The sequence below is a fragment of the Vipera berus genome (genome assembly GCF_964194415.1).
Source record: "Vipera berus genome assembly, chromosome: 1".
NCBI classification, from domain to species: domain Eukaryota; kingdom Metazoa; phylum Chordata; class Lepidosauria; order Squamata; family Viperidae; genus Vipera; species Vipera berus.
The window spans coordinates 319,570,556-319,714,734 of record NC_138202.1 but is presented as its reverse complement, the minus strand read 5'-3'; the positions used below and the strand labels follow the sequence as shown (position 1 = coordinate 319,714,734).

General features: G+C 40.9%; 2 protein-coding genes across 3 annotated transcripts in view; both read left to right on the top strand.

Moving 5' to 3' along the window:
- The window catches only part of SRF (serum response factor), a 66,995-nt gene extending 3,345 nt beyond the window's left edge, over positions 1–63,650 (top strand). The window contains exons 2-8 of one of the 2 annotated variants that reach the window (XM_081314134.1): positions 22,629–22,895; positions 42,869–43,130; positions 43,735–43,920; positions 54,328–54,447; positions 57,144–57,335; positions 59,119–59,195; positions 59,715–63,650. In XM_081314134.1, the coding sequence (XP_081170260.1) occupies positions 22,629–22,895; positions 42,869–43,130; positions 43,735–43,920; positions 54,328–54,447; positions 57,144–57,335; positions 59,119–59,195; positions 59,715–59,810 (1,200 nt within the window). In that variant the 3' untranslated portion in view covers positions 59,811–63,650. The remainder of the gene's footprint in view (positions 1–22,628; positions 22,896–42,868; positions 43,131–43,734; positions 43,921–54,327; positions 54,448–57,143; positions 57,336–59,118; positions 59,196–59,714) is intronic. The other variant, XM_081314135.1, reaches the window with a different exon arrangement.
- A 17,247-nt stretch (positions 63,651–80,897) lies between these two features.
- LOC308669846 (cullin-9-like) lies at positions 80,898–143,488 on the top strand. Its single transcript, XM_081330756.1, has 41 exons — positions 80,898–81,233; positions 84,663–85,259; positions 86,608–86,762; positions 88,198–88,731; positions 90,938–91,076; positions 92,130–92,320; positions 93,199–93,571; positions 93,792–93,984; positions 96,315–96,522; positions 98,440–98,633; positions 98,986–99,194; positions 100,131–100,368; positions 101,169–101,274; positions 102,763–102,990; positions 103,399–103,489; positions 103,625–103,796; positions 104,436–104,541; positions 113,792–113,887; positions 114,521–114,696; positions 115,366–115,499; positions 115,597–115,782; positions 116,441–116,556; positions 117,386–117,568; positions 117,765–117,922; positions 118,630–118,864; positions 118,996–119,167; positions 123,079–123,224; positions 124,233–124,341; positions 125,112–125,308; positions 125,390–125,649; positions 125,754–126,117; positions 126,419–126,559; positions 129,413–129,577; positions 129,664–129,827; positions 130,974–131,067; positions 131,401–131,475; positions 131,897–132,007; positions 134,004–134,121; positions 140,088–140,221; positions 140,403–140,494; positions 141,983–143,488. Exons 2-41 carry the CDS (start codon positions 84,677–84,679, stop codon positions 142,188–142,190), a joined length of 7,554 nt encoding a protein of 2,517 aa, XP_081186882.1. The 5' UTR covers positions 80,898–81,233; positions 84,663–84,676; the 3' UTR covers positions 142,191–143,488.
- The last annotated feature ends 691 nt before the right edge of the window (positions 143,489–144,179 follow it).

Genomic DNA, 144,179 nt, shown 5'->3' with positions numbered 1-144,179 from the left:
GGTCACTTCACATGACCCTGGGACACTGTGACCATCATAAATATGAATTAGTTGCCAAGCATCTGAATGTAAATCACAAGATCCTGGAGATGCTGCAACATTCCAGCTGGAGCCTGGCGCTGATCCTGGCGCTTCCGCTGAGCCCTGACAGCCCCGAAGAAGCGCTGATCCTGGCAGTTCCGCTGAGCCCTGACAGCCCCGAAGAAGCGCTGATCCTGGTGTTTCCGCTGAGCCCTGACAGCCCTGCAGCTCCAGCCATCTCTCGTTCAGGCTTGTGTGGTGCTGCCACTGGTTCAGCTCATTCTCCTCCCCCGCTACCACTTTTCTAGGATGGTCGTGTACCACCTGCCAGTGCCAATGTACCACAGATGGTACCCGTATCACTGGTTGAAAAGCCCTGTATTAAAACAACATTGTATGAGCCCAGCAACTGTTCTGTAGTTTGAAAACCATCATTTGTGACTTACTACAGTATATGCAGCTAGCCATTTGGGGTTGTTCAGCAAATGATGACCAAATCATGTAGTGTGGCAGTTTTCATCTAGTGTGCTGTGGCACATTGGTGTGCTGCAAAAGATACGCAGGTGTGCTACATCAGTCGGAAGCCTGCTTCCTGTGACTTCAGTGTCAGATTGCCTCCATGTTTCTTCACAGGTCCCATCATGGAACTTCTGGTTTAGTGACACAGAGTTTCCACCTATCAGTTGTGTACTGTAAGATGAAAAAAATTGGAAACCTCTAGCAAGTACAGTAATGTAATATACCAACTCAGCTACAATATGTTGTTTCTTATGTTGGGTCAAAAATCATTTGCAGGTATTTTATCTTGAGTTAATATTGGTCTGCTCAGTAGACATCACCCATGTTGTGGTGTTGCCAGTCTAAAAAAAATGGAGAAGGTGCACATATGCAGCAACACCTGTTGGGTCATGATCTTGCATATACCTATTGCCTGCAGACTGATTCAAGAAAGAATACAAATTTGTAAAGTCTTGATGCTTTTTTGCAAGGATGAAGAAAAGACAAATATATCCTTTCTAGGACTACCTTGAATGACCGACAGTTGGGAGATCTCACGTTGTTGATTAATTTAGCCTTCCAACGTACTTGGGCAGTTTTATTTTAAAAACCAAAACAGTTTCCAAAGCAACTAAAAATGATTAGACATAGCTAAGACCCTGTCTGCAAGCTTATGATTTAAATGAAAAAAGGAGAAAAGGAAAAGAAAATGTAGGTATTATTTCTCAAAATTTTTGTTTATAGTGAAGACTCAAAACTATTCATAGTCAGGATTTTTTAAAATAACATTCTTAGTATTTAGCAAACAGCATGCTGTCTGGGTTCATGTATTTAAAAAAAACAATGAATAATAATCATAAACAATCGCTCAGTAGTCTTCCTACTAGTATATATATTCAGTGTTACATATCACATTCCTTTAACTCGTTTTTCTAGCCATTGATAGAAATTATCCTATGTTCTAAAATACACTGAATCTTCTTTCTCTTTTATCTTTAAAGTCAGTCTATCCATTTCTGCACAGTCATAACCCCAACTATAACCCCAACCCCATCCTATTCTTAATCCTATAAAAATTAATTAATTTTATATATCTGGAGGAGTGTAAAATTTTCTTCTCTAAAAAAAGTGTAGAGGGAGCCATACTCTAAAACAGCTGGGCTTTAGTTTGGTGTGGGGGGGTTGTACTTAAGACTTTGGGATAAGGTGAAGGCAGTGGTGGGATTCAAATATGTGAACAACTGGTTCTCTGTGTGGATGCCGCTTCTGGAAGTCCGTTCTGGGCCTGGGCCACAAAAAAATAGCTACCAGTTCTGCCAAACTGGTGCAAACTGGCTGAATCCCACCACTGGGTGATGCAAGGTGGGGCAGAATGATGTGTGTTACCAGGACAGTGGAATCTTGTAGTGGGGTGATCTTTGTTTTGAAAGTATTCCTAATTTAAGTTTGGTGTTTTCTACCTTGAAATGTTGAAAAATCAAGGCTGTTAGCTTTCAAGAAACTGTAAAAAAAAGAGGTTGCAATGTCTCTTTGGCTTTAAACATACTCCATTCACACAAACCTACTGCTGCTGTTAACTTTAAGTGGCTTAAATGTAAAACACAGGCTCCTTATCAACTGAGGCTCCTGGATTCCATGAAAAGCATGAACCCTGGTCCATAGACTCCTAATTAAACTTGCCATAGAAAGCATATGGAAAGCATGAATATAACTTTAATGTGATTTCCAGAAAAAAGCAGTGCTGCCAGTGGATGCTTGAGCATCTACATTCGGCTTTGTTTTTCATATTAAGTCATGTACAGCCAACAAATGGAATGATGGTTCAGTTGATGGCACTCCTGGGTGACCTTGTCTTAGCTCCGAGGCTAAACAAGGCCAGGCAAATTAGTTATCAGTTTAGAGACTACCTGGGAATATCAAGGCTGTCACTTAAGACTGGGAAGCTGGGGCCATCTTGGAAGGAGGCCATGGAAAGCCGCTTCTGTATTCTGGCTAAGAAAAGTACCTGATGTCACCAGGAACTGAACCTGACTCAAAAAAAACCCTTTCTTTTTATACAGTCATAAATTATATGGCAAATTATAGAAATCACATTGGATTGCAGCAGAAGAGGAAGGGCATAATTTGTATACAGCTGCTTAACAGTACTGGGTGATCGGTCTGACAAGTTCATGTTGGCAATTAAACATTCCTGTAGTGAGCTTCTTCATCCTTGAAGAAGTAAAGCCATGGAGAACATGCAGATTTTTCAGTATCATTCAAGAGTCCATTTTTGCAGAATTCCACGAGGGATGATTTGTTAAAAAACTGGTTTTATGTTTGTGTTATAAGCGTGCCCTAGGTTTTTATTTATTAGATTTGTGTGCCACCCATCTCAGCTAGAGGCAACTACCGTAAGTTGCTATGCATAAGCACATCTCTTGTTCCTGCTTAGGAAACAGTAACAAGTACATAAAGTTGATAATATCTCTGCCTAAAATATGCAGGTATTAGATTCTGGATCATTATAGCTGTATATTTCCCCCGTCACAAATATACAATGACATAGTCACTATTCCTTTTCAGGTTACAAAACATGCAAGGCAGAGAACAAAATCAGAAATAGTGAACAAAGCAAAACATTTTTTTTTAAAGGGAATCTAAATTTATTTTTTATTTATGCCATTTGTTATATCTTTTTGCCTTTGCAAACCATACCTGGTTCTACTACACTATCACCATGTATTACTTGTACATTGCCTTTTGTTCTTTAAACATCTCTCTTTTTAAAAAAGATGTCATCAACCCAGTTGAGCCGTGATTTTTTACATTTCCCTTTTTCTCCTGGCCCCATTCACTCTTCCCTCATATTTTTCTCTCTTTCTATATGATCAAACCACCTCAACATCTCTTATCTGCTTGGTATTTTTTGTATTTAGTCCATACTAACTCGGCACCCATCCATTCTTGAAACAGTCTTATTTTATAATACACAATCTTTAAGTAATCCATTCCTATTGCTCTCAACTTTATATTTCTTCTATATTCATTGCCTGGTTCATTGCCCCCCCCCAAAGTAGGTAGAAGTATCTCTTATACTTAGCATTTTTACTTCCTTTGACAAATATGTTCTTTGGCCTATAACAGACCACATAATATTATCTTTCTACAATCATTTGCATGTCTTAGATTTTGTCTTACATTTATATGACCTAGTTGTTGGAATATAAGCAACAACTTGCTAGCCTGCAGATAAGAAGTCTTAGCTGACCTGTTTGGGATCAAACTGAGCTTTGGCTTCACTTGTGACATACTGACCAAAATAGGTCCCAAATTACCGATACTTCCTTAAAGCTAGTACAGACTGTAGCACATGGCACAAATAAAGCCACAGCTGATAACCTAGCATGCTCTTTTTCTTTCTTAAATGCAGTGTGTATGTTTCTTTCAAATAAATATAGTTGAAGAATAAGGTCAAGCCAGTATTTCAATGTCACGTTTCTAAAAGTGCTCAAATAGTTGCATTTCAGAAACTTATCATTCCCCTTCTAGTAGATATGGGAGTTTTGTTTTAATGAAAAAAATGTGAACTTATACAGAATCTCATTGTTTGTCCTTTACTTCCTGTATAAAGAAAGGAAAGGAAAAAAACTGTTACTATGTAAACACATAGAGAGTACAAAATTTATGTAACTGATATATATATATATATATACACCTGTCTAAGTGGCACTTAAACCACAAACAGTTCCAAAATTTTGTTTGAAATTCATCTTGTTTATTTTTGACTGCTCTGAGACAATTTCTGTTGTCACTGAGTTTCAGTGAATTATAAATTTGGTAATATTTTATGGGTATTCCCTCAAAATTGTTGGGGAAGCTTCTCATTCACAAAATGACTCTTAGAAATGATGTTGCTAATTACAAAATATTAATTTACCTGGATGCCCCTTTGTCAGATTTCTCTAGCATCCAATAGGAGGGAGAAGAACAGTTATGTACTGATTAATAGATTTATTAGGGAAAAATTTTTGTAAGAAGAACACAAGGTCAACTGCTGTGTTAGGGTGCTGCTTTTATTCGCAGGGGTGTCAAACTCAATTTCATTGAGGGCCGCATCAGCATTGCGGTTGCCCTCAGGGAGCCAGGTGGGTGTGGCCAGGGTGGGCGTGGCCTACTGGGTGGGCGTGGCTAGATTGTGTATGGCCTACTGGGTGGGCATGGCCAGCTCTACATCGTTCGCATCAAGGGTGCCTATGGGGGCCTGGGCAGGAGTGGGACAGATCTGAGGGTCTCTGGCAGAAGGAGGGTCTCTGGGCCAGGGCCAAGGCAGAGGGGGCCGTTCCCTCACTGTTTCCAGGATGGCTTGGAGGGCCACATGAAACCACTTCGCGGGCCGGATCCGGCCCCCGGGCCTTGTGTTTGACATGTCTGATTTAGGGTATTCCCCTCTGCAAATTATGTTCACAAAACTATGTAGTACTAAAATCATGGATTGGGTCCAAATGTTCTGTTTTCCGAAAGAACCTAAAAATCAGTGGATATTATTTTTATTCTAATGCTTTTTAATATTTAGATCATCTTAATGTTAACCTAATTTTAAAAAATAATAAAAAATTGGAAAGGATGATCACAAACAGGTACCATAATACAGGTGACAGATTTTTTTTAAAAAAACATGGTAAACATGAAGAATAAAGCAGTCATACATGAAATATAAGGTTGGATTGTGACATGACCTGGGTAAGGATGTTTAACGCTGTAAATGATGTATCATCATCACATATGAACTACTTCAACCAGAGGAAGATCCAGATTGAAAACCTAAACCAGCCTTCTGCCTGGTGTCATTCTAATGTGCTGGAATCCATTTCCCACCATTCACAGCCAGCCATGATTGGCTGGAAATGAGAGGAGCTACCAATGAACATTGGCTGTGCCTGGATCACAGTAATGGTAATAGTAGCTGAACTCAGTGGGAGAACAGGACATTGAAGATGGGTGATCTAAGTGAATAGGTATGAGCAGATATATTAAAAGCTGTTCCATATTCAAGTAATTGCTGATAATTAGTTTCTTATGGGTATCAGGTAGCAATTCTCAAACATTTTGGTTTCAAGACCCCTTCTTAAAAATTATTGAGGACCTCAAAGAACTTTGGTTTATGTGGGTTATGTTGATTGATACTTATTGTATTAGAAAATAAAACATTTTTAAACAATTTATTTGACTTTGTGAGCCTCCTAAAATACTGCCTTTACTTACAGATAGTCCTCATTTAGCAACTGCCTTTTTTAGTAACATGTAGTTACAACAGTGATTAAAAATAACTTCTTTTGTAGACAATTAATCTTTGCATTTACAACCTTTGCAGGTTTATAAAGCAAAGGAAAGCTGAAGATATAAGCATTGTGGCAGTTTCATTTAGCAACTGTATATCAGCCAAATTGCAAGTCCTAATTATGGTCAGTAAATGAGGGCTACCTGCAGTGGTGGGATTCAGCCAGTTCGCACCACTTCAGCAGGACCGGTAGCTAATTTTTTGTTGCCCAGAATGGACTTCCGGAAGCAGCATTCCCACAGAGAACCGGTTGTTCACATATTTGAAACCCACCACTGGGTATCTGTATTTATATCTTAACAACCACTGCAGCATTTGCTAGTGATGTGGGCAATGCATGTTGTCGTTTGTCCCCCTGGATATATTGTTGGCCCCCACATTAGGAACTCCTTGAATGAAGGTATATCAATGAGGAATGAATTTGAAGCTTGTCTTGTTTATTAATTTTGTTATATCTAAATTGGGCCAGTGAATCCTGTTTTACAGATTGACTACTTTATTGCATATCAATTATTCTTGATTGTTTCCAAAAGGTATTTTAAGTTTGCTAAAAGGATATGCCTTTGATTTTGATTACACTTTGATATTTTAAAATAAACAATTTAGTATTTATTCAACCTAAGAGTGCACAGATCTGTGGATGTAATGGGTGGGTAAGACTTATCTCGGGTGTTAGTTGGCCACAGTTTCTTGGGCTACAGATATGGAGGGAATTTTGGGTCCAGACCAATTACTGCATTTCTTGTCCATCTAACACACAAGGATGCATTTGTAGAGAACTTCAGGTAATTCATTCTGATGTAGTACATTGCAGACTCCAGGCCATTCACATGAAATTCTCAGGATGGTTAGTATATTTTAGGAAGCATTGCAAAATGGGAGCTGGACTATTGTTTCCGTCTAGTATTTGTCATTCACCCTTTGCTTTTAAAAAAACCAATTAAATTGCAAGATTTAGACTGGTGCTGTTGGGAAAATGCATTCTGTGATTGCAGACCTCCATATATTGTCTCCATTTGAGAAACGGCTTAACAGTCGGTCTTGCTTTCCCATTGCTGATGGTATGAAATGAAGATCATGGCAGCTGTTTCTCTTTGGGACAGAATTGAATAGCTTCTTTTTTCCCCCTTCAGCTGTCCTGCTTTCTGGGTATATTGCTAGAGCTCCAAGTTCTTATAGTGTGTTACAGACAGTTTAGCTCAGGGGTCTTCAAACTTGGCCCTTTTATGACTTGTGGACTTCAACTCCCAGAATTCCTTAGCCAGGCACACTGGCTGAGGAATTCTGGGAGTTGAAGTCTACAAGTCAGAAAAGGACCGAGTTTGAAGACCCCTGGTTTAGCTAAATAACAATGAAGAAAAGTGAAGTTTTTAGATGGGAAGCTCTCTGTACAAAACTCTGTTGAGTGTCTGGGGAGTAGTGTAAGATGCTATCAAGCAGCTGTAGGGAGGTAGCAGCTTCTTGCCGTTAGTGGAGTTGGCTTTCTAGATGTTACTGACCATTATCCAATAACGGGATCAATGAGTGCTAAGAGGTTGCAGTTAAATCCAGGGAAAGGGGGTTGCCCAGCTTTAGGGGCTCAGTGTATTTAAGATGGGGACTCATTTGACCTGAAAGAGCAAATTTATGGGATGCTTTTTGATCTCACCTTTCTCTAGCTCTCCAGGTGGCAGCAGCTATGAAAAGGATGCAGTGTATAAAGAATGAGGTGGCTGGATGGAGTCACTGAAGCAGTAGGCATGAGCTTAAATGGACTCCAGAAGATGGTAGAGGACAGGAAGGCCTGGAGGAACATTGTCCATAGGGTCGCAATGGGTCGGACACGACTTCGCAGCTAACAACAACAATAAAGCATCTAGAATAGCAGTGGTGATCATTTTTGAGCCATTTGTATCTTGCATGCCTTACTCAAAGGCACTGGTTATGTCATAGTTCAGTTACTGCAGTGTGCTCCAGGTGGAGCTGTCCCTGAAGAGGACCCAGAATGCAGCATCTTGGTTTCTAATCAATACAGAATACTGGGATTACAAGGTTGTATGGAATGTTTTGCACTAGATGCCAGTTGCTTTCCAGAGCAATTCAAACTATGGGTTTTCATCTTTAAAGCTATAATGAACTGAAGGCTTGAGTATTTTAAAGGACCACTTTCAGATAAATCTGTCAGGATGCTAAAATCTGTAAAAAGGGTCTTTACAATCTTTATTACCGGTAATTTCTGTTTTATTAGTTATTAATTGCAGTGCTTGCTTTAGTGCCTTCTGGGCTGCTTCTAATCTATTGAAGGTGCTTTCCTAGTGCAGCTAGTGCTCAACTTAAACAACTGTTTGTTTTGAAGTTACAAAACAAACAAGTTAAAAACTGACTTATGGCTGTTTGTCACACACCCATTGCAGCAATCAGTGGTTATGTGATCAAAATTTGGATGCTTGGCAACTGGCATGTATTTATGAAGACTGGAGTGTGCCAGGATCATGTGATCACCTTTTGTGACCTTCAGAAAAGCAAAGCAAAGTCAATGGGGAAGCCAGATTCACTTAACCATCCTGGTACTAACTTAACTGCAGTGATGCACTTAACAAGTGTGGTGAGAAAGGTTGTAAAAGGGGGTACAGTCACTTAACAGCTGTCTTGCTTGGCAACAGACATTTTGAACTCAATTATGGTCATACGTCAAGGGCTACCTGTACTTGCAGTCCTATACAGATAATCCTCAATGAGCACAATAGGGACTGGAAATGTTGTTAAGTGTACTGTTGTTACTGAGGCATCATGTGAGCACCCCTGATTTTTACCGTCTTTTTTGCTGCAGCTAAACAAATTGCTCATGGTTGTTAAGTGAGACATCACATGGCTCTGACTTGTGACCTCCTGCTGGCTTCCCCATCAACTTTACTTGTCGGAAGCTGGCTAAGAAGATCAGAAAAAGAGATTGCATGACCATAGGAGGTTGCAGCCATCATAAATGTGTGAGACTTTTATCTGACTAGGGATCCGATGGTCGTAAGTGTGCGGACAGGTCAGAAATAAATTTTCAGTGCCAGTGTAACTTTGAATGAATGGCCATAAGTTGAGGACTACCTATGGGGGGAGGGCACGATTGCCATGTTTATTCAAGCCCTTAAAATGTAATTATTATTTTTTTGTTGCTTCTTGTTTTGTCTGTATTTTACTTCGTTTTGCTTTTTAACACCTAGGGTAGAAAGATAACTAAAAAGATAGATATAGGTTGCTTAGAAACTACAATTGGCTTCCTGTGTCAATGAAGATTGAATTTACTCAGCTTGCTATATATCAACTCAAACCCAGTTTAGATGCAATAATGAGCCTGATTAAAATTCTTTAAGTATAGAATGCCAGTATTGGCAGAAGTGGGAAGTTCTTGAGCGCCTGGCAAACTGCATTACACATTGATTGGATTGTCCTTGTCATCTACTTGCATATACCAGAATCCATTGTTGCTATATCTCTAGAAATGACACGTTAAGAGTTCCTTGAAATGGATAGAACCAGACATAACTGCAAAGGCCATGGTGTCCAGGATTGTTAGGTTCATTGCACAACAAAACCTGGTGAGGAATTCCCTGAGTATGCATGCTGTTGCATTGATTTGAATGTGTGAGTGTACACACATGCCCTTTGCTCTTTTAAATATAGCTATAATTAAATATTTAACTATTTCATGTGGATTTAGTTTTACCAGTTCCTTCTACTTCAGGCATTCCCTTCTGGACTTAGCTCACTTTGCTTCTTTTTCCTTTGTGACTTGTTGTGAGTTAGCTTGAGCTGGAAGAGTCTGCAGCAATGCTTGAAAGCTAGGCTTTAGCATCCTTCAGGTGGATAGCAGATGTGTATTTTTAAGAACTCGCCCTCATGAAATAATGCTGGCAAGTTCTCAAAGTATCTTGAACTAATGATTGATTTTCTGTAGCTCAGGGTCCTTAATGTATCCAATCTGATGCCTTGGCTACTAAAGTGTTTACAAAAGCATTGGCAATAAGTATTGACTTTTGGTGATTTGCGTAGTTGAGCATCTCTTGCTTAGTTCTGAGTACTTTTCATCTTTGTTATGGGTTGAATAAAGTTTTGCAAAAATTATGGCTAGATACTTTTTCATGAACTTAAGCCAGGGCGCATGCCTAAAAGCTGAACTTCTGACTGCTGTTTTGCTTTCCTTTTTCCATTTTATTCATTGACAGTAGAAGCTGCCTCCTTTCGTTCTTGATCTGAATGCTTTGGCTAGAGATAAAATGTTCTGCCTATGCAGGGATAAATTATAATATAACAATGGTCAGTTGCATTTGTCTCATTCTTTATGTAAAAACATAACACTTGCTTTTGCACTGGCATTCTCACCCAGTTTATTTTGGTCTGGCTATGGCAGACTGTTTTGCATTTCATTCAGTCTTAAGTGGTTTGATGAGAAATGTGGGCAGAGAAAACTTTGAAGACTAAGTGAACCTTTGATAATCAACTTTGTTTGATAACTGTACCAAAATTATTATTTTTTACTAGTTCGTTGGAAACCAGCAAAGGAAGAGTGGACAATCCCATTTCTGTTCCTCCAGTTGGCTGCCTTTTTCTGATCAGCTTGGAGGATGGGATTTCCTTTGTCTGTCAATCCACTGTGTTTCTGTGTTGGTTACAGAAATGCCCCATCATGATTCTGACAACCCAGTCACTCATCTGTGCATGTGATGTCTTCTGCTCACCTGCATGTTGCTTATGGTTCCTTGTGACAGTTTAAAATAGAAGTAGGACAAATCTGTTCTCTTGTGGTGTCTTTTTCAGGGGTGTGGAATGAAATGGATGCCTTAAGCCTTTGCAAGGCTTAAAGACTTGTTTTCCCCTTAAGTCCCCTTCCCTTACATACACCGAAATCCTACCCCATACATTTTGGGAGCATAACTGTGGACTTTCCCTGTGGTTCTTAAATCATCGGAAGTTGTTAACTTCTTGCATACTTTTTATATTTCTTGGGATAATGCTGTTTGCAGTCATGAGAGTTAAATCAAATTTGCTTAGTTTTAGGGACGGGATGGTGCTTAGAAGTTTATCAGCAGCACCTGGTTGGCGGTTCTTTGGTGTTTTCCCAGCAAGGCTGCATGTAAGTCTTTCAATACAGGCTGTGCAGTGACGGGTGAGTTTTTCTGAACAGGAAAAATATACCAATTAACCTCTAGATAAGTGTTCCCCAACTTTTCCAGTTTGGGGGCCCAGCACAGGGGAATAATGGGTTGGTTTGGTGTGAGGGACAGGTGCACGCACCCGCAGCTTTGTTTATGGGGCAGCAAGCTCATATGCCCGTGGCTCATGCAGGTGGAGCTGCGGGGGCCAGTGCCTGCTGGTGGTTCATGCAAGTGGGGCTGCAAGCTCCAGGACTCTCCTGTGGCTCACGTGAGTGGGGCTGCGCGCATGTGCATCAGCCCGCCACTTACATGGCCCGGTTGCAAATAGGCCACGGCCCTGTAGTGGGCCATGGTCCACAGGTTGGGGATCCCTGTACTAGATGTATTGCTTTCCTCCTCTCTGACCTTGTCTGCTTCCTTTTGTTGAATGATGGTCTGTATGAGCTGTCAGTTGTGGTCTGTTTCTGTGCTCCTCCTGTCAGTTGCTTTGGCCTTAGGACAAAAGATCTACAGTAAATGATTTGGATGAGAGTAGAGCTCTTAAGCAATTCAGAGAAGGTCAGTGTTGGATGAGGCTTGATGCTTATTATCTTTGTTGATGGTGGTGCTAAAGAGTGTAACTCTTTGTATTGAATGTGCACGACCTAAGTAGAAGAACAGGAGGAGTGCTTGGATTCACATATAGCCCTAAAAGATACTGCAGTTCATTTGTTTTTTGGCACAATACTAGATAACCTGTGCCTCTTTGGGTCCTTGTTTCAGAGATATTTCCTTACCTAAATAGAGAAAAAGAGTGATCAAGGGCAGGCAAAAAAGTAATAGGAGTAGGAGGAATTCCCAACTTCCTGCTGGCTTCCCCATTGAGTTTCCTTGTTGGAATCTGCAAGGAGCATTGGAAATTCCTCCCTCCCTCCCTCCCTTTTCCTTTTCTTTCCCATCAGTCAGGTAAGTGGTTGCTGCTGGGTTAGGAAGGGATTACGAGACTGGGAAATTGTCACAGAAAATTGAAAATGGAGATCATGTGACTGCAGCAGCCACCAGTAGCACTGAAGCCACCACAGCTTTCCCATATTTCATTCCCTTGGGAGTCATGGATGTCGGATTTTGGACACGTGTCTGTAAGTTAGCCCATTTGAGGTACCTTGGTTCAAAAATGGTTGCTCTGTGATGTACCATTTTGTCTATTGAGCAGTCACGATGAAAGTTTTACTACAGATGGTCCTTGACATACAGCCATAATGGAGCCTGCCCATTATGTTTGTATGTCATAATAGTCATAAAACAGTCATGTGATCGGCCCAGTTTTACAACTTTTTTGTCATGGTCATTAAGTAAGCATGTCAGTTTTAAGTGTGAATGACATGGTCATTAAGTGAACACTATTGTAAGAGTGAACTTATTGTTTTACCAAGAATCAGAAGTGCAGGCTTTTGGCAAAACTATCATGAAATGCTGTCATGTGACCATGGAATGCTGCACATGGCCATATAGGTGTCTCTGTTGCTAAGTACCTAAAAGAGATCATGTGATTTTTGGGGGAGTGGGCATTGGAACGTAGGTTCTGGTCATAAACACCCTTTTTCAGGTAGTTGTAACTTGGAACAGTCTCTGACTTATGACTGGTTGCAAATCAAGGTCTACCTGTAGTAATTTTGGCATAACATGGTTTGTGAATCCAGATATTGTAGGTTTAAACTTAGGTTTAGAGATCAGAACAGGGTTTGTCAACTTTTCCAGCCAATTATTTATAAAAATCAGAATCTTGTCAATTTCATGAAACTTTGGCAGTCACCCTCTTTGATATGCCATTTAAGAATATCAAAACCTTGTGAAATCTTACATAAAAACACTAAGACTTTGCAATAATTGGCAATCCTGTGAGATTTTATCATATATATTAAAGGTGTTCATACTTTGCAAATCATAGAATCATAGGACTGGAAGGGATCTCCCCTGCCTAAGACAGGAGTCTTATTCCATCCATTACAAATGGTTGTCCAGTCTTTGGAAAAAATGTTATTGTCTGGTATTTATTAAAGACACTTTTCCAGGCTTCAGTGTGAACCTAAAATTGCTGTTATTCTTACAATAGTTAATATAAGGAAGTATCAGGACATTAGAATGATCATAGGTGCTATATTATGCTATTAATCGTTGGTTGTTGTTTTATTTGATTAATTGACTTGGAAAGTAATGAAGTTTAAAAGATTGCTGCTAGCTGCAAGATAATCAAGACAAAGTAGATAGAGAGAACCAAATGGCTGGGGAAAAAGCTTAAACTTAAAATTTAGTTTGGTATTGGGAAGTTGGGCTAACTGGAATAATAACAGTCTTTCTGAGTACAAAATAACATGTCACACTTTTGTGTAGTTAGAACCAGCCTTGCACAGTTTTAAGCAGAATTGTATGCAAGATTAGAAGCAGTGATAAGCTTGAAATTTGTTTGAATTACAGTTCCCAGAATTCCCTGCTCACTTTGTACAGTTGCAATGCATTTGGAGGACTCCAGTTTGGAGAAGAAAGAACTGTCACAGTTTACCACCCCAGAATTTATTTTGATGCAAAGATTTGGTGAAAATCTGTGGTGGAATATAGTAAGGAAGGATGGAGGGGGAGCATTACAAAGGAATAACAGGCAACTCAGTCCATATACCGGTAATATGTGTGAGAGAAAGAGAGTGAGAACAGCCTCTCCCTAACAGTTCACAGAGTATATTGTAGATGCAGATAGAAGAGGCTTTAGTCTGGCAAGGTTTTGTCTATAGATGTGAAACAATAAGGAACTCTATTTGGAAAAATGTCTACATATTATTCTTGGTTTGGGGCCTGACAAAATCTGAATACAATCTGGTAGATAATCTGAAAGAGCAAGTACTTTCTCCCCTTCTCTCTTAAAATAAATATATTTATTGAAAGAGATTGTAGCTGAACATATGTATACATAATAAGTCTGAACCACCTTTACTAATGTGTGAAGGCATGGTCACAAATGGCAAAATTTAGCATGAAAATATACAAAGAACAAGTGTTGCTAGAATAGTTATTACTTTATCTTTCTATTCGGCAACTGCCTTAGATTCTGGGCCTACTATGGTTTTAGCAAAGCATTTGACAAAAAGTAGCCTGTCACATTCTGATCAGCAAGTTATGTTTTGTTTTATTTTACTTATTTATTTCCTGCCATTATTTTTTCAAATAACTCAAGGTGGTGAACATATCCAGCCCACCTTCCTCCTCCTATTGTCCCTACTACAACAGCCATATGATGTGAATTGGGCTGAGAGAGGATAACTGGCTCAATGTCATCCAACTGACTTGAATGGCTAAAGCAGAACTAAAACTCTTCAGTTCTGTTTTCTAGCCTGGTGTCAACCATTAGACCAAACTGACTCTTGTTGAATAGGCTGACTGGCATATCTAGTTTGTATATCCAAAGTTAATTTAAAAACTGTAACTCACATGGTCATTAATGATTTGCTTATCAAACCTGCAGATGGCACTTAAATGGGTGGGATATTAATATGGTTGCAGAGGAAACAATATTCAAAATTATTTGGGAAGTGGATTGAAAATAGCAATCTGAAATTTAACCATGGCATATAATCTTTTAAAACTGCTGGGACATTAGTATGAGTTATATAAAAACACTGATAGAATGGCAATGCAGCAAAAGAATGATTGCATTTTTGCATAGCAAAGCAGTGCTGGAAGTCACATCTCTTTCTCTCTCTTCCCTTTCCAAAAGAGATAAATTTGTTGTTGTGCATCTATTCTTCAGAACTTTAGAAATTATTCTAAAGCTATGAGTGTTCAAAAGATTCTATCAAGTGTTAGGAAAATGGTCTAAGCCCCAAATGCCCATTGTAAATATTCTAGAAATAGTTGGATTATTTTGGATCACCTCTTGAATATTTGGCATAACTTCTTCTAGGGTAAAACCACTTTAGAAGCATTCAGAACAACTGTTCTGAGGATAGAATGGCACATTTTGGGATATTTCTGATGGGACATTCACAAGTTATCTTCATAGATGCGTCAAAACCACTGTTTATATTTCAAAGTAGTTGTATAAGCAAAAAGCCAGTGAGATTAGTGCTTTTGTGTGCATATGCAATTATATTCTTGCTCAAACTCATTTAACATAGACACATATGTATAATGAATAATAGTAGCTTCCTCAATGTTGATAATGGCATCGACGTTTTGGCATCCTCTGAAACTGGCTGACTCTGGGTAGAGTAATGCTTGCTGCTTGAGCAAGGTACCCCTTTCTCTAAATTCTGCCAATTTTTCCCTTCTAGTTTGGGCTCCAGGTCCCCATTCTGGTGCTTCTGAGCAATTCTTCAATATACTATTATGGATTTTTAGAGTAAGAGGATGTAATTCCAGTTATGTTACTTTTGGATCGCAGCTGCTATCTTATGTTAACACTGTATTTATGTCTGTGTATTTGCATCCTTTTATGTCAGACAACTTGAATCAGCAAGTTGTTTTTTTATTTAAAGGGAATCAGCTAGATAAAGAGAAGGAGCAAAGATAAGGCATATCTTACTGAAGACTGGGAACTGAAGAATCATTTCCTGCCTTCTCATCCTTCTTTAAGTGAAATTTGTATGTTATTTTTTTCTCATTTTAAGTTCTGTAGATTTTAACCTAAGTTTCAAACATTGTACTTCTGAATCACATCCATATTTGGTGTACTGACCTTTAAATATTTAAAGGAAATAGGTACATTGATAGTTTGAAAAGCATCTGAGTATGTTATCTTAGCACAATCTCATGTTTTGGAGTACAAATCTGGAGTTTGAAAGACGGATCTGAATTACTAGTGTTCATGCTTTGTTATATCCTGTTTCTTGGAACACATGCTTAGGTGAGCCTGATAGGAGACCATGTACAGTTTGGAAAAACTCCATAATGCTTTGGAAGTGAATGGGTCAAGAAACCTCCTGAGGCTTATGAGATAAGAGCATTGTGCAACAGCTTATATTTATTTACCTCTACTATATATCTTGTTTGTTGCATCTGGTGCATTTCAAGAAAATAGGAGAGGCATTGTGGCTAAGTGGAAGAATCCATGGTTATCATAAGGAAGATCCTTCTTTGCAATCTCTGCATCACTAGATCCATTAGGGAAAGCCCCAACTGCTGTTGCCATCAGTGTTGCTAATATCAGTCATTGGTTTAACATTAGCCATGCATTGTGGTCTCTTTGTCCTTCTGACATTTGTCATTAGAATTGACGAAGTTGGAGTATGTTTAGCTTGGAGAAGATGCAAGGAAGGTATGGTAGGGTTGCTGACTTCAAATATTGGAAGGATTATCAAATAGATGATGAAGGAAATCTATTTTGTTTGGCTAAAGGAATGGTGGGATGATTAAAATAACTAAAAAAGTTTTCCACTAGACTTTAGGAAGAATTTCTTGATTCTTCTCAAATGGAGTAGTTTGAGATTGGAATAAACTATCCCCAAAGGTGACAAGTTCTTTTTTCTTACAGAATTTTAGATGGTCTTGATGGCTGCCTATAGCTGATCTTAACCAGATGATTTTCAGCATGTAGGGAGGAATTGGTTTATATAGCTTTTGAAAGTCTTTCCAATGGTCTGTTACCTTTATATCTTCCTTTATAGATTTGCCATTATTCTGGAAATAAGGTACTGTTCTTTATGGCCTTTTAGGCAATTCTGAAGGGGCAGCTCTTTATAATTAAAATCCAGTATGTCCCAAGGTTTCTAACTGCTCAGACATTTACTAATATGTACTAAATCCAACAAACTGCATATTTTGTCCAGATTGGAAAGGAGCTATGCCAGGGTTTGTTCAATGTGAGTTAGCTCAGTGCTCCCAGGATGGGAATCGTCCATCATAACTACTAATCCGAATAAGAGTTTAGCTTTGCAATTTTATGTTATGAAAAACTTATAGCCATCTCTTTGTTTCTTGAAGTTTCTGTGTTTTACGTTAGTAAATAGTCATGTGCTATTTAAAATGTTATGGTTTTGTTTGTAATTGCATTATTTTATTTATTTTCTTAACAGTAATTTGATTTATCTGATGATAGTTAAAATCCATTGCAGTTCTGAAGGACTATAGATAGCATACAACAACAAATATCAACTAGACAAAAAAAAAGAAAGGAAAAAGGACATAACAATAAATCTCCATCAGTAGCAAAGGATAAAATCCCAAATTGAAACTTACTGTACCTGTTAATCTAATCTAGCAGTCTCCAGCCTTGCCAGCATTGCGGACAAGCAGGGGGAGGGAGAGGGGATGGTTCTGCGCGAGCGAGCAGTGGGTGAGCATGAGGAGCAATGCTATTTGGGCAAGTGGGGGTTCACCCGCTGCACATGCAAGTAATTAGAATAGAATAGAGCTGAAAGAGATGTTGGAGGTCTTTTAGTCCAGCCCCCTGCTCAAGCAGGAGAACCTATACCATCTCAGGTGATTGTCTAGTCTCTTCTTAAAAGTCTCCAGTGTTGGAGCATTCACCACTTCTGGAGGCAGCTTGTTCCACTGGTTGATTTTCCTCACTGTCAGGAAGTTTCTCCTTAATTCCAGGTTGCTTCTCTCTTTGATCAGTTTCCAACCATTGTTTCTCATCCTTCCCTCTGGTGCTCTGGTGAACGTGACCCCCTCTTCCTTGTGGCAACCCCTCAAATACTGGAATACTGCTATCATGTCTCCGCTATTTCTTCTTTTCTTTAGACTAGCCAAACCCAAGTCCCGCAGCCGTTCTTTGTATGTTTTAGTCTCCAGGCCTTTGATCATCTCAGTTGCTTTTCTCTGATTTTTTCCCAAACTCTCAACATCTTTTTTGTGACACGGTGACCAAAATTGGTTGCAGTGTTCCAGGTGTGGTCTTACTAGGGTTTTATAAACCGGTAATAATACTGTCTCCGCTATTTCTTCTTTTCTTTAGACTAGCCAAACCCAAGTCCCGCAGCCGTTCTTTGTATGTTTTAGTCTCCAGGCCTTTGATCATCTCAGTTGCTTTTCTCTGATTTTTTCCCAAACTCTCAACATCTTTTTTGTGACACGGTGACCAAAATTGGTTGCAGTGTTCCAGGTGTGGTCTTACTAGGGTTTTATAAACCGGTAATAATACTGTACTTTGCATGATCTTGATGAAGTGAAGCTACATGCGCATTCTCGCCTGCTGCTTTGGCGGCCTGGTTTTAAATGGGCCACAGCCTGGTAGTGAGCCGTGGCCCTGGGGTTGGGGAACCCTGATCTAGTCCAACCCATGTTCACTATGGGATTCAATATAGCCGTGTTTCTTAAATTGTTTGCTCTCAGAACCCCTTCCCACTTTTAAAAATTATGGAGAACCCCAAAAGAGTTTTTGTTTGAGTTATATTTATCAATATTTTCCACATTAAAAATTAAAACAGAACATATGTAGAATATTTATCGAATCATAAAAATAATATTCAACTTTAGTTAGTAACATGTAAAATATTTTTATGAGAAGTATTCCATATGTTATATTTTTAACAAAATATAACAATGAGAAGAGTGATCTTGTTTTAAATTTATGCTAATATCTTCAATATCTGGCAAATAATTTTGATTTCGCAGAGCCCTGAGAGGGTCTTGAAGAACCTCCAAGGTTCCTCAGAGCACACTTTAAGAAACATTGCGCTATAGCATATTTAAAAGATGGACATAGTCTCTGAAGTACAGTGAACTCTCCATATCATGTGGCAGCTAGTTCCACGGCTGATGACTTGTAAAGTCCGAATGTTTTTCTGATGTCTAGCTTGAACTTTCTTGTAGTTTTAATCCTTTGGTTTTGGTCCTGCCCTCTGGAGCAATAGATGTAAATCCCCTCACTTTTCAGCCTTTCATATATTTGAAGTCTCTGGTCATATCTCCCCTTAATTGTCTTTTCTGTAGGCTAAACATATTCCTATCTTTAACTGTTCTTCACAGTTGGATTTCCAAATATTTCACCATCTTGGTAATCCTTCTTTCAGCTTGTTCGTATCTGTCGTGGTCCTTTTTGAACAGTGATGTCCAGCTGAAGATGTCATAGTCAAATAGGGCCTGATGATGACAAGCTAGAAAAGAAAAATTATTTCCTTTGATCTGGATTTCATGTTTCTCTTAAGTGATTCCAAAACAGCATTTGTCTTTTTAGCAGGCACATTACATTTCTAGTTCATGTTTTTTCAGCTGACAAGGACACCCAGATCTTTTTCACAGGTACTATTGCCAAGCTAGATCCTTCCCACCTCACCCCCCCCCCCCCTTCTGTGCTTGTGTCTTACATCAGCTGCCATGTCCAGGACACTTTTGCAAACATAGCCTGATGAATAAACATTCATGACCACCCACCTCATATTCCAAATCCCTTCATCTAGCCTAAGAGCAGTGCCTCCTGGCAATATTCTGCTTCCCTCAGGATGTGCCTAATCCTCTAATGACTCCTGGGAAATACAGGCCAGCTAGTTGACAATGAAGTGTCCATTAAACGTTAACAGTTGATAATTCTTCAGCTTGCCTTCTGCTCTTCTGTCTACCCAGGAAAAAGAAGTACAGTTCAGTAGCAGAGCACATAGATTGCATATAGAAGAACCATCCTCTGTTCCAAAAGGCTCTGTGCTGAAATTTCTAGATTGTGGTTGTTGGTTTGAATAGCAAAGCTGTCCTGGATGGACCGCTAATTTGACCTTCTGTATGTGATAGCATCTATGTTGTATGTCATCATCCATTGGAAATAGTCTGATGCCTACTTTCCCACCTTTTTTGGCCCACAAGGCCACAGCAAGATCATTAACTATCCAAGATGATAAAGCTATAGATGCATTTACCCTTGAAAGCTAAAACAGAATTATATTCCCAGTAGAGATTCAAAGAAGTAAAAGCACAAGGTAAAGCAAAAATAGCTTTTTTCTGTCCAGAAAGCAAAGACAGTTGTTTGTGTCATGGAATTAATTTTAGAACTGTATTCTCTTGGTACGGGCCTTAAATGCTGGAGCTCCTGGCCTCCAATTGACCATGCAAAATCTCCTCAGTTTTGATTACAAAGGCCCGTCTAGGTATCCCTGAATGAACCATCCCATCCAAGTTGCAGCCAAGCACTGCGTTCCACATAGAGACCGGCTAAGTGGTTGGACCTCTCCTTCAACTTGTGTATTTCTGAAAACAACATTGGCAGTAGTGGAATATGCTTTTTCTCACCACTGGAGCTTGGTTTTTGAGCATCAGATGTAATAGGTGCTTCATCATGTGTTCTTGCCTCATATGAAGCCAGTGCACAGATTACTGGCCTGGCAACCAATTAGCTTTGTATTTTGAAGAACTATTTGGAGAAGAACAAGATTTGAAGAAATTGGCAAAATGGGTTAGTAGAGCCTGAGGGATGAGGGCATAGCGAACATGGTAGATAAAGAATGAACACAACATTGCCAGGTGGCTGATACATTGCACAATATGTGGAAGGATTGGAAAGATGGAATTATTTACACATGCGTTACCAAAATGAAATGTTTTGGACTTGGAGGCAACCCATTTAACTTGCATGTTTTAGCTTAGAACCTTTTTCATCTTTATTCTATGTCCTCAGTCATTCTACCCCAAGTAACTTTTTTGTCAGGTTGCCTGTTTGCTACTTTTGTCTTCAATATGGCATACACTTTATTTTTAATATTTTCATTTTTACTTTCCCATTTCCAAGAAAGCATCTCTATCCTGACTGTTCATCCTGGAATTAAAAAGTGGAGCAAAGTTTGCTATAATCAAGCATATCTTTCCCAAGTTATGCAGTTGTATTAAATTCGTATTATTGTCTTAGCTTGTTAATAGAAAGCAGGGGAAGGATTTTTTTGGGAAAAGCAATAACTGGAAGGAACCAAGGTGGGAAATGAAATTATGGTCTACACAAACTTCAGAGGTAGATTTGTGGTTTGGTATGCTGGCCACCTGTTTTTATTTCTATGCGATTAGTAGATAATATTCTCTTCTCAGCCACCGAATCTGGTTTCAAGTCTCAGGGTCAGTATTCTTTAAAAGAACTCAAAATGATAAACTTTAGATTACATTAAACTTTACATAAAGTTTTATCTGTAGTGCATTCTATTGGGCAGTTTTCTGAAATATAACTCTCGTTATTTTACCTTTTTTACTGATAAGAAATCTTGTGGTTATTTAACTCAATACATTTGTTAATGCACAAGCTTTTGAGACTTGTAGTTGACTTCATTGGCTGTGTGATCTGGAGGCCTCAGGCTAGAAAGGCCACATTTCAGGCTTAGCATACCAGTTGTGCATTATGGTATCTGTAATGAACGAAGAAGGAACCAAGCTAAATTAACACACCATGTGAACTATGCCATTATATACTGGTAGTCCCCAACTTACAGGTGTTTTTTTAAGGATGATTGAATGGCATGACTGCCTTGGACAAAGTGTTTTACAACCTGCACTTGCACTTATAACTGCAGCATCACCTTCGAAGTCATATGATTGCAGTTAGAGTGCTTGGCAACTGGCTTGCATTTATGACTAGTTGCAGCAGCTTGTGGTCACTTGATCATAATTTGCTAAATGACTGTGATTTGCTTAATGACTATGCTAAAAATCATTATAAAATCAAGTTCCGTCACACGATGATTCAACTTATAACTATACTGACTTATGGCTGAAATTCTGATCCCAATTGTGTTTGTAAATCAAGGACTACCAATATATAAACCCAGAATTGTTGGAATGGCATTTTCTGATTGCAAATGGAAGGAACTATGCTTGTGAATGATACTACTGCAACTTTCTGCTCATAATTGTAGAATAGTGAGAAGTAGTATAGAAGCAGTTGTTACTCGTCCCAGCTTCTGCCAACCTAGCAGTTCGAAAGCACGTAAAAATGCAAGTAGAAAAATAGGGACCACTACGGTGGGAAGGTAACAGTGTTTTGTGCACCTTTGGCGTCTAGTCATGCCGGCCACATGACCACGGAGACGTCCTAGGACAAGCGCTGGCTCTTCGGCTTTGAAACGGAGATGAGCACCGGCCCCTAGAGTTGGAAACGATTAGCACGCATGTGCGGGGGAACCTTTACCTTTACCTTTAATATCTTCTGAACCATAAGGTCTACAATTTTTTATTTTCATGTGTCTATTGCACCTGGCAGTAAAACACGAGTGGTTTGTAGTCATCATTCTCCAGGTTGTTGCTACTGTTTAACTTCCCAGTCTAGTCTTTAGTCCTGCATATTCTTTATATATGGTCTTTCATCCACTTAGTAACTAGGTTTGACTCTGCTTAGGTTTCCGACATCCATCCAAGGTCAACTACTGCTGCACCTCGTATAGCAATACAATAGGAAAGCTGTAATTTATCCAGAATCACACGAACACTAGCAGTAAATCCTCATATAGTCATTTAGTATTATTTTTTTTAAGTATTGTGGAATGAAATTTAAGAGATATCCATGTTGGTTAAAATCATGTATATTCTCAGCCATGGTTTGTTTTAACTGTGGCTTCTTGAATGCCAAACTGCATTATGGCTTACGTAATCCATAATCAACTCAAAAGGGTATCTCATGTCCTGTTGTGAGATGAATCTAGTTGTACTTCTTACTAGTGACATTTTTCAGAATCTGTTCCTGACTGTGGGTTTTCTTGACTATCTTCCTTTTTTTTTTGTTACCTCAGGCCTATGAACTTTCTACCCTTACGGGTACTCAAGTGTTGCTACTTGTGGCCAGTGAGACAGGCCACGTCTACACTTTTGCCACACGGAAACTGCAGCCAATGATCACCAGCGAGACGGGGAAGGCACTGATCCAGACATGCTTGAATTCTCCTGACTCCCCTCCTCGGTCGGACCCTACCAGCGATCAGCGCATGAGTGCTACGGGCTTTGAGGAAACGGACCTTACGTATCAGGTGTCTGAGTCAGACAGCAGTGGAGAAACAAAGGTATCCTGAATCTCTACCTTGTCTTGTCAGTCTTTAGAGAGAGAAAGAACTGCTAGCATTGTTGCCATCTGCATGTGTTTTAATGCAGTAGACCTATGTATTTACCCGCTTAACTGCAAAGGCCAGACTGTTGCCTTCATTGCATTTTGCAGCAAGAGTACTGACGTCTAGCAGTGTAAGAGTTAATTCCCATAACTTTAGAAGGAAAAAATGGGGTGCTCTGGGGCATGCAGTAATTAGGAGCTATTAGGACTTGGATTCTGCTGTTGGGCTTTGATTTGGGGAGCAGCAGCACCCCCTGATCCCCAGCAATTCTCTCTGTGCACATGTGATCCAGCTTCAGTAAAATTTGGCAGGGAGAAAGGCTGAAGCTGACTGAGAGTGCTTTGATTGCTCAGACTTATCTAGTGTTACTTCTCCTGGGAGGCTCTTCTCCCTTCCCCCACCACCTTCCCTGGGACTGGAGTAGATGCGCTGGATATCTGCCCGAAGTGAGATGGGAACAGCCCGTGTCTTGCCTTCCTCCTCTAATGGCAGCAGGCGCTGGGTGGCTGGGCTGGGCAGAACGTGGCAGGTGCTCTTTGCTTGCCTGCTAGGACCTCCTGGAGCAGCTCTGATTTTGGGTTATCTCTGCCTGGGTGTCTCTGTGCTCCTGCTCATTGATAAAAATTGGATTCTGCCTCCATGGCCATATAAGGCCTGGTTTCCTTCCCTGGAGTCCCTGGCTGGGCCCCTCACATTCCTTATAAGCTGCAGCTGTCTCTTGCTTGGTGCTGTTTTGGAAGGGGGCAGGGAGGACAGAGGGAATAGAAACACTTGGCTGAACAGACTATTCCTTCTTTCTCTTGGAGTATCCAGCCAAATACTCAGCTAGCTTAACTCTTTACTTTCTTCACAGCAGCTGGAGCATTACTAGAGAAGTGGGGGACCCAGGGGACATTGTGTATGTGTTAGTGTGTGTGAAGGAGAGAGCGAGCCTGGGTGGGGGGGGAGACAATACCTGCCTGTCTTGGCAGGAGAGAGCAGTTGTTTTGTTATCTCCAAGATCGACAAAAGTTATAAGTGTTTTTCTTCAATACCAGCCTTAAAACATCAGGTGTCTTCATACTGGTTAAATTAGCTCCGTACATCTTTGTCACAAAGTTGTTTGCTAACTCCAAGATGATCTAGCCCAGGGGTGTCAAACTTGCAACGTCACATGATGTGTCACGACGTGTCACAACTTTTTTTCCATTGCTGGCAATGGGGTGGGCGCAGTTTCGGCATGACGCATCTGGCCCACAGGCCGGCAGTTGGACACCCCTGATCTAGTCCAAGCCTGCTAATGCCAACATTCATGATATCTCACTTTGCAGGCTAAAGAGGCAGCCTTTTGCCTGGTCCTGCATGATGAATTCTATGTTCTTTGCTATTGCTTCAGAATTTGAGCCTCTTTCCCAGTCTTTATTGCTGTTGCCAGTACAGCTCTGTATGTACAGGTTACTCTCATGGCCGACTACCTGACTGTTAGCAGAGGCTGAACCCAGGAACTTCAGAATGCTTTGCCTCAAGCCACCATCCTTCTCTTCAAACCTGAAAATCTTTTCTTATTCTGGGCAAGCATGTAGGCAGGAGATAGGAAATGAAACTCTTGTAATAGCTTTTTCAGATCCCACACAGCTGTCTTTGGCTTGAGACAGTCGGCAGTTGTATTAAGCAAATTATTCCTCTAAAACCCAGCCCTATATTGCCTCTTGTGACTGTTCAGGAGAGACCCCTATGTTGAGTAAACATAAACTTCATTTTGGGGCTTCTCCAACTGGACATCATATAATGTCCTACACACTTTTTTAAGTATGGACAATACAGGTATGAATAATCACTGCAAATTATTTTTAGGGGCGATTTTGCTATTGGTGCATTATTTGCAGGGGGGTTAGCAGCAACGTAATTCTTCTGTTTGTCCTTGAAGCACAGCATTAAAGTCTCCTTCCCCAATATCCCAATTCTCTCTATGTTTGTTCAAAGCCCAAACCAGCATTTTAGAAAATGGATACCTACCTACCTTCCTATCTATCTACCTACCTACCTGCCTGCCTACCTTCCTACTTTGATGTGTTGCCAAATTTGCATATTTAAGATTTTTTTTCTTCCCCATCTCCATATTGTAATACCACAGCTTGAACTCTTTCAACCTCTGTTTCAGATCAACACAGTTTTGGAGCAGATGTGATAGGTCCAAAAATCTATTTTCCTCCTGGTCTATGACACTTTTTAAACACAGTTCTTAGGTTCTTATAGGTTAGAACCTATAACCTTAGACTTACATGTAATATGTTTTTTAATTGATACTCTACTATGGACATGAGAGATGATTTATGGTCAAATTTTGGTTCTACTAAAAGATGGTTATAGATTTTATACTCCAACAGGAAGGCTCAATATTGAGGGAGGCTTCTGGGAAGAAACAATTTGCAGGTATTATTCATAGGTTCCATCCCTTTTCATCATCATCAGCAGCAGCAGCCATGATTTGGGGACGAAGGTGGGGGTAAAGAGTCAATTTGTAGAAGCACCAAACAGGCCATGCCTTCTGAGGAAGGAGCAATCTGGGATTAGCAAAGAAAATTTGTAAAAGGATGATGTGTGTTACTTGCAATAAGTCTGAATGGTGCATAACTCTCTTTGGAGATAGTGGGCTATTAGAAATATAGATGTAACACCTTAAACCAGAATGAGGAATATCCATGTTCTTCTAAGAACAGATGATGGGATTTTATCTTGGCTTATGTCATTATGGGCATCAGCTAGTTGGACAAGAGTGTACCACTTGCCTTGGAAACACTTTTCAACTAAGCATGTTCTGGCACACAAAACAGCATAGGAGCAAAAGCTTGCAATTTGACAACAGGCAGTGCCTACTACAGTATAGAAACTAAAGAGAGAAAGTAGAAAATGAAAGGGAAACTTGAAAACTAACTTTCAGGTTGATTCGATTGGGGGATAAGAATATGATAGCATATCCTTTCTGTCATTGTCAATATGCCTGTTTTAGATTAGCGTGGATAATATGGCTTTTTTCATATTGTTAAGATACAAATTTATTGTCCCTCATTGCTGGTCATGCTAATGATGATGGGAGTGGTTATTCAGCAGCATTGATTTATCAGCCTTTAAAACCCAGAAAGTTAAAAGATGAGCAAGGAAATCTAGGAATAATAATAATAATAATAATAATAATAATAATAATAATAATAGTAATAATAATAATAATAATAATAATAATAATAATAATAGAGTTGGAAGGGAACTTGGAGGTCTTCTAGTCCAACCCCCTGCTCAGGCAGGAAACCCTATACCATTTCAGAAAAATGGTTTTCCAGTGTCTTCTTAAAAACTTCCAACTTAGTTCTTTATATTCATATATAATGTGCCTCTTCTCAGATGTGTTGAACTACATTTGAATGTTTTTGAAGTTTAGGTAACTATTACTGTGAATGGAAAAAGTGGTAAATATTACTGGACTGAGAGGGGAATGTTACGGCTTAATAGAATTTGGATGCAATTGATTGTAGAGAGAAAAAAAACGCACTGGTTATTGAAATTCTGAAGGTGGGTTTCTTCTTTGATTGACAGCTAGCATTGCCCTCTTTAAAAAAGAGAAATTAGAAATATAGTATACTTTTATAAAGGGTAAGTTCTGCATATACCTGTGTAACAGAATTGATATTTTTATAGTAAGGAGAATATAATTTATTGCATAGCAAAATGAGACTCCTTAGATTTCTAATAATCTTGGCCAGCTTGGACTGTTTATGTTGGAATTGTCTGAGGCTTAATAGTGCCAGAAGTAAAAATACTGGAATTGTCTCCTGCTAGATTTGTTGGGAGGACATTTCATAGTCTAACAAGGTATATTTCTTATAGAAAACATAGATAAATCCCCCACATTTAGAAACCTCAGCTCCTGTTTCTAACTCTGTATCGGCAAATGTTGAGATGACTGTTTTCCTTCCCAAGATTTAATTCACTTGTAAGATGCTACCAGCTTTAGCTTTTCTGTTGAGAGAAAAAGATATTCATAAGAATAGAATAGAATAGAATAGAATAGAATAGAATAGAATAGAATAGAATAGAATAGAATAGAATAGAATAGAATAGAATAGAATAGAATAGAATAGAATAGAATAGAATAGAATAGAACTGGAAGGGATTTTGGAGGTCTTCTAGTCCAGACCCCTGCTCAAGCAGGAGAATCTATACCATCTCAGACAAGTGACTGTCCAGCCTCTTCTTAAAAATCTCCAGTGATGGAGCGCCCACGATTTCTGGAGGCAAGCTATTCTGTTGGTTAGTTGTCTTCACTGTCAGGAAGTCTGTCATAATCATTAAAAGTTTTAAAGCAAAGTCTGAATAACTATATTAGGACTGTTGTAACACTAGATATGTCGCCATGCAAGGGACTAGATTATATGACCTTTGTGATATACTTAAAATTTTAGGTCCGTCACTGATCATAAACTTACTCTGAGAACTAATTTTGGTATGTGGGTAGTGACTAGCAATTTCCCCACTTCACTGTTAGGAGTGAATGAGAAGGATTAGTTGATTAATATCATTTTAATTTAGATAAGCGTGTTTCAGCTATTTGGATTTTGCTACATGAAAACTATTTTAACACACATTTACAAGTGTCACCCAGAAAACACCACAAAAGTGAACAGTCCTATCTAACATCAGCACAAGGATCTTTTATTTTTATTTTTTTATTTTAATTCCATTTATATCCCGCCCTTCTCCGAAGACTCAGGGCGGCTTACAAGCTTAGCAGTAGCCTTCATTCTATGTCTATGCCTGCTTATTAGGGCTTTCACACACACCCCGAGCGGCATTATTACAAAGTCAGCTTATTGCCCCCAACAATCTGGGTCCTCATTTTACCTACCTCGGAAGGATGGAAGGCTGAGTCAACCTTGAGCCTGGTGGGATGCAAACCTGCACTAATTGCAGGCAGCTGGTGTTACTTAAGGAGGCATTAGCCCACTGCTCCACCAAGGCTCTCTATAAAACCAGTAGCCAATGATACTCTCCTAGCATGTCCATATGAATATTTTCCCCCTCACTTCAAAACAACTCAATGATCAGCATACAACATTTCCACATTCTCAAAACAATTGTACTGTTGCAAACAGCTCCTACGTTGGTACAGCTAATAAGAATAGGATGCACCAGCATGATAGTATGGAGATGAAGGAGGAAACATAGAAATCTTTCATCTCCAACTGAAACACAGCAATTCTGTCAAGGTTTCCTAATACGAGTTGGCCAGTAAGTATCCAATCATCTTTGCCTCTATGCTTCCTTATATTCTAATTTATCTAATTTATATTCTAATGCTTGTTTCCAAGTTTAATGCCTAGTATCTCCTTTAAGCTGGGGCATCTAATCCTTTTCAGTTGAGCTCTGATCTTTGAATAGTATACCATAAGCAAAGCTTGAAAAAAGCCTAAGTATACTTTAATTTCGGTTTAAGTGCAATTAATTTAATTAAATGCATATAACATTCTTCACTTCTTCAATACTTTCTTAGTTATAACACGTTAAAGATTCACTGATTACTTTTGGAATAAATCTTGGAGTTGTGGTGAAGGCTTCAGGGTATCCCATTCTATCCTAGGCCTCAAGTTGCATATCTTTGATTTAATAGTATGAAGTGATAAATTAGAGGAAAGATCTTTTCCCTTGAGAGCTAATGCCAGTAAGAACACATATTACTGGTCCGAAAGGGTACATCTAAACTGTTAAGTGACAGTTTTCTATGCTGCCTCCATGACTTAACATGACTATGCACATGTAGTTGAATTACTCAAACCTTTTCAGACTGTGTATATTTTTTGCCTTCTCTTATTCTACATTCACTTTTTTTGTGAATGGGCACTTATATGAATGATTTGTGGATGCTGGTGTAGCTCATTCTGCTCTGTAGACTCTTCCTGAGGTCTTACCCATCTCCTCTGTGATTATGCAGGGCGTTAAGGAACATTCTTTTGTTTTACAGAGGAATCTTCCTGTTCCTGTCTTTTGATCCACTAACTACCCAGCATCCTTTTCTCATGTCCCCTGCCCCACTATTTTCCCACTATCTGCTGGGTTAGGATTTTCTTTACAAATAGTCTGCCTCTTTAGATAGTCCTTACTTTACAAGAGTAATTTGTGTTGCTAAGCTATGTGTCAGGCTTATTCTCAGCTTGGGAATTTAAGACAGAAAGACCCTCGACTCCATTTGTAACGAAAAGTATACTTTTACTAAAGCTGGATCTGAATATTCTTGCTCAAAATTTGCCTTTTCCCCTTTTCCCGGACCCTCCCCCACTTAACCAGTTCAAGAGTGTCCAGTGATATTTGAATTTGGTGTTTTGGTAACTGCTTTAGGTTTGGTGCCTCGTTGGTGTAGTTTCACATTCTGTTCTCATGCTCATGTCCTTGGATGAGCCGGTCGCTTCTGGATTGGCACTTCTGATTCCTGTCATCCTGTCATCCCTCCCCCCTGCCTTCCCATTCTCCCTCCTCTTGCATTTTATGGCAAGATGCCAGTGAAGCAATTCAGGCTGAAGCGTTTACAATGGCGGACCTGACACAATGCATTTGTAAACTGTGACATCATGTGACCTCATCAATTAGTGTTAGTCTCTGTTAATGGGGAAGCCAGTAGGAAGTTGCAAACCACAGTCATGACAGGTCTTTCCTTGGGTAGCTCACTAGAATGCAGGTGAGTAGTGCCCAGGTATTGGGGGGGATTGTTATGGTGAGTGTGGCTGAGGGAGGGAGGAGGTGCTGTTGCATGACAGTTCTCATAGTGTCATAGCTGTGGTGGTGAAGTGATTAGAATGCAGCACTGCAGGCTAACTCACTGTTCACTCCAGGAGTTCAATTCTGAGTGGCTCAAGGTTGACTCAGCCTTCCATCCTTCCGAGATTGGTACAATGCAGACCCAGATTGTTGGGGGCAATATGCTCACTTGGTAAACTGCTTCGAGAGGGCTGTAAAGCACTGTGAAGTGGTATATAAGTCTAAGTGCTATTGCTATTCTGTAGCAAGTAGGGAGTAAGTGACTTACAACTTTTCCGATTGGCTTCCCATTCTCTTTGCTTGTGGGAAGTTGGTAGGGAAGGTCACAAATGGCAATTGTTCAACAATGAGATGCTGCAACTATTGTAATTGTAAGCTGGGTTCCATGTGCCTAAATTACAATCACATGTCTATGGGGGTGCTTGTAATGGCCGGAAAGTTTAATGGTCACTGAACGAGTGGTCATTAACCAAGGACTACCAGCATTAAAACTTCAAATGATCTTATTTTTACTCTGCCTTTTGATCATAGCTTCTTTGTGTAAGACAATCCTTTTGAATCTGAGTTTGACTAAGCTCTGAATATCCCTTAATTCTTCAAGGGCATCTTCTTCTGCAGATGCAGGCTTGTTTCTCTCAGCACAGCTAGTGAGAATTTCTGTGAAGTCTGGGAAGCCACCCTCTGTTTTGCTACACAGCTTAAAACCATTTGTTTAGTAACCATTTGAAGTTACAGCAGCAGTGAAAAAAGTGACTTATGACCAGTTTTCACACTTATCACCATTGCAACGCCCCCGTGGTGACATGATCAAAATTTGGATACTTGGCAGCTGGCATGTAGTTATGATGGTTGCACTGTCCCAGGATCATGTGATCAGCACTTGTAACCTTCCCAGCTGGCTTCTGATAAGCAAGGTCAGTGGAGGAAGACAGATTCACTTAACAAAATAATTCACTTAATAACTACAGTGATTCATTTAACAACTGTGGCAGGAAAGGTTGTAAAATGGAACAAAACTCACTTAACAATTGTCTTGCTTAGCAACAGAAATTCTGGGCACAGTTGTGGTTGTAAGTTGAGGAGTATCCGTGTTAACTCTCCACTAAAATGGAGGAGGATAAGGTTTTGCTAGAAAAGGGAACACTTGTTTCTATTGGATCTCTTTGCAAGACACCTCACTTCCCTGTCAAGAAGCCTGAATGGGAAAACATCTGTCTTATTTATTGTTTTGTTCAGAATTTGTGTCTTATCAATGAATATATTGTTTCATTGCATCCTGGCTGTCTCAAACCCAGCTACGATTCTCACTTGTATCCAGTAGTGGGATTCAGCTGGTTCGCACCACTTCAGCACAACCGGTAGCGAATTTTTTGTTGCCCAGGCCCAGAATGGACTTCTGGAAGCGGCATCCACACAGAGAACCGGTTGTTCACATATGTGAATCCCACCACTGCTTATATCCCATTTTTGCTTCTTACTTTCCTGTGGTGGATTGGAATGCTGCTTAATTACTTCCCTTTCATTCTACTTCTCAATACCTTTTTGCTTTTACTTAGAAGAACTGTCAATTCACTTGCAGTCATCTCCTTCAGGGCTTGGTTGATAGGCCTACTTTGTTGATCAAATTTTGCCTCCTGATCTGAGCACTTTCTCTCCCCTCTGGGACTCCTCGTTTCCTCAGTATATGCACAGGGTATTTTTCTGCGTTTGGTGGGCAAGGGCTGCTTAGCCCTGCTGATGTTTTTGGCTGAACATGGACACAAGGTTTCTAAGTCTTTACTCCAGTTTTGTTTTCTTGGCCATATCCTATTATGAAAATTCCTACTACCGAGAAATAAGTTCAGGATACTTTTTTTTAAAGGAACATTACATGGATCTCTAATTTTTCCACCCTGTCTCCATTGATTCAAATTGACCATGATTCCCAATTTATTTATTTATTATTTGGATTTATATACCGCCCCTCTCCCGAAGGACTCGGGGCAGTGTACAGGGCAATTAAAACACTATATACAACACATAATATACAAAAATTAAAATAAATTAAACCAAGTAGCCCTAAACAATAAAACACATTCTAAAATGTAAAATTTAAAATTTAAAATCTAAAATCCCAGGCCCTCAGTCCAGGCCGGCAAGTTCAAATAGCCAAGTCTTCAGGTCGCGGCGGAAAGAGCGAAGGTCGGGAGCCATCCGGAGCTCAACAGGGAGCTGATTCCAGAGGGCAGGCGCGCCCACAGAGAATGCTCTCCCCCTGCGGGCCGCCAGTCTTGTTTCTTGGTTCGAGGAAGAGGATTCTTCTTTCATTACCTTGAAGCAAAGTCTGTCAACTGCACCAGCATATACCCTCCATAGTTATTCTAAATCTTTTTGCGCTATTGCCATGCTTAGCAGGGCATTGCCTCAGGAGTACTAGTTCAGCTTATGGGTCTTGGGCAATGGCCTGTGGCTTACTATTCTTTGAAACCTGATCTGATAGCAGCTGGATGCCCATAGTGTTTCCAATTGGTAGCAGCTGCTGCCCTTTAGCTGGAGTGTGCTCAAGATATTCTTTTGGACCATCCATGACCTTGCTAGTACCACAAGCCATAGAAATTTGCTGCTTTCTCAACATACCCAATATATCTCTGCTCAGTTTTTACTCAGTATGAGAAACTTCCTTTGCTAATGTGACTCTCAAGCTCTATCAGACTTTAAATACTGCTCGCTCCTGATGAATTTCCTTCTGATTGTGAGGCAGTAGTAAGCACTGTTCCTACTTCTGGTCTTGACCTCATTGAAGTCCCATTACATCACCTCACTGCAAGCTATGGGTCATCTTTTTTCTGAGGATGGTTGATGGTGCTCTGACTACTCTGTTGTCACAAACGTTTGTGATAGAGGCTCATGCTATTGCCATAATTATGTCTGCTAAGATTACAAAGCTTGTTGCTCTAACTTGTATTTACACCCTAGCAGCAGGTTTTCCAGTGGCTATCTATAGTACTAACTCCGATCTGCTTTTGATATTTGGTCAGATTTGGATACAAAGGGATTTCCCTTTTCTGAATACCCCTTTGTTAATAAGCTGTGGCTTCCCTCCTGAAATTTCTGTTTCCTCTTGCTGGACTGACAGGGACATCCCATCTTTAGCCTAAGGTAACAATTTGGATTATGATGCTGTTTCTAGTTTTTTGTTTCCCTTCTCACTCTTTTTGCTGTGGAAATGTTGGCCTTTTCTTCTCCAGTCTGTCCTTTTTCAGGGACAATTCCTTCTGTTTCCTGAAGACACTGCTTGGAAACACTTGGGGGCTCCCCCTTCTGATGGCATTTAATGGGTTGCTCATGCCCCCTCCCCATATTTCTTTAGAACCTCTTGTCCAGCTTCTCTGCTCTTGTGATCATCTGGGCAAAGGGAGGATTGCACTGTAATTTTGACATGTTGGTGTGTCTTAGATAAGTTGCACAGCAAGTGGTCGACAGCTGTGGGGTATGTGCAGAATTCAGCCTACACCCTCTTTAAGTGCTGTCAGCAGCACTTCCCTGTGGATGTATGGATTATTCCAATTTTTGCAACTTCATTTCATGGATAAGCTTCCTTGAATATATTGCCATCTACTGACTGTATTGGGCACCTTTTCAAAAGGGCCTGAAGCCTTTCCTACTTCTATGGCCAATGAAATAGCAGTAGTAAAGTACTTACAAAGGAGATTATTCCACAATATGGCTGCTCTCCCATAATAAGAGTGATGGTGCTCTATGGTTTGCTGGCCACTTAAAAAAAACATATCCAAGGCTTTGGGGACCAAAAAGAATCTCTACACTTCTTATTACCCAGTTTCTAGTGAATTGATGGAGAGATCAGATGACTGTATAAAGACTCAATTAGCCAAACTGTGTACAGAAAAGGGATTAAATTGGGTAGAATATGAGAGCAAATTGCCAGATGCTCTCATATTCATGTAGCCATCAAGGCAAATAATGGATTTCTTTATTTGCTAAGACCTTGCCACTAGATGCTATGTATCTTGAAGCTTGTACCTCCCTGCTGGGAAGTCATGAACTGCAGGTTTTTTAAAAAAATATATACTCATCAGAATTTCATAGCCCAGCCTGTATCCCTCAATTAACGCAGTACACTCCATCCAACCTGGTATTTGGTTCTGCTCAAGAGACTCTGGTGCAAGACCTTTCTGGAATCAAGGGGGGAAAGTGTGTATACCTTGTTCTGCTTACCAGCAAGTTTGCAGTAAATGTGCAAGGGAAAGAGGTCTGGTACAATTGGACCCAAGTGAAAAGACTACCTTATTGGCAGGAAAGATGCAGAGTAAGATTGAGACCAGGAAATCAACCCTAGTAAAAGCTGATTGCCAGGCATTCATTAGTTGTAGAGACCAGAAAAAAGTAGGAACTCCTTCTGTTGGTGCAAAACAGGCCATTTTATATCTCCCATATTTTCATTTTCATAGTGACCAATGCCTACCATCACAGATCCTGGAATTGCCTTGAGACAAACTCAAATGATCAAGCAATATTGTTATAATTCTGTGTCTACTTTTATTCTTACTAATTATTGCTACTTTTGGTCTTTTAAGTTATTTGCTTTAATCTGCTAACTTCTTATTATGCAAGCTATTGATTAGAATTTTTTATTTTGCCTTTTATTACTTTATAAGTAACTCAAGGTAGTTACATACCTAGTACCCCTTCCTCCTATTTTCCCCACAACATCAACCCTGTAAGGTGGATTGGGCTGAAAGAGAGTGAATGAACCAAAGTCACTAAGCTGGCAAATTGTTTCTTTTTTCATAAATTGCTTTAGCCATTGGGAAAGGATGGAGTCTAGATATCTTTTCCATATGTAATCTTAATAGCCTGCCAAGTGATTGCTAAGCAAGCAAACCTTTGTGGTTGCTAGTTGTGCAACAAATTATCAGTATAACTGTCAGACCAGCATGGACAGACCATTTATACCTATAGCAGCATCTCTAGATTATTTCCAGATAAGTAATCCAAGGTTCTTTCTCAACTCATAAATTACATTTTCATAATAATACCCATGGGGAATCCTCTATTCTATATCAAGAGGCTGCTGTAACCTATTTAACATGGGTCAGTACTGTTGCTCTGTGTTTGAATGATGAAAGGATTTGTACAAGTGGGGGATAAGGAATGCCAGGTGACCCTAACTTAAATAATACCTATGAGGTGTAGGAGCCCCTGGAAAGAACTAATAGTGCCCTAATCACAGATTACATGCATAATATATCTATAGCATAATTTCAGGTAGCTATATCATTTGCATAGAAGAGGAGGGAAGGACATAAACTACCAACCTTGTAAAAAACTTCAAATGGGCCGTAAAGTATGTTATGAAAATTCAGAATTATATGGATCGGACAATTTAACAAACATAAATAATTCTGTTCCAACCCTTAGATCCCAAGTATTAGTTCATTAAATGAATCTTTTTGTCTGCACAGCACTGGAGACGTGCTACAGTCCATTCTTTCATTCATTCATTCATTCATTCATTCATTCATTCATTCATTCATCCATTCATCCATCCAATTTCTACAGCTGAGACTCAGCCAGATGACTCTGTGTGGCTTACAATTCTAAAAGTATAAAATAATTAAAAACATTAAAAGAATAAAAACATTCATAAATAAGTACAAAGAGCAGCCATGATGATTTTCAACTAATAGTTAAGCCAAATAATTGGACGCTTAACACATTACGAGCCCCAGGCCTGTGTACATTGCCAAGTTTTTAATGTTTTGCAAGAGGCAAACAGGGTTGGGGCCATTCTAATTTCCAAGGGGAGAATATTCTATAAGGCAGGGGCTACAGCATAAAAAGTCCTAGTTCCTGCCAATTGACACTCTTAACTGCAGCATGTCCCATCTAAACAGGTAGAAACTCTTGGAAAAAGAGTCCCTCTGGTCCCAAGCCATGTAAGGCTTTAAAGGTGACAGCAAGCGCCTTGAATTGCACCTGAAAACACACCGACAGCCAGTGCAGTTCATGGAGTGATGGTGTTGATGTGCCATAGAGCTGGCACCATTTATTACCCGTGTAATAAATATATAATAATATAATACACTATAATATGTTAATATATAAATGTATACTAATATAATAAATGATGTAAACAAACATGATAACCTCCATATAATAGCTCTCCTCTCGGTCCAAAATTACCACAGCGTAGTAGATGTGAAGAGCCAGGTTGCACTTGCAAACTATTCAGCCCAGAATATTTTTTGTCTGCAGAATGGGAAAGGTATATACTGTAGCTGTACCATCTGGCTGGAAAAGAGCATAACATTCTCAGATATATCACCTCTGATGTGCACATAAGAAGAATCTAACTAGCAATGAGGTATTTGGGAAGCTGGTCTCCTCTACCTTGCAAGGGACAGAGCTTTGAGAATTTTAATAGCTCATAAAACCTTTATGTAATAATAATAATAATAATAATAAGTTGGAAGGGACCTTGGAGGTCATCTAGTCCAACCCCCTGCTAAGGCAGGAAACCCTATAACATTTCAGACAAATGGCTGTCCAGTCTCTTCTTAAAAACTTCCAGTGTTGGAGCATTCACCACCTCTGGAGGCAGGTTGTTCCACTGGTTAGTTGTTCCCTTTGATTGAGGGAAATACACCGAAGGTAAGAGGGAATCAGTAGGGCAGCACTTTGGAGTGGAATGCAGCAGGCTTTTGGAAATTAATCCTAAAATACTAGAAAAGGTCTATAATTCCACTTCATTGGGAATTTCAAACTTATAGAGCAGACATGTCAAACACAAGGCCCGGGGGCCGGATCCGGCCCGCGAAGTGGTTTCATGCGGCCCGCGAAGCCATCCTGGAAACAGTGAGGGAACGGCCCCCACTGCCTTGGCCCTGGCCCAGAGACCCTCCTTCTGCCAGAGACCCTCAGATCTGTCCCACTCCTGCCCAGGCCCCCATAGGCACCCTTGATGCGAACGATGTAGAGCTGGCCACGCCCACCCAGTAGGCCATACACACTGTAGCCACGCCCACCCAGTAGGCCACGCCCACCAGGCCACACACACCCGGCCCCCTGAGGGCAACCGCAATGCTGATGCGGCCCTCAATGAAATTGAGTTTGACACCCCTGTTATAGAGCATTGTGGTGCCTATGTCAACACAGGTTGACATAGAGGTTGAACTGAATGTCCAGAAAACCAAAACAAAAAACAAAAAACACCACCCAACAACCCCTAAACCCACTGTTAGTTCTGTTATCAGTTAGAAAACTCAACTCAAGGGTCCTTCACATGACATTGGAATTGAGATAAATCTTGAAAAACCTGACTTCCATCCCTAGATTGGTTGTGTCAGTTGATAGTTATTGTCATTGTACTTACAACATTTACTTTTGTATCTTTTCTGCAGTTCTGTTATTCTCTATATACTCACCATTCCAGCTTTGTCCCCATATTCACTCAACCAGCTTGGTTCAAGCCAGTTAGGACTAGATCAGAATGGATGGTTCTAACGGAGAGAACTTTCTAAAGCCAAAGGAGTACAAGGGATGAATAGAATGTAAAGAGCAAGACAGTTGTCATAGTGTAACTATGCTTGATATTTAGTTTAAAAGGAAGTTCAATTGCTGTTAGTTCAATTGCTGATAAGGAGGTGCTGATGATTGAAAAACTGCTAATAGATAATGAGCAGACATGGCAGGATGGAGAAGGAGATAGAGAGGACAACTGGGGTCCAAAGCAGATTGGTGGAAACCTGTATAAATAAATACTATGTACTTTGGCCTGTTCAGGGTCTCTCTGTTTTATAGGAGATATATTTTTCTAGTGCTAAGAAAATAAAATTTACTAAGAAAATACAATTTACTATACTATACTCTCCAGGTCCAGCAGACCCACTGTCAGATCTAAGTTAGATGCATCCTGCCTAGGGCTAGGAGAAATCCTGTGATCCCTCAGGTTAAGAAAGCAAGGAGCCTTGTCTTGTGGCTGGTCTGGCTTTCTCCTTAACAATAGGTTTGTCCTCTGCAATGGGAAGGAGGCTGCAGCTGAGATAATGGAAAGTTAATTTGCTGAACTGTGGCAACCATTATCACATGCTCATCTTAATTCCATCTACACAGTTCTTGGTGCCAGGGCTGGAGAGGAGCGGACGGGCAGGCAATTGCTGGCTGGCGCTCCCCTTCTCTCCCCGTCCCGCCTTCCCCCGCCTCTATGCAGCAGGAAGGGTGTACTGGATTTGTTGTCTGCCTTTCCTTTTTTAGATGTTAGTTGAGCTGTGAATTCCTTGTTTTTGGCAGTGTGTCAGGTCAGGAGCCTGGAGAAGCACATGGGAGTGCCTGCCGGCTGGATCTATCTACATAGTAGTGCTGGGAGTTAGGGGTGGGTGGGCAGGGGGGGAGGCTGGCAGCAGCAAGAACACTGACAACATTAATGACAAGACATTAACCCTCCCCAGACATGTTAAGATATTGCAGACTACAGAATTCAAACAGAAATAGCTATTCTAATCTCAGAAGACAGCATTTTCTCCAGTTTAATAGCCCTTAAAAACACAATTGCCCTATGGATACTTTTTCCCCAAAAAATGTTTTTTAAAAGAACTTTTTATCAAGACTAAATCAGGAGAGGACTATGCAAGTGAAATATGCTTGATTCCAAGTGCCTGGAACTCTGTCCTGAAGCACCAAAACCTTTGATTGGGAGCTGCCCAGAGTCGGTTAGAAGATGGGTAGCTATATAAATGTTTTAGGTAAATAAATAAAACAGACAGAACTGGCCTTCACTCAGAATTAGCCCATTGTATTTCTCATGTAAGCAGATGGTTATTTTTACTCATATGGGGACTTGTCAGATACTTCTTTTGAGAATATTGTTATAAGGCAGTTGAAAATTGAACCTAGAACACTAGGCAATCAAACTTGCAGAGAGGGGAAACTTAAATGTATTTTGAGTACAAAGAGAATACTGGTGCACTGTGCCTCCTGTCCAGTCTTTGCTGTATGGAAACATCACTGCCCTTCCAATGGTCCATTTCCATACAGACAGTAGCCTGGCAGTCCCTACTTTTTAAAATTATACATTTAATTAGATTTTGAAAGAAATGTAATTAAATATAATTTAATCTTATATTTATATCTGTTTAAAATCACAGATCTGGAAGAGGCCATTAAGACCATCAAGTCTGTAGTAGGATGTGACATGATCTAAATACCTCCATTTTAATAGGCATGCTGGATATCTTTCTGGTTGGCTCATTCTCTGGCCTCTTTGATCTGGATTCCAGGTTTGAGTAACCATAATTTTTGGTATTGAACAACTTTGGTGTAGATCTGGGAAAGCCATAGAATTCACAGACTCCATGGTAAAGGTGGCTTGTTCCAAGTGATTTCTAATCCAGCACATCCAGGTGGTCACATGCTAGATCTCTGTTTATCTGAATATGGAGGGCATTACTTTTACCCATTTACTTTGATCAGATCACTTCCTAATCCAGCTAAGATTAATTGCTGCCCAGGATCTCACAGGATGGAAACTATATAGCAATAGCAGCTAGCAATAGAACTTAGACTTATATACCACTTTACAGGACTCATTGGATGATTTACAATGCATTTGTATATTGTCTTACACAATCTGGGTCCTCATTTTACTGACCTCAGAAGGATGGATGGCTGAGCCAACCTTGAGCCCCATCAGGGTCAAACCCCAGACTGTGGGCAGTTTGCCTGCAATGCTGCACCACCAGGGCTGTCAGAGTTTAAAGAGTGTATCTCAAGCATCCAATAGATCCAGAGAGTTTCCAGAGTACCCAGTGGCCTCTCTATCCCATTTAACAGTTGCTCTGCAAATCCTGAAAGACCTAGCATGTGATTTAGTATTCTAAAGCACAATAGCATGATTTGTTGTGATTCAGGGTCAGCTTGTGGGTTCAGCAGTTGGGTCAGACGATTCAGAGGAGGAGGAGGGGGGTGTTGGAGAGCTTGCTGAGAATAATATTGAGGCTCCACAGAGCCCTCAGCCAGGCCCCTCCCATCTGGTCACGACGCAGACCCAGCTGTGTGAGCCTGACAGCGTGGATGAAGATGACCCACAGCTGGCCCTGTTCAAGGACGCCCGACGCAGGAGGCAGTCAATCAGGAGTAAACAGAGGAAGGCAATGGGGCACCTCGGAAGGAGGCAGAGAGAAGCCACGCCCTGAACTGTTTAAAAGGGGAATGTGTGGGAGGGCTGGTTTGCTGAAGGCAACCGTTTGAATAGCTCCTGTTTCATGGTTCGTGTCTTGTTTTGCTCTGTTTTACGTTAATAAATTTGGCAGGCTTAGTTCCAGCCTCTTGCCGTTTGTAAAGGGGTTGTCCCTGCCTTTTCTGCAGGGCCGGTAGTAGGCTGGTACAGAACATGATTCACATTTTATGCTATGGTTTGCTTAAGCTTTGGTTTTTGAATAGGCTATAGTTTTCCTGAATTCATATATAGTACCAAGCCTTAGGGACACAGTGGCTCAGTGGGTTAGGACGCTGAGCTTGTCGAACAGATGATCGGCAGTTTGGGGGGTCAAATCCCGAGTGCCGCGTAACAGAGTGAGCGCCTGTTACTCGTCCCAGCTTCTGCCAACCTAGCAGTTCGAAAGCACATAAAAATGCAAGTAGAAAAATAGGGACCACTACGGTGGGAAGGTAACAGCGTTCCGTGCGCCTTTGGCATCTAGTCATGCCGGCCACATGACCACGGAGACGTCCTCGGACAAGCGCTGGCTCTTCGGCTTTGAAACGGAGATGAGCACTGGCCCCTAGAGTTGGAAACGACTAGCACGCATGTGCGGGGGAACCTTTACCTTACCTTTTACCAAGCCTTATAATCATAGCCAGTATGGCTCAGTTCACCTGAAATGCTAAATCAATATTACATTATGGCCTCATGGGATGTGTAACTCAGAGGTCATGCTACCTGAATTTGACATCTCTGGGAAAGCTATCTCTTAGAGATAAAATTTGCAGATTAAAAATGTCTGTTCTGTAGTTACATATTTGTATAGTGTCATGACTATTCATAACTCTTTATATTATAGCATGGAACTTACAATGGGAATTTATAGTCAGTTCAGTTTAAGAATCTAGTCACAAAAAGCTTCTCAGTAAATTTACCAATCAATTAACAGAAATTCACAAACTTAAACAACTAATTAACAGAGAATTAAAGTTACACTGAATTAGACAGACGCTTCCTTTCTTCTAGACAAAATTTAGTTATAGTAAGTGATAAACTATTTGTAGCAAAACAACTCCCACTCAAATGAGCTGATAAAATGGATAGCTTTGTACTTTTATAAAACAAAAACAAAAACTTTCTCTGAGTACTTGGAGAGAGAGCCCTTCAAATTATTCTCCATACCTCTCTTCCAGGAAAGTTAGTAGTATCATGCAAGATAGTGAGTATAAACAATTCTTATTTTGAAATATTGCATGTTTTGGCTTATTAATGAACAAAAACTGAGCAATCTCAAATACTGAAGGTGAATGGCATTATGTGCATTGAGATGCGTTTGTTCATATTATTACAAAATCTAATCTTATTAGATTTTCATGGAAACACACCTATGGCAAAAAAGCAACATTGTCCTTTTAATTTCTTTGCATTCAGTTTGCGCATTACATATTGACCAATATGAATTAATGACATGTAAGCAAATGAATAAACAAGAAACTCAGAGCAAAATCAAAGCATAAATTTGAAGACTAAACTTTGGTTCTACAGAAAGCAGATTTGTTGTTAATCTTAGGAGTAAAAGGTAAAGGTAAAGGTTCCCCCGCACATGCGTGCTAGTCGTTTCCGACTCTAGGGGCCGGTGCTCATCTCCGTTTCAAAGCCGAAGAGCCAGCGTTTGTCCGAGGACATCTCCGTGGTCATGTGGCCGGCATGACTAGACGCCAAAGGCGCACGGAACGCTGTTACCTTCCCACCGGAGTGGTCCCTATTTTTCTACTTGCATTTTTACGTGCTTTCGAACTGCTAGGTTGGCAGAAGCTGGGACGAGTAACAGGCGCTCACTCTGTTACGCAGCACTCGGGATTCGACCCGCCAAACTGCCGACCTTCCGATCGACAAGCTCAGCGTCCTAACCCACTGAGCCACCGCGTCCCTCATTGAGCCACCGCGTCCCTCATCTTAGGAGTGGAGTAAACCAAATCACTGGAGATACCAAAATAGTTATGAAAATCTCAAAGTTTTCTAGGTTTGAAAATATGAATATCATATAAAAGCTGAGCAAGTAACTTGGAAGTGAAGTAGAACATATAGGAAGCTAGTATAAGGATTTAAAGAATAGGTATCATGTAATCAGGGTTGTGTGAATGATTGTAGCAGCAGAATACTGGATAACTGTGAAGGGATTAGGGCAAGATATTGAGAGACCAAAGCGAAAAGATTGCATCATTGAAGAGACCTGAACCAGGTAAATGTTGAGTGCTGCATACCATAATTTAAGAAGGATTCAGACAACCTGAAAGGGATTAAGAGAAGGACAATAAATATTCTCAAAAGACCAGAAATATGATTCTTTGACAAGAGATTGAGAGAAATGGGTAAGTTTAGCCTTGAGAAAAAAAGATTCAAAGCGGATATGAGAACACTTGCCAATTCTGAAGTGGATCATATAGAAAGACACAATCTATGTTATTCCTAGAAGACAGGATATATGATAGAATCATGGACAAGTTACTTGAATCATGTCCAAGTGAAATTTTAAGAAATAATTCCCTGGTCAAAGTCCTTGCTGCCATTGGGTCTCAGCTTTAGCTTAAGTTGGGCCTGCCTAAACAGACTGAATAAGTCTGTTGCTTAGGCCTTTGTTGCCTCCCCAAGAAAGTATTTGGCAAGCTACAGTATGTAGACTGCTGATGCGACTCAGCCATTGCAAAATATTAAGGAAGAATGCACAGTTTAGAATGGGGAGAAAACGGTAGCATGGGAATTGAACTCAACCACGTGTGGAATAATATGGCGATTTTGAGAGCTTGTTGACCTATACATGTTATCTTTTATTTTTAGATGTGGATATACTGCACTACCAGATAGTCAGAAGGGGAAAGGCTGTATTCAGCTCTGGGCAGTGTACTCAGTTTGGGCTTGGCTCTTCCTACTTGCGCTTCTTTTGCAGGACTCACTGAAGCCAGCATTCACTGTCACCAACCTCCCAGGGACGACGTCCACCATCCAGACAGCACCCACAACATCCACATCCATGCAGGTCAGCAGTGGGCCCTCGTTCCCCATTACTAACTACTTAGCACCAGTCTCTGCCAGTGTCAGCCCCAGTACAGTCACCAGTGCCAACGGAACAGTGCTGAAAACCACTGGAACCAGCGCAGTGGCCTCTGGAGGACTAATGCAGATACCTACCGGCTTTACCCTCATGTCAGGTCAGTTTCTTTTTTGCCAGTTGAAGCGTTTTTGTGATAGCTGCTGATTCTTCTGCAATTACACTGAGCACACTAGACCTTGCCCCTTCCTTGACTTGTGAGAGGCCGGAATGGAAATGCCAAAACTGCATTCGCTTAAATATGATTGTTTCATACAGGAGTATGGCTGAGGCCAGAATAATAGCTAGTCAAGGGACAGGTTCTACCAGGAGAACAGGATGTTTTAGGGAAACGGTAGTGTTGCTGTCTCTGCTGCCAGCCTCCTCGTTCCTTTGAGGAAATGGAAAGTCTCACTTTGACATTTCTGATTGTGAGAATTGTAGGGTTTGGAACTGGGACATGGAGCTTGGTCAGTGCCTTCCCTCCTCTTCCTCCCATGAAAGATGTGTGGCAGCCTCCCTCAACTGGACATTCCGTCTTCTAGAATTCCACTCGGAATTCTCAAACTCATAGTCCCAACCCAACTGAAGGCATGATAAGATTGGGGAAGGCTGCATATGATAATAATTTAGGAGGAGAGATTAACAAGAATCCCAGAGGGAATGAAGGAGATTTTAAAAACATCTGGCCCTGGTAAAAAGCCTTTTTTTCTCCCTCCTTCCAGCAGGTGCTCCATTCCCTCCTGGGACCCCTACCATTCCTCTCACTCAGTTACAGCCGCACTCGCTGGCCCTCTCCAGCCAGCAGGGCCAGGCGGCGGTCGTAGGCATACCTGGACAGCTGCAGCAGGCACAACAGACAGTCTTCCGATTTCCAGCTACAGCCGGAGGGCAGATTGTGTCTCTGACAGGTCAGCTGCACTCACATTGCTGCTTGCACATGGAAGGTTGGTGGGAATGCACGTTTTCAGGGCAGCTGGTTGACCTGTCTGGGGTTCAGTTGGCTTGTGTTTTTGGGAGGCCCTCCTAAGAGCAAGGATAGAAAGTTGGGAAAAGTTAGCTGCTAGCTCCAAATGGAAGTGTGCTGAGGCAGGAGTGGAAGGTGCAAACGCTGTTGCTTTGTCAGCTGAATGTGAGTGATAGTTTATTTTAGGAGGAATAAAGACAGGTATGACTAATAACTGACAATATATTCTCCAAAATAGAAGGCAATTCTTCCAGCTGTTTGAAAGGTAGTCCTAAGAACTTGTCACTTAGGTGAGACTGATCCTTGTAAATCTGCAGTCTCGGAACCATGCCTGCCATCTTCATTTTTTTAAACATCTAACCATTTTCCTTCCTCTCTTGTTTGTCCGTTACTGCTTTTTAAAAAATGATTGTCTACTTTATTGTCCAGTTAACAGACATCCACCTGCTCTTTTTTTTCCCCTATCAGATCATAGTACTTGCTCTTGAAAAATTCAAAAGCCTGTCTTATTTGGTTGTTTTTAGTCTTGGAAGTATTGCTTAAATTTGTATTCCCCCCCCCCTGCTATTATGAGAAATAGTTCTTGATCTTTTGTTTTTCATAATTCAAATTGTGATGACAACAGAGGACACTCAACTTTCAAAGCATACTGGCACATCTTAAGCATTCAAACCCTTGACTGAAGAGAGTGCCTTGTGAAGGGGAAGCCTAGATTGAAGAATTAAGCCATCGTGTAAGAAACACTACTGAATGTGGAGACTCCTGAAGATGCCAGGATAGAGAGATGAAGGAATATTTTAGGGCAGATATATTTATTTACTGCAACTATGACCGTCCTCTATGGGATAGTTGATACAAGGTTCTTAACATGAGGCGCTTTCCTCTCTGAAGCCACGTAATAATGTTCTTCGACGGGACGGGTGTCAAACTTGCCACGTCACGTGATGTGTTGTGACGTATCGTGACTTTTTTTCGCATTGCTGGAGCTGGGGTGGGTGCAGAGAGGGGGGGAGAGAGGGGGGGATGATTAATGTTTCTAGCTGTTGCTGTAGTTTAAAAACTAAATGACTTTAGAGACTAGTCTAAGCTATTGTAAGCCCCAGGATTGCTATCTTCTGTTCAACAGATGGACAAACTAATACAGAATGAAAGAAAATTTTAAGAAAAAGAATATTTGCTATTTCAATAGCTGTTAGAAGCCATTTCTGTTTAACAAAAATAAAGGAATATGAATGTAAAGAAGGCATAAGAAACGCCAAATCAGAAGAAAACCTGCCTCCAGAAGCTGTGAAAGCTCCAACACTGGAGGTTTTTAAGAAGAGACTGGCCAGCCATTTGTCTGAAATGGTATAGGGTTTCCTGCCTGAGCAGGGGGTTGGACTAGATGACCTCCAAGGTCCCTTTCAACTTTACTATTATGATTATGATTATGATTAAATAAGTCAGTTGTCTACCTAATGGAAGTAGGATTTTATTATTTCACTATAGGCATGATGTCCCTTTTTGAGAAAATCAATAAACCGAGATGTGCTTTTGCTGTCATATGCATTCTGGTACATGACAATTTAATGAGAACCAAAACTACAGGCAGTTCACTCCTATCAATAGGAATTAGATATGTTCACCTACTGGGGGTGGGGAGACTTCTAATTCTAATCTCTTCCAACCATGAAGGGCATGATGAAGATTTTAAAGAATCCAGTGCTAAATAAATGTTGCTAATATAAAGAATGAAACGTAGTTCTTACAGCTGCCTCTTACCATGAATTCTGTGTAAGGGAGACAGAGATACCATAAAAAAAGGAAGTAATATGGCTCTTATAAGATACCACAAAGGGAAAGGGACTCTAAAGTCTTAACCTTTTTATAAGTTATAAAGCTAAAGATGCTTCTGTCACATTTTGTCCTGAATATACTTCCATTTGTTGTTATAAAGTTGTGAAATCTAAAATAAGAATCTTCTCCGACTTTTGGTAGTCCTTTTGACTGGTTGCTTAGTAACTGTTCAAAGGTTTGAGTGGCCCCAAAATGAGGGACTTACAAAGCGGATTTAAAGTTACCTTAGGTAGGCCCCCGCTGCAGTCACAATATTTCTGCCTGTCTGTCGATCTTATCTGTCTGTCTGTCTATCTATCTATCTATCTATCTATCTATCTATCTATCTATCTATCTATCTATCTATCTATCTATCTATCCATCCATCCATCCATCCATCCATCCATATAATCTATCAAATTTCTTAACCACCCATCTCCTTCTTAGAGGGGCTCTGGGAAGTGTGCAATTTAATCAGTAAAACATTAAAACTGAATAATTTAAAATTAAAAAATGTAAAAAATGTAAAACAACATTATAAAATTGCAAAATATGGAGAGTTCATAAATGGGGAGACTAGAAGCTGTTAATACAGGTTTGTGTGTGTGTGTGTGGGATTCTCATGGCTGGTTAGGCCCTTGTATCCCCAATGGAAAACATACCCACATTTTGACCCCTTTGCAGAAGGCCAAAAGATTTGGGGCTTTCCTCTTCTCTGAAGGCAAGATGTTCCATAATTTTGTGGTGGTTTTACAGAAAACTGGCACTTTTTAGTTTTTGGCAAAACCCCGCAAGACCGCTACATTTACTTAACGACCACTACAAACCCCCCCCCCAAATAAAATTAGGTTGGAAATGTGACTGACCTGTTTTACATCCATTATGACATACAATCGTAATGGACAAACTCCATTATAGTTGTATGTCGAGGACTACCTGTACTAATATCATACAGCTTTGAGCATATAAACTTTAAAATAATTTAAAGAAATAAACCAGATATAACTGGAGATACCTTAAAAATAACCATATCAGCAGGGACATTAAATGTGTATTTCAGACATTTTGATCACAACAGAAAAACTGATCAAACTCTTTTGCTCTATCAGAATATCAGAACTAAAATGAAAAGCACTGTCTGTCAGCCCTGACATGCAGCAGAAGAAAAGGCCTTTAGCAAGGCCTCTGGAATATTAATTTGAGTACTTGGCAGTTTAAAAATGTTCTGTATGTAAGGAATGGGGAATCCCATGCCCCAGCTGGCCTATCCTGGCCTATTCTGAATCTTGTGAGACCATTGCCCCCAAATCACAAGCCACCTTTCTACTATTGCTGATTGCTGTTCTTCCTGCATTCATTAATTGCCCTTTCCCTATTTGTTATTCTAGTGTGTGCAAATATAATTTTGCACTGATATTTTTAGCTATAGGGAGACCCTGTAATCTGCTGTCTCTATAGAGATGGGGGTACCCACCATTGCCACTAAGTGTAACATAGAGCTGGAAAAGTGACTAATGGAGTTCAGTACTGATCTTTCATGTGTTTATTATTTGATTTTTAACCCACTATACCTCTCGTCTGTTCAACTGCATACTTAGGACAGGAAATAGTAATTAAAATTATTTATTTATTCAGTTTCTTTTTTTCCATATATTATATTGATTTTTAAAAAACATAAATCACTCAATAGTTAGTAAACAGTGTGTTTGCTGTGTTTACATTTGTAAAGAAAAATCATTAACAATTGGTTTCTATAATCCATAATCCACATTGTGGCTTTAGTTGATTTCCCCTTTTCCCGAAAATGTCTTCTTTGCAAACCGTTGAATTAACACAGTTCTTATTATTTTGATAAATAATAGTTACATATATGATGTTTCCCAATATTCCTGGAAATAATGATCATATCAATATAATATTTCTTTGCTATCTAATCATTCTGGTTGCCTCATCTTATATCCTGTTACAGTCCTTATTTCAATTTGTTTCTCCTATAAAGTTCAAAGAATTCTTGCTGGTTAAGATCTTCTGAACAGTTAATTACATTTAAAGATTTAAATCCATTTTTCCCATATAAACCGTCTCAACACTTTTACATTTCTTAAAGAATAAGTAAAAACAGTAAACAAAAGGAAAAGAGAGCAAGAGTAAACATAAAAAATAAAGTATTATTTAAAATATATATTCCTCCTAAGCTAATATATATTCATTCCCAAAATTTCTTATTATTTTTAAACATACAGTAATTAAAAATATATGTAATTTTAAATATTCCATTTAATGTGTCTAGTCATGAGCCTTGGTGGAGCAGTGGGCTGATGCCTCCTTAAGTAACACCAGCTGCCTGCAATTAGTGCAGGTTCGCATCCCACCAGGCTCAAGGTTGACTCAGCCTTCCATCCTTCCGAGGTAGGTAAAATGAGGACCCAGATTGTTGGGGGCAATTAAGCTGACTTTGTAATAATGCCGCTTGGGGTATGTGTGAAAGCCCTAACAAGCAGGCATATACATAGAATGAAGCCTACTGCTAAGCTTGTAAGCCGCCCTGAGTCTTCGGAGAAGGGCGGGATATAAATGTAATAAAAAAATAAATAAAAAAAATAAAAAATAAATCTAATCCTTTAACTCTTATTCAAAACATTTTTTTCTTTTTTATACATTATAATTTCCCTAAATTCAAACACACTTAATTATCTAAAATATTTCCTTCATCTAAGCCATTTCAACAGTATTATATTATTTATATCAAAAAATAAAATAAAAAAGAAGGAAAAAGCATACAGTATTATTTAAGGAATTCATCCCTCTTAGAATGACATATGTATTCAAAATTTTTTCTATTTCTTTAGCCATATTCAAACAAATGTTTCTTTTTTAAATATTCTCTCTGGTAGATCTCATAATCTATTTTCTTAATTTTCACTTTAATCTTTTTCCTTTGACCAGTATCTTTCTTGATCAATGTGTTTTGCTGAATCAAAAAGTTTTTCCATATATTCATGACTGTTGCTGTAGGTATAAGAAGTAAATTGAATAAAGTGTCTTTATATGAGGCTTTTGCCTTTCCATGTTTTATTTATTCAATTTCTATAGCTATCCATCTCAGCCTAGTGACTCTGGGCAACTTACAATTATAAAACTGTAAAACAATTAAAAACAATAAAAACATTCCAAAGAATAAATACATGCAGCAGCCAAGAGAGTTAACTATTTTGGTTAATCCACAGCCAACTAACTGTAAAGCCAAGGCATGGGTCCCTAATACATTATGAGCTCAGGCCTTCGCACACAGCCAAGTTTTTAAAGCCTTATGAAAGCCAAGAGGATTGGGACCATTCTAATCTCAAAGGGGAAAATATTCCACAAAGCAGGGGCTACAGCAGAGAATAAATACAAAATGGGGAAAAAATAAAAATAAAGTTGATACTAAAATCAATTAAGAAAGCACTTATGAAAGAGACATGTATTTACGGATTTTCTAAGTGAAGAGAAAATAGTTGAAAGCAAACAATACTTGATTGAGTGCTCTCCATAGCCTGTGAGCATCTCAAGGCTCCTCCTGAAGATTGTAATGTTCCTAGGACAATATTTGTAGCATCCACAGCCACTACAATCAGCAATGAAGGATGCCAGCTATGAAAAGCCACAGATAATTCATTTGCGATCTAATCCAGCTAAGTAGATCTGCACAGATATAGCTAAATGCCTCCTACAAACAACCGTGTTTCCCTGAAAGTAAGACCCACCCCAAAAATAAGCCTTAGCTTGATTTTTTGGGGTGGGCCTAATATAAGCTCTACACCAAAAATAAGCCCTAGTTTTGGGGTGAGGCTCATGCCTAAAATTCAAGCTAGGGTGCAGGTGGGTGGGTGGAGCTGCCCCACGCACCCCGCACCCACTTACCATTGCAGCTTGCCTCTCCTCGCTGGCCCACTTCTATGACGTCCCCTGGTCTGCATTTCACGAAACGCAGACTGGGGGATGCTGCAGAAGTGGGCCAGCTGGCCGGGGCTGTCGATGCCAGAAGTGAGTGGAAAAGACACCCCCCCCCCGAAAATAAGACCTGGTGTCTCTTTTGGAGGCAGAAAAAAAATAAGTCCAGGTCTTATTTTTGGGGAAACATGGAAGTAGCAAGAACTTTACGATATGAGGTGTTTTATGAATTAAAATATTTTACTATAGGAAGGTTTCTCCTTAAGTAAAGCACTCTCCCGCCCCCCTTGAAGTTAAGTCTTGGAGTTTTCTTGGCAATAATATGGAAGTCATTTCCCGTTGTCCTTTCTGGATTTATTTTTTATTTCTAAATCTTATATACATCTGGGTATTTCATGGCAGCCCAAGTATCTGATCCTGTTTAGTTCTTTCAAGATCAGCCAAGGTTGGCCAAGTGCTGCCACCTGGTGTGTTTTTCTACTAATTATTGCCAGAATTTGCTTTGCTACAATTTTCATTCTTTGGGCTTCCCTCTGGGAAAAAATAGAGCAGTGTAATGATGCTTGGGTTGCCATGTAGCTAGAATTTTTGGATGATCTATTTCCTGTTCAGTTAGTGCTGCTGCAGGATGTAGCGTCAGTTTATTTCTGCCACAAGCTGAGATTGAAGTCCTGATAGAATACGTAAAGATTTCTCTTGATGCCCAGACTTAAGAGATTAGAAAAGAAGTCTGCTCAGTTACATTGGCTTACCCTGGGGGGCTGTAACATTACTTCTATGGTAGTTTGAATTAGGAAAACTAGATCTACTGAGTCAGTAATATCTTCAAAGTAGCATAATGAATCAGATTGGGAGGTCTAGAGAAAGCCCAAGGGAAGAACCGGTGGGTGGGTAGAGCTAGACAGAGTAATGGTGTATGAAATTCAGTGCCTAGGAATGCGTTTTATGTAGGTCATTGGAACAAACTCACTCTTAAGAAATTTGTCTGACTCTATGGTGGTGTAAATTTGGATTAGCCTGACAACAATTTAAAGCAACATTCTGTTAGATTAGATCACTCTCACTTTGTTCTGGTGTAATAATTTTTGTGTGAACTTAAATGGATATTCATACCTGATTAACCCGTAGATGGGTTAATCAGATTGAGCAACCTTTATGTATAGGTAGGACAGAATGAGAACATCATTTTATGACACACATGGGCAATGTAAAGCCCTAAGGCCAAATTCAGGGCCAGAGGCATCCCCGGGAGAGGCAGAGAAGTCAAGATGGTGGAAATATGATCGAAACTCTGCCACACAGGTGAAAAGAGGGAGATGCTTTGATCACACCATCTTAGTTGCTATCCTAAGGTTTAGATATTCCAGCTTCTGGAGCATCTTTTGTTTGTACTGTTCTTCACAGTTGCTAAAGTGGGTGACACATTTTGAACTACAAAGGACAAAATAGTTTTTCAACCCAGAGAAAAAGGGAAAATATGGCCTGCCTACTTTTCGTCATCACACCACTTCCTGTACCTGGTTACTAAAGCTTGTGTCTCTTCTCTCTCCTCTTCTGTGTGTTTGATTCCAAGTAGTTCTACAAAAGCTATTATCACAAAATTATTCCATTACTATAATAGGGATAGACAGAAACCAAGCTTACATTATGTGCTTTTAAATCTTTTCTTCACAAATCAAGGCAATTGGCAGCAATGAAATACATAATGGTAAATCAGAATATGTTTTTTTTTAAAAAAATCTACAAGCACATAAAATAGTTCCCATTTAATTCTATTTCTGGGATTGATTATTTCACATAAATTCTACAAAGGATAGAAGTCCTTTTACAATGTGCATGTTGATTTTTATATCATTGCTTGTATTTTTATAATGTTACAGGCACATATGGAAAGATACACAGAATTGTTTGTGAGGGGCATTACATTTGCAAGAGAATAAATAAAACAATCTAGCATCTTACAGAGTTTTATCTGTCACAAACAATACTGAATAGATTTCTTTTTTTCTTTGTAAGTTTTCTGTCCTACCTTATTAAGTGTGGGGGCTCAGAGCAGTGTACATTACGTTCCTTCCTGTTATTTTGTCCCACGAAAGCAACCCCATGAGGTAGGTTGGATTGAGAGTGTGACTGGCCCAGGATGTGCTTCTGTGACAGAGAATGGACTAAAACCTGTGTCTCTTCACCCTTACTCCAACTCTTTAACCATTATACTGCATTGGCTCTTATCCTGCATAGGTTAATGTTGTGGCCTTCACAGCTACTGCATTTTTCAACATTTGTCTGCCTTCCTAAAACTTTGGCAGGATGTGAAATATTAAAATGTACAGTGGTCCTTAAAAGTTTGTGAATTGAATTTTCAGTATATCTGCATAAATATGACCTAAAATGTGATCTGTTCTCTACATGACCCAAAACTAGATAAAGAGAACTATAATTTCCCCTTCCAATGAACTGATAACGCTAGAGATTCACATACTTTTCCCCCATACAAATATGTAGCTTTTGATTATTTTTCTCAATAAATATATGAACAAGTATGGTTTAAACTCATTCTTTTAATACAATTTTGTCAGAACAATTGAAACTGATTTAAAGGGGCTCAGTAAATAAAATACTCTTATCTGATTCTTGTAAAGAAAATAAATTTGGTGTTACTTTAGTCTCTTGGGAAGATAATTCAGAGATGGGGTAAGAACAGAATAACAAGATGCCTGAAATTTGAATAAAGTTAGTTTTAAAGTTAACACACTTTTATATATTTCTATGATTATACCTTTGTGTGATTTGCTGATATTTGTGCACGGTAGGAAGCATCAAGTTGACAGCCCTATTTGTATTTGTCAGATCCTTTTTCTTAAAGGGAAAGAAAAAGAGAGCAAAAGAGTCCTGATGACCCCCATCTTTCTGTGAGCATGGTGTATTTGTCTTTAAGGCTATTTTATAGTTTGATAGTAGTAGGTAATGGAAAGGCTACAGTGATGGAAGACTTAGACTAAAATAGGTAGATATGTAAATAGAAGGGAAATGATGTAGCCAGAGATGTAGACACTTAAACCTGGAAACTTAGATCTGCATGTCCTGTCCACTATGCTTTCTGGGAAAGAGTAGAAACCCATGATGGCAACAGCTGACCAAATGCTTTACTAGGTGGCCCCTTCCTCTTGGCCTTATATTTTTCTGCTTCCACGTACATTATTTTGGATGCTAGTAGACAGAAAAATCCCTTTGGATAGACTGGTGAGGTGGGTTATAAATATTCTTTTAACTATATTTGTGTACTAAATGGATTAGAAAAGGATGAAAAAACGCGTTGATGAAAAAAAAATGAAGGTCTGTTATCATATTCCAATTTTGACTTATTCCTGTATAATACTCCTTCCTTACACAAAATATAATTAATATAGTGTTAGCATACAAATAAACTATCTCTCTCTCTACATATAAATAAATATACACAGAGACAAACACGAAGTTACATACATATATTATAAAATGAATGATACAAATAAATTCATGAGAAGAATTATTTATTGCAGCCAGATAGATCCTTTCTGCTCATGAGTACTACAGCTTTTGAATTCTGAATGGCTCAGGAGCAAGAGATAATAGTTTTCTTTATACTTATTTGGTGGCTTCCCCCCAGACATCTGATTGAATCCTTTGGGAATGGTTCTTAAGTTACCTGGTAGTTGCCAGAAGTCTCCTGGCTAAAATCTTCACCCAGGAATGTCATAGCCATATTTGCTGGGACCTGAAAGTTATAGTTAATGGTAGTTCTAGATGTCATCAGGTTGTGAAAATGTAAATTCCCAACATTTAGAAACTGCCCATCTCCCTCACAGATCCCCCTCTCTTTGGGGGAATTCTTTGATTATTAGATTTATTTCCCATCTTTTGTTCAGGAGCTTAAGGAAGTATAAATAGTGTTCCCTCCTCCCATTTTGCCCTATGACAACAGTCCAGTGAGGTAGGTCTGGTGACTGAGAGTGTCTATCCCAAAATCACCCAGTGAACTTTCATGCTAAAGGTTGTCAACCCATCTTCTTAAGCACTATGTCACACTGGTGTTTCTTAAGTTTTAAAAAGTCCCTCTGTGAGGGAGATGGGCAGTTTCTAAATATGATTGATAAATAAACACATTACAAAGTTGTATCTAATTGTTTGTATGAATGTAGGATTATTGTTAAAAATGGCTTTTTCTTGTTTGTGATGATTTTAAGATTAGTTTTTGATATATCCATATTTCTTTGAAATATCTTACATTGCTAACTTCCTAGATACTGCATGATCCTAAATAATAAAAGTCACTTCTTATACAGTGCTTTATTTCAAGTATAGAAACTCCTGCAAGTCATCCTATATACATTGTCTTAATTAATTCCTCCCTCATTGACTTCTAACTTCTGACAGTGCTGTGGTTGAAGGCAATATCGTTTGAACAATTTCTTAAAAATAACTTTGAAAAAACCACTTTAACAAAGTGGAGGGATAGCATGTCGCTGTAATTGTTTTGAAAAAGCATCTAACATATCTTGTCAATTAAAAGTCAAAGGGTTCTTAGCAACAGCACATGCTAAGAACAGCTTGTCTTGCTTCCCAGGTGGTGCAGTGGCTCAACAGGTTCCTGTGCAAGCCATCCAGGTGCATCAGGCCCCCCAGCAAACGTCTCCTACAAGCGACAGCAGCACTGACATCACACAGACCTCTTCCAGCGGGACAGGTAAGCAACCAATTACTCCTAACTCTCACTTTGCAGTTTGGAGCCAGGAGCTCTCCACGGTAGTCCAGGAGAACTCAGCACCAAGAAGTTCAATGCAGGTAGTCCTTGGTTTATGACAGCAGTTGGGACTAGAATTTCCATCACTAACCAATACAGCTATAAAGTGCAATGTGACGTAACCACATCGCTTAGCAACAGCAATCCTAGTTATTGTTGTAATCCCAGGACTATGTGGCTCGTTAAGCAAAGATCTTACATGACTGCATTACTTAGTGGTGCTGCATTTGTAACCTCAGGATCATGCAGGTTATTAAGCAAGGACCTTATGTGACCTGTGACATGGGAAGAAGTGGGAGTCCCAGTCAAGTGGCCAGTAGGTAAGAGCTATGGTCAGGCAGCTACTGTGGATAAGTGCTATGGAGCATGGCCATACAGAGCCTGGCAGGCAAGTGAAAAAGTGGCAGGAGTGGGTAACACTTGCTGGAGCGACTGCTGGCTTCCTCATTGACTTTGTTCGGGGGAAGCCAGCAGGGAAGGTCACAAATGACAATCACTTGATCACACAAAATACTGCAAGTATTATAATTTTGAGTTGGTTGCCAAGCACCCAAACTGTAATAATGTGACTGTGGGGATGCTGCAGCAACTGCAGTTTAGAGGTCAGTTATCTTATTTAGTGCCATTGTACCTCTGAATTATTGAACTGAAGAACTATGTGTAACAGTGGTGAAAATTTTGCAGAAAATTTTAGAGACAAAACAAGCAAAGCCTCCAGTAGAATAAGCACACGTATACAAACTTTTAAAGAACTTTCTGTGCCATCACTCCATTGTCACAAAGTAAAATGAGTTAGATCAAAACTGCCCTCGTTTCAATCACATTTGCCTAAGACAATATGTCATCAATGTTTCCTAATGCTTAGGAAGGAGGACCAGACTTCCTGTCTTTTGGGGCAAAAGGCAGATCTGTAATCAGTAAGTCAAAATTTCAAGATAGCAATTAAGTCCTAATATGGTTTGATGATGGAATCTGGGAAATGAATGACTGTCCTTTGCTTGAGGCTGAAGAGCAGGTTATCCTGGTTATCGTAGTTGATGCATTTCTTCAAATTTTATAATAATACAGTATTTTCTCCCTGCTCCCGGTAGGGGAAAGGAGGGGGGTAGAGTGTTCTACTTAATCTTATTGTTCTTACAATAATAGGAGTTTACTCGACATTAATTCTTGTCTTGGGCCAAAGTTTATTATTGTCCATGAGGTTATAATCTTTTATGTCACTAGTCCCTTGTCCAGTTGATAGTGATAAGTCAGCAAAAAAAGTTAGCAAAAGTACAATGAGAATACAACTTTAGTGCCATCTAGTGAGACTAGTAAAATATATGCAAAACATTTTCTATTTTTTAAATGAAAATTATTTTACAAGGGTAAATAAACCAAAATTTATTTCGTGTCAAACCTGATTCCTGGGGGGGGGGGCTTTATGGACGTGTGTGTAGTTTTCACAGCAACAGCGTGGAGGTGGTTCATTGTCTTCCAGGATGACATTTGGGTATTGATGTTTTAACTTTTCAGTGTAATCTATTGCCCTAGAGCAGGGGTAGGCAACCTCGGCTCTTTTATGACTCATGGACTTCAACTCCCAGAATTCCTGAGCAGCATACCCCTGCCCTAGAGGTTTGGTCTCCCATCCAACATTAACCAGGTATAACCAAGATCAGACCATCCTGATTGCTTGGTGATGTTCCTATATGATATATGTTCTTATATGTTTTTTCTTATTCTGTTGCAGATCATAAAAACTGAATTTGGTTCCCCCCCCCAAAAAAAACTATTTTATTATACAGAATTAAAGTTCTGTTCCTTACTTCTATTCTTAATTGGTAGTGCTATTTTTTCTACATTAATTGTTTTTTAGGTTTTTAAAGTTTTTCTTATTTCCCAGGCCCTCAGTTCTTGTAGCCAGTCTTAGTCTTTTTGCACGTAAAACCTACTATAGATTTGTGGCTTTTCTCTCCCCACCCCCCAGCACTCACAGTTTTTCTCCCAAGGTTTGCTATTTGTGTTGGAAGTTTCTTTCCCCCTTCTCTGCTGTGTTCCCGACTTGATTTCTTTTTTCACCATACACATGCTTCACTTCTGGTCTGTTTATGGGTCAAACTCTCCATTTAAGGAGGGGGTGTGTCTGTTGTAACCCTGATTCCAGAGCGGCATCAAATATACAATCCCCTATTGTATATTTTATACATTGATGCTTTATTTTTAGAAACAATTTTCTATCCATGTCTAAAAATAATATGTTCTTTTTAACAATATTTTTAGTTCTGCTAAAAAAATAGTTTCCCACCCTTCCCCCCCAAAAAGGAAAAGATATCTGATCTTGGAATATGAAGGAGCAGCCTGATTTTCAGGCATACATCACATTTTTTTCAGATATATTGAACAACTGTAGAATCTGTCTTCTGTCACGCATTCAGAAGGCTTTGGACAATTTTATCTCCTGGCAGTAGGATTTAGACTGGGACGAATGTACATGATAAATTTGTACTGGCTCAGAGATCTAAAGTAGGTTTTACCCTGCAACTCTGCACACACCTGATAGAAGTATGAAGAGGTCTTGCTTCTGCCGGTAAGATAGCGAAAGCAAACAGATGTAGCAGACAGCTATTTCAGTTGTGACTTTTCTTTTGTTTTGCCAGTGACCCTGCCAGCTACAATCATGACTTCATCTGTGCCAACCACTGTGGGAGGCCATATGATGTACCCCAGTTCTCATGCAGTGATGTATGCTCCTACATCGGGTCTCACGGATGGTGGGCTTGCGGTTCTCAATGCCTTCTCCCAGGCCCCATCAGCAATGCAGGTTTCACATGGGCAAGTCCAGGATCAGGGTAAGACTGGACCCAGATAAGTTTGATGTTTGAACATCCTACGTTCCTTACTGCCCATCTGACGTCTCTTTCCCTAGCTATACATGTACACAGCATAAAGCAACATTTGGTTCTCAACCATTAGGGTGCTTCCAGTTCAGAATGGGTACCTTACTGTATCAGAAACTCCTTAAGCAATCCATGCTTTTTCCTCAGCTGGCACAGTAGTCATATGAACTCAGGAAAATAGATGTTTGAGATACCGTATATACTTGAGTATAAGCCGAATTTTTCAGCCCACTTTTTGGGCTGAAAAATTCCACTTCGGCTTATACTCCAGTCAACAAAAAAACTTACCGAGGACTTGTGCGCGGCCGAGGTTTTGGTGCTTCCGGGATCGCGCGCACCTCTCCCAAGCCACCGCCGTCCGGAGACCTGCCGAAGTTTGGGGAGGTTTGGGGAGGTGCGCGCGCACCTCCCCAAACCTCCCCAAACTTCGGCAGGTCTCCGGACGGCGGCGGCTTGGGAGAGGTGCGCGCGATCCTGGAAGCACCGAAGCAAGTCCTCGGTAAGCTCCGGGCGGTCACTTGCTTCGCGTCTCCTGAGGGAAGGGGGGGCGACTGGAGCGGGCGTGTTTCCTCGCCTGCTGGGCACCGCGATTTGCCCGGGGAACGCGCGGGCCCCGAATGGCAGCGTGGAGCGAGGAAGCGAACAGCCAGGGCTTCCCCGAGAGCCGCGGCCACACAGGGTATTCCTGTGTATTCGGGCTTGCAAAATGGCGGATCGAGCCTCTGCTGGCGGCAGAGGCTTGCAGAACGGCGGATCGGCTTATACTCGAGTCAACAACTTTTTCCAGTTTTGGGGGTGAAATTGGGGTCTCGGCTTATACTCAAGTCGGCTTATACTCAAGTATATACGGTATATTGCCTCTATAATACTCTCGGGGTTCAAAAGAATATTTTACTGAGCCTAGAAACAGACACTCTCTTCTCTATTTGAGGAACAAATTTGCTAAAATGTGAGAATCAAAAGTAAAAACAAGGAAGGAAGTCAAGAAAGAGGATCTTTTTTCAGTCAGCCTGCTAAAGTTTAATACAGATGAATAAGGGATGTGATCTGAGAGAGGATTTGCATGCAGATACGATGTACATATAACTGCATGTATATATACATCATATCTGTGGTGGCTTTGAGTTTTAGGCAACAATTCAGGAGAAGCATTTGATTGAGGCTTCCTTATCCTGTTTATGGTGGTCACAATGGTTTCCTGCCCCAATTTTGGTAAAAACCCCAACTCTTGAGTTCCAAAAAGAAATGCTGATCATTGCATAGGCTGCTGGGATATATATTATAAAGGAGGGATATGAATAAAAATGATTCTTAAATCACTCCAGAGTCTATTCTGTTAGTGAGATTTTTATGTGAAAGGAATTAGGCTCACATAGTGCATTAATGCATGAATTATTTAAACTTCGTATATTGAATTAATTCCAATTGGCTAGAGCTACCCAATATGCAACACTAGAAATCTTGCTTTATAAACCACAGTGGCTAGGTTCACATAACAGATTAAGCCTTTTTTAAAAAGCCAAGTATCATATGGTATAGCATCATATGTGAATTCAATTTATCTATAGACTATATTTTTTGTTCTGTAAAAACATAGCTTGCTCTGTGAGTGATTTGGTTTTGATAGCAGTAGTTCATTTTTTAATTTCCTACTGTGATTATGTCTGCATAATCTAGAGTGATTGAGGCTAATTTTGGAGAATGACTAGTGTACATCTGTCACTTTCTCTGGCAGGTGGAGTCCCTCAGGTATTCCTGACAGCTCCGTCAGGAACAGTTCAGATCCCAGTCTCAGCTGTCCAGCTTCACCAGGTAGGTACAAAACAACCTTGTATTTTTCTTTTCAGCTTTTACCCTGAGACTGCAGTCATTTTACTGAAAACGAGATACACTAGCAGGAGTAAGTATAGTATAAAATTAATTGTAATTGTGCTTGTAATTATTTTGCAGCATTGGATGTTTTTTACCTTAGTTGTTCAAGACATGAGGATTTCAAGCTTCACGTTCCATTTACAGAAGTGTTGTGAGCAGATGTTCAGTTTATTAACAGCAGCTCCAGTCAAATTTATACTGAACCTCTGAGCTTGTATGACATGTGCTGCTCATTTAATATAGAAACATGGCTTTTGGGCATCAGTATTTTTATGTGTCATTGACTTTTATTAATTGTGATATGAGGTTTCATATGCCTTGAAATTCTGAAAGGTAGTTTTGAAATGTAAGTGAAGAAAGTAAGCCGTGATTACTTATTTGTGAGACCCAGGAGCAGAAGAATATTAGATGTTCGCCCATAACAGACTGTTCCTTTCATTGGTTCTTTTCTCTCTGCAGATGGCTGTCATTGGTCAGCAGAGCAGCAGCACTGCCAACTTGACAGAGCTACAGGTGGTCAACTTGGAGACATCACATGGTTCCAAGAGTGACTGAGCAACTTTGGGAGGGACCTGGTGAGGGAAGGGGAAGAAGTGTGTACCCAGCACCCCAACATGAACCAACAGATGCTACCGCCGCCGCCTCCAGCTTTATGCTGCATCTGGCCCTGGATCTATGGCACTCCTCAAGCTGCACGAGGATCTCGGCAGTCCCTATTTTTGTATGGACTCCATCACTTATTTATTGTTGCCTTTTACACATTTTCTTCTCACACTTTATACTGACACACACACCTCCACACACACAAAAGCACCCACAGAAGTACATAGATGCATATTAAAAGTGGCTGCAAGGCCAGTAGCAGGAAGCTGAGTATGGGCTGTACGGGGACTTTGTTACACTGCATTTACTGTTCTTTTGGTTTATTGTTTTGTTTTCCTATTTGTTCCAGCCAAAGAAACTTTCTCTCATGAGTGGGAGAATTTACTCTGCCATGTATAAACTTTCCATCTGTTTTCATTGCCAGGGAGGGAACTTTTTTCTCTCTCTGCCTTGCTGCTTCTGATACATAAGAATGTCCTTGAATGTCCTTAGTTTGTAACCTCTAGGCAGAGCAATTGAGGCTGTGGGAAGAAGCTGCAGTCCAGAAGACTGTGAAGCCATTCTGAAAAGGTTAGTCTCTTTTCAGGCATAGCCCTGATATCTCCTTCCCCCCCCTCTCTCTCTCACACACACACACACACACACACACACACACACACACACACACACCAGAGCTGGGACAGTCACCTCTTTCCCCTCCCCCATTCCAGTTCAGGTCACTTCCTGGCTGCAGCTTTGTGCCTTCAAGCAATCCATGATGCATTGTGGGTTGGCTTGCCTTTATTCTTGGCTGGCAAAGAGAGGGTTCTTCCTGTTGGCATTCCAGCTGGAGCAACTGAGCATCTTGGATTTCCTTTTACCTTTAAAGTATCCCTCCCTTGGAGTCTCTTTTTGTTGCATAGGAACTGACTTGGACCAGCTTCTTGCCCATTTAGTCTGGCTGTATACACATCTTGCAGCCCAAACAAGAATTGTTTACCCATCTCCCTTTTTTCTTGGAAACACACTCAGCAACTCATAAACCCATGAGCAGATTTCATTTTGTGTAATGCTTGAGTTTTGCTGAATTTTTTTCTTCCTGAGAAGGAAGAGCTACAGTCATGTTATAATTATTATTGTTATTATTATTATTTTAATTTTGGAAGGTATAAAGTAACCTTCCCCACTGGTGCTTTCCAAGATGTATTGGGTTCCAAACTCCATATCCACTAGCTTTTGGCAATGCTGGGAATTGTCGACTAAAAGATTGGAAAAGGTTGATGAAGGCTAGTGCTAAGCAATGAAGTTGGAAACAAATAAGGGTTGTTTAAGAAAAAGTATTTAAACTTAATTCAGCAGGCTTTCCCAAGGCAACTGCATCCATGGATGAAATATAACTAGTTTGGGATACAATAATGTAACATAGCCTATGACATTTGTTTGTTTCTCAGATAGCCCTGGAAATGAGAGGGTATGTTGCGCCACCATCATGAAGCATGCTTGACCTGCACCTACAAGGCCTACAGTCTGGGAGTGGGTAGATGGCATGGGGCAAGCTTATCCCTAGAGCATTTGTGGTAAAGGTTCTTCCTATTTTTTGTGAAGCCACTGTTGTGTCCACAGTGAAAATTTTAATTTTTTTTATGACACTTCAAACAGGAGGTTCTGGAATGAATAAATAAGGTAACACATTTAAAGGGGGAAGCTGCAAGACTGCTAGTCTGTAATGGAGAATGGAAAGAGATGCGGAATAGAGGAAGGGCTGGGATATTGGATCATTTGTTTGCACACAATCATGCATGTCATTCAGCCCAGGACAGGTCAGTGGTTCTTATAAATGCCCCCCCTCCCCAAAAAGGCCAGCTTTGGATTAAGGAAGCTGCAGACTTACAGAAAGAAAGCAGCTATTGTAAGTCCTTTCTTTCTTTTTTTTAATTAAAAGACAAAAGAAGCCTTGAAAAAAAGACTTTATTTTTCTAAGTGTTAAACTCAGTATTTATGTAATTCTTAAAGGAATTAAAAGTCTGGCTCCTATACAGTTTTCATGGGGTTTGTAGTTGGGGTGGGGGGGAAATGGGCCATGGGGCAGGGATGAAAAAAATGAAAGGGGCCTTTTTAATTTGTATTGTAATATTCTAAAATTGTTTCCATGAACATTAGCGTTTAAACATGTCTCTGTCTCTAGCACTTGAATCATGCTTTGGTGGAAAAGTTTGCACCAGTGGGGAGGAGACAGCTTATACTAGATATCCAAAAAGTACTACCTGAAAGCCACATGCAACTGCATCAGCATTCTCTTTATAGTGCCAGAGTGACACTCAGAATCGATGGAACCAAAGCGTTGGTCCATTTGTTTGTTCTCGGAGCAAAGTGGAGATCTTTAACCCTGTGGATGCTTAAGGCATCTATTTACCATCTTAAAAAACCTTGCATCCTTTTCTAAAACGGGGCATGCTCCTTCCACTTTGGGATGCAGAGATCAATACAGCATGCCACACAAATCCTGGGATGGCCATTAGGCCAAACTGAAGTTGTGTACTGCTTTTGTTTGCATCTTCAGCTCACATGGCCACATTATAAAAAGGTACCCAAGCTCCATCAAATCTGGCTTATATTTAATTCAAAGAAAACATTAGGGTAACTTGTTTAAAACCTTCCACGATGGGTTACATTTTAGAATATTTTTTTGTTTTGTTTTAAACGTCAGAAAACATTGAAAAGTATTATTTCTCCAATTAGTTGCAGTTTGAAAGGATGTGGTTTATTCAGTTCTTTCACTTTAAATATATATTACAAGCAATCTGAATTTACTGGTACTTCTCCAGCACTAGCTTCAATAATGAAGTCTCCCAGACTGGTGCAAAAGTATCTCCTTGTTTTAACCCTCATTGCTTTTTTTAGCTAAAGTGCAGATTTTTTTTAACCTTCTTCATTAAATCAGTGACATGAGAAAGAAAGGCAGTCAAGGCAGCTGAATGATTACTCTCTGCCCTCTAGTCCAGAACAGATATATTTTATGGCAAAAAGATTGCTTGGTTAACTGTCTCCTTCCATTATCAGCAATAATGGAAAAAATATTTATATTCAGTGATGTCTATCCACTGATGAAAACATTTGCCAGCAGTCTTCAGCAACCCGTTTTTCCCCCAATTCTGATATGGAGTATTGAAGGATTTGCCATGCAAATGGAACTTAGCTATACATTGATAGCTGTTTTCTGTATGTGGATTGTTTTTTTCTCCAAGAAGGAATTTTTCAGCTATTAGTAGGAAGCTGCTTGGGATAAAGGCACATCTGCAAAACAGTAATTCTTGAATCATGCTAAGAATTCAAAAATCTTCTGCTGAAATAGAGACGAGAGGCTAAAATCAAGGATTTTTTTTTTGATACTGTACTAATTTTTTCTGATACTGTACTAATTTTCTGATTGGGGATTCTACACTTGATACTCATCCTTCACATCAAGGAAGTTCTCCCTCCTACAAAAAAAGCACCTGCAGGTTAAACGCTAATGTTGCATGTGATTAAAGTGTTGAATTGTAAGAACACTTATCAGGGATGAAATGGCATTTATTGTGTGGTGACATTTTTAGTTCACTTTACAGATTGTTTTTGGATTTTTTTTGTGTGTGCACGTGCGTGCGCATGTGTGGGCGTGTGTATGTGTGTGTGTGAGTGGCTGTGTGTGTGGTTTGTTAATTTCCAGGGTTGTGTTTCTGGAAGGATGTGACAGTAATCGCAGTACTATGTACAGAGCTTTCTTTTGTATTAAAAAAAATAATCTTTCAATAAATGTATCATTTTGTGCACAAACTTTGTGTCTTATGTATTGCTTCTTTGACCAATAACTGCCATGAGTCCTCTGGGAGTGTGCCAATGGAGAAATATGATAAATAAATAAAGACTGGAAACAAGTAACTGCTTGCAATTATCTGTGATGTTAACAGCATGCTAGTAAGAACAGAAATATTTCACAGTAGAGGAGGAAAAGGAGATGGGTTGAGAACTAGGAGGGAGATTTTGCCTGGCTCATGTTTAAAGTAGTGTGAGACAAGATGTGTAATCCATAGGTGATAGATAAGTCTCCATGTCAAGTCTATTTTTCATAACTGCATGGATGTATCTATGCTGTTTTCTTGGCAAGAATATAGAAGTGGTTCACTATTACCCCAGTATACTTTTCAGTCTCCAGCTTCTACAACCTTGGTATCAGCCCTTCATGGCAGATCAAGGAACAGATACCTTAAAAACTCTGATTCAACAGAATTTTAAAAACTTTATAGCATCTCTTCCGGCCCTTCTTAAAGGCAGGGTTATTCATGAGTATCTTTGGCACCGCCTCTTCCTTTCCAGATCTGTTAATATTTCTTGCATTTCCTCAAGTTTAGCTATGCATTTTTCCACACCATCTCCCTGGTTAGATTTACTCTCTTCTTTTGCACATGAAAATGACACTGCCAAGTTGCTATGGGAACCAACTATAGACTTGCTCCCTTACCCACTCCTGCTTGCTTGATAGCGTTTCTCCCCTCCCGCCCCATTCCAGGTCACTAAAGAAAACTATTCCCTCCCCCTGTCATTTATAGTAGTGGCAGATTACAGTGAACGACTGTATGGAAGAATTTCAGAGGAAACCAATGTACAAGATATGGAGTATGGACATATGTGGTTCTTTCCCATGACCTTCAAGGTAGTGAATAAGATACTCAAAACATCTCCAGAATACATTCCACTTCATAGTCTTCTCTCCTGTCCATCAGGATGTGGGGAAAATAGGAAGGGACAGTGTTGGAATAAAAAGGCCATGGGGGCTGCTCATGAGCAAGAAGTGCCTGATGGAAGACCAGATGAATCCACAGAAGGTGGCAATGTCAAAGGCCACTGAATTATTTTCCTAGGTAACAAAAGGAGTCAAAAGGTGGAGTCCAGCTTTTAGATGAATGAGTTGAAAAGAAAAATTTAGTGGAAAACCACACCAAATAGCCCCCTCTTCCCTGCAATTTTGATATACTTGCTTGTGTGTGTCTGTTGCCTACTTGTATGCAGATTTTGGCAAATATAACTGTTCTTGTAAGATAAGTGCCTGGCTCTTAGCATAAAGTCCAAGGTACAAAGAACAAAAGCTGGTGTACCAGAAGGCAAAATACGGGGGATTGCCAAAAGCTGCCTAAAAGGAGACATGCCTATGGAGGAATGTACAATTGTTATACCCAAATTCTGCAACAGACAATAGTTAACCCAATTGTCCTAATTAGAGATAACAACATGTCAAACACGTACTGTTCTATATTTGGTTCACCTCCATTTGTCCAAGTATTACTGGAAATCAATTAGTATAAAATATATAACAGCATTTAGAAAATCTGGTAAAAATTTCCCGCTGTCCTATTTATGCCAGAGAATGAAAGCAAGTTTACCTTGAGGTTCATTTTTATTCTCTCTCCGTTTTTAATGTAACCATTCTTGCATTCCTTCTTCAAGGTTAGCTCCTTATTCCTTTACACTTGGAGTTTCCTTGGTGAGTTCCCATCGGTGTATTGTGTACTTGATGAGTTCCCATCGCCCATCTGATATAGCTAGATACCATCACCTGCTATAACTATATCACAACTATAAAAGGTAAAGGTAAAGGTAAAGGTTCCCCCGCACATGCGTGCTAGTCGTTTCCGACTCTAGGGGCCGGTGCTCATCTCCGTTTCAAAGCCGAAGAGCCAGCGCTTGTCCGAGGACGTCTCCGTGGTCATGTGGCCGGCATGACTAGACGCCAAAGGCGCACGGAACGCTGTTACCTTCCCACCGTAATGGTCCCTATTTTTCTACTTGCATTTTTACATGCTTTCGAACTGCTAGGTTGGCAGAAGCTGGGACGAGTAACAGGCGCTCACTCTGCTACGCAGCACTCGGGATTCGACCCGCCAAACTGCCGACCTTCCGATTGACAAGCTCAGCGTCCTAACCCACTGAGCCACCGCGTCCCTTATCACAACTATATCACTCGCTATATACAACTATTTACAACTATATCACCTGGTATATCACAAATGAGACGCATAAAGCAAAATCACATTCCTCCCTTTTTTTCATTTTGGGGACAGGCACAGATTTAGTGATTTGGTCATTTCTAGTGAAAGACATAATTGAATCTGGCTGGTTATAGTTCGATTCTATTTAGGATATATGAGATTTTATTACGTAGTTCACATTCAAATATCTCTAAGGCATGGTTTGGTTGTCTGTGTTTTCTTGGGTAAGCCACAATTAGTTTTACATGTTTATAAATTGTAAGGGCTGGATTTATTGATTAGTTTTTAATTATGTGCTATGAAGTTGGTATTAACTCTTTGCAACCATGCATGTATAACTTCTCCATGATCTGTTCCTAACTTGGTCCTTCAAGTGTTCCACTGATGCATCCATTATCACTGTAACTGAGGCCATCCACATAGGTGCAAGTTATCCTCTTCTTTCCTTCCACTCACATTATGAACTTTTCAAGGAAGCTGGGTCTTCATATAATGTATTCAAAATATGCTAACTTGAGCACGATCATTTGTGCCTCAAGTGAAAACTCAGAATTGATTTGTTCTGTTATCCATTTGTTTTTGTTTTTTTTTTGGCTATCTATGAGTTTTCAAGAGTCTTCTCCCATACCAAAATTCAAAAGTGTCATTATTTCTTTCCTGTTTCTTCAAAGTCCAACTTTTGCTTCCATAGTGTCATAGGGAAAACCATTACCTGGACAAATCTTGATTTGTGTATCTTTTTCAAAGGCTTTCATTGTTACTCCTTGAAGTGCTAGCCTGTGGCATATTTCTTGAAAATTGGTTCCTCTACTACTGCTAGCAAATTCTAAAAGGCAGAAGCTACCCACTGCTTCAGTGAAGCTTGGTGATTAGTTTACAGCCATTGCTGTAGTTTACTAGGCAAGAACCCCATGATTCAGTCTTCACTGTCTAAACCTGCATACGTAGGACACAACTTTCAACATAGTGTTCCTCAAAGATAGTATGTCAAGCACCCACCAGTTTAACTTCTCTAGGCATTGGATATTAGTCATTAATTAATCATAATAATAGATGAAGAGATGATACTTAGGAATTCTTGACAACAGCGTTTATTAGTAATTACTTTGGTACTTAGTAATTTCGATAACATCACCAAGAAGTGCGGGCCCAATTGGCAAAAGAAAGTTCAGGACCATATTGGTTGGAAACATACGGAAGAGGCCTTCATCCTGCAGTGGATAGACAATGGCTAAAATGATAAGTTTGGTACATCCAAGAATGTTGAAGCATAAAGCAAGGATAAAGGATACAGAAAACCAGAGCGATTTTCATTTCCCTCTTATTTATAACAGTGTGTCATTCTTCTGTTGAGCCCTGACAATACCATCTAATAATGCATTACAGCCAGGGAAAAGCCAGGGAAAAATTGAGCCTTGGTGGAGCAGTGGGCTAATGCCTCCTTAAGTAACACCAGCTGCCTGCAATTAGTGCAGGTTCGAGTCCCACCAGGCTCAAGGTTGACTCAGCCTTCCATCCTTCCAAGGTAGGTAAAATGAGGACCCAGATTGTTGGGGGCAATAAGCTGACTTTGTAAAATGCCGCTTTGGGGGGGGGCGAAAGCCCTAATAAGCAGGCATATGCATAGAATGAAGGCTGGGCAAGGACAGGAGCCTCCATCACAAATTTAATAAGAGGCCCCTGGTGCACTTTTTAGCTCAATCTTTTGTGGGGTTAGGGAGAGGGGAGGGTTCTAAAAAGGTTTGGTTGGAGATTGGGGGGGTTCCACCAACCGTTTCTCAGACCAGGCCGGAGATTGCTCACGCCGTGGTGGGGCTTGGGTTGGGGGCCTACGGGGCCCCGGAGCGGGGTGTGGGATTGCCTATTCCCACGGCGGTAGGGAATGGCCGCAGGTGTATGAACAGAGGGCCGTATCAATATCCGGGAGTGCGTCCCCGCTGTCTTCAAGCGGTGATGCGCTCCGACCCTCTGATTTCGGCCCGTGGTACCGGGACCGAGGATGAGCAGCCACCTGAGCTCAGGCTCGTGTATTTTAATGCCAGGTCCGTAATGAATAAGGCTCCTCTCATTCATGAGTTGATTGAGGAGGAGCATGCGGACCTGGCTTGCATTACGGAGACCTGGTTGGGCCCAGAGGGCGGTGTCCCCCTGGTTGATCTTTGCCCATCAGGCTTCCGGGTGCTGCACCAGCCTTGGGCCCAGGGTAGGGGTGGTGGAGTGGCAGTAGTTGCGAGGGAGACCTTATGTCCGCGGGAGGCCACCATGGTCCAGATAGTTGGGTGTGAGTCCCTCCTCCTGAGATGTGGCCCTAGAGCTCAGTTGGGCTTGCTGCTGGTGTACTTTTCGCCTAGTCGCATAGCAGCAACCCTGCCTGAGCTTCTCGATATCCTCTCAGGGTTGGTGGTTGAGTTCCCCAAACTTATGGTCTTGGGTGACTTCAATCTACCATCCCTGGGGGGATCATCTGAGTTAGCTCGGGAGTTCATGTCTTCCATGACGGCCATGGACCTGATGCAGGTTATTCAGGGCCCAACTCATGGGGGGGGTCACACGCTCGATTTGGTTTTTCTATCCGGACGGTGGTTAGATGATCTAGATGTTATGGAATTTATTGTGCAGAGGTCTCCTTGTGCTACCAAAGAGTTGCACAGACAAGGAAGGGCACTGAGAGCAGTAAAAGTCACACACAGAAATACACTGAGTTCTAAAAGCAAAAAGTATTTTACTTTGAGGTGGTGTAAGAACAAAAATGCACAGTCAAAAAATAAACAGTCCAAGTCATACACAATAGCAACAGTCCAAGGAGTAATCCAAACTACAAAGTCTTCTTACCGGTCCAGAGGTCAATACACAGTTCAGGTTTACAACAGTAGTAAACCAACAGCAGAGCAAAAACAGTAACAGTAGAAAGCAGTGAATTCAGAGAGAGAGAGAAGCTACGTTCCTAGCTTCCTCTTATGGCCATGAGAACACTTACACACCCATTGGCCAATTAACTTCTTAAAGACATAGCATTATGGTTAATATATTTTCAACCCAACATTGTAGGCTAACACCATATGCCTAACATTCTCCCCTTTGGGTAGAATAATATATAACTCTTACAATCTTATGCACATTCTTTCACAATTAGCATTGTGTTTCACAGCACTTTGTACCTTCGTAAAATGGTCTGCAATATTTACATCAGATGGACAATACTCTAACTGTATTAATTTATCTTTGACACATTGTCTGACATTTAAATAACGAAGATCAGTATGTTTAGATCTTGTTCTTACTGCAGCATTATTAGCCATCTTTATTGCAGCTTGATTGTCCTCATACACAATGAATGGATCATTTACATTTAAACCCATATCTAACAATAATTGTTTGTACACTAGCAGTTCTGTACATAACACTGATAAACATGAAAATTCAGCCTCCATTGTAGATAAGCTTATGTGTTTTTGTCTAATAGACTTCCATCCAATTAAAGAATCACCCAACATTATAGCCAACCCTGAGGTAGATTTACGAGTGTTTGAATCAGAGGCAAAACTCGCATCTGCATATGCAGTAAGGATTAACTCACGATTTGGCTCTAAATATAACGAGTAGTGAATAGTTTGCTTCAAATACCTTAATACTCGTTTAGCTGATTGCCAGTGTCTAACAGTTGGATTATTGTTGTACCTAGCTAATTGATTTACACAGTAAGAAATATCAGGTCTAGACCAATTACTCAGATACATAAGACTTCCTATCAAAGATTGGTACATAGTCTTATCAAATACAGGACTCTCAACATTAGTGTCCTTAAAATCCATAGCCATCGGAGTTTTTGCTGGTTTACACATTTCCATATTGTATCTCTTTAATAACTGAGATATCTTACTGGCTTGCGACACCTTAAAACCCCTATTTGTTTTCACAATATCTAACCCCAAATAGTGGCTTATTTTCTCCAAGATTTCTAATTGTGAATTTATTTTGCAATCTTGAAATGATAGTTTGTGCTTCTAACTCAGTTTTTGTTATTATTGCAATATCATCTGTGAATAATAAGAGAAAAGATAATGCTCCATTGTGTTCTCTTCTAAACAAACAAGGATCAGCATTACTGGCTACAAAACCTAATGCACTCAACTCATTAACTATACATTTATTCCACTCATAGCCCGATTGTTTCAATCCATAGAGGCTTTTCTTTAACTCCCAACAATCATGGTCTCTATCACTGGTCAATCCTGGTGGTATTCTTAAATAAATAGTATGTTGCAATGGAGCATGTAAATATGCAGTTTCAACATCTACATGATTAACCATATATTGGTTTTTAGCCGCCCATACTAAAGCTGCTCTTAAAGTAGTTGCCCTTAGACTGGGTGCAAACACTTCGTCATAATCCTCAGTAGTTTGGGCAAAACCTTGTGCAACCAAACGTGCCTTATGGGTTATAGTTCCATCTACACCCTTCTTTATTTTATATATCCATTTACAACCTATAGCTTGCTCACCAGGTGGCAGTTTTGCTTTCACATAAACCTTAAGATCCTGCAAAGAATTCAACTCCCTGTTCATTGCAGCTTTCCATGATGCTTGTTCCTTTTCAGGATACATCCTGATCTCATCATAGTTAGATGGCTCTACACTAACTTGACATACTATACTTGCTTCATAGCGATCAGGTGGATGTCTGATACGTGTTGAACGCCAAGGAATTACAGGGCTTTGAATTTCTGGCTCCTTTTCTTCCTCTGATTCATCTTTTATCTCCCCTATCTCCTCTTCATCTTTTATATTTACAGGAGATGTATTATCATTACTAGTTACGTTATCAGAGGAGTCCTCAAACACTAGAGGATCAGTATTAACAGCTTCTTGCTCTAACCTATCCCAACCAACGTGCTCAAGGAATTTTGCACTAGCACTGTTATATACATTAGTTGTGCCTCGTTCCCAGAAACGATAGGATCTATGGTTAGCTTCGTAACCTACGAAGTATAATTGCCTAGCCCTATATTGGCCTTTACTCCTGAGTTGTGCAGGAATGTGGACCCAAGCTGGGGTGCCAAATGTGTGCAGGTAATCAAGGTTTGGTTTTTTACCATGCCATATAGTATATGGTATTTTACCAGTAGAAGTATTAACAACTATATTCAGAACATGGTTTGCACATTTTGCTGCCTCCCCCCACAGTCTATCTGTTAAGCCAGAATCTTGTAACATGGTTCTCATCATGGCTTGTAACGTTTGCCCACGTCTCTCAACAAAAGCATTATGTTGAGGCCTATAAGGGGCTGAATGTTTATGCTCAATGCCAGCTGATTCTAGCATATCAACAAAACGCTTATTTGTAAATTCAGTACCATTATCAGTAATTATGCACTGAACCTTTCTCTTTGTTTTCCTCTCCACAAACTTCAGCCAGTTTGCAAATTGTTGGAAAGTGTCTGCCTTTGACTTAATCAGATAACAAAATCCATAACGAGAGTAGTGGTCCAATATACTTAAAATATAACATGACCCTCCTAAACTTGGTTTCATGGGTCCAATTAAATCAGCAAACACAACTTCCAAAGGTACAGTTGTTTTGAAGCCGTTTAACCTGTTTGCAGGAGTTACCTTGCTCTTTTCCTGATTACAGGCATTGCAATTCAAATACTTACTACATGGCTTCAGTTTAATTCCTTCTACTAATTCCACTGTTTTACGTAGTGAGTTAAAGTTTACATGCCCTAACCGCCTATGCAATAAATGTATACACTCATCATGTGGCTTCTTGTTCTCACATATCGAGTTAGCTTTAACTGTACTAACCTGGTTACTTGTGAGAACGAATAAACCATTTTTCAAATTAGCAGTTACACAGGTTCCATTCCTCTCAATAGTGCATTGCTCCCCTCTGAATGTTACCACAAACCCAACTTTAACCAATTCCCTTACAGATAACAGGTTGAATCTTAGTTTAGGTATATATAACATAGGTAACTGTTCATCAATGCATGGACAATAGGAATTACCTTCACCAGAGGCCTTCATCTTCCAACCGTTGGCTAGTGAAACATATTGGTTGCTGTTTTTCATATTAATAAACCTCTCTTTCACTTTAGTAATGCATTGTGAAGCCCCACTATCAACAACCCACAATTCATTATTTCTGGATGTTGGTTCATCAGAAATAGCCAAACCAATGCCCTTCTTAGCCTTCCCACTGCTATTCACATTCTGTTTTTTACCCTTTCTACAGTATTTGGCTATATGCCCTCTAGCCCCACAAGAATAACATTTCTTGACGTTGTAAGCAGTGGTAAATTGCTGCTCCTCTTGTGGCTGTGTCTCTCTCAGCTGGTCTCTGTCACGCCTCCTTCTGGACTCTTCCAGCAGTCTCCCAGTAATGTTAGTCAATGTCAGTTCCTCTCTGGTCAGGACTTCCAAAGAAGAAACATACTCATCATAACTCTCATCCAAAGATGACAGAATAATGTAGACCTGATGCAACTCTGAAAAAATCAGCTCCTTTTCATGAAGCTCTTGAAAAGTTGCCTTCATGTAATTTAAATGGGTCAGCATATCTCCATTCTTCTGCAGACGAGCCCTAAACAGCTTACGCGTAAGGTGTATATGTGCACCCACACTGTCACGAACATAAAGCCTTCGCAAAACGCCCCAACACCTAGCAGCAGACTCCTCACCACGAATATGGACAAGCTGCTGGTCATTCAGTGTTAGCCCAATAATGCAAAGAGCTTTCTCATTGCTTCGTTTAAAGTTGTCTAACTTCTTTGCATCCTCTTCGTCATCTGGATCCCAAGCAGTAGTATCTGGTGGGTTATTTACAACAGTCCATAGTCCTTCCTTGCGCAAAAGCAAGCAGCATTTTGTGGACCAGGAAACATAGTTTGTCCCATCCAACCGGGTTATCCAGGAGATGCCTGACAACAGTTCCTGTGCCATTTTACACCAAATACAAACTCAGCTAGGAATACTGTGTGTACTTACTCTCAGTACAGGCCTGGGCCCATAACCAGTGTTATGGAATTTATTGTGCAGAGGTCTCCTTGTGCTACCAAAGAGTTGCACAGACAAGGAAGGGCACTGAGAGCAGTAAAAGTCACACACAGAAATACACTGAGTTCTAAAAGCAAAAAGTATTTTACTTTGAGGTGGTGTAAGAACAAAAATGCACAGTCAAAAAATAAACAGTCCAAGTCATACACAATAGCAACAGTCCAAGGAGTAATCCAAACTACAAAGTCTTCTTACCGGTCCAGAGGTCAATACACAGTTCAGGTTTACAACAGTAGTAAACCAACAGCAGAGCAAAAACAGTAACAGTAGAAAGCAGTGAATTCAGAGAGAGAGAGAAGCTACGTTCCTAGCTTCCTCTTATGGCCATGAGAACACTTACACACCCATTGGCCAATTAACTTCTTAAAGACATAGCATTATGGTTAATATATTTTCAACCCAACATTGTAGGCTAACACCATATGCCTAACAATCTTGGTGGGGGTTTTCCAATTATTACACCCCTGTCATGGACCGATCATCATCTCCTGCGGCTGGTCTTCCGTTTTGCCACTCCCCGTCGTGGGGTTGCTGAGCCAATGAGATGGTTCCGCCCTAGGCGCCTGATGGACCCTGAGCGGTTCCAGGCGGCGCTTGGGCCCCCACCTGCCTCCTTTGCCCACAGCTCGGCCGATGCCCTAGTGGAAGCCTGGGAAAGGGCGGCCACAGAGGCACTCGACCGAGTTGTACCCATGCGGCCCTTGACCCGGCGCAGATCCCAATGGGCTCCATGGTTCTCCATGGAGCTCCGGGAGATGAAGCGTCGGAGACGGGGCCTAGAGAGCTGTTGGAGGTCCAGCCGATTTGAATCCGACCGGTTACGACTAAGGTCGTTCACGAGAACTTATCTCGTGGCGATGAGGGTGGCAAGGTCTAACCACTTTGCCACCCTCATCGTGTCCGCAGATAATCGCCCGGCCGCCCTGTTTAGAGTAACTCGCTCCCTCCTTAATCAGGAGGTGAGGGAAGAGCCCTTGCAGGGTCGTGCCGAGGAGTTTAGTCGATATCTGTCAGACATAATCGCTCAGATCCGGACCGGTCTGGACTCTGACTGGGCAGTCTGATGATGAGGATACGGGCAGTCTTGTCGATGTTATCTGGGAGGAGTTCGATCCTGTGACTCCTGAAGACGTCGACAGGATCATGGGGAAGCTGAGCTCCACCACGTGTTTGTTGGACCCGTGCCCCTCCTGGCTGGTTTATGCAGCCCGGGACGGGACACGAGGCTGGCTCCAGGCAGTGATAACTGCTTCTCTGAGGGAGGGTAGTTTTCCCGCCGCCTTGAAGGAGGCGGTGGTGAGACCCCTCCTCAAGAAGCCTGCCCTGGACCCAGCTGTATTAAATAACTTTTGTCCGGTCTCCAACCTTCGCTTTCTTGCGAAGGTTGTTGAGAGCGTGGTGGCGCATCAGCTCCCTCTAGACCCGTACCAATCGGGCTTCAGGCCCGGGTACAGCACATAGACGGCATTGGTCGCGCTGGTGAATGATCTCTGGCGGGCGCGGGACAGGGGCTGTTCCTCTGTCCTAGTCCTATTAGACCTCTCAGCGGCTTTCGATACCATCGACCATGGTATCCTGCTGCGGCGCCTCAGGGGGTTGGGAGTGGGAGGCACAGTTCTTCAGTGGTTCTCCTCCTACCTTCTGGGGCGTTCGCAGTCGGTGTTGGCAGGAGGGCAGAGGTCGACTTTGAGGCCCCTTGTTTGTGGAGTTCCTCAGGGATCGGTCCTCTCGCCTCTCCTGTTCAACATCTACATGAAGCCTCTGGGTGAGATCATTCGTGGTTTTGGAGTTGGTTATCATCAGTACGCTGATGATACCCAGCTTTTTATTTCAACCCCAAACCACCCCAGTGATGCCCTCGACGTGATGTCCCGTTGCCTGGAGGCGGTTCGGGTCTGGATGGGGAGGAACAGGCTTCGACTCAACCCTGACAAGACTGAGTGGCTGTACGTGTCGGCATCTCAGTATATTCAGAATAGTCCATCTCTTTCTATGGGGGGTGAGCTATTACCCCCCGTAGATGCCCTATCTAGAAGATCATATAGGAGCTGTGACTAGGGGGGCCTTCGCCCAGGTTCGCCTGGTGTGCCAGTTGCGGCCCTATCTAGACTGGGATGCCTTGCGTACAGTCACTCATACGCTCGTGACCTCTTGTTGGGACTACTGCAACGCTCTCTACATGGGGCTGCCCTTGAGGACCACCCGGAGGCTTCAACTGGTGCAGAATGCAGCCGCGCGAGTTGTGTTGGGGGTCTCCCGATACTCCCATGTTACACCTCTGCTCCGCGAGCTGCATTGGCTGCCGGTTGCCCTCCGGGTGAGATTCAAGGTGCTGGTTATGACCTACAAAGCCCTACATGGCATGGGTCTGGATTACCTACGGCAGCACCTGCTGCCGGCATCAACTTCCCTCCGTCCAGTGCGCTCCCACAGAGAGGGCCTCCTCAGGGTGCCTCCGATCAAAGAATGTCGATTGTGGGCCCCCAGGGGGAGGGTGTTCTCTGTGGGCGCGCCAGACCTGTGGAACCGCTTGCCGGTTGAGCTCCGGACGGCCCCCGACCTTCGCTCCTTCTGGCGTGATTTAAAAACTTATTTATTTGAACAATCTGGCCTGGTCTGATGGGTTTGGGGTTGGATTTAGTTTTAACACATTTTTAGTATCGTATTATTGGGCATAACTATTTAATTCTTTTTAATCTCTTTTTTAACTTTTGTATTTACATTTTGATATTTATTGCCCTGTACACCGCCCTGAGTCCTTCGGGAGAAGGGCGGTATAAAAATTTAATAAATAAAATAAATAAATAAATAAATAAATAAATAAATATTGCTAAGCACATTGATTTGTGTTTCTTAGATTGTAAGCCGCCCTGAGTCTTCGGAGAAAGATGGGATTTAAAAAAAAAGAAAAAAGAAAGAGCATAGTGTACCTCTTGTTCTTTGTTTTTCACTTTCTTTGTAACTTAGGAAACTGCTGCAAAATAAACATTCCCATCTGTCAGTTTATACGCATACTCGTTATTATATAGTTCAAAGTTCCACATTTTATGACTTTATTAATTACGATGTAATGCTCCAATGGTTATTCTGTGTCGATATGGCATTTTTTTTTTAATTTTTTTTTGCCACGCCTCCTGGAAGATGGCCGCTCGCAGCTGATCGCGGAGATCAAAGGATGCGAGTTTGGCATGGAGCCCTGCAGGGGGCTGCTGTTCCCTAGCCCGGATGGGTGACAGGACCCTCCGAGGCTTTGGTGGAGCCCGTAATGAGCGCCAGCAATAACAACGGGGCGGTATTGGAAAGGGATGGCGAAGCGGCAAGGAGGCAAGGCTCCCGGACTCGAAGGGGCCAAGCGGAACGGCTCGATCAGGCTGACGGTCGAATTACAACGGCCGAAAGCAACCGGCGGCACCCTACGGCAACCTGTAAAGCGGCCGAGGATGGTCGGGCTGCAACGTGCAGTTTGCAGCCTTTTCTGGCTCGCTCAAACCAGCAAAGAGCATATACCAGCCGGCAGCTGCCGATGGGATCTTGCGGCGGTCCCCAAATCAGCTGTTAAGCGGCCAGCTTGGATGCGAGTAACCGGCGGCACCCCGCGGCAGCCTGTAAAGCGGCCGATGATGGGCGGGCTGCAACGCGCAGTTTGCAGCCTTTTCTGGCTCGTTCAGACCGGCAGAGAGCATATACTAGCCGGCAGCTGCCGGTGGGATCTTGCGGCGGCCTCCAAATCAGCTGTTAAGCGGCCTGCTTGGATGCGCGGCATGTGGAAGCCTGCAACGGACATACAACGACCTGATCGATCTCCCTTCGATAGACAAACGGTCCGGCCCTGCAGCCACCTGCGGAGGAGCTGTAACGACCTGGGGCTGCCTACAAAGGTAGCCCGGACGGCGAGGCTCCAGAATTGGTGGCTGCTGCCCCCCATCTGCCCATCTATAAGATCTTCGCGCTCCCCCCCCACGACAGAGGTCTGTGGGATGATGGCCACCGTCTGTAGGCTAGAGCGCCATTTAAAACCCTCCTATATCTGGTCTGGAGGGCGGAATTCACCAGGGACCACCTGAAGCTTTATTTGGAGGTGGGATGTGCCGAAAGGCCCCCGAGATAGCAGTTATCCTCTCGGGATCATACTTTAAGTCCAGATAATCCCTCCTTCATTTTTTCACCGGAGACTGACTACAGCCCCTCGGTCGCGATGACATCTTAGGCATGGAGATAGATGAACTACCACCGCTCATCACCGGAGCTACGAAGTTATCCACCAACAGACTATGCTAGCATTCACCGGACTCTCTCTCCTCCTGCGACCTACCCGGAGCTGGATGGTGACCCCCTGAGATCCTGATCACTGTGAGAGGGTGACCATGTTCTCAGGAGCCACTACTTCAGCTCTGTGGTCTTGATATGCAGTTGTTCCTACCAGCTCGTCCTTTACTCCTATTTCCACCTCTGATGGCTTACACCAGAAGTGAGCTACTTGCCCTGAGAGCTTCCCCACTCTCTCAGAGATGGCCATCAGACCTACGTCGCCGTTTCCTTAATGACGGGTCCTGGGACCCCGAGAGGTGGCATGGCGCCAAGAAGAGGCTCTTGGGTTTTCTTTTAAAAATTTTTGAAGGGTTAGGGAGGGGGGAGGGTCAGGCCCAGCAAATCGAGGGGAAGATCCCACCGGACCTGTCTCAGCCTAAGTTGGCCAATGGTCGCGGCAATATGAGGGCCATGGAGAGTCTTGTAAACCAGGGGGATGGGACAGGGATACCGATCCCCACAGTAATTGGGAATGGCAGCAGATGGAGGAGCAGAGGGTCATATCGTATTCTGAGATCACGCCCACGCTATCTTCTTGCTGTGGCGCGCTCTGACCCTCTGGCTCCCGCTTGCTGCCCTGGGGAAGAGGGAGGTCTGACTCCTGAGCTCAGGCTGATCTATTTTAATGCCAGGTCTGTTGTGAATAAAGCTCCCCTCATCCATGACTTGATCGAGGAGGAAGGCGCAGACCTGGCATGCATCACGGAAACCTGGCTGGGCCCAGAGGGAGTGGTCCCTCTGACTGATTTATCCCCCCCAGGTTTCCGTGTGCTACATCAACCTCGAGCTCAGGGTAGGGGAGGTGGCGTGGCGATCGTTATCAGAGAGACCCTCCATCCGCGGGAGGCCACTGCCCCTCAGATAGACGGATGTGAATCCCTCCTCTTAAGGTGGGGTCCTGGTGGTCAGTTGGGCCTACTTCTGGTATACCTCTCTCCAAGCTGCACAGCAACGGTTCTACCCAAGCTACCTGACGCCATCTCAGGATTGGCGGTCGAATTTCCAAAGCTTTTGGTACTGGGAGACTTTAATCTACCTTCCCTGGGCAGTGCATCAGAAGTGGCCCGAGAGTTCATGGCCTCCATGACGGCCATGGACCTTACTCAAATTACTCAGGACCCAACTCACGAGGGAGGAAACATGCCGGATCTAATTTTTGTCTCTGGGCAGTGGCTAAATGGGCTGGGTGGGGTTACTCCAACATCACAACCCCTTTCATGGACAGACCACTACCTCCTGCGGTTGGGCCTCCGTCACGTCACCCCCCGATGTCAGGAAGCGGAACCGACCAGATGGTTCCGCCCCAGGCGCCTGATGGACCCAGATAAATTCCAGATGGCGCTTGGACCGATTCCCACCTCCCTCTCCCACAACCCGGTCGAGTCCTTAGTTAATGCCTGGCAACAGGCTGCTTCGGAGGCGCTCGACCGCGTTGTCCCTTTGCGGCCTCTGACCCGGCGCAAGTCCCGACTCGCTCCTTGGTTCTCCAAGGACCTGCGGGAGATGAAGCGCCAGAGAAGGGGCCTAGAGAGCATTTGGAGAGCCAGTCGGTCTGAGTCTGACCGAACACAGTTAAGATCCTTTTCTAGATCCTATCTTGTGGCAATGAGGGTGGCAAAGCGCGCCTACTTCACCACCCTCATTGCGTCCGCAGATAATCGCCCGGCCGCCCTATTTAGAGTGGTCCGCTCCCTTTTAAGTCAAGAGACGGGAGAGGACCCCCTACATGGACGGGCTGAGGAATTTAGTAAATATCTGGTGGACAAAATTGCTCAGATTCGGGCTGGTCTGGACTCTGACTGGGCAGTATCTAACGAGAGGAAAACGATGAAGTTGGCCAAGTACATTTGGGAAGAGTTCGATCCTGTGACTCCGGATGAAGTGGACAAGATCATGGGGAAACTAAGTGCCGCCACATGTTTGTTGGACCCGTGTCCCTCCTGGCTAGTCTATGCTTCTCGGGAGGTTACACGAGGCTGGCTCCTAGCAGTTATCAATGCCTCACTGAGTGAAGGGTACTTCCCTGCTGCCTTGAAAGAGGCGGTGGTAAGGCCCCTCCTCAAGAAACCGGCACTGGACCCAGCTGTTTTAAACAACTTCCGTCCTGTCTCCAACCTTCGCTTCCTTGCGAAGGTTGTTGAGAGCGTGGTGGCACGACAGCTCCCTTTGAACCTGGAGGAAGCTGAATATCTAGATCCGTACCAATCGGGTTTCAGACCAGGGCACAGCACGGAGACGGCATTGGTCGCGCTGGTGAATGATCTCTGGCGGGCCCGAGATAGAGGTTATTCTTCTGTCCTGGTCCTATTGGATCTATCAGCGGCTTTTGATACCATCGACCATGGTATCTTACTGCGTCGTCTTGAGGGGCTGGGAGTGGGAGGCACCGTTCTGCGTTGGTTCTCCTCCTACCTCTCGGACCGTTCGCAGACGGTGTTGGCAGGAGGGCAGAGGTCAAGCCCTAGGCCTCTTAATTGTGGAGTGCCTCAGGGTTCGGTGCTCTCGCCCCTCCTGTTCAACATCTATATGAAGCCGCTGGGAGAGATCATCCGTAGCTTCGGGGTGAAATATCATCAATATGCTGATGATACCCAGCTATTCACCTCCACCCCGAACCAACCCAGTGATGCCCTCGATGTGATGTCCCGTTGTCTGGAAGCGGTACAGATTTGGATGGGAGAAAACAGGCTTCGACTCAACCCGGCCAAGACTGAGTGGCTGTACATACCGTCATCTCGTTTAGTCCAAGAGATTCCATCTCTGACTATAGGAGGAGAGATGTTACCTCCCATTGATAAAGCACGCAATCTGGGCGTCCTCCTAGATTCACGACTCAGTTTTGAAGATCACATTGGAACCGTGGCTAGGGGGGCATTTGCCCAGATTCGTCTTATATACCAATTGCGCCCCTTTTTGGACCGAGATGCCCTACGTACAGTCACCCACGCACTCGTTACCTCCCGTATTGATTACTGTAATGCTCTCTACATGGGGCTGCCCTTAAAGACCACCCGGAGGCTTCAGCTGGTGCAGAATGCAGCTGCACGGGTTGTGATGGGAGCTTCCCGATACTCCCATATTACACCCCTCCTGCGTGAGCTGCATTGGTTACCAGTTGCCCTCCGGGTGAGATTTTAAGGTGCTGGTACTTACCTTTAAAGCCCTACATGGCTTAGGTCCGGGATACTTGCAGGACCATCTGCTGCCGGGAACAAATTCCCATCGTCCAGTACGCTCACACAGAGAAGGCCTCCTCAGGGTACCGTCAGCTAGGCAATGTCGGCTGGCGACCCCCAGGGGGAGGGCCTTCTCTGTGGGAGCACCAACCCTATGGAATCAGCTCCCCCCTGAGCTTCGGATAGCCCAAAACCTCCAATCCTTTCGCCGCGGCCTCAAAACACACCTGTTCCACCAAGCTGACCTAGACTGACAGGCATTTTAATTAATTTATATTTAGTATTTTTAATTCATTTTTAAATTCTCTAATTTTTTATTGCACTGATGTTCTCAATTTCATTTTATCTTGATTTATGCACTTATTATATGTTTTATTGTGAGCCGCCCTGAGTCCTTCAGGAGATAGGGCGGGATATAAATCCCATCAATAAATAAATAAATTTACTTGCAGTAACGGCATAAGCAATAAAACAGCTACTGCACACCGTCAACCACATACATAGCCTTTTTCAAGCAGGACCTGCCGCGCACGGCAGCGCGCACGCTTCTTTCAGCAACAGGAGCCCAAAGAAAGCGAAGAATTCGCACCGAGGAAGAAATGACTCATCGAGACCACTTCCTTCCACGTCCTACCCTCCCCACGCCTTAACCGCTCCCAAAATGTCCCTCGTAGGGATCCGTAGAACGGCCGACGGAAAAGAGTCTGAAAGAGCAGGATCCGTGCGTGCACGGGGCTGTTGCGCATGCGTTCTAATCACCCGGAACTTGCGAAGCGGTAGAAGTGGCCGGCAGAAGGAGCAGGCAGAGTCGCGCTACTGCCCTCAATAGTTAGGTAAGGTCGTACCAGGGGTGGCTCCTTTTTGTTCCCGGCTTTCATTTCTTCACGCTGTTTGTTTCTAAGATGGTCTCCGCTCGGCGACCTTCAGGGTTAAGGCAAGCAGGACAGTTCCTCGCTGTGCAGCCGAGGGTGGTAGTGGTTCTTTTCCGTCTTCCGCTTTTCCCGCCCTTTTCCTCCCTCCCTCCCTTCTTCCTTCCCTTTCTCATTAAAGAAGGAATGTGTGAAAACGGAACTTAAAATATCGGCCGTTTTCCTCTGATAACGAAGCTGGGCTTTTTTCTCTGCGTACAGGAATAATAAAAAAAAAGGAGCGTGTTGGAAGATTTCTACTGAAAACGAAAAAACAAAAGTTTTTTTTTTAAAAAAAATAATAATACAAGCGTACATTTTCCTGCTTCGTTTGATGAGTCAGAATCTCTTTCCTATATTGCGTGCTCACATTGCCTCTACTCAGTACACAGAGTCTCTACTGTGTAAAGACAGCGTATCAGTGGCTTAGGGCTAACAGGTTCCCCCCCCCGGCCCCCAATAATCTAGCTCCGTTTACTAGATCAAAGGCAGAAAAAGGATGAATAGATGCCTCATAAAGAGTGGCAGAAAGGTTTTTCATTCATTTTGGTATCAGACGTTCACTGAGGAAACCTCTTTCTTAAATCCAGGCTGCTAAGAGTGGAGGATATGGTTTATTTCCTATCAGTTCAAGATTCTTGTAAACTATATTTCTTATATAATTTGCTGAACTATTCAAATTAATCTTTGCTTTTCTTTAATTAGGTCTCTCTGGTAAATCAGATGTCTGTCTCTACTGACTTGAAATCTGAGCTAGTTTACATAAATGTAGTTTAAAACATTAAGTACCTAATCGTAGATATCCCTAAGGAACTAATGAGATGGCAAGGCAATGCAGTAGCCATCCAATGCATCATTCTTGTGTTTTGTAATATATTTTTTACTGTGAGTATACTCTGTACATTTTATTTTTTTATTTTTGATACTATTGTATTCTTTCTGTTTTATTTATTAAATTTGTTGGTCATGATTCTCATGATATTCCAAATTCCTGATACTCCATCTGATCTATAGAATTAAATGATCCTTCTCTGTTGAAGCTCAAAGTTCAAAGCACTCAACGGAGGAGATAAAAGTATGGGATATGAATTTGCAGTGCAGAATTTGCTTTTCAGTCTTATGAACTACACCCCTAACAGCTGTCTCCAGACTTTAAGGAGTAGAAGTCTGAGTCATATGTTCCATTGTTAGTGGAAGTCCTTATTTCTTATATGTTAATTTATCCTCCATATTAAGTGCCACATCATTAAGTTTAGCGCTGAATATTCCTCTCTAAAATACTATAATAATATACTTTTTCCCTTCAGCCGCTGTAATTGTGACACAACTTTGCCTATCAGACAAAATTTACAATTTAACTGTCTCCAGCAATAGTTTTTAAACTGACCCAATCATTTTTTACCCCCATCTTAAATAATGTCATTATCTCTACAAAAAACAAACCAGACTATTTTACAGAAGTGTCTCAAAATGGATCCTAGACTCCCAATCAAACAATTGCAAATTGCTCCATTATCTCCAGGATATAACCAACATATCCCTTTGGAGTAATTACCTCAGTTTAAAAACCATTCCTTTAAAATCAAGCTAAAATAAAAAAAAGTCAAACATTGTGGTTTGGAGAACCTCCAAACTAAACTGTTCTTCATTGTTCCTCCTGTAGGTCCAGGCAGGGGTCTTTAAAGGTTTTTCTTCTTAAATGCCAAGTCACTGTTGTTAAATTCCATTTGCCTAAGTAGACTCGGCAGTGAGAGTAAAATTAGTATTCTGGGTGGGTTTGTGACTTGTATTGGGATAGCAGAGGAAGTAGAGTAAAATAAAAAGGGCAGTGGGAAGATTGCAGGTTAAACATAAATTAAAACATCAAAATTGGAGTAAAAGTACTCCTATTAGATAACTTCCTCAGTGCCATTTTATTGGAGTTCTTAATTCTATTTTCAGCTTTTGAAGTTGTTATATATTTTCTAACCCAAAATTAAAGGAAATTTAAATGAGCAGGACAGAGCAAGAATTGACTTCACACAATTGTGTACCTTCTTAGAGGAAAGTAACAATGAGATTTTTGAGGGTAACAGTTGCTATTACTCTAATTATGCCAAATATTTCCTTTAAAAATCATTGAAAGCAAAATTGTCACTAGAGCAGAGGTCACCAACCTTTCTCGGCGGACCAAAGGAAAAGGGAGGGGGAAGCATTTTACACGTGTGCGTGCACGTGTGTGTGCCCGGGGCCACAAGCACGCACATGCCACAAATGGGTGGGGCTAGCACCTGCATGATACTCATTAGCCCTGCCCCGTTCTTGCGTGGTGCAGCGCCTCATTTCCACGCCTCGCAATGTGGCAGCCATTTTTGCGCCTTGCAGCGTGGCGGCAGTCTGTTTTTGTGCCCCATGGCAGGGCAACACCCATTTTTGCACCCTGTGGCATGGCAACATCTTGTTTCCACACCCCGTGGTGCGGCAGCGTCTGTTTTTGCACCTTGCAGCACAGCGGCAACCTGTTTTGTGCAGCGTGGTGGCGGTGGCCATTTTTGTGCCCCGCAGCATGGCAGTGTCCTGTTTCCGTGCCCCACAGTGTGGCAGTGTCCGTTTTTGCACCTTGCAGCACGGTGGTGGCCCATTTTTGTGCTACACGCACGGCGGTGCCCTGTTTCCACGCCCTATGGTGCAGCAGCTGTTTTTGCGCCTTGCAGTGTGGCAGCAGCCCATTTTCACACCAAGGTGCGGCAGCGGCATCCGGTTTTGCACCCTGTGGTGCGGTGGTGTTGATTTTTGAGCTCTGCAATGTAGCGGCACCCCGTTTTTGCACCCTATGGTGTGGTGGCGGCCCTTTTTCGCGCCCCGATGTGTGGTGGCATCTCATTTTTGCCCCCCTGAGACGCGCTGGCGTCCCATTTTTATGCCTCCAGCCACACTGGTATCCCATTTTTACATAGTGCAGTGTCCTGTTTTTATGCCCCACGGCCGTGGCGTAGCACAAGCGAAGGGGTATGCGCACACATGCGTGCGCACTGGCCAGCTGGTCAGTGGCCAGCAGGCCATTGCCCACTACCAGGCCGCGGTCCACAGTTTGGGGACCCCTGCTCTAGAGTTCTAGGACAGAAATTAAAAAACTTATTAGTTTTTTTAGACCAAAATATTTATATAAGAGAAAAAATGGAGAAATCTTGTAGGTAATGTCTTTTTAATCCAAAGGGATGCCTCTGATGTGTTTTGCAGCAAAGTTATTTATGTATTTGAAACAGATCTATGCTTCTCAATATATCAAGTGAATGTTAACTATTTGAAAATTCCGTACCTAGTTTTGTTGGTACTTTTCAAGTTACACTTTAACTTCTTACACTTTTTTCATAGATATATTTTCCATCATGGTGGGTGAAAAGAGGACTGGAAATCTTGGTCCAAAACTACAAGCTTATCCCGAGGAGCTAATCCGCCAACGTCGTGGACACGATGGACATACTGAATATCTGATTCGCTGGAGCATCCTGAGTTTAGATGACAATGTAGAAAATACCACCCATGCTGCTTCAGCTGAGAACAAAATGGATAACATTCTTATGTGGATGTCAGCAGAAGAAGTTTATGCTAATTGCCCCACACTATTGGGCAAGAGGAAGCCTGAGGGGCAGCGAGTAAAAGAGGAGAAATCACCTAGCACTTTCCCATCTGATGTCACAGTGGATGAAGCTTCCTTGCATGAAATGAAGGCTGACGTCAGGAACCTGGTACAGCGTGCTAATCGACAGATGGCCAGGACGAGTGGTCCAGAGTCCTCCATCCTTAATACTGTCCATGTTCTCAGTGCTTATGCCAGCATTGGCTCATTGACAGGTGTCTTTAAGGAAACAGGTGCTTTAGATCTGCTGATGAAGATGTTATGCAATGAGGAGAAGCAAATCCGTCGTAGTGCTGGCAAGATGCTGAGAGCTTTGGCTTCTCATGATGCAGGTGAGGTTGCCTATTGAGGTGTATGAGCTTTCTTGCAGTACTTCATTCTCTTTTTGAGTCACGTCATATCTGAGAGATACATTAAGGTATGTTATCCTGGAGAAAATCAAAACTTTTCCTACTTGGCATATCTTTTTACTCTTCTGATAAAGAGGTTCAATAATTTTATAGCACCGAAGAAACAGTGCAGAGTCTCTGATGGTGAGTTCTTTGCTGCTATGCTCTGTAAGCATTTGTTTTTCGTTTTGGTGCCTTCGAGTCAGTCTTGATTCCTGGCAACTGCTTGGGCATGTTCCTACAATTTTTTTGGCAAGATTTCAGAAGAGATTTGCCATTGCCTTTTTCCTCAGGCTGAGCGTGACTAACGGCCAAAATCACCCAGCAAATCCATGCTTACTCAAGATTTGAATAAAATTTTTGGAACTAATTAAAATTAATCACAAGGCTTTTTGAGTCCAGTGTCTATTCTAGGGCCGCTCTCAGATTGGCTCTTTTCCCATGCAATTACAGTGCAAACTTTTGGACAATAGATTTTTTTGTTTCTACCTTAGCAGTGATACAAAAATAATAGTTACAAATATAGTTCTTCATCTAAAGTGCTGGAACTTGAAGGCAACAGTTTCTCATTGGTGATGGTGGGGGGAATCCTTTTTCATTTTCATGAATGGCTTTTTCCCACATGTCGTCACGGCTCTCTTTCAACAGTTTTTATAAGTGAATAGGGCATTTTTGCAGCCCCATTCATACAGATCAGTCATTTTTTTTAAAAAAAATATTGAACAAATAAATGCAGCATAAAGTTAGAATAATTGGCTGGCTGCTGATTTATGCATTCGATCTACAAATCTCAGGACATTGTGTCTTGGACATGCTATTTTAACTATGAAGAGGATATTGGAGCTATTATGTTTCTCAGTTCATTTAACAAGTTAGTTTCCTCTTAGGGTATTAGCTATCTCTGATGTCAAGTATGGGAAATAAGTTTGAAATTAGGAAAATAAGTTTGTAAACATGAGGCTAGTATATTTGAAACGGTATTATAGTATTGTGGTATTAGGTGGTACTGTGATATAATTTTCAGAAGATTGCAGTGCCACTTGTCTTAGTCATCATTGCTAGCTAAAATATTGTGAAAAAGTAAGATGTCTACTCTGAATATTAATCTACCTATTTCTTGTAAATTATATGACCTGTATTTATGATATACCTTCAGTTCTCTGCTATGTCAAATATTTTAATATACTGTATGTTAGAGCTGAATAGATTTTCAGCATGTAAGTAGATAGGTAATCTTGGAGAAATAAAATTTAGTGAAGGATCACATTAAGCATGGCTATTTTGGTTTCAGGAAGCCGAGCTTATGTTCTTTTGTCCCTGAGCCAGCAAGATGGCATTGAACAGCACATGGATTTTGACAGTCGTTATACTCTCTTGGAGCTTTTTGCAGAGACTACATCCTCTGAAGAGCACTGTATGTCCTTTGAAGGGATTCATCTCCCTCAGGTACCAGCCTTTGGGTTGGCATTGATATGGGTATTAAGATTTCTTTTTTCAGGAGATATTTGCAAAATACAAGGCTGTATATGAGTATCTCATTGAAAGAAGGATAGTCTAAAATCGAAGTTAGGGGAAATCACATTCATGAGATGATGACCAGTTGTACCTATTCCTGTACCAGAAACCCTATTCGTTATCCCGCATGTCTTTGTCATTTCTCTACTGGATTACTGCAAATGTTTTACATGGAGCTGTTCTTGAAAAACATTTAGAAACTCCAGTTTTGGGTGTCCAGGATTTGCCTGGGTTACATCACCATTTTAGATGCAGCATTGGCTCTTAAGATGTTTCTTTGTGCAATTCAAGGTGGTGATCAGCTTTAAAGCACTGCATGGCACATGGTCAAGCATTTATGGGGGCTACCTTTCTCTGAGAGTCTCTGTCCATCTGATAGGTCCCCTCTTTTGAACAGTGCTACCTTGTGGCACTAAGGAATTGCACCTGGCCTATGGAACAGTATATACCTCAGCTGACAGGACCTGAATTTTCCCTGGGTGCCAAGCTGTATGGATGTCGTTTGTGTGGTGATTTGTTATGTGGTGTCTTAATTATTGTGTTTTGATTTTTAATTCAGATTTTTTTGTTTGATTGATTTATATAAGTTGACTTGGTAGCCAACCAAGTATTCATGGGGTGGTGGTGGTGACCATATAATCCCCCCCCCCAAGTAAATATATAAATATATAAAAATGTGATAGTCGCTATGCACTTACTAGAAACGGATATGTGATACATAATGAACCTGGGACTGACAATTTGATGCTATCCAGATGTTTTATAGTACAGATAATTCTTGTTTATTAATGTAATTGGGACTGTAAGCAATGCAATTATAAAATGCAATATCATTTCACTGTACCAATCTATGGCAGCAGTTTCAATAGTCCCACTTGCTGTTGAGTGAATAATGGTCAGTCTCAGCATCCCACAGCCATGTGATCACCATTTGTGACCACCTGTGGGCTTCCTCATTGACTTCGCTTAATGGAAGCTAGCAGTGAAGGTTGCAAATGAAGATCACTTGACTGCGGGATGCTGTAACAATGTAATTGTGAGCTGGTTGCCAAGTGCCTGAATTAAAAATCATGTGACTGTGGAGACTTTGCAGTGGCCGCAGCTATGAGGACCCCGTTGTAAGTTCTCCTCTTTTAGTACCTTTGTAGCTTTGAATGGTCGCTGAACAAGTGGGTGTTAAACAAGGACTACCTGCATGACTTCACACAGAGTTTGACAATCTGTGTAGGATTGATGGAGATGATCCACAATATTTGGACATAATTCCATTACGTAATTTTTTTTTGAAATCCAACTATTGCTTACTGGGATAGAATTGTAAAACATAATTTTTTGTCATTGGTATGATAAGCTGTATTTATTTCAGATTCCAGGGAAGCTGCTGTTTTCTCTAGTGAAGCGTTATCTGTGTGTCACTTCCCTCATGGACAAGTTAAACAGTACCACAGAACTGGGAGGGGAACATCAGGACTCTTCAGCCCCCAGTTCAACCTTCGGGGAAAAAAGCCGGGTACAACGGGAATTCGATTTCAGCATGGCCATGGCTAACCTAATTTCAGAGCTAGTCCGGGTCATGGGCTGGGATCGCAGCCAAGAAAGAGAACTTCTGTCTCTGATGAATACCCAGCCTCAAATTATTCGATCCATCTTCCAGCCCAAGGGTTCCACTTGTACGGCTGTTCAGGTGCCTTTAGTAACTTCCAAACCTTCGCCAAGAAAAAAGCAAGGCCAACCATTTTTGACTCTGTCAGATTTTTCCAGTCGCAGCAGCTATGTTGAATATGTGCAGGAGAATCTTAAGCCGGGAATGACTGTGCGGATGTTGGAAGAATACGAGGAGATTGATGCTGGGGATGAGGGTGAATTCCTTCAAAGCAATAGTGGAATGCCTCCTGTGAAGGTAGGTTGAGGGGTAGAGCTTTCTTTAAATTCCTCCAGTGGCTGGGTAGTTTGGTTTTGTAATACTGTTTGGTATAAAAGTTAAGTTTTTAAAAAACCTTTTTATTATTACAGGGAGAAGCCAGTTGCAATTCAACCAATGCTTGTTGTTTATAAAGCCCTTCATGGCATAGGGTCCAGGCTATTTGCAGCACTACTTGTTTCTCGTTGTCTCTTCCTGTCCAATAAGATTGAGAAGAGCAGGCATGATCAGCTCCCATCTTTAAAGCCATGTCATCTGATAGGACCTAGGACATGGGTGTCAAACTCAATCGTGTCACGTGATGCACCGTGACTTTTTTGGCCTTTGTGGAGCCAGGGTGGGCGTAGCCTACGCGTGATGCATCCGGCCTGTTTGCTGCCAGTTTGATACCCTTGACCTAGGAAATGCTTTCTCTGTTGCAGTGCTTACCCTCTGGAATAATATCTCCCTGGAGATTTAAGTTGCCCTCACTCTGCTGCTTTTTTTTAATCAGGACTTGAAGACATGGCTTTTTTTCTCCAGGCTCTGTTTTAGGAAGGTGTCCCTAAGTGAAAACGTGTTAGAGTTGTCTGAAATCTTGGTTATTGCTATTTGTTTTATTGTATTGGGTATAATTTGTAACCTATATGTTGCCATGAGCTGGGTGACTCTTATACATACATAAGATTGAGAAAGCTGGATCATCAAAAACTATTAAATGAAGAAAAATGGATAGCATTAGCATTTAGACTTACATACCACTCCATAGTGCTTTACAGCACTCTCTGAGTTGTTTACAAATGTCAGCATATTGCCCCCAACAATCTGGCTCTCATTTTACCGACCTCAGAAGGATGCAAGGCTGAGTCAACCTTAAGCTGGCGAGGATCGAACTCCTGGCTGTAGGCAGTTTGTCCGCAATATGCATTCTAACCACCGTGCCGCCATGATTTCTTTGAAATGTACCAAAGAAAATTTTGGAATACCTTAAGACTGAAAAAAAAATCAATATTAGATGAAGTAAAGTAAAAATGTTTATTAGAATTACTAATAAAGAGGCAATTGGAAAAGAGTTTTATATCTAGATGGGTAAGTATCACCACTGAAGTTACAAGAACTGAAAGAAGTAATTACAAAAAGTCTTGACAAAATAATGTCCATTGGGGTTATGAGAATTTGGAAGTAATTGAATAACAATAGGCACTGGGCACTGAACAAATTGCATTAGGATTTTTTTTCAATCACAGGACTGCATTTAAAATGAAACAAACGTTATATAATGATGTATTGTGACAATTATGAGCTTAATATAAGCAATGTGTCTTATCAAGAAAGATGAATATAATGTACTTTATCCTTATTTAATGACACTCTTATCCTTAAGAATGTACTGCAGCAAAAAAATGCTCCAGACATTAGCGGCAGTAAAGAGAAACTGGTCTCAGCCTATAATTCTGTGGTCAACTCATGTGATGAGTTGGTCAGAAGAGAGAGTGATTGCTATTTGTAGAATGCCAATTTGCTAGGGAGAAACTGATTTTATACTTTCTTAGTGCCATTCTAAAAAATACAATGCTCTTATGTGACTGTACTATCATTCTATTGTATAGATCTAAAACTCAATTTCTTGATTGCTGCTAGGAGACAATATGCCCTTACAAACAACAACAACAAGAAGAAAACTGTTGTGGTAGAAATAAAATAATGTGCATCCTAAACTACCTTTCCTAAAGTTGGTGCCCTCTAAATGTGTGAAAGTTGCAGTACTATTTTACTTTTATTTGTAGGTATCACACCTTTATGATTATTACAAATACTGTAACTCAAGGCAACAAACATACCCAACACACTTTCCTCCTCCTATTTTCCCCCACAACAACAACCCTATGAGGGAGGTTGGGTTGGGCGAGAGTGGCTGATCCAAAGTCATCCACCTGGCTTTCATGGGTAAGGCGGGACTAACTCACGTTCTCCTGCTTTCTAGCCTGGTGCCTTTTAACTACCAGACCAAACTATACTGCTTGCTTACTTCTAAAAAGTGATTTAGTTTATCTTGATCATTAACATAAATGAAATTATAGGTACTTCTGTCCCCTACAACCTGGGCAGCGTTTGTTTTTCTTTTATTTCAGAACTTCTACTTCTGACATGGAGAATTTGAGGGAATTTAAAGACGGCTCTAATTATGCAGTTCATTGTTTTACAGGTTGCGTGGCTGTCAACTGGCCAGGCTTATTGGGTGCACTGGCACATGATAGAAATTATTGGCTCTGGGGAGCAAAATGAAGAGGATGCTGCAGAAGAAAAAGTATCTAGTTTAACAGAAAACCTGAAACTACCCACAGGTGAGGTTAGAGGTACATAAACACAATTATGTGTAATTTCAGTTTGAATTGTTGCACGTTATGAATTCATTGTGGTTGCTTACTTTACTTCTTTTAACTAGTGATATAATACATTTTAGATGTGTTTAGAGAGAGAAAAAGGTTTACTTGGCTAATATTACACTTTAGGTTAGATTATATCTTACTATTGGGATTAAAATCTAAAGAGAATGTGAAGTATTATAAAATACATATCTTGGTTCTGCAGTCTTATCCATTGTCATCTGAAGAAATGAAATATGGTCAAATGCTGAAAGTTGAAAAGTAGTTATTTTGTGCTTGGCATTTTTCACTATATTATTTTCTCTGAATTGCATTAGAGATGGATTTTATTTTATTGTACTTTACCTTAACTTTTATTATTTTATTATTTCATATTTTATTTTTATCCTGCTGTTACTCTTTTAACAAATAACTCAAGGTGGTGAACTTATTCATTCATTCGTTCATTTATTGGTCGCCCATCTCCCCTGTAAGGTGATCCATGCACACCTGCCTCCTACTTTCCTCAGAATAGCAACCCTGTGACAGAGGGCTGAACGATAGTGTAGAATGAGTGTGCATATTTAGTTCAAAAATTCATATTCTTCTGCAGCTGAATAATTATTTCCTTACAGGAGAATGTAGCCCTACAGCAAGACAGGCACTAAGTAAATTTAACAAATAAATATCAGGATTGAGCATATTCTTTTCTGTAGAATTCTAGAGTGCCTACAAATGAGAAGTTCCCGAGGAAGAATCTTGCTAACAAATTAGTTGGAAATCTTCATTCTTTCTTCCCTGTTGTATCTTATGGTCCCTCCAAATTTGCTCTGATGAGTTGGACGACCATCTTGAGTGATGGAAATGTTGGTACTGGGGACTGGAAAGGAGAAGGAGGAACAGCAGATATCACCCCTCTTTGTAGGGATGTGAACTATGCCAAATTTTATCCTGTTTTCTTAAGCTATGTGCAAGTGACAGTCAAGTCTCTGAATTCAGAAATTTGTTTTTGCTTTCTATCTATCTCTGCAGCTACTCAGACATTTTACTGCAAACCTCTTGGAGGACTTTACTGTCTGCCCTACTTAATGGATCAACTAAATGAGAATTCTGGAATGTTGAGCCGGGCTGAATGGTGGGAACTACTTTTTTTCATTAAAAAGCTAGAGCAACATGAACAACAGGAAATAGTTCGGTTCATCCAGGAGAATCACGAGGAACAGGTAAATAGAACAAATTTAACCTGGGAGGAAGAGAACAGAGGATGAAACAGGCATCTGGTTAGGAAAAACTGAGCTGTAGTGGTGCAGTGGTTAGAATGCAGTATTGCCAGCTAACTCACTGCTCACTCCTGAAATTCAGTTCTCCCCGGCTCAAGGTTGACTCAGCCTTTCCATCCTTCCGAGGTCAGTAAAAGGAGGACCCAGATTGATGGGGGCAATATGCTGACTCTATAAACCACTTAGAGAGGGCTGTAAAGCACTGTGAAGTGGTATATAATTCTAAGTGCTATTGCTATCTGATTAGGAAAAATGCAGTGGCACCTCCAACAATTCCTGTTTCTTCCGGAATTAAGACGTGTGAACTGGCAGCCAGGAAGAGCAGCTCCTGTGTTCTTTTCCTAATAAAGACATAAACAACAGTGACTTGTTTGTCCCCCCCCTACCTATATCATTTAGAATTGTACTGTTGAAAGTTAGAATCAGAATAGCCAAATTCCCATGGTATGATTTGCAAATTAAGAATCAGAATGCACTGTTTTACAAGGGGGGGGCGGGCGGGTTAAGTGTAAGAATGGTAATCCCTTACTTTCTTATCACTACCAATGTCCTGCCACAACCATTCTAATTAATGAATGTTAAAAAACAGTCTGAAAAGATTTTACCATATTCTTTCCAGTGATTCTTATACATTGGATCCCACATAGGGTCAAGAAGCTTAAATACAGCCTTCAACTGCTTAAAATGTGTCCTTTCCTGCCCTAGTATATGGATGGTCCATTAGATAAGCAGGCTGTTTTATCCTCTTACAGCTGTGATTGGATTTGAGAAGCACTGCGTATATAGACGTCTGATTACTGAATTGTCTTTTGCATTTTAAGCTGTCGGAACTAGACGAAGAGGGCCTGATTCAGCTGTTAATCTCAGTAGATTTGGCTCGGAAACTTTTGCCACTCTTGAGCAAGTACTGTCAAGGCTGCACCCAAAATGACCTTCAGAATTCCCACATCTATATCAAATATACCCTCAACAAGGGAAGTGCAGAGCAAGGTTGCCAAAGTGTGGACATGACTTCTGCAAAAGATAGTGGCTTTTCTGAAACCGTGGCTTCCCAAAAACCAAAGGAGTCACTTTCTGCTGAAATGTCTTCTCCAGTGCTGTCCACAACAGAGATGACTGACACACAGTTGATTAATAAACTTCTTCACGCAGAAGGACTTTTCTTTCCAGACATACCAGATGAAAAAGCCAAAGGTAAATGCCCCTAAAATATGTGTTTAAGCTCATTTAAGTCAAACAATTGCAGGAAAGGGGGCGGGGTGGGGGTGGGGTGCCGTTGAAAAAAATTCAGAAACTAGTTTGGTGCTTGTACAGCTTCTCGTGGAAAATAAAGAATAAAAGTATAACAAAAATTTCAATAATTGGGTAGTTGCCAAGAGGCTATTTTACTGATCTGTCCTTTGTTATTGATCAGCTTTCTTCAGCGGGAAGGTGTCTACAAAGAGGAACTCCTTGGAGAAGCTTGCAGATATTGTAGACGTAATACAGAAATCTAGTTCTGAGGTTGCACTTCAGGTGTCTGGACTCAGATTCATAATCAAGATCTTGGAAGATGAAACTGGTCAAGAAAGACAAATTATTAAAGTAGAAAGTGGACCCTCAATCAGGTCAGTTTTCTTCCTTCAACATGCAAGAGTTATAGTAAGCCTGTATTTCATTATAAACTGTCTTTAGCTGAATTATAAGGGACGCAGTGGCTCAGTGGGTTAGGACGCTGAGCTTGTCGATCAGAAGGTTGGCAGTTTGGCGGGTCGAATCCCGAGTGCCGCATAACAGAGTGAGCGCCTGTTACTCGTTCCAGCTTCTGCCAACCTAGCAGTTCGAAAGCACGTAAAAATGCAAGTAGAAAAATAGGGACCACTACGGTGGGAAGGTAACAGCGTTCCGTGCGCCTTTGGCGTCTAGTCATGCCGGCCACATGACCACGGAGACATCCTCGGACAAGCGCTGGCTCTTCGGCTTTGAAACGGAGATGAGCACCGGCCCCTAGAGTCGGAAACGACTAGCACGCATGTGCGGGGGAACCTTTACCTTTAGCTGAATTATCTATAGTTCCATGGTATTAAGTTTGCTTTCTTTTAACACAGTCATTCTATTTCTGATTGCAGATCTTTGTAGTTTGTGATTTTCTCCAGTTCTTTTTCTTCTATTCTGTTGTCTCCAGGCACATCCATTTCTGCTATCCAGATCTTTTTGTCTGTTTTATCGACAGTTGTTAAGTCTGGGGTACTCTGTGGTAGATGTTTGTCTATGTGAATTCTAGGGTCCCACAGAACTAGCGTCTTCATTTTCTATTACGTTATCCATTTTGCGGTCTCATCAGTTCTTGCTTGCAGGCAAGTGATATTTCCTGCAGATCTTTCAACGCACAACTGTTGCTACATTATCATAGGGTTGATTGTAATTAGTTTGTTTGATCTCCTAGCAGAAGATAACTAGGTGGTCCACTGTTCAGCTTCTTTGCGTAGGCAGCATTTGCTGCCTGTTGCTATCTTCTCAATTCTGGTTTTGTATAATTATTACGGTTGGTTGCACAGTCAGCCAGGTGTTTAGACTGGATTTGGCATTTCTTAGTGCTAACTATTATCACTGTTACATGGTGTTCTGTGCTGTTGGCTTGGTCACCTCTGCGCTGGATCCGGGTCCCACCTGGATCATGAAAATGGGAAGGACTGCAGTTGCAGAGAATCCCAGAGGAAACAAATAATCTAGACTCATTTCAGTTTGATTTCAGGCTGAGATTTAGTGTAGAGACATCCTAGTTGCACTTGTAGTTGGCCTGTGGCAGAGCTAGAATGGAAGAGGTGCTTCTATTCTTTGTGCTTCTTGATCTTTCAGTAAATGAAAATGTGTTGATCATGGTATCCTTTTGAATTAACTGCAGGGTTTCCTTCCTTCCTTCCTTCCTTCCTTCCTTCCTTCCTTCCTTCCTTCCTTCCTTCCTTCCTTCCTTCCTTCCTTCCTTCCTTCCTTCCTTCCTTCCCTCCCTCCCTCCCTCCCTCCCTCCCTCCCATCTGGGAGAGGGAAGTCTTTCTTTAACTCCCTCATCTGTAGGTGCTACATGGCTCAACTTTCTATCCTTTTGTCTCTAATCCCTTAAATATTTACATGGAGTTGGGTGAAATGATCCACTGGTTTGGTGTTTAGTACTGATGATACCCAATTATATTTTTTGACCCCAGGCCAGTCGAGTGATACTGTCCAAGTCCTGTCCCAGTAACTGAGGCTGTTCAAGCTTAAATGGGAAGGATCTTCTTTGACCAAGACTGAATAGCTGTTTGTTTTGGGACAACCTGCTTCTGGAGATATACATCACCTTTGCATAGGGTTGCTTTTCCTATTCAAGTGTAGTGCCTTGAAGTTTCCTTGGTTTCACATTCCTATCTGTTTTAACAAGCATGTGCATTGATATTGTATATACACTCCTTGACAGTTGTATATTTGACAAAAAATATACCTTTGTAGTATTCTGAATTTGCAGTGGCCTTCTCTCTACTGAGCTCCACTCCAGCTTTTCAGGTTTTTATCTGGTCCTCCATTAACCATTTTACTTTCCTTAGGAAAAACTAGAGGGAGCCCCTGGGACTTTATTTGGTCAGCCACTTTTTTTTAAAATTCCATTTATATCCCGCCCTTCTCCGAAGACTCAGGGCGGCTTACAAGCCTTCATTCTATGTATATGCCTGCTTATTAGGGCTTTCACACACACCCCAAGCAGCATTATTACAAAGTCAGCTTAATTGCCCCCAACAATCTGGGTCCTCATTTTACCTACCTCGGAAGGATGGAAGGCTGAGTCAACCTTGAGCCTGGTGGGATGCGAACCTGCACTAATTGCAGGCAGCTGGTGTTACTTAAGGAGGCATTAGCCCACTGCTCCACCAAGGCTCTTATAAAGATACAGCTATAGGTTAAAATGCTTCTTTGTGCTCCTCAGAGAGAAGTTGGTGAAGATGCTGGTGGAGCTGCTCAGCAACCAGCTGAAGGAGAAACTACTGATGGTGACTGCATTACGACTGCTGTATGTGTTAATGGCAAAATATGATTGCCGAATTCTTTTTGCCACGGAAGGCGGGGTGTGTGCTGTGCTGTGCTGCATGCAGGAGTATTCCACTTCGGCATTGGTACAGCTGGCTGGCTTGGCAGTAAGTTATACAAATGACAGAAATTGATGTTAGAAATTTGATGTATGCGTGTCTCTGTTTTAGAAGAATTTTATAGGTTCTGCACAGTTAACTCTTAAAGAAAATAAAGTATATATTAAGTAATTAGTAATAGTTAATACATTAAAGTACGAGAGCAAATAAATATGCTCAGAAATTAGATCTAAGTAAGAATGTTTCTCAGAAAAAATTCTTAACATTTATCATGTTTTTATATAACTATCATGTTCTGTATTAATAATGTGATAATATGTTTTAATCCCACATAAAGGTAACTCTCAGCATGAAATGCAGTTGTTTAAATTAGCTTTCAGTCTAATGGACGGCTCTCCCAGTAAGTGATTACTGGGGCACAGAAGTGAGTCAAACTTCTTCAGCATGAGGAGAAAACACCTGGAAGCAGCATAGGACCTTCCAAGGACCTAAAAATAACAAGCAAAACCAATAATTCACTATTAAAAGGAAGCCTATGGATAATCAGAAATGGACAGTGATATAAAAGAATAAAAAAATAAAGCGTATTTGGGGAATTCTTTCTAACATACCGGAGACTTAAACCTTAAATATAAGAAAATGAAAGAAGTCAATATGCTTGCATAGTGAGAAGCTATTGTTTTTATAAGGTTGAAAAAGAATTCTTTTTTATAGTTTTATTAACGATTACATTGTACAGAAAATTAATGTAAAGTATGAATTTTTTAAAAAAAGTATGAAGAGAAAAGAGAAAGAAAGAAGTAACTTCCTCCTTCGTCTCAGCAATATAAACAACTTTAGCAACTTGTCACTATCTCTTAAAATGCAATCTCTTCCATCCCATACCTCACTTCATTCCTCTTAAGCAAATCTTTAAAACCTCATTATCTATCTTAATCAGCAAAAGTCCATTAGGAGTTACCAGAAATACCAAGTCTAACCCACCTGAGTTCCGTTCTTGTGTGTCCATTGTTAACAAATATCTCCCATTGATACAAGATTTTGCTCCATTCTGCATTATCATATTGATACCAATAAAAGAGAGTATTTGTAGCTCAGGGTTGAAATGAGGGGTTCTTGGTGCTCTCTGAACTTGGTTGTTTTCTTACAGCCTAGTTGTTACCTAGTTTGAGTAATGACATGTCTGCAAGAAAACAACCAAACTCAAGAGAGCACCAAGGATCCCTTATTACCAGACTGATTTTAAGTATTCTCCCCCTTTAATTATAATACTTATTTCCTTCTGGTGCTCTCTAGAATCCATTCTTCAAAATCCCACCTTATCATGTTTTTCTTCTGGATATAAAAACATGGGATAGTTTTCCATGGGGAGGATTATTATATTTAATTTCAAAAGATTATTAAATTCATCTGCTGCCCATAGCAGCTTTTAGTGAGATGGGCAGATAATGAATGAATGAATCTGAATCCTTAGTCCATTTATAACTTTCTAAAAGCAACGTTCTTAGTATTAATTCTGAAGAAATTAAGTCATTAAGCTCACATTTAGAACTTCTTTTCTGAAAGATTGAAGGAAATTGACTCCGTGATAAAGAAATGAGGATCAGCTGAACCTTCTGCCCTTAAAGGGTACATTATTAGCTTTGATGGAATCCCTGATTTCTTGCCATACACCTCACAAGCACAACAATTAGTTCCTGCCACCTAGTGATGAGGAGCTACTGTCCAGAATATGACTGGGTGATCTCACAATCTCTCCTTTATCCTGAGAGATTTCATGGTCCCAGATTCAACATCTAGCCAGCAATTTTAGCTGTAATGTCCCTGCTTCTTCAGAAATGTCTTCAGTTCACTATGTCCTCACCAAAACTCCAAGTTGAACAACAGTTCAAACAGCTGAAGTATAAAGTGGTTGCTGATCAGTTACTTATTTCTGAACTTCATTTTCTGTTTTTGTTTTTCTAGGCATTGAAAGTATTGGTGGGTGCTGGGAATTGCGAGCTGCTTGGTACCAGTGGGAAATCCTACCCTCTGAATCATTCAGATGCTCAGATGATGCGGGAAATTTTTGCCAGCATTGGTTCTGCTTCCAGCAAAGAATCTGATAATTTACTATGTGTGATTTGTATTGCTATTGAGAAGATGTTGGCTACACCTGGGTAAGATGAAAATTCAATCTTGACCAAATAAAGGAGCATAACGAAATTTAAGGAATTTACATTAAACAAGGATAAGGAGAGGATATTGAGAATTCACTTTTCCCCCCCTCTTGTGGGCAGAATTTGGTTGATGTCTTATTTTGATAAGTTTTCTGTCCTCTACCTTGAGATTGGAGGCAATCTGACACTTATTAATAGTATTACTGTTTATTTCAAAACACAATCATTCCTTAGAACTGAATGGCATTATTAATTGTTCAGTGTTAGAATATTATGCATTCCAATAATTTTTCCTTCCACCTCCTCCAGCATTACCTCAGTTGCTCATGCCAACCATTCCCCCTTTCCTCAGAGCCTCATCGGCAGTGCAGAATGGGCTGCTGGTATTAAACATGCTGATCAGCAATCACAAGGGCCTGGCAGAACAGTTGGGAAGCTGTGACCTCCGATCGGTCATACAGAGTTGTTGCCAAACGGGCCAGAGCGCCAATGAGATGCTAGCTCGAATAGTGCTCAATCGTTTGGCCGAGCATAAATTGCCATTGAGCCAGGAGAACGCAGGTACAGATTAATTTTAAGTTCACAGTTGCTTACTTTTACCCTTTTGGCATTTTACTTCGTAAACGTGTAATGGCTTGTTTTATTTCCATTAGGCTTTGTGTAAGGACCTACCTCAGCTAAGCCACCCAAGAAAGCAGAACTCTGAAACAGGCATTGTCTCAAGAGGAGCTTTTATTAGGGGCTAGTGACAGCAGGGAATCAAGGCGAGATCTGAGAGAAAAACCGGTGAAGCAGTACATTAAAAGCAACATTCAATACTCCTTCCCCCCACCCCCTGCAAGGTCCCAGTGTTCATTTGAATACCAGCCAGTCCACAGGTGGCATGGTGTTTCGGTAGCTGGTCGCTTCTGCGGGCTCCTCAAGGTCTTTCTCACTTTCCATTTCGTCTGGCTCCAAGCACAAACCGTCTCTTGGATAAGGGAGAGACATTTCATCCCCTGGGGGAAGGGCATCATAGCAGACAGTGCCAAGCAATCCCAAAAGCTTCCCCCTCCCAACAGAATGGCAGGCGGCAAAGAAAGGCTACAGAAAGGTAGAAAATAGGCATAAGGTTAAAATACATTTCTTTGGGGACCTGACACTTTGCTTCAGAGGATGCCCTGTTTTGAAGACCTAATGAAGTTTACCTCTCCTTTATGTTGGAAAGGATTGCCCAAGCATGCAGTTTCTTATTCTTCTACATCACTGTGTCTCTCTTATTACCCGTAGGCTTCCTTTTAATAGCAAATCACAGGAGATGATTTTCACTTGCTGTTTTTTGGTTCTTGGAAGGTCAGAAATTAACTATCCCCCATGCTGCTGGAGAAGATGCCCTACCTCGTGGCCACTTATTATTGAGGGCATGAGTAGCAGCTGTTTTTCCCCCCCTCCATAGCCTATTTCAGGAATTTCTGTTTTGACATAGAGAGATCATCTCCTCTCCCCTTTTCTATCTAGAATCTGAAGCTTCCTTTGAGTTCAAAGATATGGATGTACCAACCCTGCTGAAAAACCTGCATGAATCCAGCTTTTCAAAAGATGTAGTGCTAGCACTGGAGCACTGCCTTTGTGATGAAGGTGTTTACCCTAAGAGAAATGGAATGGACATTTTGCCAGATCATGAGCATTTCTTGCTGCTGTTGAAAACCTTAGAACAGTTGGGAGCTGAAAAGACTGTCCAGATGGCCATGCTGAGGTAGAATGATGATGTATTGTACCATCATGGAATGTGGAAGATACTTTTAGAAGAGTATTTGGATTCAGAGAAAGTGGGGTGGTTTGAGTGGTGCTTTCTTAAGGTGGGACAACTCAGTTTTCTGGGTAGGTCAGCGTGGAAGCTCTGAAGTAGGCAGTTTATCTGTAAATAATGTAACTTGCTGACCTGTATCACCACAAATCAGTCTGTACAAGAAAATGACTTGAGGCTTGTGTGTACCATAAGCTTAGGAAATGGAACACTTCAGAAAATTGTTTGAAATGGGAATAATTTATTGTTATAAATTTTGGGACACTGCACTACAACTATACGGGGCAATTATCTTTACTCTTTTCTTTTGCTCTCTATCACTAGAGGCTTAGAATTGTGGGAATTGCAGTCCTAAAATGGCACTGAGGTGAAATTCCTGTAGCCTTTTGGACTGTATGTGAAAGAACTGAACTACAACACAGAAGTAGCTTGGTGATTGAAACCATAAAAATGAATATTCGGCATCGGGCAGTACGGAAAATGTTTATTGTTAGAGTTGGGCCTGTAGACAGTGTGATTCATCCCAAATGGTATTGGAGCACCTTAAATTGATGAGAAAAAGAATTGTATTCTTTTTGCAAAAAAGTGTTAACAGTGAAATATATATATACAATAGAAACTTGATTTTTATTACGTGTTTTAAATATACAGTTATTAAAATAGTTCAGACAGTCAGCTTAAGACACTGAACTCAACATGCTGTTATTCTTAAATTGAATTCTGCATTTATAACTACCTTCTCTTTGCAGGATTTTGAATAAATTTTTGGATATTTCCCAAGAGGATGCATTGCCCTGGCATGAGTGCATTGAGCCTTGTCTGTCCTCAATGAGTACCCACAATAGTGAACGGGAGGTAAGGGACTAATTGCAACATAAATTGAAAAAAGAGATTAATGAGAGGCATTAATGGTATAAAAAATATCAGCACGTTGACCAAATTGCAGATTCATAATTCAAGCCAGATGTAGTTGGCAAAAAGCATTTTTCATCCCTGCTGGCAAATATATATTACTAGTAATTAAAATTTAAGTAAAATTTGGATTGAAAATCACGATAGAATTGGGTCAGGAAGTCAAAAGCATATATACAAGTAGTCCTTGACTTACAATCACAATTGAGCCCATAATTTCTGTTGCTAAGTGAGACATTTGTTAAGTGAATTTTGCCCCATTTTACAACCTTTCTTGCCAGAGTTATTAAGTGAATCACTGCAGTTTTTAAGTTAGTCACGTGGTTGTTAAGTGAGTCTGGCTTCCCCATTGACTTTGTGTGTCGGAAAGTGGCAAAAGGTGATCACATGACCTGGGGATTCTGCAACCGTCATAAATATGAATCAGTTGCCAAGCATCTGAATTTTGATCATAAAGATGCTGCAGTGCTTATAAATGTAAAAAATGATCATGTAACTTTGAATGCTCACTAAATGAACTATTGTAAGTCAAGGACTACCTGTAGGTATATTTGTAGGTATAGAACAGGCATAGCTAAGTTCTTAGCAGTCTAGCCAGAGTGATAGAGGTTTCCCATGAGATCCATAAATAGGCTTTGTCTTTGCGATGAAAATTTGCTTATTTTCCAACAGTAATAATTTATTTCCAGTTTCTACTTGAAATACTTTCAGAATGGTCAAATTAACTGGTTTATGTTCAGAACTGCTCAAATTTGATACCCTTAGGAAAAACTAAAAAAACTACTTTTCAACTAGCAGTTGATTACTGGCAAGAACTTCTTCCTACGCCTTTAAGTAGGCTCTACAGATGTTACTTGAATGTTAAATTCTTATTGTGTGTAAGTAGCAATAGCACTTAGACTTATATACCACTTCACAGTGCTTTACAGCCCTCTCTAAGTAGTTTACAGAGTCAGCATACTGCCCCCAACAATCCTTTTACCGACCTCGGAAGGATGGAAGGCAGAGTCAACCTTGAGCCTCTCAGAATCGAACTGTAGAACTGCTGGCAGTCAGCAGAATTAGCCTGTAGTACTAAATTCTAACCACTGTGCCACCACAGGTCATAGAGTGTATGCCTGGAGTTTATGTCTTTATAAGTGGTAAGAGAAAAGAAATGTAGAGATTGCACGCTACATTCACTGATAGCATGTGACCCACAACATGTTTTAAAAGAGTTAAATTGTCCATTGAGCTGAAATAGGTATCATACCCCCGATACATGGATTGATCAGGTATTCTTGAAGATACATCGAAGAAGGGTTGTAATCCCCTACAAGATACGGCTAGTGATGAGAGATAAAAAAATATAGATGGAAAGGGGAACTGGCTTGTCAAAAACTATTTTTCTATACCCATCCTGCTGAGATTTTATTACGTTTCTGTCAACAGGTTGTGCAGGAGTTCATCCGTTTCCTGCATCGTTTAGCTACCACCAACAAAGATTGTGCTGTTGTGATGTGTCGTGTAGGCACAAAGGAAGCTCTGACCAAAGCTATGGACAAGCACAATTCCAACCTGTTATTGGTGACAGAATTGCGGGACCTTGTGACTGACTGTGAGAAATATGCTAGCCTTTATAAGAAGATGACAACCAGTATCCTGGCTGGTTGCATTCAGGTAACTTTGACTTTTTCTGTGCAGCTGGTTAAGGTAGCTGGCCTTAGGATCAGGTAGACAACGAATATCAACAGACTGGTCAGATAATCTGTAATGAATAAGAGCAGCCCAAACAGTCAAGAGCTAAACTTGGTCAAAAATATCTTTCTTAAGATTATGAGATTCAGTTATCTGTTCTTGTAAAGGAATAAGCAACTTCTGACCCTCCTATGAGTTTCTTGTGGGGGCGGGGCTGAATATGATTCAGTGCTGTATACAGATGGTGATAGGACAGAGAAGCTTAATAAATTCTGTTCAGTGGAACAGCTTGCATTATAGAATCAGTACATTTAAGAATAAAAGCTTTTCTTTAACTAAATCTTAAGTTTTATTAATGAATATGTTCTGCTATCTACTTTGTTTATAAAGATGGTTCTGGGACAGATAGAGGAACATAGACGAAGTCACCAGCCTATTAATATCCCCTTTTTTGATGTTTTCTTGCGCAACCTTTGCCAAGGTAAATGATTTACAACACTCTGGAATCTAAAACTTGGAGGATTCATGCACAGATCTGCTGTAAAAGGAATAATTCTCTGTCCATCTCCCTTTCCCTCCCTCTCCCTCTCCTTCCCTCTCTCCCCTCCCTCCCTAGGTTCTAATGTAGAGGTGAAGGAAGACAAGTGTTGGGAGAGGATAGAAGTCTCGTCTAATCCACATAGAGCCAGTAAACTGACTGACAAAAATCCAAAGACATATTGGGAGTCTAATGGTAGCACAGGTTCCCATTACATCAATGTCTACATGCATCATGGAGTGGTAGTCAGGTAAGTCCCAATGGAGGCAATTAGCTAATTAGCTTTGAGATTTCTCGGCAGTAGGGTGAGAGCGAGCTTTACGATTAAATGTGGTAGTTGATCAAAGTGATGAAATTATGTGCAATAGTTATTGGGAATTCTTCATTAGGCAAAATGGTGAATAAAGCAAAGACAGGGAGGAGAGGTAAGTAACTGCATTTAAATTCAGTATGGTGGATTGTGAGATTAGCAGATAGCAGGTGATGAAATTATTTCTCACAATGACTTTTGAAATGAAAAAGCAAATTAAAAATGTTTTCTTCCCTTTTTTTTCCTTCCAAATTGCTCTGTTTGCAAAAATGCAATATCATACACTTAACTGTAGGATATTGCCTAGTAAAGTATTGCCCTGATTTGGATTAGTTACATTTGGGTGCGTGTGTGTGTGTGTGTGTGTGTGTGTGTGTATGGTTTTGCATAGGCATGTCTGCATGTCAGTATTTATGTCTATGTAGTAAGTTCTTTGAGAGAAAAGAATAGATTTGGAACTATTTCATGAAATATTTTTAGTTACCCAGCCAGACTTTATCTCATGCTTTAGCGGGTATGCCAGGATGAATCCAAAATCTGACATAGATACAAAGAAACCACTTCTCTTTTTTGCTGCAGACAGATGACTTTAATATTAGCTAGTGAGGATTCCAGCTACATGCCAGCTCGCATTGTCCTGATGGGAGGAGAGAACGCATCTAGCATCACTAGTGAGCTCAATACTGTGAGTGCTTCATTTCCCCCCCCTCTAAAGCCATTCTACTTTTAGAAATCTTCAGTAAGGAAGGTTTCTGCTATATTGCTAACATACAGTCAGGGTTTATAGACCTACAAAGAATATGTGTTTGTTTTTGAGCTGTCCATCCTTGATTTGATATCCCATTGGAAACTTGCCATTTCTCAAATTATCTATGCTCCACTTTCTGAAACAGTTTAATTAATTTATTCTGTTGAGGTGCCACGCAACTCCACATGACTCTGGTGTCTCACAATGTAAAAGATAAAACACAATTGCAATTAAATATAAAGCCAATAAAACATTAACTAAAACAATCAGATAAAGAACAAGATGATGATTCTGATCAATAACAAAACTAATGAGGGGCTTTAGGTCTGGGAAAAAGACAGGTCTTCAAGCCCCCCCACCCCCAAGGGCTTCCAGTGTAGGAGCCACTCAGATGGTAGGGGGAATTGCATTCCAGAGGGCAGGTGCCATGATGAAGAAAATACGTATCTTGGGTCATGAAAGGTCCCTTAATTGAAGGGACCTGAAGTGTTGGTTTGTATCAGCCAGGTAGACACTATGATAGGCAGAGGATCCTTGAAATAACTAGGTCCTATAACACGTAGGGCTTTAAAGGTCTTAATCAGTGCCTTGAATTACACTTGGAAACAGAGTAGTAACCAGTGCAGCTTATAGAACAGAATTGTCACATGGACATTCCGAAGCACACCCATCCCTGCCTTCACTGCTGTGTTCTGGACCAATCGAAGCTTCCAAATGACCCTCAAGGGTAGCCTTCTGTAGAGTGCATTGCAGTAATCATGCTATGAGATGACTAAGCCATTAGTAATTATTTGAAGGGCCTTCCTGTCCGGGAAAAGGAACATTTGGCACACTACATGAAATTGTGCAAAGATATTTTGGCCACAGATACCAACTTCTCACTAAACAGGAGTTTGAGTTCAAGAGGATCCTCAGATTGTATACCATTTGAATGGGGAAGTGAACCCCACTCAAGATCAAAATTAGGTTGAGGACATCAACAAATACAGCCACTGAGTCTTGGTAGAATTGATCTAAAGTTGGTTTTTCCCAATTCAGGCCACATATCTTCCTGGCACAAGGAGAGGATTTTGACAGTCTCATTTGGCTAGGCTGGGCTGATAAAACCAACCCCCAAATTGGGAGCGTTCTCATGTTAATGTCGCGTGGGAGGGGACAGGGCACTGTACCCTGAGGTACCCCACATAGGAGAGGCCTAGCAAGTTACCTCTCCCCCCCCCAATGACTGGATCCAGCTCCACTTAATTTTAAGGAGCAGCACTTACTGTGAACCTCATCTTGGAAGCTGTTCTATGAGAAACCATGTCTAATTAAGAACCTATTTATGCATGTGTACAAGCAACTTTTACATGATTCATTCTAAGGACCTCCAAACCATGTTTTGTTTCCTCAAATTATACAATTTAAATTTTGTATGAAAATATGTTTGGGACATAATTTGATATAACGTTGTTCTTTGCCTCTTTCAATTTTTATCCTATCAAACAGACTGAGAGTTGCTATATATTGAGTGAAAACATTTGTCTGGCTTCTTGTTGCTATATTGACCAGCAACACGATTGAATTTCAGAAGCAAATATTTTTATTTAACCACTGAGATGTATATGTGCATGGTTGAAGCTAAAGCTCATTAACGCTAAGCTTGTAAGCCGCCCTGAGTCTTCAGAGAAGGGTGGGATATAAATGGAATTAAAATAAATAAATAAATGTGGAAATACATTTGGATTTTGTATACATATACATAATGTTTACATTGGTTGACTCTTGAGGGATAAATGTGGGAGCCGAAGCATAATTTCTTAGACATCTAATCCTATCTGTCAGCTTCTTTTCTACTGCCTCACTGCTGATATCTATCCTTGTAATTTATTTCTTTATTTCTTTATTTTTTAATTTATATACCGCCCTTCTCCTTGGTAGGGACTCAGGGCGGTTCGCAGGGCATATATAAAAAAGACAATACAAAAATTAAAAAAGATTAAACCCATGCCCAATTAAAACAGTAATACAAATTTAAAAACAATTAAAAACCCATAATCCCCCATCAGGCCAGACCAGCTATTTCAAACAGGTGGGTCTTCAGGCCCCGACGGAAAGTTCGAAGGTCTGGTGCCATCCGGAGCTCCACCGGCAGTTGGTTCCATAATGCCGGAGCGCCCACAGAGAAGGCCCTCCCCCTGGGGGCCACCAGTCGGCATTCCCTGACTGGCGGCACCCTGAGGAGGCCCTCTCTGTGGGAACGCACAGGGCGGAGGGGAATCGATGCCGGCAGCAGGTGGTCCCTGAGGTATCCCGGACCCATGCCATGTAGGGACTTAAAGATCGTAACCAACACCTTGAACCTCACCCGAAAGACAACTGGTAACCAATGCAGCTCGCGGAGCAAAGGTGTAACATGGGAGTACCGGGAAACTCCCAAGACAACTCTCGCGGCCGCATTCTGTACCAGTTGGAGCCTCCGAGTGGTCTTCAAGGGAAGCCCCATGTAGAGAGCATTACAGTAGTCAAGGCGAGAGGTCACGAGCGCATGAGTGACCGTACACAGGGCATCCCGGTTCAGATAGGGCCGCAACTGGCGCACCAGGCGAACCTGGGCGAAAGCCCCCCTAGTCACGGCCACTATATGATCTTCCAGGGTAAGCCGTGAATCTAGGAGGACTCCCAAGTTGCGAGCCCTATCCACGGGGGGTAAGAGCTCACCCCCCATAGAAAGAGATGGAACATTTTGAATGTCCCGGGATGCCGGAATGCACAGCCACTCAGTCTTGTCAGGGTTGAGCTGAAGTCTGTTCCTCCCCATCCAGACCCGAACCGCCTCCAGGCAACGGGACATCACGGCGAGGGCATCACTGGGGTGGTTTGGGGTCGAAAAGAAAAGTTGGGTATCATCGGCATACTGATGATACCCAACTCCAAAACCACGAATGATCTCACCCAGCGGTTTCATGTAGATGTTGAACAGGAGAGGCGAGAGAACCGACCCCTGAGGAACTCCACAAACGAGAGACCTAGGGGCCGATCTCTGCCCCCCTGCCAACACCGACTGCGAGCGTCCCAGGAGATAGGAGGAGAACCACTGAAGAACTGTGCCTCCCACTCCCAATCCCCTGAGACGCCGCAGCAAGATACCATGGTCGATGGTATCGAAAGCCGCTGAGAGGTCTAATAGGACTAGGACAGAGGAATATCCCCTATCCCGCGCCCTCCAGAGATCATTCACCAGAGCGACCAATGCCGTCTCCGTGCTGTACCCGGGCCTGAAACCCGATTGGTAGGGGTCCAGATAATCCGCTTCATCCAGGACCAGAGGGAGCTGATGCGCCACCACACTCTCAACAACCTTCGCAAGGAAGCGAAGGTTGGAGACTGGACGAAAGTTGTTCAAAACAGCTGGGTCCAGGGCAGGCTTCTTGAGGAGAGGTCTCACCACCGTCTCCTTCAAGACGGTGGGGAAATAACCCTCACTCAAAGAAGCAGATATAACCGCCTGGAGCCAGCCTCGTGTCCTCTCCCTAGCTGCATAAACCAGCCAGGAAGGGCACGGGTCCAACAAACATGTGGAGGAGCTCAGCCTCCCCATAATCCTGTCCACTTCATCAGGGGTCACAGAATCAAACTCTTCCCAGATAACATTGACAAGACCGCCCGTGTCCTGATCGCCTGACTCTGCCCAGCTGGAGTCCAAACCGGTCCGAATCCGAGCGATTTTATCCGACAGATGTTGACTAAATTCCTCGGCACGACCCTGCAAGGGATCCTCCCTCACCTCCTGATTAAGAAGTGAGCGAGTCACCCTAAACAAGGCGGCCGGGCGATTATCTGCGGACGCGATGAGAGTGGAGAAGTAATTACACCTCGCCACCCTCATCGCTGCGAGATAAGACCTAATATAGGTTCTTAACCGCAACCGGTCGGGTTCGGATCGGCTAGACCTCCAGCAGCTCTCTAGGCCCCGTTTCCGACGCTTCATCTCCCGGAGCTCCGCAGAAAACCATGGAGCTCGCTGGGATCTGCGCCGGGTCAGGGGCCGCAAGGGTACAACCCGGTCAAGTGCCTCAGTGGCTGCCCTTTCCCAGGCTTCCGCTAAGGCATCAGCCGAGCTGTGAGCAGTGGAGGCAGGTGGGGACCCCAGCGCCGCTTGGAATCTATCAGGATCCATTAAGCGTCTGGGGCAGTACCATCTAATTGGCTCCGTACCCCCACGGCGGGGGGTGGCAAAACGGAAGACCAGCCGCAGGAGATGATGATCGGTCCATGACAGGGGCATAATAAATGGAGAGCCCCCACCTAGATCATCCAACCACCGTCTAGATAAAAAAATCAGGTCAAGGGTGTGGCCTCCCTCATGAGTTGGCTCTGAAATTACTTGCGTCAGGTCCATGGCCGCCATGGAAGCCATGAACTCCCGAGCTAGCTCAGATGAACCTCCCAGGGATGGTAGATTGAAGTCTCCCAAAACTATAAGTTTGGGAAACTCAACCACCAAACCCGAGAGGATATCGAGCAGCTCGGGCAGGGCTGCCGCTGTGCGACTAGGCGAAATGTACACCAGCAGCAAGCCCAACTGCGCCCCAGGACCAAATCTCATAAAGAGAGACTCACACCCGACTATCTGAGGAACGGTGGTCTCCCGCGGACATAAGGTCTCCCTAAAGGTAACCGCCACTCCCCCACCCCTACCTTGAGCTCGTGGCCGATGTAGCACCCGGAAGCCTGGTGGGCAGAGGTCAACCAAAGGGACCCCACCCTCTGGGCCCAACCAAGTCTCCGTGATGCAAGCCAGGTCCGCATGCTCACCCTCAACTAAATCCCTAACGAGGGGAGCTTTATTAACCACGGACCTGGCATTCAGGTACACCAGCCGGAGCTCAGGAGGCTGCACATCCTCGCTCCCGGCACCTCGGGGAAGAACCAGAGGGTCGGAGCGCCTCACCGCTTGTAGACAGCGGAGACGGCCCTCCCGGTAACGATATGGCCCCCTGTCTATCCGCCTGCTGCCTTTCCCCGTCGTGGGAATTGGTAATCCCACGACCCGCTCATGAGCCCCAGATGTAACCACAACCCGCTCCCCCCGAACGCCGTCAGACCCAGGCCTGGCCTGCAACACAGTTGTTTGGCTACCCCCCACCGCCAGACAACCACTACCCCCCACCCCCCTCCCCAACCCCCTAAAAAATTTGACTAAAAAATTAACCAGGGGCCTCTTATTAAATTTATATCGAGAACCCCTGGCCTTACCCGGCCATCTCTCAGGGTCCCAACAATTGGGCCCCTCATCGAGACTAGGGATAGAAAAGAAGGCGGGACGTACCCTGGAGAGGGGGGCACCCCTGAGGGCGAGTAAGTCCGTATCGGAATATCGATGCATACAGTCAGCAAGTCCAGAGAGGGCAGTCCAATGATTAAAACCAACAGGAGGATCGAAGGAAAGGAGTGGGACATTTGGGCCATCCACCAACCAACTGCCACTTGGTTGGATGCTCCCAGGGGCACACCACAACCCGTCCTCTCACAACGGGGCGCGAGTCTGCCCCCGGGGATGGTCCAAAATGCCCACCCTGGTTTATAACTAATTTATAACTAATTTTTCCTGGAACTTGACATCTGTTAAAATTTTAAATAACCAAGAGTTTCTGCAAGCAAGAGGATTCCCCTCTCCATTATTCAATTAATTAAGGATGGAGCTGCATTATTGCTGTGTTTTAAATGCCAATGTGTAGCTCAACATGTACTCCCAAACTTTTTATGGTGGGTTTTACTGAAAGTTTCTGTGTGATTCTCAGTGTTAATGTTAGGGCTCAGAGGGTAGGATTTACAAATGCAACTGAAGGGACATTGGTGGTAGAGAAGATTTAATCAGATGCGTTTTGTACGGTTTTTGTTCTAAGCTGCCTTCAGAAATAATTGAGAGAAAGCTCCCAGTTCTTGACCAAAGGGATATTCTTCTGTTGATAATGGACGATGTTCTTCCCGTCCCTAAAACTTCAGCTGAACGGAGAAGGGTTCTTTGATTTTGTATTTACAAACTTTCTCACTTCAGACTTAAAGGAGTACCCTCTTCTTGCTAGATGCATTTATGCTGTTCTTACAGGGTGAGCATATATAACCTGCCATACCTTTATCTATGTGGTGGAGAAAAGCATTACATTAGTTCATTACATCTGTAGAAAGCACATGCTTTATTTGTGGATTTCTTCGGCTCAGAAAGGCAGGTTGCTGCCTCCATTTGCATTTCTTGCTGAGACTTTGGCTCTTTTTCTTTTTTTTTTATTGAAAAGTTTTACAGTACATTTTATCTTTAACAATCCCCCCTCCCCCCACCCCTACCTACCCCTCCCTATCCCTCCCCCCCATTCCTCCCTTCCCCCCCCCCCGACTTCCCAGAGCTAAGTACAAGGTTTAAAAACAAAGAACAATCATAAACATCCATATGCTAACAACAATAAACAATAAACAACAATAAAAATTCTGTCGCCCTCTAGCTCATATAAAATGACTACAAGCAATATTAATATTACATATAAAAAGAAAAAGAAAAGAAAAAAGAAAGGAAAACTTATTCAAATGCTAAATGAAACTTTTTAGTCCCATATTTGTTCTGGATATAATCAATCCACTTTTTCCACTCCATACTATAACGTTCTTGCGAATGATCTTTCAAGTAAGCCGAGATCTTTGCCATTTCCGCCAGGTCAGAAACCTTTAGAGTCCATTCTCCTATAGTCGGCAGTTCCTCCTTTTTCCAATATTGACCTATTAAGAGTCTTGCTGCTGTAATTAAGTTCAACATCAACTTAGTGTCCACAACAGTAGCATCTGTAATTATGCCCAACAAAAACAATTGCGGACAAAACTTTATCCTTTGCTTAAAGATCTTCTGCATATTCCACCAAATTTTTATCCAAAAAGCCTTAACCTTTTTGCAGGTCCACCATATATGAAAATACGTTGCATCTTCGCCACCACACCTCCAACATTTTGGCTGATAGTTCGGATACATACTTGCAAGCTTTTTAGGATCTAAATGCCATCTATAAAACATTTTATAAAAGTTCTCTCTTAGGTTTTGGGCTTGCGTGAATTTTACGTTCCTCACCCAGATCTTTTCCCACGTGTCCATTGAAATAACTTCTTGAATATTCTGAGCCCATTTTATCATACAGTCTTTAACAAGTTCTGTTTCTGAATCAAGTTCTATCAATGCAAGATATATCCGTTTGATATGTGCTGGACCCTGGTTTCTAATTTGCTTTATCAAATTTTCATCAGTCATTGCAAAACCAATTTTCTGATCTTCTTTCCACCTGGCCCATAACTGAGTATATTGAAACCAAGTTTGAACAATCTTCTCATCTCGCAAGAGGTTGTACGGCTTCAAACACCAGATATTTCTTTCCAAGCTTAAAATCTCCTTATACGTAGTCACATCATGTTTGAAGCCAACATTTATGTTTTCTATTGCGTGTTTTGGGATTGCCCACAACGGCATCTTGTAATCTAGCTTATGTCTATACTTCTTCCAAACTCTCAACAATGCCTGTCTTAAAATATGCACTTTAAACACATTATCTACCTTCTTATCATACAACAAATATGCATGCCAGCCAAATAACAAGTCATGGCCCTCAAGATTTAATAATCTCTCTTGTGTCAAATTAATCCAATCACTTATTCCTGATAACGCAGCAGCTTCATAATATAATTTAAGATTAGGCATTTTAAGACCACCTCTTTCATGAGTATCCTGCATAATCTTAAGTTTAACTCGTGGCCTTTTCCCTGCCCAAACAAATTTATTGATACCCCGTTGCCATTCTTCCAAATTAGAATCTTTTTTAAGGACCGGTATCATTTGAAATAAAAATAAAAATTTAGGCAGGACATTCATTTTCACTGCTGCAATTCTACCCAGCAAAGACAATTGCAGTTTTTCCCAGCTCTCCAATTCTTTTTGAATTTTTCCCCATAACTTTTCATAGTTATTTTTATATAACTTTGTATTAGAGGGTGACAAAAACACCCCCAAATATTTGACCCTTTTAACAATCTCAAATCCAGTTAATCCTTCTAAAAGGGCCTTTTGCGATACTGTCATATTTTTGGCCAAAATTTTAGTTTTTTGTGCATTAACCTTAAATCCAGAAACCTTCCCATATTGCATTATTATCTCCATCAGGTCCACAACAGAGTTTTCTGGCTGGGTCACCGTAACAACCAGATCGTCTGCAAACGCTCTCAGTCTATAATCCTGATCTCTAATTTGAATAACCTTAATTCTTTCCGAATTCCGTATTTTTACCAATAATATCTCCAATGTTAAAACAAATAATAAAGGTGATAACGGACACCCTTGTCTTGTGCCCTTCTCAATATTGCATACTTCAGTCAAACTATTGTTAACTATCATTCGGGCAGTTTGTTTTTGATATAATGCCCTAATTGGTTGCAAAAATTTATCCCCAAAATTCATTTTATCTAAGACTTTCATCAAAAATTGCCAATTCAATTGATCAAAAGCTTTTTCAGCATCTAGAAAAATTAGCGCCGCAGGGATCTGGTTGTTCCTTTCCAAAAACTCCACCACATCAACTATATGCCTCACATTATTTTTCATTTGTCTACCACTAATAAACCCGGTTTGATCCCCATGAATCACCTGTTGCAGAACCCTCATCAATCTATTAGCTAACACCTTGGCAAATATCTTGTAATCTGTATTTAAAAGTGATATCGGTCTATAGTTTTTTACTTGAGTAGCATCTTGATCTTCCTTCGGAATCAAAGAAATAAAAGCAGTTCTCCAAGACGGAGGCACCTTTCCCCCCCTCTGAATTGTCTGAAACAATTCCTTTAACGGCTTTATCAGCTCCAATTGTAGATTTTTGTAATAAACCGCAGTCAGACCATCCGTACCTGGCGCTTTGTCCACCTTCAGTTCCTTAATTGCTATAAGAATTTCTTCTTCTGTTATCAATTGATTAATCTCCTCCTTCTGTTCTTGCGTAAGAACCGGGATGCTAGCATTCTTCAAATATACATCAATGTCTTTTTCATTAATCTTCTCCTTACCATATAGTTTAGAATAAAAATCCACAAAGGCTTCCTTAATAAGATCCTGTTGAAACACAACCTTTCCCTTATATTCAATTTTATCTATATTAGAAGCCCTTTGCTTTTTTTCTAACAGGTGAATGTCCTACCTACAGCGAACCGGGTAGTTCTTCTGGAGAATATGACCCGCTTCTGGCCAATTATACAGATCAAAATTAAGCGCTGTCAACAGGCAAGTCTGAATGTTGTTTCTTGAAACAAAACTAAACTAAACTAAAGAGCTGTGCTTGACCATCCCAATAGTTTTTGACACATTGCTATAAATCCGTTATCAAAATACTTCTTTCCTCAGTTTAATAAGACCTTTCATAAGTGTTTCATTTTCCAAACAGTAAGTTGACACGTTATGCTTTATATCTGGAAATGTTATGATTCTTAGAGAAAATAGATTCATTGGTTACGTGAATTATAATTGCACGGTAAATTTAGCTATACAACATGATGGATGATAAATTCCTTTCAGTTTAATGATTTATACTGCCTTTTTGAATGGAATTTTATTTTCGTTGGGGTTTTTTCCCCCCTTTGAAATAATTGACCTCCTGGCATTCTTTTATTGCACAGTTCATAATAAGATAATTGGTTTTGAAAGCATAGTAGCTGCCCTCCTGCAAAAAAAATATTTCAATTTTCTAATTGATAGGATACTGGTTTTTTTTGGTTAGTAATATGAGAAGCATTGTTCAGCTGTAAAAACTGAATGCTCTGCAAATTAAATAGAAATATCTTTGAAAAGAACCTGCATGCTAGACAGGGAGTTACTTGAAAAGTATTTCCCTATTGGAGAAAACTATGTTATTTACAGGGTGGCATTGACACACGTGTGCGTGGCATTGAGGTGCTAGGTCCCAAGCCCACTTTCTGGCCCATCTTCAAAGAGCAGCTGTGCCGACGTACGTATCTCTTTTATACCACCAAAGCACACACTTGGTGCCAGGAAATCTTAGAAGATCGGATGCAGCTGCTGCAACTTTTCAACAGGTCAGACCTTTTCTGATATAATTCTTTTGTCCTTTTCTCAGGGCTGCAAATGGGGAGATGTTCCAGGGACCAGAGCTGATTTTTGCAAATCAAAGAAATGAGCACTGCTATAGGCCATTCCTATATTCTCTGCTATATTCCTAAGATACCCACATTCCTGCTTGTTAAATATGTGTCAGCCCTTCAAGTTAGATCAAAGTAGGATACCAAGTTACCAATGCTACTGTTTTTAAAAGGTTACAGTGACAGAATCTTCTAAAGTCTGAATGCTCTTCCTCCCTCCCTCCATCTTTATGACACTTTCTGAAATTAAATTACTGCCCTAAACCTAGATTTTGTTTGCCTGACTTTTTGCCTTGGTTGCTGCTCCATGGAGTATTATGGCTCATCACCCAGTCAGCCAGTTGTTTAGACTGGATTTGACATTCTCGTTCATGTATTGAGTCCTTCTCGAGGATCTGGAATAGGCAGATGCTACTATTAATATTAATAATTTGATTTGATTTGTATGATCACCCATCTCACCTAAATGACTTTGGGTGACTCACAATAGATAAGCAATATATCGTGGTATCTAAGTTTCTGCCTCCTCACCATATCCCCCTTTTTTTTACATGATGAAATTTATTTGTTCCAATCCAAATAAGCTGCATCTTTTTCCTACTGTAGATTGAACAGTGCCTTGCGCCATGAGCAAGTATTTGCCAATCGCTTCCTTCCCGATGATGAGGCTGCCCAGGCTCTAGGCAAGACCTGTTGGGACGCCCTGATTACTCCCTTGGTGCAGAGTATCACCGCTCCAGGTACTAGATGCTTCCTTGCACAGATCTTTTGATGACCAGTCGTGCCTATCCCTTCCCTTTCCAAGCAGTTGTGTTAACTGTGTTTCTATCTTTCCAGACTCTAGTGGCATAAGCCCCATGTCATGGTTACTAACTCAATACTTGGAAAATCTGGATGCAGCCAGGAGTTCCATGAGCCGAGCTTCCATCTTTAATTCCCGTGTTCGGCGCCTGAGCCACTTGCTAGTGCACGTGGATTCTGCCGGCCCTGAACTTGAGGAGCTGAAGCCTCCTGTTAAAAGCAGTGAGTGTCCTTCTTTGGAGCAAATGAGTGAAAAGGGGTCAAGTCCTCCTTCCAGCGTTGACAGAATGGTAACAAAAGGGCACCTCCTTGGATATATTATATGACAAGAACGCACATCATCTGTAAGACTATGCTGTAAAGATTGACGGCATGGACTTATTGACTGGAGAAAAATTCTAAAGGATTTGGGAAGTTGGAGACAAGTATTTGAGGACTTGAGTAGCTCTCTATCCCAGAAATCTTCCTTGTTACAGACTGAGAGGGGAAATAATGTAAAATATTGTCTCCTATTTTATCTTCCTTTCTTTCTATTTTGAATTTAACAGAATGCAAAGAATATGTTAAAACCGGTATCTCTGGGGAGACTGTTGCTTTTTTTCATATCAAACACCCTGAATATAGCCAAAAATCTGAAATTATCTAGTGTCTAAAAACCCACTTTTCTAATGGGGATAATTTTAAAGGTGCACTGAGTTTCCATTTGTTGTACAAGTGTATAAATGGAATTATTTGGAACGGACTTTTTGGGAAACAGTGGTAGAATTCCACCTTTTTCAGGAGAGTCAGTTTGTCAGGTGCTTTAAGGTTTGTTGTTGTGTCGTACTAAAAACTAGGGATTTGTAATGCTCTCTGATGTTGTGTAACATGCAATTTGCAGATGGGAAGAATGGTAAGAACAAGGAGTCAAGCTCAGGAGTTCTCAAGCCAGCAGTGAATAAACCCTGTGGGATGACAGGCATCACGCAATGCTGGAAAGATGTAGTACAGCAGCAGGTAAGGATGGCTGAAAGGTGGTGTCCAGCAGCAAGAGGACGAATGCATGCATCAAGCAGGGAATCATTAATGCAGACTTTTGGGTCTTTGTATTGACATCTTCTATCATAAGCTATTAGCCAGTTCATCATGCATGCTTCTTTATAATTCATGGTACAAGTTAAAGCATCTTAGAGAACTGAATTAGGAGCTCTGAGGCTTCAAAGAAATGTGAAATCAAGCTCTCAGTGAAAAGAGTGTGTCTATTTCAACTTTTTTTTTATTGAAAAGTTTTTCAATACATTTTATCTTTAACAAAACAACCCCTCCCCACCCCCACCCCCCCTTCCCAACCCAACCCTCCCTCCCTTCCCCCTCCCCCCTCCCCGACTTCCCAGAGCTAAATACAAGGTATAAAAGTAAAAAACAATCATAAACTACCATATGCTAACAACAATAAACTATTAGGTCTATCGCACTTTAGCTCTTATAAAATGACTACAAGCAATATAAATGTCACATCGATACTTATTCAAATGCTAAATGAAACTTTTTAGTCCCATATCAACTTTGTTATCTGCTAAGCTAGGTAGAGTTTATTGTTAAATTCCCAGCATATGATTTGCCTCCTGGCTGCTTTTAGATAATTATTTATACAAATAAGCAAACAGTTATGTAAAATCTTTAGGTGGAACATCTTGAATGTTCCAAAATAACAATTGGGCATGAAATTTGCTTGAATCCAATGAAGAATTCTTATGCCTTCCTTAACAAAGCTTTCTCAGGTGTGATACCATTGAGCTACAAAAAAAGGTTGAAATGTTGACTGTGCCTCTTCTCTGTTGTCCAGGTGAAATGTTTCTTGGAGTCCTCCTGGCAGGCCCCTGATTTTGTGGAACGATACTGCAAAACCTACCAGCGCCTCCGTACTGCCATGGAGGAGCTTTTTGGACAGCAGATCTCCTTCATGCTGGCTTTATGCCACGGTTTCTCCGGAGGCTTGTTGCAGCTCTCCTTCCTGACAGCCATGCATGTAAGTCAGAGATCAAGTAGACATTTCCATAAAACAGAGATGTACAACTGGAGACCCCAAATTTTCACTCTAAAAAAATTACCCAAGACTTCCAAAAGTAGTTATTAAATTGTAAATGTTAATGTAATAGAAAGAAATATATGTCAAATAAATGTTTGGCACGTATCATGCTAACATATATTAACCTGATTTCCAGGTGACTGAGCAATTTGCCCGTTACATTGACCGGTGGATCCAACAGAGCTGGGCAGATTCGGGTAATGTGGAGACCTTTCAGTGCCTACAGCAAAGCCTGGAACCCATCCTCTTCCTAGCAGATCTAGAGTTGGCCAACACTTTTGAGCGATTCTACCGGTAAGGCTTTTGTGGAGAGGAGGAAAGAAGGGAAAGATGAATATACTACTTTTACTAACAGAGTAGACAGGTCTCAGGTAGGAAGCTTTTTGGCAGTAGTGATGCATCTTGCTGGTCCTTCAATCTGGATGAAGATGTCTTCAAGAATATACATATGGCTCTGTTTTAAAGAGTATAGGTAGTTCTCAACTTACAACCATTCGTTTGGTGACCATTCAAAGTTACAACAGCACTGAAAAAGTGTCTTATGACCGTTTTTCACAGCTACGACCATTGCTGCATTCCCATGGTCATGTGATCAAAATTTGGACACTTGGCAACTGGCATGTTTTTATGATAGTTGCAGTGCCCCAGGGGCACATGTGATCCCTTTTTGTGACCTTCTGACAAGCAAAGTCAATGGTGAAGCCAGATTCAGTTAATAGTTAATAAAAGTTAACTACATAACAACTGAAGTGATTCACTTAACAACTGTGGCAAGATGTAAAATGGGACAGAACTCGCTTAACAACTGTCTTGCTTAGCAACAGAAATTTTGGGCTCAGTTGTGGTTGTACGCTGAGGACTACTGTACTTTGAAGGGCCCTGGGTCCTTCTTGTGAATCAAATAAGCCTATATCTCCAGGCACACTGTAGGGACTGAGAATAAGCGTGGCTGATGGATGACCCTTGTTTTCAATTTCACCTTGAACACCTTGCCTCTCCAGATACTACCTAGGAGATCGTCTCCTGTCTCAAGGGAAGACGTGGCTGGAATCTGCTGTAGTGGAGCACATTGGGATCTGCTTCCCCAACCGTTTCCCTCAGCAGATGCTGAAAAACGTGAGTGAGATGGAGGAGCAGCAGCAACAGTTTCATCTTTTCCAGTTGCAGCAGTTGGACAAGCAGCTGCTGGAACTAGATCAGCAAGAAAACCCCGAAGAAGAGATGGAAGAAAATGAGGTGAGCAGGAGGAAGAACAGATCTAAAGCAAAAGTAGACCTCTGATGTAAAAGCTTTCTTGTCTGATTGATGCTGCCAAGAATGTCCTGTTGTTAGACACAAAATTGATACTGGATCTGTTTTGCTCCCAGATGATGGAAGATAAACCATTTTACCAGGAGCCAGAAGCAGAAGTGAAGGTATTGGCATTGTCTCCACGTTGTTGGACCATCTCTCCCCTCTGCTACCTGGAAGACCCTGCCAGATTTTTTCCATCCTCTCTCAGTCAGCAGCTGAGAAAATTTGCAGACTTCTATACCCAGAGTGAGTATGAGACTGTCCTGATTTGGTTAGGAAGCAGTGTTCTTTATAGGTCCCACTGCATCCTGATGTAGTTGTTGGTAAGCAAACCAAAAACACTTCAACCAGAGACATTATAATCAGGAAGAGTTTATAAACCTGGTAACTAGTAGTCTCAGATTTCTGCTAAAGAAATTTCAGTAGATTTTTAGAGAGGCCATCATAAATATTATCTCTGGAAGAACTGACCAATTATAGGACTAAGGAACATAGCCAGTTGACAAGGAAAAATCATATTTGGTTAGTGTAACACTATTTTAGAAATGAAACTTTCAATATTTATAAAGTGCTACACAAAGTGCACCAACCAAATAGGTGGTAAGACAATAGGGGAACTCAGGCACCACACAGGTCATGTAGAAAGTAAACACAGGGTCAGTCATAAAGGACTCAAATGTCTATACACCAATGCACAGAGTATGAGCAATAAACAGGGTGAACTAGCAATTCAGGTTAATGAGGGCAGATATGATATTGTCGCCATTATGGAAACGTGGAATGAAACCCACAAATGGAACACACAGCTAGAGGGAATTAAATTATTCAAAAGAAACAGACCAAATAAAAGAGGAGGTGGAGTTGCTCTCTATATAAGAAATAACTACATCTCTACAGAAATAGAGCACAACAATGATGAAAACTGTAAACTTGAATGCATTTGGGTCAATATAAAAGGGAGGAAAAAATGACATTGCCATAGGTGTATACTATAGGCCACCCAACCAAACAGAGGAAATAGATGAACTTTTTGCTAGTCATCTAACTAATGTATGTAGGAAGCACATCACAATAGTAATGGGGGTCTTAAACTGCCCTGACGTCAACTGAGAGACAAACTGCACCAAGTGGAAAATTAAACAGATTTCTGACAAACCTAGCAGACAAGTTTGTCACCCAAAAAGTAGAGAAGGGAACTAGAGGATTAGCCATTTTGGATCTAATTCTCACTAACAGAGATGAAACGATAGAAGGTGTTGAAGCCACAGGAACCTTGGGAGGAAGTGATCATGCAATATTGGAATTCAACATTATGGAAGCACAAGCAATAGAATACAGTCACACTAGTGTCTTGGACTTTAAAAGAGCTAATTTCAATAAACTTAGAGCTTGGGAAGGATTTCATGGATGAGAATCCTCAAGGGGAAAACAAATCAAGAAGCTTGGGAAATTTTGAAAAGTGAGATAATAAAAGCCCAGTCTAGCATAATACCAACAAAGAGGAAAAAATAACAGCTCTCAAAAGAAACCAGCATGGCTGCATAAAGAACTCTGATAAATTGAAAGATAAAAAGGACAAGTATAGAAAGTGGAAAGAGGGGCACATAGCTAAGTCAGAATATCAGCAAATAGCCCGAGCCTGCAAAGACGAAGTGAGGAAAGCTAAGGCTCAAAACGAACTAAGGTTTGCGACGAAAGTAAAAAAATAACAAAAAAAGCTTCTTTCAACATGTAAAAAAGAAGAAAAAAGTGAAGGAAATGATTGGTCCATTAATGGGTGAAAGTGGCAAGAAGGTGACAAGCAACAGGGAGAAAGCAAACTATTTAATTCGTTTTTTGCATCTGTCTTTACACAAAAGGAAAAAACAGACCTATCAAAAATAGTGCCATAAAAAACAGAATAGAAATACAAGTTAAGATAGGCAAGAAAATAATAAGTGAGCACCTGTCCAGCCTAGACGAGTTCAAATCACCAGGACCAGATGGATTACACCCCAAGGTTCTCAAGGAACTGGCAGATGTGATCTCAGAACCACTGAACTATATTTTTCAAAGATCCTGGAGTACTGGGAAACTACCAGAGGACTGGAAAAGAGATGATATAGTTCCCATCTTCAAAAAAGGGAAAAAAATAGATCCAGGAAACTACAGACCTATCAGCCTGACCTCAATACCTGGGAAGATTCTGGAAAAGATAATCAAACAACGAATCAGTGAGCACCTAAAGGCAAAGTCATTACTAAAAGCCAACATGGGTTTGTCAAAAGCAGATCATGTCAGACAAATCTTATTGCATTCTTTGACCAAGTGTCAAAATTAATGGATCAGAGGAATGCAGTGGATATAATTTACTTGGACTTCAGTAAGGCATTTGATAAAGTAGATCACAAACTACTACTTGATAAGATAGAAAAATGTGGGTTAGACAGCATCACCACCAGATGGATTCATAGCTGGTTGACTGGCCATACTCAGCGTGTGGTCCTCAATGGAACCGCATCTACATGGAAGGAAGTATGTAGTGGGGTGTTCTATTCTGGTCCCAGTGCTCTTCAACATCTTCATCAACGATTTGGATGAGGGGGATAAATGGGGAACTCATCAAATTTGCAGACGACACCAAGCTGGCAGGAATAGCCAACACTCCAGAAGACAGGCTTAAGATACAGGAGGATCTGGACAGACGTGAACTTTGGGTGCTATCTAACAAAATGAAATTTAATGGTGAAAAAAGTAAGGTTCTACATTTAGGCAAGAAAAACCAAATGTACAGGTATAGTATAGAGGGTACCTTGCTCAATAGTAGTAACTATGAGAGGGATCTTGGAGACCTAGTGGACAATCACTTAAATATGAGCCAGCAGTGTGCTGCAGCTGCCAAAAAAGCCAACACAGTGCTAGGCTGCATTAACAGAGGGATAGAATCAAGATCATGTGAAGTATTTACAATGCCTTGGTAAGGCCACAGTTGGAATACTGCATCCAGTTTTAGTCACCATGATGTAAAAAAGATGTTGAGACTCTAGAAAGAGTACAGAGAAGAGCAACAAAGATGATTGGGGGACTGGAGGCTAAATCATATAGGGAACGGTTGCTGGAATTGGGTATGTGTAGTTTAATGAAGAGAAGGGTGAGGGGTGACATGATAGCAGTGTTCAAATATCTCAAGGGTTGCCACAAAGAGGGAGTCAAGCTATTATCCAAAGCGCCTGAAAGCATGACAAGAAGCAACGGATGGAAACTAGTCAAGGAGAGAAGCAACCTAGAACTAAGGAGAAAGTTCCTGACAGTTAGAACAATTAACCAGTGGAACAACCTGCCTCCAGAAGCAGTGAATGCTCCAACACTGGAAGTTTTTAAGAAGAGACTGGCCAGCCATTTGTCTGAAATGGTATAGGGTTTCCTGCCTTAGCAGGGGGTTGGACTAGATTACCTCCAAGGTCCCTTCCAACTTTACTATTATGAGAGTAAGTAACCAAGATTTTATGAAATAAGTGATTGACTTATAAAATGTAAAGATTAGGACCATTTCATTTCTACTGAAAACGAACCATTTGATAATGCAGACTATACTTTCTATTTATTCCATTCTTTATCCGATGACTGCATGTACGCATATATATTCATATATACCCACTGTGTTATTCCCTTTCAAACTAGGCAGAATTATGTGAAGCCCAGAAAGCCGTCAGAAAAATTAACGGCAGAACAAATTAACACAAGAAAGAAGAAAAAGAAAAGACCACATTATTCAACAATACTTCTCCATACTTTTTTTATACTTTATCCTTGCTTCCAATATATCCCTTCAATGCTTCGTACGTGGGGGTTTTTTTAATATGTTTTCAGTTTTTTCACTTCTTTTTGAGAAACTTGGCAGACTCCATATTTTCTCAGGCTGAGAATGGGGGGCACACAAATCTAAAGGAGAATGCTGCTCCAGAGGACAGTGCCACTGATTAGTGATAGTGAAGCTAATGCTTTCTGCATCCCATCAGATGATGTTACTTTATTGGCTTATATGATTATTGTTCTCAGCTTAAAAGGAGAGTTTGCAGTGTCTAAATAATTGCCATACCTGGGACTGAGAGCTTATAGAAATGTCTTGGTGAGCTTTCAGTGTATTTCTCTCTCACTGACTCTTTCATCTCTTTTAGGCCGGAGCCATTTTGGGATGGAACATACAAAGCCACAGCGTTTACAATGGACGTGGTTGGGTCACGCTGAGCTGAAGTACCAGGGCTGCATCCTGCAGGTGTCCACCCTGCAAATGTACATTCTTTTGTGCTTCAACCATGCCGAGGTCCTGACTACCTTGATTCTTATTTCATTGCTTCGTATCTATGCTTAGTATTTATCCATCTGCTTTAGCTTTATTGACATTGACTGGACTAGGAATTGAATAATTGTAGACAAAACTATTTATCCTCTCCATCCCTTTCCCCTGTTCCTTGCTTGTGGAAGGGAAAGCATTTTATTAAAAATTGGAAATGCTTTGTACTGAGGCATCAGTGATAGGGAATTCAGTCTGAACATGCTCTATTTGGATTTATGTTTAGTGCAGACGTGTATAATTTGTCCTTTTCATAAGATAAGGATGTTTTCTCCCTGATTAGGGTGAGTGTGGTGGCATAAAGTTGGATCAATGACTTTTGTTTATCAGCTTGTGTTCAGCCGGCTAGTTTGCCTGATTTAGGCTGGAGGTGGCTTAGGGGTTCTGTTGTCTGATATTTACTGGTATTGCTTATAAAGGCAGAATTAAAAATCTGATAATTCAAAATAAAATAAAAAATAAATTTAAGCTGCAAACCGTTGTATAGAATCTCTTTCAATGAGACAACCTCTTCTGTGGGGAAAAAAAAAAGTACCTTGACATTTTCTGCAGTGTTGTAATCGCCGTAGGATCTGAAGTCATTCTGAACGGGATGGTTGTGCTGAACGGTTGGTGATTCTGGATTGATTCTTTCTGCTCTCTACTGGGAATCTGTCGGCAGCTCTTCCCCTTATCAGTGGCCCATATCCCTGTAAATGGGTTAGGACAGGGGTCTTCAAACTCGGCCCTTTTATGACTCGTGGACTTCAACTCCCAGAATTCCTCAGCCAGCATGCCTGGCTGAGGAATTCTGGGAGTTGAAGTCCACGAGTCATAAAAGGGCCGAGTTTGAAGACCCCTGGGTTAGGATCTCAGAATGGAAGGGTTATTGAATTTTCAATATTCTTTACTGTAGGGGCCGAAGACTAGATGTCACAGCTTTCTTTTCTGTCTTTTTTTTCATATGTTCAGCTTTACTTTTTTCTTTTATTGTTCCAGGAAGTTTCTGCGGAGACACTATTAGAAGTCACCGGTCTCTCCCCTGTCCTCCTAAGTCACGCTCTGAAACCTCTGACAAAGGAGAACGGGATACTTACCCAGAGGCAGAGTAAGTAGAGAGGACATTCCTCTAAAAGGGGATACTGAGAGTTTGTAAAGTTGGCCTGAAAATTTGGATGGGATTATGACTTTTTATTTAGTAGGTTTATATCCCACCTTTCTTCTGGGAGGTCAGTGAGGTGTACCGTGCTCTTTTTCTTTCTGTTTTTCCTTATATGGCTGAAAGATAGTAGCTGGTCTAGTTACCCAGCGGGCTTGCACAGCTGACAGTGAACTCAAACCTGGGCCTTTCTCTCTCATTCGCTTCACAAAAGAATCATTGAATAAACTTTTAGTTGATTTCATGGCTCAGTGAAGAAGCTTCATTACAACTACATTACAACTTCATTACAACTACAAGAGCCTTGGTGGAGCAGTGGGCTAATGCCTCCTTAAGTAACACCAGCTGCCTGCAATTAGTGCAGGTTCGAGTCCCACCAGGCTCAAGGTTGACTCAGCCTTCCATCCTTCCGAGGTAGGTAAAATGAGGACCCAGATTGTTGGGGGCAATTAAGCTGACTTTGTAATAATGCCGCTTGGGGTGTGTGTGAAAGCCCTAATAAGCAGGCATATACATAGAATGAAGGCTACTGCTAAGCTTGTAAGCCGCCCTGAGTCTTTGGAGAAGGGCGGGATATAAATGGAATTAAAATAAAAAAAAAAAACTTCAGGGATGAAGTTAAAAGAATTTTTCCTAGTCATGTGTCACAGAATACAGCTGAATTTAGGAAGGCAAAAATATCTTAGCTCTGCTCAGTCCCTCTCTTGTTTGACTGCTAGGTATTTTGAGGCTGAATGAGGGGACATTGGGCCAGCCAGCCGGTCAGCGCCTGTGGCTCTTGCCCAAACAGATGTATTTGAATGTGGAAGAAAACGAGGGCTGTGCTCTGGAGAAGAAGAGGAATACCATTTGCTGTCTCCTTATCCAGATCTTGAAGGCTGAGAAAGAGATGCATATTGACAACCTGGTATTTAAGGTATGGAATGCAAGGACTTAAGCCCCTTGCTGAGCAGCCAAAAAGAAGGTCTGCTGCATTCATTCTTTCTACCTTGTTCAGGTGATTGATGCCTGCCAGAAACGGGAGTTTGGTGGTACCCAGAAATTTTTGAACTTTTGCTGTAGTAGCACAGATGTCTTCTCTTGCATCCTGCATCTGCTGAGCCAAGGTTACATCCAACGCCAGGAGGACAACCCACATATCTTGGAGTACAACTCGGCAGAGCCCACCACACCTCACCGAGGTCAAGCCCAGCTCATTTTTCAAAACATTAAATGCCAAAAAACAAAGATAGCTTCTGGGAAAGATACAACCAACAGGTAATGCTGTATTTTAATTTGCTGTGCATATATACCAGACAGTGAAAGCAATCCTTTGTTGTTGTTGTTGTTGTTGTTGTACTTGATAAGGCTTTTCTTGTCAGATTGGATACCCTTGGCCTTGACACAGAACAGGTTCTGATGGAGACGGTCCTCTTGCCTTTGGGACGTACAATGAATCAAGAAGAAGTTGAGTTGCTGATGACCCAAACAGTGGAGAAGGTGTCAGATACTCTAAGCGTGACTACAGATATAGCTCAACATCTGCTCATACACTGTAAGTGGAATGTGGATGTTCTGATTCAGCAATACACGGAAGACCAAGAGTCGATGCTATTTTTCTCAGGGCTGCAAGTGCGAAATCCTCAGCCACCTTCAAGCCCTGTCAGCCACTGTCCAGTGTGTGTGAATCCTCTGAGTGAAACAGACGATCTGCCTCTTCTGTGTTGTATGCACTACTGCTGTAAGGTAAGAGCTTTTTTACTACTGTGATAATAGGTATTTGGGATTGGGTATAATTGTTTTCATTCTGTCATATTAGTAGTGTGTTAGTGTGGCATCTTCCTTTGGAAGCCTGAAACATCTTGCATTTCATTCATCTTTGTGGATTGCTGTGGACTTTTTGCATATCCATGAAAGAGCATTGTCAATATATAGAGCTGGTTTCCATTCCTGTTCTCAAATAACTAATAGCATTTTTAATAGTCTGTGATAAACTGCAGTTAAAATATTCCATATTTTTTCCTCTTCCTTCATTTTTTTTAACTAGTCCTGCTGGAATGAATACTTGACTACTCGGATTGAACAAAATCTGATTCTGAATTGTACATGTCCCATTTCTGATTGCCCTGCACAGCCCACTACTGCCTTTATCCGCTCTATCATTTCCTCCAAAGAAGTCATTGCCAAGGTAAGCAGGATAATTATAAAAAGCAGGCTTAGCCAATTGAAAAACTGACCAGTCCCCTCCGGAAAGGAATTTTTTTCTTATGAGTGGATACTTGCTATATTTTGAAGTTTGAGGGTTATCATAGAAGGTTAAGCTGTTAATCCATTATGCTAGGTATGCTTAATTTCACATTAGTAGAGACTCTCTTGCTGTATATAACTACTGGTAATTGTTCCTTAACGCCCAAAATTGGGCTCAGAATTTTGGACCTGGCTTGATTGTATGACCGTTTGTATAATGGTCATTAAGGCAAACCATCTGGTCATTAAGAAATCCAGCACATCCAATGGGAAAGTGGCAAAAAATATTGCAAGTTGCAATCACAGGACTCTGGGATGCTGCAACTAGTCATAAATGTAAGTCTGCTGTCAAGAACCTGAAATGTGGTCACTTGATGGTGGGCGGGGAGAGAGAGAGGAGGGGGGGCACGACAGAATGTTTTACAGTAGCCAAAAGTGATATATTTATTTTATTTTTATTTTAATTCCATTTATATCCCGCCCTGTAAAGCTCCCTTTCTGAGACCCTCGTAACTTCAAAAGGTGGTTATGTGACCAATCATTAAGTGAGGATTATCTGCAGCATTATTTTTTTTAAAAAAAAATTAATCTTCTTAAAATAATTGGAGCAATTTGCTCTGCAGCTGTCTCCTCTCTTTGTGCAGTGAGTATTGATGGAATCTAAAGAGTACTTGGTCAAAGTACTTGGTATGTGACTTTGTAGACTAGCCATATACGAAACAAAGTAAAAGATTTTTTTAAAAAAAATTTTTTTGTTTTTTTATCCATATATACTGGTTTGCATACCGTTGTACTTTCTTTCTGTCTTGTATATTATGTTATAGTAAAAATAAAAAAAATAGATCTAGAAATAGTCCCCTAAAGTATATTACTGGAGGGTGCTTGCTCCGAGTCTTGTCCCTTAAAGGTTGCCATCTAATGGGTCCTACAAAGCATGTTTTTAATAGGAGCCCCTCCCCTATGGAGTTTCTTTCCCCTGGGATCTGGCAGGCTCCCATCCTTTTAGTTTTGTGGAAAGCTGAAAAGGTTTGGCTTTTCCCCTAAATGCTGGGATAAGGTGAGGCTGCAGCCTGAGGATTGCATGGTTTGCTATATTGGGGGTTGTGGGTCAGATCCCTGGTTTTCTTGGTTTTGATTTTACTATTGCTGTGAGCCACCTAGAGTTGTATTTTGTGATACATGGACAAAATAATTTGTCGTATTTCCTTTGCTTTTTGTATTTTATATTAAATATTTATATTTATATTACAGTAAACCCTCAGTTTAATGTGCCTCAATTCAGTGGACCTCTACTCCAACGGACATAATTATCTATACATGTACACAAACAAGATCCCTTCTACCATGTTATGCATTAATTTGTAAATCTCATTTATATTTAACAGACATCCCGCTTTAAGAGAAACCACTTCCCCCCTCAATCTGTTAAATCAATTTAAGGCATTATATTAATTCTGAGTTTGCATCATTTCCATGTTAATCTGTCCATATTTTTAAAATGGATTTAAAAGTAACACGTTAATTCCATCTGAAGTGTTAGGATTTAAAATTTCCGAAAGGGATAAGAGCTTTTCCAGTAGTATAAACTTGTTACAGAATTCCATTTATTTGGGAGGCATGACTGGTTTCAATTTTGCTGCCTTTTAGATAACTTATAGTATCTTAATTGAAATACTTTGGGATCAAATCAATCCAAAGAAGTAAGATAAGAAAAATAAGATAATAAATATTTAGCATTTAAAATCCACACACAGGGGCGAGAACAGTACATAAAAGTTCTCGGCTAGTATTAAAAGTATTAGTAATATTTATTCATTAAGACATTTTAAAAGCAGTAATATGCTTTTTATTACCCTTTTAATTAAACCTAATTCAGTAAATCCCAAACCTGGGAAAATTACTCAAAATTGGGTAAAAGTGGGTAAAAGTGGTAATGACACACAAACCCATTCCCAGTCACAATAAAGACATTTAAATAAGGACTTTCTGATAAATGGTTTTGGGTAATGAAGGAAAACGTTTAGGAAGCACTGTTCTAATTGGTTTTGCTGACGGTTTCATTTATAACATTATTTTATCCAGCTATCCTCTTCAGAAAGTGATGTAACTTAATATATTATTTAATTGGGAAAATATTATTAGATTAGATTATGAAGGGATAAGTCTCATTTCAAGAAATTCTTAGGGAATAAGGTAGTTTCAAGTGGGACGCGGTGGCTCAGTGGGTTAGGACGCTGAGCTTGTCGATCAGAAGGTCGGCAGTTTGGCGGGTCGAATCCCGAGTGCCGCGTAGCAGAGTGAGCGCCTGTTACTCGTCCCAGCTTCTGCCAACCTAGCAGTTCGAAAGCACGTAAAAATGCAAGTAGAAAAATAGGGACCACTCCGGTGGGAAGGTAACAGCGTTCCGTGCGCCTTTGGCGTCCAGTCATGCCGGCCACATGACCACGGAGACGTCCTCGGACAAGCGCTGGCTCTTCGGCTTTGAAACGGAGATGAGCACCGGCCCCTAGAGTCGGAAACGACTAGCACGCATGTGCGGGGGAACCTTTACCTTTACCTTTTAAGGTAGTTTATTTTTGCACCCAACGTTAGTAAATATTCTGCTACTTCTTTTAGGATTAAGGTGCTATCCTAAATAGAATTATCTTAAAAAAAAGAAGAAGAAAAAGAAACCTGTTGAAAAACCTGCTTCGTTTGTTAAGAGGTTTATAACGTGCATATAACACAAATACGTCCTCGATATTTTTAATGAGAACTCCAAAGCTAACGTTCATGCATTTTTTTTTAAATGCAGTATGAGAAAGCCCTTCTAAGAGGTTATGTTGAATGCTGTTCAAACCTCACTTGGTGCACCAACCCTCAGGGCTGTGATCAGATACTCTGCAAGGAAGGCCTTTGCTATGGAGAAGCTTGTTCAAAGTGCTCTTGGATCTCCTGCTTCAGCTGCAATTTTCCTGAAGTAAGGCTAACATGAAGTCTAGCGGCAGGGGGCTCTCTCTTTCTAGGACTTTTTACCAGATAGTTCAGTCTCTGGTTTCTTCACAGGCTCACTATCCTGCCAGCTGCAGTCACATGTCTCAGTGGATGGATGATGGTGGTTTCTATGAAGGAATGACTGTGGAAGCCCAGAGTAAGCACCTGGCCAAACTCATATCTAAACGCTGTCCAAGCTGCCAAGCTCAAATAGAGAAAAATGAGGGCTGTCTACAGTGAGTATGTTTTCCAGTACATTTCTGTATAAAGAGGGGGAAAATATACAAGGAAACTTCAGTAATTTATGGTTTGTTGTACAGATTGGATTATTCTGCCTTCTCTCTCAAAGATAAATTGATTTGCGTCTTCCTCACTTTAGAGGCAAGAGCTTGCAAGGCAAAGTAACACCCAATTTGATCAACTTTCTCCATCCTGGTGCCCTTTAGATGTGTGGGAACTACTGTACCTAAACCACTCTGCCATTTTGGGGCATTTTCCTTAAGTAGTTTTCATAATACCAGTCCTATCTCCATTGTCATTTAAGGAAGATTCTTTTCTCTTCTTAATCATGTCGATGTGTGGATGTTATTTGTTATTATTGCTAACATTCCTTTGAAAAGTTAGAATCTGGGTACCTTGGCTCATCATTTGCAGCCTTAGATGCTCCTCATGTAATCTTAAATCTCACAGGGCAAATACAGTCCCAAAAGAGCTTAAAGAATATCTAGTTATCATTTTATTTAGTGTTTTCACTGACCATGTTTGGATGTGATGCCATAGGCAGAGCATCACCTGAATATTACTATTTATCATATTTTGAAGAGAAAGTGTTCTCTAGCATTTGCTTTTATTTTTTATCATTGAAGCAATGTTTCTTCCTTTTCCTTTTTAATACTGAAAGCCATTCTGTATGGCTTTCCATGTTTTATTTATTTGGTCAATTTACGTGGCCACCCATCTCAACAAATCATAAAAAACAATAAAAACATTAAAAACCATCACCCCACCCCATAGTCTGCTGGAGAGTACACTTAGGTTCCTACCAACACAGCCATTTTGGAAGCTCTATGTTACTAGATTCCCCAGTCCAGATGGAAAAGCCATGTCTTAGAACGTTCCAGAAGTCCAATAAGGTTGGGGTCAGTCTGAACTCAGGGGGAATTAATTTCCATTTTTTTTGTGGGGGGGGGTTTACCGTGGCAGAAAAAACCCTTTCCTACTGGGTCCCGTCAGATGATATTTCTTGGTGGAGGGACCTGGAGCTTGCTCATTAACATGTACTTAGCTGAAACAGCTGAAACAGTTACATTTCACATTAATGATCCAAAAAATGTAGTTGGTGGCCACATCTTACTAATGGCCTTCATCCCCATTATATGCAGTATGACTTGTGCCAAATGTAACCATGGATTTTGTTGGCGTTGCCTGAAACCTTGGAAACCAACCCATAAGGACTACTACAACTGCTCTGCCATGGTAAGTGTTTATGCAGAAGACAAATAACTTTTTTGATATAGGAATATTCTTTTCTAAGGAAATATAAGTAGTAATATTTTTTTTAGGGTAAAGCAAGTCCAGGTATTTTTTTATTTATCCTGGCATATGGTAAATAATACTACTTTTGTTTTTTATCATTCTATACCAATTACTAACTCTTTTATGTTTTCGAAGTATAATTACACCTGTAATTTTGGACTTCTTTTCCAGTGTACATATAAAATCTACATTATATGTATAGTTCTAAGAAATTTTAAAAGAAATAATGTTTGCTGTTACTTTGAATACTTGCATTCCATTTCTCTCCTTCAGGTAAGCAAAGCAGCTCGACAGGAAAAGCGTTTCCAAGACTATAATGAAAGGTGCATTTTTCATCATAAAGCAAAGGTCAGGATCACTGTTCTGTACCCTAGCATGCATCATCAACCATGTACTTTTATGCATTGGTCGTCTTAGAATATTTAACTATAGACCTTTCTAGTCATTGAGAACAGTAATATGTCATCACTTCATCCACTGAAAAGGCAATTTAGAAAGATTGTTTTGTTTCAAAGCAGTAAATGAAATTAAACCTTATTATTAGAAGAGAAAATGCCTTTTCCTTCCTCTTTCTGCATTTTATCAGGAAAGTAGAGTTCATGTCCTCATTTTGTTATAAATGCTCTGCAAGAAATCCTCCTCAGTGTTGTTCTTTCAATATTACTCTAGACATTTTATATACATAAAGAGACATATAAATCCTTTTTGGAATAATATAGTCAATAAGAGTAGACATCAGGGAAACTGATGCAGTCCTCTTCAATTTCAGGAATTTGCTATGAACTTACGAAGTAGAGTTTCTACTGTCAGTGATGTGCCACAGATTCGGACATTGACTTTTGTTGTTGATACCTGCAAAGTGCTGGAACAGGCACGAAAAGTAAGTCCCATCTTTTAATGTATGCTACATTTTTCTGCAGCATTGTCCCCTTCTTTTCAATTCTGCTTTTTTATTTTATACTTTTTATAGCCCCACAAAGGATGTAGAAAGTATAACACACAGGAGGAGGTCCATAGCATGTGCATAGAACTGTATTGAATGATCAGCATTTAAATGAAAGAATGGAAATAAAAGTATTTGGGAAAAAATGGAGTGAGAGAACAGTGTAAAATTAAGAGGCTAAAATGTTATTGCAACATGATATTTTAATTCAGTAGAATGCAGAATAATAAGGCATTTGTGGACACTTTCATTCTGTTCAAAGCCTGAATAGTATTTTGCCAAATTTACATTCAAAGTATAGTAATCATGAATGCGTCCTGATTTATTCTGAAGCAATTCAGCCATTGGCTTAAATTTGAGATAAACTTTTCTCCCTAATTTTTTCAAGATTATTTCTCTGCAAATTTCTAAATCCATCCATCCTTCCTTCCTTCCTTCCTTCCTTCCTTCCTTCCTTCCTTCCTTCCTTCCTTCCTTCCTTTCTTCCTACCTACCTACCTACCTACCTACCATTCATTTCAATGAAGTTTTAAAAAGAAATGTTATGACACCACATCTTCTACATAAGACGCCAAGTGTTTTTTTCTGTAGATTTACATAAGGGCACTACTATATTAGTTGCTGTGTTTAGAGTTCTCTTCCTAATAATTCTAACCTTGGAATTTGCCTGAGTTGAAATTTTCATTGAGCTGTCCACAAACATTCCAGGATCTGTTTTGGAATCAATCACTGCTTGCTTAGTTCCCATTAATGTCTATAAGACATTCAAAATTTTGGGTGCCAAAGTATCATTTTATCATTTATCATTTTAAAGCCAATTGTGTGTGTTGGATAGATTTCAGGTGGGACTCTTTGAATTTCATTCTTTAGTGTATTGCTAGGTACGGTATAGTTTGGTGAAACTTCACATTTGGCCTTATCCCTTACTTCTAAGACCAGCTGGTGATCAAAAAATTAAAATGTAGCAATCCTAATGCTAGCCAGGGACCTCATTTTGAAAATCTTTCCATGTGAAGATTTCCCATTACTCTATTTCCTATTCAATTACTGTTACAACATCTGTCCCCTTATGATGTAGATGTTAAGGTTGCTCAGAAGCCTTTGGTAAAGGTCTGTATGAAAACTTGAAAAATCTATTGGGGACTCTCTTTTCAACATCCTAATTGGCATCCTCAAAGAAATCTAGGTGTTTCGTGAGCAAATATCTGCACTGGTGTTTAATGTCATGTTTAACAGTGTTCTTATGATACAGAAAATGCATTTCTTTGGAAGTCCCAAAGGTCCTTTTTTAAGAGGCAACTGGACTTTCTTGGGTTTTGCTTCTCATTCAAGAAGCTTCTTCAGCTCTGACTGGAGGGTAGGGAAGAAGCTTCTTGGAAAAGAAGCAAAACATCTTCAAAGAAAAATAAAGAAAGTTTAGTTGCCTCTTGAAAAAGCACCTTTGGGAGAAACATGACCTGGATGACTTAGAATCTTCATAGACATTTCTTTGGAAGATACCTTGAAGAATCTATACTGGCTTTCAGGGAAAAAAAAACCCTCTCCAGAATGCTTTTTTATTCTTAGTTTTTCTTTGGATTCTTGCTACAAAGCCTTTGTCATTTTATGGATGTTTTATAACTAAGACCATAAAAGAAGTAATACAAAAACATGGAAATTTACCCTAGCATTATTTCCCTCCAACTCCAAGAACCTATGCTTTAAATTTGAGCTATGAAATATTCTTTTTCTCTCTTGCTCTAAGTAGGAAGGTGGTACTATGCTGTGACAAACGTCTTCCAATTACTTGATTCTAATTCTCTAAGGGAATATCAGAGGAGAGGAGCATGAGGGGTCATTACCTTCTCTCTCTACTCCTAGTGAAACCATTCCCCCAATGGAGAGATTCTAACTGGAATCATTTATATGCATTGTGATACATGATGTGTTTCAGGTCCTGGCATATTCCTGCATCTACAGCTACTATAACCAGGACACAGAAAAAATGGATATCATGGAACAACAGTCTGAGAATCTGGAGCTGCATACTAATGCTTTACAGATCCTTTTGGGTAAGCCATTATTGACATGCAAATAACTGTCATTTATTTGAGACAAGTTAATCGAATACTGGCAATATTTGTAATATAGAAAGCATCAATTGTCATAATAGTATTTCCTTATTGCTTCCAGTACAGATCACCCTTGCCTGCAGGTTCTACAATATGCTGAAACAGTAATTATTATGACTCAGTTATTTCTTCCACGCTTGACTCAGCCTTCCATCCTTCCGAGGTAGGTAAAATGAGGACCCAGATTGTTGGGGGCAATAAGCTGACTTTGTAATAATGCCGCTTGGGGGCCCCCGAAAGCCCTAATAAGCAGGCATATACATAGAATGAAGGCTATTGCTAAGCATATTGGTTTGTGCTTAAATTGTAAGCCGCCCTGAGTCTTCGGAGAAGGGCGGGATATAAATGGGATTAAAAAATTTTTAAAAAATCTATTTGCCAGGAATTGAGAGGGCTGGATGCCATGATCTTGGTTTTCTTAATGTTTAGTTTTAACCCAACTTTTGTACTCTCCTTCTTCACTCACAACAAGAGGCTCTTTAGTTCTTCACTTTCTGCCATTGGAGTGGTATCATCTGCATATCTTAGGTTGTTGATATTTCTCCTGGCAATTTTAATTCCAGCTTTTGATTCATCTAGCCCTGCCTTTTTCATGATGTGCTCTGCATATAAGTTAAACAGGCAAGGTGACAGTATACAGCCTTGCCGGACTCCTTTCCCAATTTTGAACCAATCAGTGGTTCCGTGTCCAGTTCTCACTGTTGCTTCTTGGCCCGCATATAGGTTTCTCAAGAGACAAATAAGATGGTCTGGTACTCCCATCTCTTTAAGAACTTTTTTTTTAATCTCATTTATATCCCGCCCTTCTCCGAAGACTCAGGGCAGCTTACAATCTAAAGCACAATGTGCTTAGCAATAGCCTTCATTCTATGTATATACCTGCTTATTAGGGCTTTCAGCCCCCCCCCCCCAATGCGGCATTTTTACAAAGTCAGCTTATTGCCCCCAACAATCTGGGTCCTCATTTTACCTACCTCGGAAGGATGGAAGGCTGAGTCAACCTTGAGCCTGGTGGGATGCGAACCTGCACTAATTGCAGGCAGCTGGTGTTACTTAAGGAGGCATTAGCCCACTGCTCCACCAAGAACTCGCCACAGTTTGTTGTCATCCACACAATCAAATGCTTTAGCATAGTCAATGAAGTTTTTCTGGAACTCCCTAGCTTTCTCCATGATCCAGCGTATGTTGGCAATTTGATCTCTAGTTCCTCTGCCTCTTCGAAATCCTGCCTGTACTTCTGGTAGTTCTCAATCCACATACTGCTGGAGTCTAGCTTGTAGGATTTTAAGCATAACTTTATTAGCATGTGAAATGAGTGCAATGATGCGATAGTTAGTTACAATAGAAATGCCAAAACAAAAAGAAATATTCAAACAAAAATTGTTAAGCAAAGAAACAGAAAAAGAATTCTCCCAAATTAAGATAATAAATTAAGATAAATCACTGAACTATGTCACAGTCAGTCATATAATAGCAATATAAAATTGTGCACAAGGATTTTCTTGAAATACATTTAAACTGTTAAAGGGAAAACATACTATTTTTTAATTTCTAGAAAATATAACCATTTCGAAAAGGATTCCGAGGATCTTACAGTTTCCACATCTTTAACCCTGTTAGTAGCAATAACTCCAGTGTAGCCAATTGTCTAGCTTCACCCTCCACCTTTTGGATAATGAAGTTGTGTGCAAGAAGATCATAAATCTGGTGGAGCTCTCACTTATTGCAGAATGTGATATCCAGTTCATATCAGAATACCGTATATACTTGAGTATAAGCCGAATTTTTCAGCCCACTTTTTGGGCTGAAAAATTCCACTTCGGCTTATACTCCAGTCAACAAAAAAACTTACCGAGGACTTGTGCGCGGCCGAGGCTTTGGTGCTTCCGGGATCGCGCGCACCTCTCCCAAGCCACCGCCGTCCGGAGACCTGCCGACGTTTGGGGAGGTTTGGGGAGGTGCGCGCCTCCCCAAACCTCCCCAAACGTCGGCAGGTCTCCGGACCTCCGCGCCCTGCCTGCCTGCTTCTTTCCGCAGCGGAAAGAAGCAGGCAGGCAGGGCGCGGAGGTCCGGAGACCTGCCGAAGTTTGGGGAGGTTTGGGGAGGTGCGCGCGCACCTCCCCAAACCTCCCCAAACGTCCGCGCCCTGCCTGCCTGCTTCTTTCCGCTGCAGAAAGAAGCAGGCAGGCAGGGCGCGGAGGTCCGGAGACCTGCCGAGGTTTGGGGAGGTGCGCGCGCACCTCCCCAAACCTCCCCAAACGTCCGCGCCCTGCCTGCCTGCTTCTTTCCGCTGCGGAAAGAAGCAGGCAGGCAGGGTGCGGAGGTCCGGAGACCTGCCAACGTTTGGGGAGGTTTGGGGAGGTGCGCGCGCCTCTGCTGGCGGCGGAGGCTTGCAGAACGGCGGATCGGCTTATACTCGAGTCAATAACTTTTTTCAGTTTTTGGGGGTGAAATTGGGGGTCTCGGCTTATACTCGAGTCGGCTTATACTCAAGTATATACGGTAGTTTGAATTCTCACTATCAGTGTGTTTCCTGGACACATTGGCCATCTGATTTGCAAAGATTTTATCTGTATCTTCTTTTTCACATCCACAAAAGTATCTATTGTTTCTGTTCCACTTATAGCCCTTCAGATGCTTTCAGCAGGGTTTTTGCCCTTTATGTCATGCATGTTTTATATATAATGCAATTCCTTCACTCTTTTTATTGTTTTTATTTTTTTTTTGAACATGATATGTTTCCAGGAGTTCCAGTTATGAGTTCAATCCCATCAGGTTTCAGAAATACTAAAAATGTTGTATTTGCCGTATGACTTCAAGTTTTTTCTATACATTGAGCATTGGTGCAGAGACAGTCGAACCCTTTAGTGCTGCCCTTTTGGATTTGCCTACACCATCTCCCGGCACATTCCTAATCTCTGCTACCTTCCAATATGACAATTAAATAAAGAATAAATTTTGCTTCGTAGTTTTAAGAATATAATTCAGAATCACGTTGAGACTTTAATAAGATTTCTTCCTGAGATTATATTAACATTATTTCAACTAAAACAAGGCTGTAAAGAACAACACCATGATGTGAGTAAAAAAACTTTTAACATTTCATAAAAATCAACATCCATGCCTTTTTAAATGTAATGTGAAGTAATATTTCTGATTTAATTTTTTAAAATATATTTTATTGATTTTACAATCACAATCCTTGGTGCCCAGTGAACAGCGTGTTGTCTTAGTTCATATATTTTAAAAAAACAATAATAATTAACTAAGTGATGATTAATTTTTATAATTCCATAATTAGTGTATTAATTAGTAGTATATTTTTTTGATCTTCCCTTCTTACTATAGTATTCTCCTTCTTCAACTTTAAAACAGTATAATTCTTAATATTTTCAATGCATAAATGATTAAATATAGGCATTTTTCATGTTTGTACCAATAATAACATCCATATATGACAGTTTTTCTAATCAACTTGTATTGTATTTATAAAAATCATCTTATAAGTTCATCATGCATCCTATTTTCATAATTCTTATTTAAGCTTAATTTCCCCTTAATATTCAAACCATTTTTATCAGTCATAATTTTCTCAGTATTGATTATCTAAATATCCAAGCTTTCCATGTACATACACCATCCCAATATTTTCATATTTCATGTGTTATAAGGATACTCTACTACTTATCTATCTTATAACATCTACATATAACATCTTTTTTGATCAGCTTATATTTGTAAAAGTTATCTTGTTAAGTCACTATATATCCTATTTTCAAAAATTCTTGTTTAAGCTTAATTTCCCCTCAATATTTTGGTCATTCCTCAGACCTCTTCAAATTAATTACTTTTAAATTTCAAACTTTTCATTTATATATATCATCCCAATATTTTTACATTTCATAAATTGTAAAAAATACTATACTACTTATATCTCTTATCCCTCTTACTATAGAGTCCCTTTATATCCAAAATTATCTGTTCTTTTAACCATATTCAAACAGGTGTTTGCTCATGTAGTATTCCATCTGGTAAGGCGAATCAAATCTTTTGAATCTAACTCTGGCCTTCTAACATTCCAAGTTAATATATTTCACTTGCTAGTAAGTTCCTATATTTTTGTGAGTATTGTTGGGAGTGAGGAGGACAAATTATGTAGGATATGTGTTTTTGTCTCCTAAACTCTAATGATTCTCCTGGCAGTTCTATAGTCCATTTTCTTTCTTGTCCTTGGGTTTATTTTGACGTCCTGACAAAGTATCTTTTCCATTTTTATTGTTATGGCAAAATCTTGTAGATTTTTTCCTGTTTGTGTTAAGTTGTAATTCTCTTCATTTGTAGCTTCGCTGTTTAAGTCATTTTCTTCTAGCTTGTGTTCCATTATCTGATTTATTTGTTCATTCTTTATTATCATTTTCTTAGAGTTTTGTATTGTATGTTTAGATTGGAGATGTGCTCATTTATGTCATCAAAGTTGTTTTTGATCTCCTTGTGGTTTGAAGCCATTGTCATTTGTATCTGTTGTAGCATTGCATACATTTCCTCCTGGAAAGTATTTGTCTTGTCTTGGAATATTTCTTCTGGAAGTCTCTTGATATTCCAGGCTAGATCTTTCAGGAGTAGATATTAGATGTGGTTTCCTGCAATTTTTTGATAAGTATACAATATCCATATTGTCCCTCCTCCAAATAATCTTTCATCAGTGCCATAGTCTCTATGATTAGCCTCGTCAAACCAGCCAATCTCGGAATCCAAACAACCCAATTTCATATAGTTCTTATCTTTATTATGGTTTTTGTAATCCAATGTGTTTCCAATTGTCAAGGCCTCAGTGACAGCAGTATTTTATAACAGTTCTTCTATTCAGGGGTCAGTTATCAACCAGTCAGAATTGCAATCCAGTATATTTAGCCACCTTGAGTCCTTCCTGTAAATCCCCCCCCCCAAGAGATTAGCCAAGAGTCAAAAGTTTTTCTATTTCTGTAAACAATTCTTGGACTTAAACAGTCAGAGTATTTATTTTTCTCCAGACACTTCTTATCTTATGGCTGGCTCAGTATGTTTTCTTTCTTTGTTCCCAGCTGTCTTCTTGAGAGTTATTAAAGTTCAAGGGAGCAGATTATTCTTTGTTTCTGGGCGACTTGCCAATTTCTGAATCAGTCTTGTTGATGTTCTATACTCTGATTCTCCAGTAGAAGTCAGTAGTTGTTTGTTTTCCCGCTTTTTCAAACAAAAAAATCTTAATTTTTTTATATAATTTCATCAGGACCCTTTTATGGTGTAAAATCTTAACAATTTTCATAGTTTCTAGATTTATCCAGACTGAAGTATTATAAATTTCATTTCAATATATTTCTTTCCCCCTTAAAAGTTAATTCGTCGCTTCCGTCTATGGAGGAGTAGGGGTGTAGTCCCCTCCCTTCACTTTCGGAGGATTTCTTACTTTAGGGATCTTTTCCAAGGAATCAGTTACAAAATAGAAGAGAGAAGATCAATACTCTTACCAATTCCAAGCATGCTGTTCACCGCTGTTCTAGTTCGTGCTCTTGGACTTCAGCTGCAAGTAGCTTGGGCTAGACACTGGTGTGCAGCTAGCCTTTCTCTTGTTGAGTTAAAGGGCTTTCCCCGGATCGAACAGATCGACCACCATCATTCTATGATGGTCTGAGTGCCCCTCTTTCTTCATTGCCTCTCCAGGGTGACTTTTGACCCATTTAGGTTCCTCTGATAGGGCGAAACTAGCTGTGGGGTGTGGAGCTCTGCAATCCCCCGGCTGTGGGCTATGATGCAAAACTGGAAATCCTTAATTTCATTTTATAACCAGTTTATTTCACTGTTGTTTTTACACTTGGATCCATTCATTCACAAGTGCTACAATTTGGAAATGGATCTGCTTTTTCTTTCAGAGGAGATGCTGTTACACTGCCAAGATCTTGCCTCTTCCATTCGGTTGCTCAAAGCAAAGCATTTTAATATTGGTTTAGAGTTGGTTCGAAGGATCCAAGAACGGCTCCTGTCAATTCTGCATCATGCTACTCAGGTAATACCTGCCTAGACTGGATATATATGGTAGTAAATGTATTTTGCCAATTCAGTATTGCAGCAAAAAGAAATGTGCTAAGATCATTATATCTAGATTCTTAATGGTTCCATTCTCTTTAGGAGAGTGATCTCTGGTGTCAGCATCTTGCTATATCCTTTCGATCTTTATTTTGTTGCAGGATTTCAGAGTGGGATTCCAAACTCGACAAAGCTCCGAACAGGGGGGGATTAAATTATCCAATGTACTTAATGGCACTTCTGCTTATAAACAGTAAGTTTTCTTATGGGGATATGTGAATAGTAAGCTGGGTTTCAGGTTTCCAGTGAGGAGGAGTCTGGCTAAGAGGAGCCTAATTCAAGCATGCCAGCAACTATTTAGATTTTAGATAGATGATATTTTTCAACGGTCTTCATACAAGTAATCCTTGATTTATGAGCATAGTGGAGTCTAACCATTACAGTCATAAATTGTGATAGTCCTAAAGTGGGCCATCTACATGTCTGATTTGATTTTATGTCATTTAAGGTAGCAATTGTTAAGCAAATGCTACAGTCATAAAGCCAACCCATTGTTTGCTATAGGCTGACTTTGCTGAACACCTGAAGTAAATATCAGTTTTCAACAAAACTGTCTCAAAACACATGTGACTGTTGGATGCTGCAAATGGCCATAAATGCAAGCCAATTGCCAATGGCCGATGTCTGATCACGTGTCCAGCGGATGACTGTTGGAACTTCAAAATTGGGTTGAAAGTACCCCAAGGGAGATCTGCTTAATTTCAAATGATTGCTAAGCCGGGGTCCCCAACCCCTGGTCTGTGGACCGGCACCGGGCCATGCAAACAAGCAAAGCCCCATCCACGGGATGCAGGCAGCGCATGAAACCATGCCCCCCCCCTCCAGTCCACAGAGAATCCTCTCGCCATGGAACCGGTCCATGGTTCCCAAAAGGTTGGGGACCACTGTGCTAAGCGATCAGTTTTAAGTTGAAGATTACCTATATCAGAGTACTTTCTGTCAATTAGGAGATGATTTCCTTCTTCATAAAGAATAACTTTATATTTTCCATAATAAGCCAGGTAGATTTGAATGTCAGGTATTTAAATCAGTGATCTGATGCATATAGATTTGGAATGAACAAGATGCTTTGGGGAGCCACAAAAGAAGCCATGTTTTTGCTGCCCCTTGAGTAATGTATTATAAGCATTTCTCCAGTTCTTGGTAGTGTCAGTGTAACAGTAACTTCTTGCATCTCTTAAAATAACACTGGTAAAAACAAATATGGAATTGAATTTTGTTCTGTTCTTTTAGAAAATCTGGTATATTGATTGTGAATGTTAGGATTTAAAGCAGAGGCAGGCAGTCTGTTTATGTTTATGAATTATATTACTTTTGAGTAGCTGAAGGCAGGGTCATCATGTCACGTAAGTGGAAAGTGTATGTCTTGCTTTCTGTTTGCCCCAGTTTTAGGAAACCTTTTAAAAATGGGTTTTATATTTGGTATGCCCTTACTAAAAATCAGTAGAAATTAATACCAGTGAATTTTAACAACAAAGTCCAGGGATGTTCTGGGATCCATAAACATATGATTTAGGGACTACCGAAAACTAAACAAGAAATTTCTAATGGGGAAAATCCTTATTGGCTTACTTCAAGCATATTGGGTGAAAGTCTTGCTTGGTTCAATAAGTATCCTACTGGAATTTAGAAGACTACAGTAATCCAAAAGTGAAATGACACTAAATTTGTTTCTGCACAGGCTGATTTTTTATGAAGGATCTGATACACCTGATACAGATGATGGGGGCAAAGAGGAAGATGAGGAAGATGAATATGTTCCAGAGTGGCAAGAAGAATATGATGATGAAGACCTTGATGATGATGATGATATTTCCTATGATGATGAATCAGAAAATCTAGAGAGAGATTGCTTTTTTTTTGATGATGAAGATGAACCATTTAATTAGGGTTCACCTTTGGACTTCCCAAATTCTGAAGATGAGGAAGCTTCAGGCAACCTTGTCCCTGCTAATTCTACTACTATCATTGTCACAAATGGCAGGGAGAAGATTTCAGTTAATTGGGAGTCAATTATAATGATCATTTACAATGAAGGGCACCTTCCTTTGAGGTATATCTTTGTGGCTATTGGAAAATTCACAGTGCCTGATTACATATGAAGTTCATTAGCCAAATAAATGAAAAAACGGGAGCAGTGAGGCTGCAGGACTGCAAACTTTCTTAGGGAATAAGACGAGGCTCCAGTCTAGAAAAAAGACCATTGCCTCAACTCCAATGCAGGCTTCAATTTTAAGAGAGCACTGTGTATCATCAGTTTATGTGAAAGTCTGCACATCATCCTTTTCCATATTCCCTGTATTTTATTGCCCATTGGCTAATACTTATGCAGAGGTTTTATTTGATAAATATATTTGACTTTATTATTTTGCCCAGCATTGAGTTAAAGTTCTAGAACGTAATAGCAATACAGCCTTATTTATGAGTGCCAGTTCAGTTTTGTTCTCTAATAGTGATTCATACGGTAATTACATGGAAGCATGAATGTGTGTGTGTGTGTATGTACACAAATGTACATAAATATGCAAAGTCTCTAAGGGGCTTCTTGTCTGTCAGAACAATTCTCATTTCCATTCTAACACAGCTCCAAAACAATGAACTGAGATTTTTATTTCATTTCAATATAAATTATTCTATAAGATTCAGCGCCAGGGACAATGATATTCTCTAATTAATGAAAAGGCAACTTAGGACATTGATTGTGCGTGAATCGCTTGAATTACATCTTGTTTGGGCAAGAATTGTGTGTGCTTGTGTGCATGCGTGTTTGCACGCATGCATATAATGCTTTCTTATGAATGTTGATAAAGCTGTTTTTTTTTTAAAAAAAATTAAAACAACTCCCAAATTCAGTTAAAATGCCCTATGGCTCTTTTGGATAAATCTGTAGGTTGCTTATGTTCTGAACTGAAACGGTTTTGTATTTTGTATGGAACTCTTTCATGAAGAGATTTTTTCTTTAATGTTCTTTTGTCATTTGGAATGCATTCTACAGGTGGGAATTCCACAGAATATAGAAGTTCAGAGGGTTCATATATACAATATAAACACATGTATGCATACTCATATATGTGTATGCAGGAGCTAAAATTGTTCAGAGTATTCTGCTTTCTCTTTTCTTGAAAATGAAAAAGAACCCAGAAACTATACAACTTCTGTTTATGAAATAAAATGGTTTTCTTCTGTTGCTCTTTTTATATGCTTTTCTTTTATTCTGCTTTGTTATCCCTTCTTAGGGTCAAAAATGGGAATGGGAAGGTTGTTGTTGGGAGAAGCCTCATTATCTTGAAAGTATCTAGTTATCCATTTGCTATGATACCATTTTCTCAATTTCTCCAGCTCAGCAGATTTCTAATACTTCATAGTTTACCGAGATAAGGAGAATTTGTATTTGCAATGCCACAATATCCATTGATTAGATTAGAGCTAGATTAGAGCACCTGTGGGATGTAATGGGATGTAGAAATGACCTGTGAGATAGGAGGAAGAGCCACAGACTAGACAACCATCATGCAAAAGTCCATTGAAGCAGAGGGAATATGGGAGGTGTTTTAGAAGGGATCCTTCCTAGTTTTCTTAACAATAAAAGAAAAGGGAAAAATACTTTCCAACTCGCAAGAATCTGTTAATGTACAGATAACAGATATTTTATAATAAAGATAAAGATAGAATTCATTGTCATGCTTCTTGTCTGAACTAAAGCAATTGTTAAGAAAAAAAGAAAAATAGCATGTTTCCAAAGTGGAAACAATTGTGCAATCATGGATGTTTTATCAGTTATGAAAACCTATGAATACATATTTTAGTTGTGGGTATTGGATTTTAAGAAAACCAAGATCATGGCATCTGGCCCTCTCAATTCCTGGCAAATAGATGGA

What these genes read in the sequence shown, in the direction of transcription:
- LOC308669846 (XM_081330756.1), top strand. Translation starts at nt 84,677, where the DNA reads ATGGTGGGTGAAAAGAGGACTGGAAATCTTGGTCCAAAACTACAAGCT. An exon ending in TTGACAACCTGGTATTTAAG is followed by an intron (nt 125,309 to 125,389) that starts GTATGGAATGCA and finishes TACCTTGTTCAG; the next exon opens with GTGATTGATGCCTGCCAGAA. An exon ending in AAAAATGAGGGCTGTCTACA is followed by an intron (nt 129,828 to 130,973) that starts GTGAGTATGTTT and finishes CATTATATGCAG; the next exon opens with TATGACTTGTGCCAAATGTA.